The 144,179-nt window shown below is 38.9% G+C and overlaps 5 protein-coding genes across 7 annotated transcripts; 2 read left to right on the forward strand and 3 right to left on the reverse strand.

Annotated features, from left to right (window-relative positions):
• The first annotated feature begins 34,338 nt into the window (after window positions 1-34,338).
• On the forward strand, window positions 34,339-38,212 carry LOC136235756 (ATP synthase subunit beta, mitochondrial). The gene is made up of 9 exons (XM_066025747.1): window positions 34,339-34,895; window positions 35,512-35,587; window positions 35,673-35,761; window positions 35,934-36,051; window positions 36,137-36,240; window positions 36,322-36,480; window positions 36,580-36,804; window positions 36,897-37,208; window positions 37,758-38,212. The coding sequence occupies exons 1-9, from the start codon at window positions 34,407-34,409 to the stop codon at window positions 37,869-37,871; spliced, it is 1,686 nt and encodes a 561-aa protein (XP_065881819.1). The 5' UTR covers window positions 34,339-34,406; the 3' UTR covers window positions 37,872-38,212.
• A 30,775-nt stretch (window positions 38,213-68,987) lies between these two features.
• On the forward strand, window positions 68,988-73,920 carry LOC136235760 (fruit protein pKIWI502). The gene is made up of 5 exons (XM_066025760.1): window positions 68,988-69,650; window positions 71,501-71,600; window positions 71,718-71,813; window positions 71,892-71,972; window positions 73,504-73,920. Exons 1-5 carry the CDS (start codon window positions 69,085-69,087, stop codon window positions 73,564-73,566), a joined length of 906 nt encoding a protein of 301 aa, XP_065881832.1. The 5' UTR covers window positions 68,988-69,084; the 3' UTR covers window positions 73,567-73,920.
• Window positions 73,921-91,833: 17,913 nt separating this feature from the next.
• On the reverse strand, window positions 91,834-95,723 carry LOC136235764 (NKAP family protein UM04995). 2 transcript variants are annotated; one of them, XM_066025775.1, is made up of 2 exons: window positions 95,564-95,723; window positions 91,834-92,982 (listed from the first exon to the last, which is right to left on the reverse strand). In XM_066025775.1, the coding sequence occupies exon 2, from the start codon at window positions 92,921-92,923 to the stop codon at window positions 92,078-92,080; it is 846 nt and encodes a 281-aa protein (XP_065881847.1). In that variant the 5' UTR covers window positions 92,924-92,982; window positions 95,564-95,723; the 3' UTR covers window positions 91,834-92,077. The 2 variants fall into 2 exon arrangements, with proteins under 2 accessions (XP_065881847.1, XP_065881853.1); XM_066025781.1 differs by having other exon boundaries at window positions 91,834-92,948; window positions 95,564-95,721.
• Window positions 95,724-122,166: 26,443 nt separating this feature from the next.
• On the reverse strand, window positions 122,167-125,979 carry LOC136208595 (disease resistance protein RPV1-like). The gene is made up of 5 exons (XM_065999677.1): window positions 125,526-125,979; window positions 124,330-125,419; window positions 123,947-124,255; window positions 122,759-123,841; window positions 122,167-122,675 (listed from the first exon to the last, which is right to left on the reverse strand). Exons 1-5 carry the CDS (start codon window positions 125,975-125,977, stop codon window positions 122,217-122,219), a joined length of 3,393 nt encoding a protein of 1,130 aa, XP_065855749.1. The 5' UTR covers window positions 125,978-125,979; the 3' UTR covers window positions 122,167-122,216.
• Window positions 125,980-131,346: 5,367 nt separating this feature from the next.
• Window positions 131,347-132,784, reverse strand: LOC136235774 (dehydrodolichyl diphosphate synthase 6-like). Of its 2 annotated transcripts, none has more exons than XM_066025801.1 (2): window positions 132,574-132,784; window positions 131,347-132,347 (listed from the first exon to the last, which is right to left on the reverse strand). In XM_066025801.1, the coding sequence occupies exon 2, from the start codon at window positions 132,336-132,338 to the stop codon at window positions 131,511-131,513; it is 828 nt and encodes a 275-aa protein (XP_065881873.1). In that variant the 5' UTR covers window positions 132,339-132,347; window positions 132,574-132,784; the 3' UTR covers window positions 131,347-131,510. The 2 variants fall into 2 exon arrangements, with proteins under 2 accessions (XP_065881873.1, XP_065881865.1); XM_066025793.1 differs by having other exon boundaries at window positions 131,347-132,358; window positions 132,574-132,782.
• Window positions 132,785-144,179: the final 11,395 nt, after the last annotated feature.

Here is a 144,179-nt window from a genome sequence, read left to right on the forward strand (position 1 = left end):
CTATCTTATCTACTTTCATTTGTTCTATATACGAATATTTTGGCGATCTAAAAAGACTCATATAGAGTGTTGGTCCCTTATAACGTGACAAGTTTAGTTCCAAGGGGGGGGGGATAGGAACTATTTAAAATTTTGTCCGTTTAGGCTGACTTCTTTTCTAAAGAAAAGGTTTACACAGCGGCGCTAAGTAATTCTAAGACACAAGCTTAGTCAACTTGTGACTAAGTCCGCTTCTTTACTTGAGTCAGGAGATAGCACTAAGAGTGTATTCCTGAACTCAGCTTCTTAGTGCACTCAACTCAGCGTGAGTTTGTTACTTAGTCAGTTTTTATAGCAAGCAATATATGTAAAGGAGTTTAAGGTTAGAAATGAGTTACTCAGCAGACTTATCCTGGTTCGGCCTCTCCACCTACGTCCAGTCCCCGGAACTCGTTCCGAGCTTTTTGAATTCTCTATTGAGCTCTTTAAAGGTAGAGCACGAAACCTTTTACAATAGAAGCTGAGTATACAAGAGTACCTTCCTCTATACCTCTGATCACTCCTATATCTACCGTTGAGTACTATAACCGAGTACTCAGCCTCTCCTTTCTATTCTTCTAGAAATGATAAAGTGTTTGTCCTAAACAACGATTGCTAAGACACTTTAGATGATTGAAAATCACTCTAGACTTTTACACAATAATATGGAAATTGGTGTAAGGTTTTTGCTTTGCTTTTCTCACAGAACTTCGTGTATGAATTTGGACAGTGTTTCGGCTAATTGAAGATCTGTATCGATTGAAGCAAATGAAAGGCCTATTTATAGTGACACTTGAGGCACCGGCAATTTCGAATTTCGAAATAACCGTTGGAGGGAAACGGCTTCCTGTCGTTGTCACTCAGTACGTGCTCAGTATCGTTGGCCAATGAGATTCTTGCATCTTCTATCCACGGCAGTGCTTGGTAGTTTTTCGTCTGGCAAACAGAATGTTTCGACATTTTCGGCAAAGTCTTCCAGACAGCTTCCTGCGCCTTTTGAACTTTACCCAAAGTAGAAATACTTTGTCTACAAGTTGGTTCTTGTCTGCCGCTGTCCTGACTGCTTGTCGCTTAACTCAGCAGCTTCTTCTTGAAGCTTTTGCTAGAAGGCTTCTCGATCCTTCTTCATACTGAGTCATCGTTTTGCTTAATACGACTTCGTTTCATCTTCTTGGGCCGTGAGGTCTTGATTATGTTGACTTGGGCTTGACTTCCACTCATGGGCTTTTAGACTTTATATCTTAATGTCTTATAGTTAAATAAACTCAACATTGAACAAACACATTAGTATAAATAAATCAAAGCATTTAAATTTAATGTGTTAGAATATATTTTTTTATCAATTACTTAAATAATTTTGTCAAATCAAAATCATGTGGAAAGGTGTTTCAACAAACTCCTCCATTTTGATGTTGGCAAAAATATTCAATTGAAGAACTCAGTGTTGAGCTCCCCCATGATAGTTGACCTTATATTACTCAGTATACTCCCCGTAAGGGTTGAGCCACTGACTTAGTTTTACTTTAAACATTTCAAGGTTTAATCAAGTATGTCTAAGGTCAGTTTTCAAAAATTAGGTCAGCTTATAAGTCATATTCTTTTTAACTCAGTTTATGCGGAAGGTTTAGATATCAGAGAGCGCTGAGTATTTCTTTGTTCAATGTGTTTAAGAAGACATGTAAAAGAGGTCAACATCTTGATCAACACAGCATACATTCATAAAGCAATGTAGACAAATAACATAGTTGATTTAGTGAAGATGTGTTTAACTATTCAATACAAAACATAAGTAAGCATCACATAAGATTGGTCAATGTTGGAAAGATAGATGCATGCATAGTTTTGTATTCAGGTCAGCAAAAAAAAACATAAGGGAAAGACTACAAGTTTAACAAAGAAAATTGAATCTAGTCAATCCTAGTCAAGTTATTTCTTCTTGTAGTTAAGTTGGGCTTCATGCTCTTTAGCTTTACCCTTTCCCTTGTATTTTTGCTGACTTCCTGAAGCTTCCTCTAATTGCTGAGTTCTTTGTGCCTGTTCTTTCTCCCCCGTTTTTCCACCATCAGCGGGAGGAGGAATGAAGGTGTCTTCAATGGCAGCTTAAGTTAGGCGTTTAGAGAATGCCTTTAGTTTTCGTGTGCTTGTATTTATGCCATCGAAAATTGGAACACCATCATCCAGAATAGGTCGTGGAATACCGATAGCTGCAGCACTCAGCATACTCAGAACATATGCTTGAGACATTCCAACCCAGTGTATGCTGTCAGTGAGCATTGCAAAAGCTTGATGAAACATCTTTAGCAAAGACGAATCAAAATACTGACGCTGAGCATTTGTATAGCGCACGTGGTTGAAGGTGACTCGACAGTACTTCAGGATTTCATTGGTTTTGAGCTGGTCAGTTTCCATCTCTTCCTTGCTTAAGTTTAGCAGACGCACAGCCTCACTAATTTGCTCAATGGAGCATTGGGAGGAGGAAGAGAGTTGGTGATTGGTTTTCTCCTGCTCAGTGTGAAGCTGGTTGAAGAGTTGATGAACTTCGGCAGAAGTTGCATACATTGTGTTCGCAGCTGACAATTGATGAAGTTGACCCTGTAGAGAGTTCATATGATGTACCATGGTCAGCTGGAGTTCAGCCAGCTTTGTTATAGAGTCCTACCTGGACTGTTGAGATTGTAATAAAGTCATGACACTCAGAAGATCCTTCAGACCTTTGATCTCAGTAAGAAGCTGAGTGACAGACGAAAGCTGAGTTGGCTCAACATTAATAGACCCAGCGGCATCGGCGTTTGTTTGATGAAGGTCCCGGAGAAGGGCTTGAGCTGAGTCAATGATTCTTCGACCAGACTCAGAGGCAGTAAGATAACTGAAGGATCCATCATTTGTTGGCCCAGATGCCGAAAGAGGAGTAGAACCGAATGGAGGCGGTGTTTGGTTCTGCTCAACATTAGAAGTGCCAGCATGATCAGCGGCTGGTCTTGAATTAAGATTTCCAGTAGAAGCTGACTGGATTGGATTCTGCACTTGGATTTGTGGAAGAGGAGGATCGGCAGAATGTGTTACTTGCTCAGGGTCAGGCTGAAGCTGACTAGGTGTTGGAAGTTGAGGAATTTCAGTGTTCACCTGAGCAGGTAATTCCTTAGCTTGCTCAACATGTTGAGTAGCAGGATCTTCGATCACTTGCTCGGAATCATTTTGGCTGGGGAAAGTAGTTAAGTCGGCATGTTCCTTCGGCTGAGAAACAGAGGCTTGATTTTCTTGTTACTCTAGTTGAGACTTAGGAGGATTAGAGAAGAACTTAAGGTGTACTTCTGTGAGGTCAGTGATCTCATCTCTCAACGGTGAGTCACCCATGAGGTCAATGACGGGGGCTCAATATGCCTTCTTCTTCTTAAGTCTTCTTAGTCTCTTTAGCTTTGGAGGAGTAGGGTCAGCATGAATGGACTCAATAGAGTCAGTAGGTGAGATTTCCCTTTCAACAGTGGGATGATTTGCCGTTGGCTCAGCGTCTTCTTCTTCAATCTCCTCAGTGTAGATTGTGCCATGTTGGTCAACGTCTGATGGCTCATCATGCTCATCCTCCACTCTTACCTCATCATCGAACTGACCACCCAGTTCTTCCTCTTCTTCAAACTGACCACCCAATTAGTCTTGTTCTTCCTCTTCTTCTGACTGTTGTTCAATGTCAATGTCTTGACTCTGTACATAATGTGAGTTAGGAGGAATGACAACGTCAGTTGGAAGGGCATCGATAGGACTTAATTCAGAAGAGATCTTCTTCTTCTTTCTGAATGGTTGCTCATCAATATCCTCTCTTTCTTCTACCTCAGGCTCAGCTTGCCTTGGTCTTTTCTCAGCTGACCTAGGTCCATCCTGACCTTGTGGAGGTTGAGGCTTAATTCCTATGGATACAAACTTAAGCTTCTTTGGTGCAGAAACAACTTCTTTAGAGGTGCTTTGAACAGCTTTCCTCTTTCTTTCCGTCTTTCCCTTTCGAGTCACCGGCCCCTCAGTTTCCTGGACAGCTGCACCTTTCCCTTTCTTGGGCACTATTGGTTGATCGTAGAATAGACCAAACAGTGCCGCAGCAGTGATCTCTGTCCCTATTGTATGGACTTCCTCAACTAAGCTCACTCTGTGATCCTTAAGGATTTTGGTGATGATGGAGCCCAGCCTAAGGGTTCCGGTACTTCTTTGAAATCCACCAATTATGAAGCCATGCATGTTTATCGGTGTATAGGTCAGCATGTGCCAGATAAAGCACTGCTCGAAGTTTGTCGCTGAGTTGGTGCAATTGATCTTGGGGAAGATGAAATTGGTCAGTATGTAGTGGGCCATCTTTTGATTCCGACCCATGGAGGTACTTGAAATTTCCCCTACATGACTAGGAGGTTTGCAGAATTCAACGACGTAGTTGGTTTTGTCTTGGTCACTAAATTTACGAAGAATTGCTCCTTCGTTTTTCAGCTTGAGTAGCGAGGCTAGGTAAATAGGGTTGATGAAGATGTCCTTCCCTTTAACCTTGGTAACCATGTAGTCCCGGTCATCATCCGCGACTTAGGTTAGCATAGAATTCTTTAACTAATTCTAGGTAGGTTTCTTCACGAACAGAGAACAGCTCGGTCCAGCCATTGTTCTTTATCCAGTCACAAAAGGGTTGCTCAGCTTCCACAAAACCCCGTGAGAACCATCTGGAATAGTCTACCTTATACCCTCTCACACTCTCGTAAACTTGAGTGTAGGTGCGTTCCACAGGCTTCTTTGCCTTATCCTTCTGCTTTCCTCTCGAAGAGGCGGCAGCTTGGTCAACTTTGGTTTGTTTGCTCGGCGTAGTGACCTTAGAGTGGTCACGCTGGGCAGGTGATAAAGGATTTTCATCGGAGCGATTAACGGCACCGGAGACATTCTGAGAATCTTTTGTCATGATTCTTAGAGAAGGTTGAGAAGTTTGGGAGATTTTAAGGAGAATATGAGAATACCAGAAATTTCTAAGCGTAAAAAGATAAAAGTGGGAAATCATCCACTATTTATAGGGGTCTCGAATTGATCCTAAGCGTCGAGGTGGCCGTTTGACCTCGAGATTCTCAATCGACAAGGATTCTGGCATTTATGACACATTCGGCGCGTGTATTTTCTAATTATTGCGCTTACGTAATCCTAGGTGGCTATTTAATTCGCGTGTTTTGCATTAAGTTTTACAACGAATGTTTACTCAGTGTTAAGAATTCCAAACGTTTAAGGTTTTGAGTAGTCAGTGTTGCGCAAGGTATAATTCGTGTGTTTAATCACTCAGTTTAAGATAAACACTCAGCATGTATATCTACTCAGCATATGACAGCACAAAATATTCAGCATGGTCATTCACTCAGCATGCACATATCACATTTTATACTTGGGATTTACTGAAGAGGATTAAACATACCAATGGCTTCTCTAAGTATGTTGAATTGCTCATGAGCCAGTGGCTTTGTGAAGATATCAGCAAGCTGCTCATCCGTTGGGACATAGGTCAGCTTGATCTCTTTCTTGAGTACATGATCTCTGATGAAGTGATGTATTATGCTGATATGCTTCATCCTACTGTGCTGGATTGGGTTCTTTGATAAGTCAATGGCACTCTTGTTGTCACATTTGACTTCAATTGTTTTAGTCTGAACGCCATAATCTTCAAGCTGTTGCTTAATCCATAGGACTTGAGCAACACAGCTTCCAGCAGCAATGTACTCAGCTTCAGTGGTTGACAGGGCTACTGACGCATGCTTCTTGCTGAACCAGGACATAAGACAGCTTCCAAGGAAGTGGCATCCTCCCGAGGTGCTTTTTCGTTCAAGCTTGTCTCGTCCGTAGTCAGCGTCAGTGTATCCAATGAGTGTGAAATCATGAGTATTGGGATACCACAAACCTGCATTCACTGAGCCTTGCAAATATCTAAGGATTCTTTTTACAGCTATGTAATGAGATTCCTTAGGGTTAGATTGATATCTAGCACAATAACATACTGAGAACTGAATGTCCGGCCTACTAGCAGTTAAGTAAAGTAGAGAACCAATCATACCTCGGTACAATCTGCTGTCTACTGACTTACCACTTTCGTCAGCACAGAGGACAGTGTCAGTGCCCATAGGGGTAGATATTGTCTTGCAATTTTCAAGTTCATACTTCTTCAATATCTCCTTAGCATACTTAGTTTGACTAATGAAGATGCCATTTTTCCCTTGTTTGATTTGAAGTCCAAGGAAGAAGGTGAGTTCTCCCATCATTGACATTTCAAACTCAGTCTGCATCTGCTTACTAAATTCCTTGCACATTGACTCGTTAGTGGCACCAAAAATAATGTCATCAACATATATCTGAGCCAATAGGGTATCTTTACCCTTTCTCTTAATGAATAAGGTTGTATCAGATTTACCTCTGACATAATTTCTAGTCAGCAGGAAACTGGTCAGCCTCTCATACCAAGCACGTGGTGCTTGCTTGAGACCATACAAAGCCTTTTTGAGTTTATAAACGTGGTTTGGGAACTTGGGATTCTCAAACCCTGGAGGCTGATTAACATAGACTTCCTCGTTTATAACTCCATTAAGGAATGCACTCTTAACATCCATTTGAAACAATTTAAAGTTCATATAACTTGCATAAGCACATAAAATTCTTATAGCCTCTAGCCTTGCCACTGGGGCGAAGGTCTCACCGTAGTCAATACCTTCTTGCTGACTGTAGCCCTGAGCTACAAGTCTTGCTTTGTTCCTGACCATGTTCCCTTGTTCATCCATCTTGTTGCGAAAGACCCATCTTGTTCCAATGGTCTTCTAGCTTTTTGGTTTTGGCACTAAGTCCCATACTTCATTTCTTCTGAACTGATCAAGTTCTTCTTGCATTGCATTCATCCAGAACTCATCATACTCAGCCTCAGCGAAGTTCTTTGGTTCCTGAATTGAGACGAATGCTACGTTGCTGAGGTATCTCCTGAGTTGATTTCTTGTCATCAGGGTGTTTTCAGCAGTATCAAGAATAGCACTTTCTGAGTGTCCTCTTGGTATTCTGATCTCTTTTGGTAGATTGATGTCTTGTGCTGGTTGTGTTTCAACAATCTCTGCAGGTGTAGATTGGTCAGTGAAAACAATTTGAGTTTCGCTTTTACCTTTGGTCAGCCCTTGAGGCAATGACTCAGCGGCTGTTTGTTGGTCAGCGGGAGCTGAGTGGGGATCATCCTCAGTCAGCTACATGTCTCTTCCTGCAGGGTTAGTTTCATCGAACTCAACGTGTACTGACTCTTCTAAGACCTGAGTTCGTTTATTGAAAACTCTGTATGCTTTGCTGTTTGTTGAGTAGCCTAAAAAGATAGCTTCATCAGCTTTTGAGTCAAACTTAGCTAGGTTGTCTTTGGTATTTAAAATAAAACACTTACAACCAAAGGCACGAAAGTATCCAATGTTGGGCTTTCGTCCTTTCCAAAGTTCGTAGGGGGTCTTCTTTAATATGGGTCTAACTAGAGCCCTATTAAGAATGTAGCACGCTGTGTTGACAGCTTCTCCCCAAAAGTACTTTGGAAGCCTATGCTCACTCAGCATTGTCCTGGCTAATTCAACCAAGGTTCTGTTCTTCCTTTCAACAACCCTATTTTGTTGAGGCGTTCTAGGAGCAGAAAAATTATGGTCAATGACGTTGGCTTCACAGAATTCAACAAACTGTTGGTTCTTGAATTCTCCACCATTATCACTTCAGATGTGAGCTAACTTAAGGTCTTTATCATTTTCAAGTTTTCTTACTAAAGTTGAAAACGTCTCAAAGGTTTCATCCTTGCTACTCAGTAAGATGATCCAAGTGTACCGAGAAAAGTCATCTACAATAACCAAGGAAAATCTTCTACCACCCAAGCTCAGCGGCTGGTGTTAGACGAGGTGCCGCGGCCTAATCTCCCGGGCGGACCGGGGGGTGGACAACCTCATGGCGACGTAAGCGGTGATTGGCGCCGAAAGCAACCAATCATGGAATCAAGCTGCTCGGCAGGACCGGAGCTCGGAGATATGGAAGAGTCGCCACCCACGAATGGGAAAATGAACACCGATCCCTTGCGGGAGACCGGTGTGGGTTCGGGAAACTTATGTACGAGCCGAGAAGGCTAGCTCCTTTCCGGAGAAAGGCTACTAGGCACCCCGACATCGCCCGGTTATGAACCACCGGCCTCCTACTCAACATGTTAGGCGATAACGGACTAATCGTATACTTCTTTAAGTTTAAAATTCATTTGAAACCCTTTTCTTTCTCTTTTTTTTGAAACCGTTTTGAGCATATATTATTGAAAAGCCATATTAGTAAAGAATCACCCATTTATGTTATACATACACAGAGAGGGGGGAGAAAGAAGTGGTTTATTTACAACCGTATTTAAAAGTCATGTCGTGTGCTTATTCTACACTAACTTGTTCCCCCAAAACGAGTTTATTTACATGGTTCGCACCTTAATCGCCGTTGGAACGATTTAGGTGCGTTTTAAAACCCCGTTTGATGAAGTTTACCCGAATCGCCGTTGGAACGACTCGAGGGTTTGAAAACATTGAGATAAAAACCTTTGATGAGAAAACGTGGTTAAACATACAAGTCAATTTTATTTTGTACAAATCATTTAAGAAAACGATTCAAAACTCTATTATTTACAATAAATGATTTTAATTACAAGGCTCGCTTAATCCGTCGTTTGGAACGGACTAAGGTTTTAAAGTGTGATGTTTTAAGAAACGATTTGAAATGTCAAGAAAACACTATTTATTTACATTAAGAATCTCTAAAAACCTTTTAGTTTAAATAATTAAATTGAAAACTCTTTTTGTGATTTATTTTCCCCACTTATTTAATGGACTCTCTACCTATTATAATTACATTAATAAACACATTTAAACTAATATTCACACTCAAATAATACTCATTTGGAACATGGACCCATGAATGGGCCAAAAGAATAAAGAAAATAATTTAGGCGTATATATATATATACATTTAAATCAAAAAAGAAGATATGAAAATAAGAGTTAACACAAAAGAAACTATATGTATATGAAAATAATAGGTACAACACATTTATACAAAAAAAAATGTGAAAATAATAAGTAAATCTTATGAATAAGAAAATAACATTTACCCAAAAATAATTTCATTCAATAATCAACAAAATAACCCAAATATCCCAACACTATATACATATACATAACTAATATAGTTTTAAATACCAAAAATAACATATACTAATATCTATCAATTATTTCTCAAAATATCAAATAACTATCATTTAAAACATAGCCTAAATTAATAAAAAGGAAATACATATATATAATTATACTTATATTTAGAAAATAGTATAAAAAATGGTATACAAATATCATCAAATAATTATATATGCTAAAGGTCCGAAATAATTTGAAAAACATATATTACATAATTATACATATATATATTAAAGATTAAAAGCTTAAAAGTTAGGAAAAAGGGACTGAAATGGCATTTTTTACGTTTTGGCAGATTTACCGACGGAAAATCCGTCGGTAAACAGCCTTTAGTGACAGAATAGGTAAATTACAGCAGCACTTCTAAATGTTTCCAGATTTATTCAAAAGCTTTAAATTAAATCTAACGTTTTGGATTTTCGAACTACCCAAGATGGATCATAGTCGAAAACGGAAGTTCCTAAACGACGTTTTTTTATTTCAAAGCATTATTTAGAAATTTCTTTTAAATTAAAAACTTATAATTACAACGTTTTCGATACCCGAACTACCTTTTTATCGGATCACTGGTCGTATTGGGATATCAAAACGAGGTTTTTTATTTTAAAACAAAACCGAATTTTATTCAACACGAGATGAAAATTAAATAAATACGCTAATTAAATAAAATGTGACAACATAAATAAATAACTAAATCAATAAAAACTATAACATAAAAATAAATAGGAGAGGAAGATAAATAAAATAAAATAAAAGAGAGTCTAGTCCTCGGATAATACCTTAAATTCGGTATCTGACAGTCGAAGCCGATTGATTCCACGAACCACGATCTTCCGTTTTTAATGAAAATTTAGTAAAAATTGAACTTTAGGAAATTTGGAATTTTTGAGAAAAAAAAATATTTTTCTCAAAAAAATCACTCTCTCTCTCTAAAAATGTTTAGAGTGAGAAAGCTATCCAAAAAATCCCCTCCTCCCCTTTTTTTGCATGGGGATCCGTGCCTTTTATAGGCAAACGGGTCCCCGGACCAATGGGCGACGCCCAAAGGAATTGGGCGTCGCCCATTGGGGTTGGGCGGCCGCCCAAGAAGTTGAAGAAGTTAAGTTAGTTGGTGATGTGGCAAGTTAGTGGGGAGTTAGTTGATAGATAATTACCAAAATACCACTAAATAATTACCAAAACGCCACTCCAAAAAACTATAAATAGACCCCCTCCCCTTCATAAAAAATCACTCAATCCAACACAACAAAACCCCCTTCCTAAGGTCCCTTTCAATGCTCTCTAGTTCTTAGTTTTAAGTTCTTAGTTCTTAAGTTCTTTTGTTCTTAGTTCTTCAAGTTCTTCAAGTTCTTCAAGTTCTTCCTTTTGTTCTTCATTTTTCTTAGCTTCAATTATTCTTTTAGCTTGCCTTTAGCCTCAATTTAGTTCCAATAGCCTCTTTCCAAGTTTTTTCAATTCGATTTAGCATTCCCAAGCCTTTAATTTGCTCAATTCATAGCCAGAATTCTGTTTTTCAAATTAATTTTCCAGATTCGTCCAACTACTTTCAAGGCCCGATTTCGTCCATTTAAAGTCATTTTTTGCTTTCAATCCCTTCAACAAAGTTGTTCCTGACGTCCTGAAGTTCGATCTAGTGTATTTATTTTCCCAATTCCGTGTTCAGAAACTCTATTTACAAGTCGATCTTTCCAGCCCAAATTCTTTTAGATACTCTGTTTCCAGAATTTTCCAGATTCGATCAGTTATTTTCAACTTCCAATTTCGTCTACTTAGCATCCGTTTTAGCCTTCGATCCCTTATAGATGGGCGAGCGCCCAACGCAAGGTTGGGCGCCCGTGCCCGACCTTCGTCGGGCGTTCGCCCAACGGTCGTCGGGCGTTCGCCCGACGGGGTTGGGCGCCCGCCCGACAACCCTCGGGGCGTGCCTCGCGCCGTCGGGCATGCGCACCCCGCGGCCGCCGGACGTTCACACGTCGCGGCCGCCGAACGCGCGCTTCGCGCTACCGGACGCGTGCGCTCAGCGGCCCACGAGAGTGCGCACCGTACCACCGGACCCGGGCATTGCTCGGACGTCGAGAGCGTGCCACTCGCGGTGCGTCCGACGGACGCCGAGCGCACGTCCCGTGCCGCCGATTTTCCTTCGCTTATTATCCTTTATATATTTTTTCAAAACTTCCGGAATCAATCGCTTCAACCGTCTTGTTTTCAGGTTTTCGTCACAGGTCCTCCGACTCGGTGTCTACAGTTGCCCCTACTTTTCTAGTTTGACAGTGACGTGTGTGTTTCAAAAACGTTTTTTGCTAACGCAACACATGCAATGTAAAACATATAAAAGTAAAAGACACGTAAAGAGTAGGAGGGAACATACCTGACCTTCGCGCTACGCGTTCCGGTGTCGTCCTCTGATTCCTTCCATCGTCACCTTTGGAATGGCCATCGATGAATGTTCTTTTCTCGGAATCTAGCGTACGTTGGTTATGGCCCAAAAGCAATTTCGGTGTACGACCGCAAACGGGATGGCTCAAAATCAACTCAGGTCTGCGACCGCGAGTAAGATGGCTCGAAAGCGACCCTAGTCCACGACCGCGGGTAAAATGGCTCAAAAGCAACTCTGGTCTACGACCGAGAGCAAGATGGCTCAAAAGCGACCCTGGTCCACGACCGCGGGTAAAATGGCTCAAAAGCAACTCCGGTCTGCGACCGTGAGTCAGATGGCTCAAAAGCAACTCTGGTCTACGACCGAGAGTAAAATGGCTCAAAAGCGACTCTGGTCTACGACCGAGAGTAAGATGGCTCAAAATCGACCCTGGTCCACGACCGCGGGTAAGATGGCTCAAAAGCGACCCTGGTCCACGACCGCGGGTACAATGGCTCAAAAGCAACTCAGGTCTGCGACCTTGAGTCAGATGGCTCCAAAGCAACTCCGGTCTACGACCGTGAGTCAGATGACTCAAAAGCAACTCTGGTCTACGACCGAGAGTAAGATGGCTCAAAAGCAACTCTGGTCTACGACCGAGAGTGAGATGGCTCAAAAGCGACCCTGGTCTACGACCGCGGGTAAGATGGCTCAAAAGTGACCCTGGTCCACGACCGCGGGTAAAATGGCTCAAAAGCAACTCAGGTCTGCGACCTTGAGTCAAATGGCTCAAAAGCAACTCCGGTCTACGGCCGTGAGTCAGATGGCTCAAAAGCAACTCCGGTCTGCGACCGTGAGTAAGATGGCTCAAAAGCGGGGATTGTCTCTGGATTCTTCTACAACACTGTTGTCTGTATTTTCTTACTGGAGCTAGCATCTCGGAGGTTTAATGGGGACGTATTTTAGTCTGGAATGATATAGACTAACGATTATTTTTCTGTTGACTGTTGTCTGTATTTTGACTAGTGTCACTGTTCCGTAAAAATTGACTGTTGTCTAGAGTTCATATCTTGACAATGTTGGTCGCTGTCTGGGAGAAATGCAGGCTGAAACGGACTGCAAATCGGAGGTCTGTGCACCTAGTAATTAATTATTTACTTTTTACCTTTATGTCAAATCGTACTTTTTTCACTATTTACGGGAATGTTATTCCCTTTTCCTATATAAGGTGGTGGGGTTTCATTTCAACCCCACACCTTTTCTCTCTTCTTTCTCTCACTAGACTTCAATTTGGATTATTCTCGGGATGGATTTAGATGAATGGGATGGCACTAGAGGCATGGACGAGGTTTACGTAAACCTGGATAGAGTGGATACTTTCCACGACCCTACGACGCATTTGAGCAGGACACGCTACAACGAGGTAAGTAATTTCTCACTTTTATTTGATTCGAACTCTAGGCTTTAGCATTCCTATTCGAACATGATTTGCATGCTAACCCTTAGACTGCCTTAGAGGACTTTAGCTAGAAAACGTGAATTCCTTTACTTACAAGTAGCACTTGTTTATTTTTGTAAGAATGCGCGCTATATGCATGTGAATAGTGACACTACAAATTTATGCATGCTAACGGTACAAACAACGTGAATAGTGAAGATGTGAATAGTGCACGCGATAGTAAAAACTTAGCTAATGCACGTGAATAGTAAAAACGTGAATAGTGCACGTGAATAGTGAAAACGCGAATAGTGCACGTGAATAGTGAAAACGTGAATAGTGCACGTGAATAGTAAAAACTTAACTAACGCACGTGAATAGTAAAAACGTGAATAGTAAAAACTTAGCTAATGCACGTAAACAGTAAAACCTAATCTATGCTCCTTGTCCCCGCAGACGAGGGTGGATTAAAGAATTGACTAAACCCTACGTGAATGACCCTACAGGAGAGATTTTTACAGAAAATTGGTCATAACTGACCGGATGTCTCTATGAAAGAATACCTAGTCTTAACACGTTCTTATCAATTGCATGCTTTAGGAGCTATATTTAAATTTTCTTGTCTTGTTCTTTTTAGTTCATTGAGATTTCGGGGACCACCGCCGAGATTCACTCGTGGTACGATAGGCTAGGTGCCGCGGCGAGAGCCCGCGTGCGTGAGTTGGGCTTCGAGCCTTTTATTGCAGTGTTGCCCCGCACCAACGGGGTATGCGATCGTTTCGGCCTGCGGGCCTTATGTGAGCGGTGGGTTGACTCGACCCACACCTTCCACCTTTCTTTTGGGGAGATGACCATCTTGCCCAGAGATTTCTCACTGCTGACAGGGTTGCGAGGGAGCAACACTCCCGTTCCTTTCCATTTCGATATGATGCGACCACGGGTCGACCTTGCTAGGCTCGCTGCCTTGATTGGACCGGGAGTTCGTCTTTGCGCCAAATCTACTCCAGCGAAGTTTATTTCCACCGCGAGCCTCTTGAGTCGGTGAGATTTCTGCGAGACAGACGATACCGACTTGGCGGTTTGCAGCTTCTTAGTGTATACTCTGAGTGAGACGATTTTCCGCACGAAGGGCGGAAAGGTACACGTAGGTCTCATTCAGGCGCTCAGCGATCTGGATGCAGCGGCTTCCTACGATTGGGCGGGGGCAGGCTTAGCCTTTCTCTACAAGTTTTTGGATCTGACTTGCAGGAAGCGCAAGGATTTCGGTGGTTACACCTTTGCTCTGCTGGTACGTGACGCCTTCTTGACTTGCCCGTCTTATCTTCTTCGCGTTTTTCACACTCATAGTCCTTGTTTTTACCGCAGGTGTGGGCGTATGAGAGGCACATCCTTCCCAGCCGGTCTCGATCTCGACCGAGAGTACCGAGGCCGCCTTTCATGACTCGATGGAGGGATTTTGACTTGAGCGCCGAAAGGAGTCGGACGGTGCCACGGCTCCTAGATCGGATCCACTCGCTGACCCTCACACAGGTAGATTTTGCCTAATCATGCTCGGTTTTTGTTTGAGTCTTTCTGACTTTCTCTTTGTGCATTTTTAGATTAAGTTCAGGTGGGACGACCTCGACTTCGGCCCCGATTATACATATGTATCGATGATCCAGGAGCAGCAGTGTGTGCTCACCGGCCCCTGCGTGCGGGCATGGTATTTAGGGGATCGAGGCATCACTGGAGTTAGGGACGCTCACTGGACACCAGGTGAGATCCCCGTCTCTATGTTCGCGGTGCGGACCATGCCCTTATCGACCGTTCGTCGGGACTTGACCCATCGGTTTGTTGGTAGAGCGGTGTGGATTCACGCCGGGGGCCGTGAGCCTTACTTATCTACTCTGCTGAGCGCGAGGGATGCCCCGGCGGCAGTGATGGAGGTGGATCCGGTGGCAGATGTATTTTCGAGGGAGGCTGTCGCGGCAGTCTTCGGTCAAGAGGAGGTTCCGGTAAGTGGTTCCATCCTCTTCTTATTTTACCTTTCATTCATGATATGTTTAGGGGTTTTTATTGTGTTTTTTTTTTGCAGGAGGGGTCCTGGAGGAGTGCCCATTTATCTGATTTCTTTGACGGTACTCGAGCTCAGACGCCTGTGTGCGAGCAGCCCTACTACGTCAGCGAGTCCTCCAGCGCTGCCCGACCGGAGAGGTCTTCCTTAGGCGTGCCCCTACCAGACTACGGGAGAGATTATGCCACGATTTGCTATGACGAGTCCGGGGCAGCTTATGCGGGATTCAAGGCGGCTCCTCCTATCTTCTCCTCGAGGGTCCCATTTGATCCTTCAGACGCTTTTCTGAGCACGAGGGAGACTTGTACGGATTACGTGGGGCTGTCTGGTTACCTACGAGATCGCCTCAGCTTGCGCTGCACCGATCACCTGGTATGTATCATTACTTTACTTTAGTGTAGTGGAATGTATGCATGTATGTATGATTTATGTTTTTGCCTATGCTGCTTTTTATCTGTTCTTCTTTTTTTCTTCTTTTTCTGTAGAGTGATCTTCATGCCCATGAGCGGAGGCAGAGCGAGTTGGTGCGGGAGGCCGACGCCCGGGTTGGTCAGGTGTATCAGGAGAGAAATGACCACTGGTCAGGGATGATGCGACGGGAGACTGAGGGTCGCCTTGCCGTCGAGGAGAGGGCGCGTGATGAGTCAATCAGGCGCCTTGCTGTAGAGGAGAGAGCACGAGCTGCTGATGAGAGAGCACGCGCCTCTGATGAGAGAGCGCGAGTTTCTGATGAGAGAGCGCGTGCTGCCGAGGAGGCACTATCTGTGGAGCGGGCATCACACCTGAGAGATTTTGAGGACTATTGGGACTTCCCTCTGTATTAGGCTCGTTACGTATTGCTTTGTAGCTTTCATTATTGCTTTGTAGCTTTTATTAGAATTTCCCCGATGTATAGCTGATGTATAGGGAGTGGGGTGGATAGTAGGTAGGCTTTTTGTGAAAAGTAGGATTGGAAATGTATAACTCGTGATTCATATTACCATGCATTCAGTAGATTATGATGATTCCACTCATTCTCGTCAAATATATTCATGCCTTTATTTATTTACAAACAACAGAAATACTTAGTCTCTTATACATTGTTTTTGTAATTGCTCAAGTCATAACTATTGTTACCAGGATCCGCCTTTCGGTTTTCGGATCCCGGCGATTTTTCTCCTCTCCTTTTACTATCCCGGAATTTTTAAATGAGTTCCCTTTCGGGTTTTCACCCATTGGGATTTCCCTTATTGTTGCATAGGTCGCCCTTTGCGGGTTTTCAACCTATCGGGAATTTTTCTTTATTTTTTTTTTTTTACGAAAAGTATTTCTTAAGCCTATCCAGGTTGGTAGGTTCGGAGAATTCCATACCGTCCATTGTGGTTAACTTCACCGCTCCTTTGCTTAGTATCTTCTTCACGACGAATGGTCCTTCCCAGTTAGGCCTGAACTTCCCCCTTGGGTCGGTGTGCGTCACACGGATCTGTTTCAGCACCAAATCTCCTTCTTTGATAGGACTGGTCTTGACCTTTTTATTGAAAGCCCGAGCCATCCTTCTTTGATATAACTGTACATGGTAAAGCGCTTCCATCCTTTTTTCGTCAACTAGAGCCAACTGCTCACATCGCTTCTTCGCCCATTCCGCCTCGGGAATTTCTGCCTCCACTGCGATTCTCAACGATCGCTTTTCGATCTCAATTGGCAGGACTGCTTCTGTTCCGTATACCAAGGAGAATGGCGTTGCCCCAGTCGAGGTTCTGATTGTCGTGCGATAAGCCCACAACGCGAGTGGGAGGTGCTCATGCCAGTTCCGATGTGATTCCACCGTCTTTACGAGAATCCTTTTAAGGTTCTTATTAGCTGCTTTTACTGCCCCATTAGCTTGTGGACGGTACGGAGAAGATCTGTGATGTTCAATGCCATATTCTCGGAACAGATTCCTTACTTTCCCCTGAAACTGGACCCCATTATCCGTAATCATGTGATGAGGCACTCCAAACCTGGTGATCAAGTGTTTTTCAATGAACTTTCTCATCTGCTTGGATCCCAGTTTGCTAAACGACTCTGCTTCTACCCATTTGGTGAAATAATCGATGGCGACAGCAATAAACTTATGTCCATTTGAAGCGTTAGGCCTTACTTCGCCAATGATGTCAATGCCCCAGGCAGCGAATGGCCAAATAGGTGCTAACACATGTAATTCTGTGTCCGGAAGATGACTGCAATCGCCGTGGATTTGACAATCGTGACATTTCTTCGCATACTCGTTACAATCTCTTTCCATGGTGAGCCAATAGAAGCCTTGCCTTATGATTTTCTTTGCTAACACCGCTCCTCCCATATGGGCCCCGCAAATTCCTGAATGCACCGATTCCATCGCCTCACGGGCTTCTCCCGCATCTAAGCACCTTAGCTGTAACCCATCGATGTGCCTTTTGTAAAGTAAGTCGTCGTGGATGACGAACTGACGAGCTAACCTTCTAATCACAGCTTGATCCCTCGGTTCTGACTCTGCCGGATATGTTCCATTTTTCATGAAGTTCACGATATCGAAATACCACGGTTTTTCATCTGCCTCTAACAGCATTACGTCCTCGTAGCATGGTTTGTGAGATCTTCTTAATACCAACGGTTTCGAGGCAAGGTTCCGGGGGTTATCCCAAACTGACACCAAAGTGGCCAAAGCATCCGCCGCCTGGTTCTGCGCTCGAGGAATGTGATAGAAACGACACTCTTTGAATCTTTGTGCCAACCCTTCTAGCTGATCTAGATATGGACATAGCCTTTCTTCCCTCACTTCCCAGTTTCCTTGTGCCTGTTCGATGATCAACTTGGAGTCACCCCAAATTTCGACATATGATGCTCCCAGTGCCGCTAATGACTCTAAACCATAAATGCACGCTTCATATTCGGCCATATTATTAGTGAGAGGGAAGGATAACTTCTTGGCCATCGAGATCCTTTCTCCTTCCGGTGAGGTAAGTAGTACTCCTACTCCGGCTCCATTCGAATTAACTGCTCCATCGAAGAATATTTTCCACGGTATAACTTCGATTGCGTTCAAGTGTTCATCGGGGAAATCATAGCTTATCTCTTCTTCCTCTACATTCAGAGGTTGGTTGGCCAGAAATTCTGCCACGGCCCTCCCTTTGATAACCTTCTTTGTCACATATTCAATGTCAAACTCGGATAAAAGCAACAACCATCTGGCTAACTTCCCCGTCAAGGATGGAGTTCGGTATAGATACTTCACGGGGTCCATCCGAGAAATAATGATCACTTTATATGACTAGAAATAGTGCCGCAGTTTCTTTGTCAACCATACCACTACCACACATGTCTTTTCGATCATGTTGTACTTGAGCTCGTACTCCAGGAATTTCTTACTCAAATAATACACCGCGTGCTCCACACCGGTGTCTCCCTCTTGAGCCAACATTGCCCCAATAGATCGCTCCTCAATTGCTACGTAGAGGAGAAGCGGCTTTCCCAGTTTAGGCGGTCTCAGCACTGGCGGATTAGACAAATAGCTCCGGACGCTCTCCAAAGCTTGCTGACACTTATCATTCCAAACAGCGGGTTGGTTTTTCCTTAGCAACTTAAAGATTGGCTCGCAGATTGCGGTGAGTCTTGCTATGAACCGACTGATATACTGAACCTGCCCCAGAAACCCTCTCACTTCCTTCTCATTTCTCGGCGCCGACATCTCCTGTATAGCCTTCACTTTATCAGGATCCACCTCGATTCCCTTATTTCCGATTACATAGCCTAAGATTTTCCCCGACGAAACGCCGAAAAAGCACTTCTTCGGGTTTAACCTTAGCTTGAATTCTGCAATTCGGGCCAAAAACTTCTCGAGCGCGGCAAAATGCCCTTCTCTTGTCTCCGATTTGACCATCATATCATCCACGTAGACTTCTACCTCCTTGTGTATCATATCATGGAACAGTGCTGTAGCCATTCGCTGGTAAGTTGCCCCGGCATTCTTCAAACCAAACGGCATTACTCTGTAACAGTATGTCCCCCACTCAGTTGTGAACGAGGTTTTTGCTTTGTGCTTTTCGGCCATCTGGACTTGCATGTAGCCCATGAAACCATCCACATTCGTGTGTAATACACTTGACGCTGCACTGTCGATCAATACGTCGATGTGAGGCAATGCGAACTCATCCTTGGGGCATGCCTTGTTAAGATCTTTGTAATCAACGCACATCCTCACTTTGCCGTCCTTTTTCGCAATTGGTACCACATTTGCGACCTAAGGGGGATAGTCGATCACTTCGATGAATCCTGCTTCTAACTGCTACTTCACCTCCTCCCTGATTTTATCTGCCCATTCGGGTCTCATACGTCGGAGCTTCTGCTTTACGGGCTTTGCTTCGGGATAATTTGGAATGCGGTGAGTTACGATAGATTGATCAATTCCAGGCATGTCTTCGTATGTCCAAGCGAATACAATTTCGTATTTTTTAATTATTCTCTCAAATTCTTTTCTCTCTTCAATAGTTAAGGCTTGAGCAATTTGTATAAGTTTAGGATTTTCATCCGTACCAAGATTGAAAGTTGACATTTCTATCGTATTGATTTCAAATGTAGGCATGTTATATGAATGAGAATGCATGGAATGATCATAATCAACATCAAGCAAGTAAGCAAAATCAGAATTCATTTCATTGATAGCATAGGTGATTACATCATCTGATTCAAACAAAGCAGTAATACAATTTTCATCATCAGGGTTCTCGGGCTCCTCCTGAACCTTGGAGGTACTGGGCTCATCTCCTGCTCTTGTCGTTGCTTCAATGGTGATGACTTGCTCCTCGGCATTCAAATCCAGCATCATAATCTCCTCGACAAAGCAGCTCGCCTTTCCTTTGCCCCAGTCGGCAACATCATTGAAGATTTCGAACCTCGGCAGAATCTTCCCTTCTGTGCTAGTCCATGCCTCGGGGGTCCCTGAATACGCCTTCCCATGCCCCTCGTTCACGAAGTACTTCCTCAAGCCCACTTTTCCTTCGCCACTTGCGTTGGATGGACCTCCCTGCTCATATCCCAAACCCCTCTGGGTTTTCTGACTCTTAAAATCCAAAAATTCTGGTAACCCCTGATGGTGTGCTCCTAAGCCCATTCCTGGGATGAAACCTCCCTTCATCATCTTCACCACGTCGGTGGTCATGCTTGACTCGTAAATCCCGGACACTTGGAACCCGGAGAAAAGTTGAGGCTCAATTCCCAATGCTGCCACCGAGCTCAATTTCTCAGCTCTGATTGTCACTATCTCCTCCCCGAAGGGGAATTTAATCATTTGGTGGAGCGTGGAGGGCACACCTCCCAGCTTATGGAACCAAGGGCGTCCCAACAGTACAACAAAGGTTACCGGTATATCCAGCACGGTGAACTCAGTTTCTTCTTCATGCGGCCCCACTTTCAACTTGGCCTTAAAGACTCCTTCAATATGCCTACGACTATCATCATATGCTCTAATCACAGTTTCAGAGGCTGTCAAGTCTCCCCTCTCAACTCCCAACTTCGACAAGAGTTTCAACGAACAAACATTAATGGCCGATCCATCATCGACCATCACACAGCTAGTCTTCTTCCCGTTGATTTCCGCTCAGATGTACAAAGGCTTATTGTGAGCTTTCCCTTCTTCTGGGAGATCCTCGTCGGTAAACGTGATTTCAGTTTTCTTTCGAGCCATGATTGCCCCTACTAGTGCTGCAGGTTCGGTATCGGTAGAAATAACCAAATTCTGCAGCTCTTTCATCAGGTTCTCACGATGGTACTTGGAATGGCATAAAACTTCCCACACCGTGGACTTAGCTTGTGTCTTCTTCAACTGCTCAAGAACTTGGTCATCGGGCTTAGGAGCCGACCCTTCTCCTATCTCAGTCTCAACCATAGGTGCCTTTCCCTCGGCCACTCGCCCTGACCTTATCATGACGGCGATTTCTGGCTCATCATCCGATTCATCCCAAATATTGATAAGAATCCTCTGATTAGCATCTCCCTCGTCCGAGGAACTCTCCCAAATGTCCACAACCATTAAATCCATGACGCGAGGAACATTCGGATTCAAGTAAAAGGGATCCGCCGATCCATACAAGGCCCAACCTATCAACTCATCATAATCCCGGAGGGACACTCTGCTCATCCTTCTGGCGGCCAACGGAATAACACCTCGTTGTATGCACATAAGCTGCACCTTATCGCTCATTGTTTCATGACACTGCTCATAACGGTGCCTCCACCTCCTAGCATAGTCCACAAATGGTTCCTTGGGGAACTGCCTGATCCTATCCAGATCCTCCAGGGATCCCGTCCATGGAACATACATCTCATATCTTGCCACAAAGGCACTCCTGAGCGGTATCCAATGACCCATTTCTTTTCTGATAGGCCCTGGTGCCATAACAAGGCTTCTCCCATTAAAGTTTCCGGGAAATGTTCATGCAACTCACATTGCGGAAATCCGGCGTCATACATATGATTGCGGAATAACCTCGCGTGCTCAACAGGATCCTGGTATCCACCATACCTAGGCATTGCTAACACTGCATCAGGTGTTTGATAATACGGGGAATCCGGGGTTTGCTCTGCCAGCATCCATACTGTATACTCCTTGATAAATCTTTTCGTCATTGCCGCCCAATCGGTCTTAACATACATCGGCAACGACATGTACCACATTAACGGTTCACCCATCAATGAATTGCAAAACAAGCTAGTGATCTCTTTCTCTTTAAAACCCAAGGGTGCCATAGCCGACAAGTAGAAGTGAAGGTGCTCCATAGGGTCCTTATTGCCGTTATACTTACTAACCCTCGGTAACGGACGCTTGATAGGTCCAATCTGCATCGCAAAGCGCTCCGCAGTTCTGTCTTCAGCTCTTTGGTACTTTTCTAAAAACAAATCCGACAACCGATCCCAATCGTGCTTGCAAGAATCGGGTAATGAGTGGAACCATTCCAAAGGTTCGCCTACCAGCGAGTGGTGGAACCATTGAGCAATTTCATCTACTCCGAAGGATTCAATAAACATGTCGTGCATATATTCACGCAAGTGCACCTCGGGATCTCTTCCTCCACTAAACAAACCCAAATCTGGCACAATAGTCCGAGACGACCCTTCTCCGATCTCTTCAGCACTATCCTCATCATACGGTGCTCCACCGTCCGACCCTTCATCCATTAGTTCATTCTCCTGTTCTTCGCCAAGGAAGGACACATATAGACCATTTCCTATATTGTTCTTTTCGTCGGAGTCCAACAACTCCTCTACATTTTCCTCGAAGGATTCCATCACTACAGTTTCTGTCAAGCCAACTCCGATCGTACTCACCCTATGATTAGGCAATGGATTACGCCTAATGGAAGGGTTCGCTGACGAAGGATCAGCTATCTTCTTCTCTTCGATTAAATCCTGGATTTCGTGTTTCAGCCTCTCACAATTCTCAATTGTATGCCCATAACTGCTGTGGAACTCACAATACCCTCTAGCCTGTATCTGCGGAGTAGGTTGAGCTTTGTTATACGGGGTAAGGGCTTTCAACAATCCCTTTTTCTGCAGACGCTCAAAAACCTTTGCGTAGGTCTGATCGAACTTGGCGAACCGCCTCTTTTCAATAGCATTAAGATCAACCACTTTCACTGCTGCGGATTCCGTACTCGCACTAGGCCCTCCGGCACTATATCCAGACTTCGTCCACTTGGTATAAGCTTTCTTTGGCTCCCCATCCCCTTCAACAGTCAAGGCACAACTATACATCTGATTGAAATCAGTAAATGGCATATACCGCAACTCATTCTTGATATACGACAACGTGTTGCCAACCACCATTCGGATCTGATCCTGCTCGAGCGGCTTTTGTTTCATCACTGCGGCCTTAGCCCTCCATCTTTTCACAAAATCGGAAAAGGATTCCCCAGCTTGTTGCTTAGTGCTCTCTAGCTCTTTCAAAGTGACCTCAAGCATGGAGTTAAAGCTATACTGAGCGATGAATGACTTCGCTAATTACTTCCAATCCCTCTTTGTCACCACCGGCAATGCATGGAACCATGTGAGGGCAGCCCCCTCTAGGTAGGTGTTAAACAGCCTCAGGACTTGATCCTCAGTCAGGATCGTGTGCTTCATCACAGCAACATACTGATTCATGTGAGCGGTGGGATCTCCAGTTCCATCGAACTTTTTCATGTCGGGGAGCCGGAATTTCAAAGGCAAAGCTGTTGCCGACAAACAATTCTTCAAGTTATAGAAGTCCTGACTTCCGGAACTTCCTCCACGCAAGTCCTGCACTTCCTGTGTGATGTGTTGCTTCCACTCCTCTTCCTTAGCTTTCTCTTTCTCTAATTGTTTTCGGATATAATCTTGATAATCCTCCTCATTCCCAAAGCGAGGACCATTGTTTACCTCATTCTCAGCACGCTTACTACTACTCTTGTTGTCCTTCAGTGCTAACTTAGCTAGCTGGGCCAAGATCGCGGCCAGCTGATCATTGATATTGTTCACAGAATTCTCCAATTCAGCCACTTTCTCGTCGGTCGCAGACATACTGACGGAAGACTGAGTATACCCAGACGAAGATGATTCAGAAGCCATAACTACTGATTCTGAACTGTCTACTCGTAGCTGATCAAACTGTCTGACAAGCCGATTACTCTCGCGAAACCACAACCGCTTAATGATGACGTCTGCGCGAACGGTATCCATTAGTATGTATGCATGATTTTATATGCATGATTCGTGGTGTGTGCGTTTATTTATTTACGATTATAAGATAAGAAGAACAAACGTTAGTTCTATTTACACGTATCACAACATCTCTCTTCCACCCTTATTCCTCCACACACTCGTTGGTCCAGGTCTCTTTTCTAGGATTTTGGTTTTTGGCTCACATTGCGGTCCAGGGGACGCGTGATGCCGTCGATTATTGCGGAAAAATAAATCATTCACCATACAACACAGTTCGTTTTGACGTACCAACGTTTAGTGACTAAGATATCGACCAAGCGGATTGTCCTTTCGGAATAACTCGTCTTTTGTCCTTTCGCGAGACGCATTAATTCGGGTTTTGACTCCCTTTGAGCGCATCTCAGTTTTTAGACGTGGTACGAGTTATTCTTCTAGTCCAATCGTTCGTTATTGTCAATGATTCGTTCCCTTTTGTTCGTGTGGGTTCGTGTCTCGATTTTTGGATTACAACGGGATCTTTTAGATCTATCGAGAGACGTAACCACGTGTTTATTTAGTGATGGCATCACTTTTGGATTTTATTTTAGGGAACGGACTCATCGCGTAACGCGTTTGTTCTTAGCGTCGACGATCCGTTTGCTCATTTTAGCTACGTGAAAAGACGGCGAGTCTTATTTTGAGCGCACGGTAACCTTTTGGCTAGCAACAGTTCGTTGTTCTTCTCAATCCTACGGGATATATCATCTTAGTGTGGTTATAGAAAACCCACCTTTCGTTAAACCGCGTGTTTGTTCGAAGCGAAGATACCACCGTTTTCTTTCCTTTAGGCGCGAATTTAAGCAAACACGTATATCGGGCCATATTTCTTGCAGTTTTGGTAACGGTCGAAATGATCGAGTCGTTAGTCAAAACCCGCAGTCTCGTCCATATGGCGCAATTATATGGTTTGGCTTAATTCGGCTTCGAGATTTTTAAACGGGGTATACACTCGTTCGAGGCACGTATTCAACGGCATTGGTTTATTTTCTTTAACTACGCTCGGGATTGACATATATCGTAAATTCGGAATGATTTTGGTCGTTTAGTTCATTTTTCTTTTTTTTTTCTTAGTCACCTTTGCGGACACATCCATTTCTCTTAAGAACGACACGAGGCATAACGTAAAAGCTCGTCTTTTATTCGGAAAGGACGGACTACTTGTGCGAAACTTTTCACGTTACGACAGGGTCGTTCAAGACAGAAATGTTCTTCGTTTTCATTTCGTCGTGATCTCGTTTTATCCCAATTTATCTAAAGAATGTGAATAACGGCTACTGTTAATATAGTCTTTTGTATCGAAATGTAACTATCCTTAACACCGAACCGATTCATACTAATACGTGCTTACGTCATAATGCATTTCCTGAACACGTGCCTTCGTGCGAAACTTTTCACGTTACGACAGGGTCGTTCAAGACAGAAATTTTCTTCGTTTTCATTTCGTCGTGATCTCGTTTTATCCCAATTTATCTAAAGAATGTGAATAACGGCTACTGTTAATATAGTCTTTTGTATCGAAATGTAACTATCCTTAACACCGAACCGATTCATACTAATACGTGCTTACATCATAATGCATTTCCTGAACACGTGCCTTCGTCGGGACACCGAAAGGGGCAAGGTGGGTCGCACATGTTCATTCATACGAGATAACTAAGTCGTCTTTAGTTCAAATCGTTTCGATGTTTTAGGGTAATTCGTATGTCGATTCATGAGTATATATTAACGCATCGTCTCATTTTCTTTACATACTTTAGGATTAGACACGTATCATGGCGGTTTGAAAACACGAACTGATTCATTTATCACATCAAAAATAGTAACGGGTAATCCTATGGAAACTTCTAAGGCTACTATATGCTGACACGGCTGACCGCGGGACCTCACAGGACCGCACAGATTCGCCCCTAACGAATGGATGGGGACCCTCTGGCGCCTTACTGTAAGGGGGAACTTACACTAGCCTCTTTCGAGCGACGAATGGACTCTCGCTAGAGGTTTCGCGGAAATTACCCAAAGGGTTTGCAATAATGCACATGAATGCATACGAAAAGAAGTAAAACGATCCGTCCCCGTTAAGGGCTTAATACACGCCTTCCGGAATCAAATTTCTCGCTTCCCCAGCAGAGTCGCCACTTGTTAGACGAGGTGCCGCGGCCTAATCTCCCGGGCGGACCGGGGGGTGGACAACCTCATGGCGACGTAAGCGGCAATTGGCGCCGAAAGCAACCAATCATGGAATCAAGCTGCTCGGCAGGACCGGAGCTCGGAGATATGGAAGAGTCGCCACCCACGAATGGGAAAATGAACACCGATCCCTTGCGGGAGACCGGTGTGGGTTCGGGAAACTTAGGTACGAGCCGAGAAGGCTAGATCCTTTCCGGAGAAAGGCTACTAGGCACCCCGACATCGCCCGGTTATGAACCACCGGCCTCCTTCTCAGCATGTTAGGCGATAACAGACTAATCGTATACTTCTTTAAGTTTAAAATTCATTTGAAACCCTTTTCTCTCTCTTTTTTTTGAAACCGTTTTGAGCATATACTATTGAAAAGCCATATTAGTAAAGAATCACCCATTTATGTTATACATACACAGAGAGGGGGGAGAAAGAAGTGGTTTATTTACAACCGTATTTAAAAGTCATGTCGTGTGCTTATTCTACACTAACTTGTTCCCCCAAAACGAGTTTATTTACATGGTTCGCACCTTAATCGCCGTTGGAACGATTTAGGTGCGTTTTAAAACCCCGTTTGATGAAGTTTACCCGAATCGCCGTTGGAACGACTCGAGGGTTTGAAAACATTGAGATAAAAACCTTTGATGAGAAAACGTGGTTAAACATACAAGTCAATTTTATTTTGTACAAATCATTTAAGAAAACGATTCAAAACTCTATTATTTACAATGAAAATGATTTTAATTACAAGGCTCGCTTAATCCGTCGTTTGGAACGGACTAAGGTTTTAAAGTGTGATGTTTTAAGAAACGATTTGAAATGTCAAGAAAACACTATTTATTTACATTAAGAATCTCTAAAAACCTTTTAGTTTAAATAATTAAATTGAAAACTCTTTTTGTGATTTATTTTCCCCACTTATTTAATGGACTCTCTACCTATTATAATTACATTAATAAACCCATTTAAACTAATATTCACACTCAAATAATACTCATTTGGAACATGGACCCATGAATGGACCAAAAGAATAAAGAAAATAATTTAGGCATATATATATATATACATTTAAATCAAAAAAGAAGATATGAAAATAAGAGTTAACACAAAAGAAACTATATGTATATGAAAATAATAGGTACAACACATTTATACAAAAAAAAATGTGAAAATAATAAGTAAATCTTATGAATAAGAAAATAACATTTACCCAAAAATAATTTCATTCAATAATCAACAAAATAACCCAAATATCCCAACACTATATACATATACATAACTAATATAGTTTTAAATACCAAAAATAACATATACTAATATCTATCAATTATTTCTCAAAATATCAAATAACTATCATTTAAAACATAGCCTAAATTAATAAAAAGGAAATACATATACATAATTATACTTATATTTAGAAAATAGTATAAAAAATGGTATACAAATATCATCAAATAATTATATATGCTAAAGGTCCAAAATAATTTGAAAAACATATATTACATAATTATACATATATATATTAAAGATTAAAAGCTTAAAAGTTAGGAAAAAGGGACTGAAATGGCATTTTTTACGTTTTGGCAGATTTACCGACGGAAAATCCGTCGGTAAACAGCCTTTAGTGACAGAATAGGTAAATTACAGCAGCACTCCTAAATGTTTCCAGATTTATTCAAAAGCTTTAAATTAAATCTAATTCAATCGTTTTGGATTTCCGAACTACCCAAGATGGATCATAGTCGAAAACGGAAGTTCCTAAACGACGTTTTTTTATTTCAAAGCATTATTTAGAAATTTCTTTTAAATTAAAAACTTATAATTACAACGTTTTCGATACCCGAACTACCTTTTTATCGGATCACGGTTGGTATTGGGATATCAAAACGAGATTTTTTATTTTAAAACAAAACCGAATTTTATTCAACACGAGATGAAAATTTAATAAATACGCTAATTAAATAAAATGTGACAACATAAATAAATAACTAAATCAATAAAAACTATAACATAAAAATAAATAGGATAGGAAGATAAATAAAATAAAATAAAAGAGAGTCTAGTCCTCGGATAATACCTTAAATTCGGTATCTGACAGTCGAAGCCGATTGATTCCACGAACCACGATCTTCCGTTTTTAATGAAAATTTAGTAAAAATTGAACTTTAGGAAATTTAGAATTTTTGAGAAAAAAAAATATTTTTCTCAAAAAAATCACACTCTCTCTCTAAAAATGTTTAGAGTGAGAAAGCTATCCAAAAAATCCCCTCCTCCCCTTTTTTTGCATGAGGATCCGTGCCTTTTATAGGCAAACGGGTCCCCGGACCAATGGGCGACGCCCAAAGGAAATTGGGCGTCGCCCATTGGGGTTGGGCGGCCGCCCAACCTTGTGTTGGGCTACCGCCCAACATTTGTTGGGCGATCGCCCAACAATCGTTGGGCGATCGCCCAACGGCGTTGGGCGAGCGCCCAACGCAAGGTTGGGCGCCCGCGCCCGACCTTCGTCGGGCGTTCGCCCAACGGTCGTCGGGCGTTCGCCCGACGTGGTTGGGCGCCCGCCCGATGACCCTCGGGGCGTGCCTCGCGCCGTCGGGCGTACGCACCCCGCGGCCGCCGAGCGCGCGTTCTGCGCCGCCGGACGCTCACACATCGCGGCCGCCGAAAGCACGCTTCGCGCTACCGGACGCGTGCGCTCAACGGCCCACGAGAGTGCGCACCGTGCCACCGGACCCGGGCATTGCTCGGACGTCGAGAGCGTGCCACTCGCGGTGCGTCCGACGGACGCCGAGCGCACGTCCCGTGCCGTCGATTTTCCTTCGCTTATTATCCTTTATATATTTTTTTAAAACTTCCGGAATCAATCGCTTCAACCGTCTTGTTTTCAGGTTTTCATCACAGGTCCTCCGACTCGGTGTCTACAGTTGAACTGGACCGAAGAGATCCAAGTGTAGCAACTCTAATGGACGCTTAGTTGAGACAATGTTTTTAATATGAAAAGATTGTTTGGTTTGTTTTCCAGCTTGACAAGCGTGGCATAGTTGATCTTTTTCAAACTTAAGTTCTGGCAGTCCCTCAACCAATTGCTTTCTTGCTAATTTGGCCAGGAGGTCCATGCTTACATGACCAAGTCTCCTGTGCCATAACCAGGAATTTTCTTCCTTTGACACTAAGCATACAGTTTTTGAAAGCTTCTTTTCTAAGTTCAGTATAAAGACATTATCAATACGAGGGGCAGTTAAAATCAACTCATTTGTTTTACCCTCGAATATTTTACATCCAATGTCATCAAATATAACTTTTCTCCCATTGTCACATAGCTGAGCTACGCTGAGTAAGTTATATTTGAGTCCGCTGACTAGGGAGACTGACTCAATAATAGGATTACCACCAACGGTTCCTGACCCTACTATCTTACCCTTCTTGTTGTCTCCAAAACTTACACTTCCACCTCGTTTACGCACAAATATGATGAACTGAGTTTCATCACCAGTCATATGCCTCGAGCATGCGCTGTCAATGTACCACATCTTTGACTTCTCAGCACACCTCAGGCTTACCTGTAATATAGCTAGTTGCTTTTAGGTACCCAATTCTTTTTGGGTCCTTGTTTGTTAGGTTCAACAGGTAAAGCATCATATTTCATTTTATGACGACATACTTGGACAGTGTGTCCATTCTTCCCACAGAAGTCACATCTGACCTTCCGTTTAGGATATCTCACTGACTGGTCAGCACCCCAGTGCTGAGCGTGCCAGCACACCTTTGTGGTGTGTCCTTTCTTCCCACAGAAGTCACACTGGACGTTCCGCTGAGGATTCCATCTCTGCTGACTAGTACTTCGGTACTGAGTGTTCAGAGGAATATTTCTTTTATTCGGAACCTTAAGTTGGTTCTGAATAAATGTGACATCCTTTTCCAGTTTCTTAGAATCTGATTGGACCTCAGAGACAAACTTTTGCATAATTTTTACATTACTATGCAAAGTTGAGTTGTCCTGGAGAAGATATCGAAGGTCACTCAGCTTGACCTCCTCAATCTCGTCACATCGCCTGCTGAGTGCTCTAACCTTTTTGTTACACTTTTTTGACAAGTGTGTAGAGGTCACTCAGGGCATTAACCATTTCATTTCTGAGCAAGGGTAGTGATATTACCTCAATTGAGTGTTCCTCATCGTCAGATGCAATGGAGGGGTCAGCATGCTCAGAAACACAAGGCTCAGCAAGCTCATCTACCATGAAGCAGATCTTTGCTGACTCAGTGGCATCGTCTCCTGATGATGATGACTCATCACTATCACTCTAGGTTGCCACCATTGTCTTCTTGCCGTTCTTCCTTTCCTTCTTCAAGGTAGGACAGCTTGATTTGATATGGCCAGTTTGATGACATTCAAAGCATGTAATGGGCTTTGAGTTGTCCTTCTTGTACTTGCTGTTGCTGGACTCAGCTTTGTACTTATCAAACTTCTTGTAAGGCTTCTTGGAATATTTATCATTCTTTCTGAACAGCCTCTTCATCTTTCTAGTGAACATTGCCATTTCTTCATCATCTGTTGAGCTCCCATCAATGGAGTCAGCTTTCATGACAAGAGACTTTTGCTTCTTGTCTTCAGACTTTTCCTTCACCTCGAAATTCTTCATTGAGATCTCATGGGTCAGCAACGAGCCAATGAGTTCATCATACTTGTAGGTGGTTAAGTCTTGAGCTTCCTCAACAGCAGTTTTCTTGGCTTGCCAGCTTTTAGGAAGACTCCTCAGTATCTTCTTGACTTGCTCTTCCTCAGTAAAGATCTTGCCAAGTCTCTTGAGCTCGTTGATAATGTTTGTGAACCTTGTGTTCATCTCAGAGATTCCTTCATCATCATTCATTTCAAAGAGCTCGTACAACCTCATATGCTGGTTCACCTTGGACTCCTTCACTTTGTTGGTTCCTTCGTAGGTGACCTCCAGCTTCTTCCAGATCTCCTGCACTGACTTGCAACCTGAAATTTTGTTGTACTCTGCAGCATCTAACGCACAGTGAAGCATGTTTATAGCCGAAGCATGATTTTGTAGCTTTTTGAGACCATCCTCTGTCCATTTAGTCTCAGCTTTAACAACCGTTTGGCCGTCAATAGTTTCAACAGGAACAAATGGGCCTTGGACTATAGAAAGCCATGCACTCATATTTGTTGCCTGAATGAAATTTTTCATTCTGTTCTTCCAAAAGGTATAGTTAGACCCGAAGAACAGAGGAGGCCGAGTAATGGACAGTCCCTCAGGTAAAATCTGAGTTGTCTGGTTTCCTGGGAGGAAACGAGTGTTGTTCTCAGCCATAGTGGGGATCAGCTCAAGATAGTTATATCTTGCTCAGTGAGTTGTTAAGCTCTGATACCACTTGTTGGTCCCTTATAACGTGACAAGTTTAATTCCAGGGGGGGATAGGAACTATTTAAAATTTTGTCCGTTTAGGCTGACTTCTTTTCTAAAGAAAAGGTTTACACAGCGACGCTAAGTAATTCTAAGACACAAGCTTAGTCAACTTGTGACTAAGTCTGCTTTTTTACTTGAGTCAAGAGATAGCACTAAGAGTCTATTCCTGTCAACTCAGCGTGAGTTTGTTACTTAGTCAGTTTTTATAGCAAGCAATATATGTAAAGGAGTTTAAGGTTAGAAATGAGTTACTCAGCAGACTTATCCTGGTTCGGCCTCTCCACCTACGTCTAGTCCCCGGAACTCGTTCCGAGCTTTTTGAATTCTCTACCGAGCTCTTTAAAGGTAGAGCACGAAACCTTTTACAATAAAAGCTGAGTATACAAGAGTACCTTCCTCTATACCTCTACTCACTCCTATATCTACTGATGAGTACTATAACCGAGTACTCAGCCTCTCCTTTCTATTCTTCTAGAAATGATAAAGTGTTTGTCCTAAACAACGATTGCTAAGACACTTTAGATGATTGAAAATCACTCTAGACTTTTACACAATAATATGGAATTGGTGTAAGGTTTTTGCTTTGCTTTTCCCACAGAACTTCGTGTATGAATTTGGACAGCGTTTCGGCTAATTGAAGATCTGTATCGATTGAAGCAAATGAAAGGCCTATTTATAGTGACACTTGAGGCACCGGCAATTTCGAATTTCGAAATAACCGTTGGAGGGAAACGGCTTCCTGTCGTTGTCACTCAGTACGTGCTTAATGTCCTTGGCCAATGAGATTCTTGCATCTTCTGTCCACGGCAGTGCTCGGTAGCTTTTCGTCTGGCAAACAGAATGTTTCGACATTTTCGGCAAAATCTTCCAGACAGCTTCCTGCGCCTTCTGAACTTTACCCAAAGTAGAAATACTTTGTCTACAAGTTGGTTATTGTCTGCCGCTGTCCTGACTGCTTGTCGCTTAACTCACCAGCTTCTTCTTGAAGCTTTTGCTAGAAGGCTTCTCGATCCTTCTTCATGCTGAGTCGTCGTTTTGCTTAATACGACTTCGTTTCATCTTCTTGGGCCGTGAGGTCTTGATTATGTTGACTTGGGCTTGACTTCCACTCATGGGCTTTTAGACTTTATATCTTAATGTCTTATAGTTAAATAAACTCAACATTGAACAAACACATTAGTATAAATAAATCAAAGCATTTAAATTTAATGTGTTAGTATATATTTTTTTATCAATTACTTAAATAATTTTATCAAATCAAAATCATGTGGAAAGGTATTTCAACATAGAGAACAAATTAAAATAGATAAGATAGTATTAATTTTGAGGACGAAATTCTCTAAGGTGGAGAGAATCGTCATATCCGTGACAAAAATATACACTGATTGATTTATTAGTTAAATATTTGAGTTTTATAAATATATTATTAGAGTTAATTTAATATTTTTGTGTGAAATTTAAGAATTTGTAAAAAGTTTAAAATTAGGAGTATCTTTGAACAATATATGGTATATACATTTTATATTAATTATCTAAAAGAAGAGTGTTGTACTTGGAAAAAAAATCGTATTATTATATTAATTGATAATTGGAAATCAAGTTTTTAAGAAAAATGTCCATACAAATACCTTAAAGTTCATGTGTTGTTAATGGACAATTTACTATTTAAAATATAGGTGTATACAAATACTTTAAAGTTCGTGATAATTTACTATTTAAAATGGAGGTGCTTATATTTTATTATTATTGATAACACTGGATCAATGAGTTTTGACTTTTAAACCCACCAAAACGACATTGATCTACCTTTTAATCGCTAGATTTAGATAGATTAGCTTCATTTTACCCGCTTAAACGAATAAAAAAGATCTATTTACAAAACAAAAAGTATTAAATCTCTGTACATAAAGTTGATCGACTCATAACCTCTATTGTAGAGATACATTTGTTTTTTATGAAACCAAAGCAGATTGGATTTGTTCGTGGTCACGACAAAGCCAATCGACTATTGTTCCCAACAAGCATAACCAAAACGATAAAAAATAGAGCAATACAAAACTTAAACCAAAACACAAAATAAAACACGATATTTAGACCTCTCAATTTGTTACATTTGTAGCGCGTGTCTTTAGAACATATATAGAGTCTAGTTGATGCTTTTCCGCCTCAAATCATGTAGCCAAAGCCCCTCGAACCTGAAAAAGTACAAATTAAGAAGTTTTTTTTAGTGATTTCAACATTGTACACCAAATCGAAAGGCTATCTAGTGAGTGTGCTTAAGTGATTTAATAACCGGTTTATGGCTGGACTAATTTTTCTTTAGAACTCTTATGATTTTTACTTTCTCTCTAAAAATATATAAAAAAAACAAGTGAGTTAAGCTCTCAAATCCTCTCTCAACGTTAAAATTAGTGAAATAACAAATGACCAACTCTCATTATTCTGATCACGCTAATATAGAGAGGTTAGACAACAAACACATGGTTTGAAGGTATATGAGTAATTTGTACCTACAAAGTCGATCTACTTTAAAAAAGTAACATAAGAAAGTTGATTAGTTTTATCATATATGAAGTGGTTGATAATGTGTCGCATGTTCAACACACGTTGATGGTAGATATTTTGAATGAAGGATATTACCGATCAACTTTAAAAACTAATTTTAAAACCATTAACTTTTGTTTTCTAAACCCTTAACTTTGAGGTTTGGAATCAGAACTTAGAGTCATTTCCGCAATATACCAAATCAAACCGGAATTGAGTATAAAAAGATACAAAAGAAACATGAAATATTTAGCCATTTATGGTACATGAAATATACGGTCGTATTGGTCAGAAACTTCATTTTCAACGGAGAGGAAATAAGAATAGAATATACTCGCAGTAAACAGTAAAACTGTAAAAAGTAAATGAGATCCAAGAAAGAAGCACTTGACAACCTGGTACATATACTTATTTCATTTTAGCTCAGTTATCTCAAACCCTAACATCATTCCCTCACTCTCTCTCTCTGAAGCCCTAACCTATGGCTTCACGTAGACTCTTATCCTCTCTGCTCCGATCATCCTCTCGCCGATCTGCGTCCAAATCCCCATTCTCCAATCCTAATCCCAGCCTCTCTTCTCCATCTCCATTCTCTGCCCGCGGCGCTTCCCCTTACGGCTACCTCCTTACCCGGGCGGCTGAATATGCCACTTCCGCCGCTGCCGCCTCTCCACCTCAATCATCTCCAGTGTCCGATGGGAAGAAGGGTGGTGGCAAGATCACCGATGAATTTACTGGAAAGGGTTCGATCGGTCAGGTTTGTCAAGTAATTGGTGCCGTTGTCGATGTCAGATTCGAAGAGGGTTTGCCTCCGATTTTGACTGCGCTTGAGGTGCTTGACAACTCGATCCGCTTGGTGCTCGAAGTGTCACAGCATTTGGGTGAGAGTATGGTCAGGACCATAGCTATGGATGGTACTGAAGGTTTGGTCAGAGGGCAGCGCGTCCTCAATACTGGCTCTCCTATCACTGTAAGCCTTTCTAATTTGTTTTTTATTCATACATTTTAGGTCGATTGGCCGTTTATCTTTCTTGATCTGTTGATATTTTATGCTAAAGTCTGATCTTTTGTGTTTGTTTTGTCATTTGAATCTGGGGCTGATGTTGTGTTTTTGGATCTGGCTATTATGTGCTAGAGATTATGTGGCAGGGAACAGATTTTATTGGAAATAATCGTCTTAAGCATTTTTAAATTGCTGACATAAATATTATGGAGGTGTACAAGTCCTTTTTTGAATAGCTTGATGGCTGAAAAAAACAATCTGCATTGTTTATAACTTCAAGCTACAATGAAGCATATAATTTCATGTCAATGGGAAATTACCACTGCATTTTCAATGAGGAAATCCTTAGATATTATTCAGTGTTTGTGCTTTGCACCATCTATTCTTATAAATGTAGCATTTTTGGATAGAAGTCAGTGAGCACATATGCTTTGCTATTACACTTTGCGGTTTACAAGATTTGCCTTAAAGTTTTTGTTGATAATTTTCTTTTTTTGATGTTTTTAGATTATGCGGATGTTTATTTTTGCTTTCGAAAAGGTTAACTGGGGAAGTTGTTAATTTATTCCTATATGTTTAATAGGTGCCTGTAGGTAGGGCAACCCTTGGTCGAATCATGAATGTCATCGGAGAACCAATTGATGAGAAGGGAGAACTCAGTAAGAAACTTTCTCTTAATGAGTACGATATTGTATTGTTGTGGGATAATAATTTTCTAACAGCTTTATTTCAATGAATTATCAGAGACCGAACACTTTCTGCCCATTCACAGAGAAGCTCCAGCTTTTGTTGAGCAAGCTACAGAGCAACAGATTCTTGTAACTGGTATTAAGGTATTTGGCATTTGATTAATTTCAAGCTGAAACCATGTTTTGATGGTTTGCCACATCTTTCTCTTCTTCTTTTCTCCTTGCTTTTGCAATTAATATGGAATTTTTCCACAGTTTTTAAATTTGCTATCTGTATGTCAAAATATTCACTATTGTTACTCTTTTCCATCTGAAGGTTGTTGATCTCCTTGCACCATATCAAAGAGGAGGAAAGATTGGTCTGTTCGGTGGTGCTGGTGTTGGAAAAACTGTGCTTATTATGGAACTCATCAACAATGTTGCAAAAGCTCATGGTTGGTCAAAATCTGGCGTTTTGATGGTGGAGTTCAAATAAAAATGTTACTAGTTTTGCTGAACGTTACTTCTTTCTTTAATCAGGTGGTTTCTCAGTGTTTGCTGGTGTTGGAGAACGTACTCGTGAGGGTAATGATTTGTACAGGGAAATGATTGAGAGCGGTGTCATTAAGCTAGGGGAAAAGCAGGTTAGTGCAAGGTTGGCATTTTTGTTGAAGTTAATATCAGCCAGCAACTTGTCATGCTAAACTTTCTTTATGTCATGTTAGGCTGAAAGCAAGTGTGCTCTTGTATATGGTCAAATGAATGAGCCCCCGGGTGCACGTGCTCGTGTTGGTCTAACTGGACTAACTGTTGCAGAACACTTCCGTGATGCTGAGGGGCAAGATGTGCTTCTCTTCATTGACAATATTTTCCGTTTCACCCAGGTAATTTGATTGTCAATTTGAATCTGTGTCTACCTTAAATTAGCACTCCACATTGCTAATGCTGCACGCTTTTCTTTACCTTTTGTTTTTATTATGCAGGCTAACTCAGAGGTGTCTGCTCTGCTTGGTCGTATTCCATCTGCTGTCGGTTACCAACCAACTTTGGCTACAGATCTTGGAGGTCTCCAAGAGCGTATCACAACCACCAAGAAAGGTTCCATTACTTCTGTCCAAGCTATATACGTACCTGCTGATGACTTGACTGATCCAGCTCCAGCTACGACCTTTGCTCACTTGGATGCAACAACTGTGTTGTCACGACAGGTATGGTTTTATTGATGTCTGGAATACCAGGCACAAAGTTCTATTTAATTTTAGGGTCTTTTAACTAATATTCTGTCTTTTCTATGGATCAGATCTCTGAGTTGGGTATTTATCCTGCTGTCGATCCCCTTGACTCTACATCTCGTATGCTCTCTCCTCATATTTTGGGTGAGGAACATTACAATACTGCCCGAGGTGTCCAGAAGGTTCTTCAGAACTACAAAAATCTGCAGGATATTATTGCCATTTTGGGAATGGATGAGCTCAGTGAGGATGATAAATTGACAGTGGCCCGTGCTCGTAAGATCCAGAGGTTCTTGAGTCAGCCTTTCCATGTTGCAGAAGTTTTCACTGGTGCCCCTGGAAAGTATGTTGATTTGAAAGAGAGCATAACCAGTTTTCAGGTACTTTATCCTACTTGTCCTCACTCTGTCTTACTTCCTGTGCATGCCTAAAAAAACCCATAATTAATATAATGTGTTTGCCACTCAAATTGATTCATATAGTTAATATGGTCAAAACATGAGCTGAACTTATGCATGAGCCTTTAGTTGTTACTTGTTACCTTATTTTGTTCCTACAAAAACTAAACCTTGGAGGTATAGGCATGCTTGAATGAGTTAATGTTATCCATATAGAGGTTGCTGTCAATTTTTCCAGTACTGTTACTATGGCATTGTACCTGAAGCATGTTATCCTTCCTCCTTGAAGCAAATAGCAGAGTGTGTTAAATAACGCATGCTATGTTAGTGAGGATATTTCTGCATGGATAATGCTTACCAAAGTTGCCGCCTTCTAGTGTTAACATCAATACATGGTAGTTGAGGAGATTACCTTGTAAAAACTAGTTTGGAAGTTCTTTGTGTGTTGCATATATACGTATTAATGCTTGTGTCTAATATCAAGGGCTGTAATGATTTTGATTGTAATGACTTGGGATTTGGTTTTGTCAGGGGGTGTTGGATGGTAAATATGATGACCTTTCAGAACAGTCATTTTACATGGTTGGGGGCATTGAAGAGGTCATTGCTAAGGCTGAAAAGATTGCAAGGGAATCTGCATCCTAAGCAAATACAATCTTTGAGCTATCATTTGTTCCCTTGTCATGATAACTGCGAAAATCCAAAATAATTAGGTGATGTTGGTGATACCAGCAACAGGATGTTGATTTTTTTTGAGACGAAATATGATGTGTTCATTTTCTGTTCTAATGTTATTGCAGAGTGTGAAAGAGGATTAGGACTGGGGACTGTCCGGCCAAGCCCCTCGTTTATTTTTCTTGTTATTTAATAAGGGGAAAAAAAGCAAGGCGGACGTGTATATTGTTTTCCTTTTTTGCCATTTAGAACATCAAATATCAACAATTATGATTTTGAAATCACTTCTGACAGTAATTTTTTCCTAGTCAGATTCTGTTTCTTAGATTTGTCTCTGCAACAGATTGGTTAGTGTTTTAATGTATTATACAGTGGTAAACTTAGGTGTATCTAGTAGCGAGTTGCATCTAAGACTGAGGGGTGGAAATGAGTTATGAGCGGTATTTGAGATAGTTGATGTTGCTATATGTAAGGTTTTCCTGGTAGCTTTAGTTAGTGTATGCAACACGAAAATTTCTTTAAAATGGAGTCACCAAGTCACTAGTGGGAGAATTTCATGCCTTTGTTGCCCAAAGAAGAAATAGGCTTGTTTCGTAGGTCATAATATGCATGCGTAAATGGTTGGGTTTGAGACCATTCTTTGGTGTCTGACTTTTTATTGACTCGTTTCCCACTTGACATTTTATGACATATTTGCTCGGTTCTCCAATTTATTCATAAAATAGCTGAAAATCATTTGGAACATGGCTAAGAGGGGAATAAGATTTATTTATGGGGAGAAGTCAGGGGAATTAGTTTTAAAGCTTCAGTTCCTAATGTAAAAAGCGGAGTTCTGATCCGATTATTTAAAGATTAGAAGTAATGTGTTAAAGTAGTTTTCGATCAACTAAGTTGTTATCTAGATACATATTTTGAAATTAGTTGCTGTTTTTCATTTTTTGTAAATCTATGATAGGCCAAGGTCCAATTTAAAACTCAAGGAAATTCATTAACGAAGATCAAGTACATCATTAAGGGAATCCTAAGGAGAATTCCAGAAAATGACCTCATCTTGTTAACAATAACAAACTGGACGACCTTAATCCAAGGCATAACATAAATTCTGCGAATTGCAGAGAATTGCAATCATTTATAATTATAATAGCACCAAAAGATAAGTGATCTTTATAAGAAGTTAAAGCTTTAAACACTAATTTAGCATCTTACTTAAAAGCTTATTCTTCTCCAAAAAATTTGTTTTTGAGGAACTGCCACACATAATGTCGTTTTGGTCTTGAGCAATGCAATCTAAAATATGTAGAAGCAACTAATTCTGTTAGTTAGTTAGACTGGTTAATAGTTAAATACATTAGTTAACTGCAATTAGTTAACTGTTCTAGCTAGTTGACAGTTATCCATCAGTGTATAATAGCAACTTGTATTCAATTAATTGGACTCATCTATCCTTTAGTTTGTAACTGTTTTGCATGAATAATACATTTCCTTTCCTTATGTACATGGTATTAGAGCCAACAACTTTTTTGCAAAAATAAAGAATGGTAGGGAGAAGAAGAAATTATGGGAAGAACAATAACAATCAGAAAGCTACAAATCGTTTTGAGTTACTCATTAATGAGGAAGAAGATATTCTGGAAGAAGAAGAGCACCTTGAAGGCACAACAATTCCCAAGGACGATGGTGAAGAAATGTCAAATACAAATCGTTTTATTGAGCAATCTACTACGGATTCACTTCCGGATCTGTAAAATTCAGATCATACATGCCTTACTCTGGCAAAGTGCACCTCTTACATATGGAAATTATCTTTATTGGCTCCGTGCTATAAAGATTTGATAACTTGTGGAAAAATCCTTGATCGGAGCACTTCCCTGTGAGGCGCCGTTGGGATCGGCCAGGGACACTCCGATGCCAAAGTCAGTAATATTTCTGAGAATAAACTGTAAGCACAAAAGTAGAGAATCAGTAAGTGTACCTCAATAGCTTGGGATGCAAGCTATTTATAGTCATGTAGTTGTAACTCTTGGTAACTAGAAAGTCTCCATTAATGCCTCATTAATGGCAGTTACTAATCTTATTCAAGTATGACCGTTAGCTCATTAATGGGTTATTAGCTTCCTTTATTGGGAATCGGCTTGGCCGTTCCTTGGGCGTATCGATGTTTGACGGCGGGTCTCCCAAGGCGTTTGACCCTTTGAGGCGTGTTGAGGAATCCATAGATCTGCCACCTATGAGTCTTGCTTCATACGCCATCTGGAGATTCGTTAGTGGATCCTTATCTATAAGAGTATTGATGGCGGATCCTTCATTCTTTGTCTAATTATCCTTTTTCCCCATGTATGATATTTGGATGTTATGGAGATGTAGATGAACAGTCATGTCATTACTCATCTTTAATTGCTATCAATTCTCCATTAATCCCAACATTTATCCTTGAAACCCTCAGAGTTTGAGTATTCGAACAGTCAAGTCTTTATTCCCCTTTACTGGCTATTAATTGCTATTTAATTGTATTTATTCCCATTCATGGATGGTAATAAAGGCGCCTTTTGGTATTCTTAGATCCGTCAAGGCGTATGTACGCTCTCATTGAGAGCTATGGCGGGTCTCCACTACTCGTTCTCATCGGGCGTATCTCGTTATGGCGTATCTCGCCATGGTCCACGTGGCGTGGCATAATGCTAGAGACTCCTTCCTTTTCCTCATTATTTGCATATTCACCCCTGCATTAATTATCATTAATTCCACATTAATCATGCATAAATATCTCTTTTAGAAGGAATAATGGTTTGCCATTATTTCTATTAATTTTCCCTTATTCCTTATTCAAGAATAATTTGGGTTGTTATCAGAAGCCCCCCTAAAGGTATAAAAAGCGCTTTAGGGCTGTCTAAAGGGTGTTTTATTTTTCTATCTTAGAGGAAAGTGGACCCGCCCTATATGGGATCATATATGGATATGATGCGCTTTTAGGGGTTTTTTCTTCTTCGTGGATAGGTGGTCAGTTGTATCCATTGTTAGCCTCTAGGGGCTTCTTGAGAGTTATATTTCTTTTAGAAAGGGAATAACCCGCCTTTTATGGGACCATTTGTTCCTATCACATAGGATTATGATTCGCCTTAGGGACTTGTTTTCTTCAGTTCTGCCATATTGAGGAGAATGACCCGCCCTTAGGGATCAATAAGAATGATCAGTCATTTAGGGACTTTTGCGCATTTTGTGGGGGGTTTTGACACTCTAGGCACTTGCTTTTTTAGCATTTACTCATTTTCCAAAGTGTTTTTACTTTGCATTTGTGAAGGCGAGACTTCGTTATTTGGAGATGAAGACGAGGCTTCATTATTTGGAGATGAAGACGAGGCTTCATTATTTGGAGATGAAGACGAGGCTTCATTATTTGGATGTAGACGAGGCTTCATTATTTGGAGATGAAGACGAGGCTTCATTATTTGGAGATGAAGACGAGGCTTCATTATTTGGATATGAAGACGAGGCTTCATTATTTGGATGAAGACGAGGCTTCATTGCTTTTGATGAAGACGAGGCTTCATTATCTTTGATGAAGACGAGGCTTCATTATTTGGATGAAGACGAGGCTTCATTGCTTTTGATAAAGACGAGGCTTCATTGTTTGGATGAAGACGATGCTTCATTGCTTGGATGAAGACGAGGCTTCATTACTTGGATGAAGACGAGGCTTCATTGCTTTTGATGAAGACGAGGCTTCATTATCTTTGATGAAGATGAGGCTTCATTATTTGGATGAAGACGAGGCTTCATTATTTGGATGAACCCTTTTCTTTCCAGAACTATTTTTACTAATGCATTATATCTTTTAGCAAGTAACTTTTTAGAACCTGGTTTACTTAGGACTTCTCCGATTGTTTAGGGCAGGTGGCTAGCCGTACCCTAATGTGTGAACCTTTTTTGAAGGTTTAAAGCTTTTATTCCTGGTGAGGAAGTTAAGATGCCCCAAGTGATCGATTGTTTCCTATCTTTGAGGTAAATCGATCCGCCAACGGGTCTTAATACTCTCCTTTTGAGAAGAATACTTGAGGGTGTAAAGATCTCACGTCTAAGAAATTTTTAACCCGTCCCTAACGGCGATCAATCGTTTCCTATCTTTGAGGTAGATCGATCCGCCGCTGAGATTATTGTTCTCCTATCTTTGAGGAGAAAGTTTAGGGTGTAATTTTCTCATGTTTGAGATAATTTTAACCCGCTTTTGATGGTGACCAATATTTTTCCTGTATTTGAGGAGAGAGTTGAGCTCATTTGAAAGCTCTTGAGGTTTTGTGTTTCTTATCTTTGTGGAAAGGGGATCCGCCCGTGATGGGGATCAATTGTCCTATCTTTGAGGTAATTGATCCGCCTGTGGAACTTTTCATTCGCTAGCCACTGGGCGTATATCACCTCTTTGATTACATCCACCTTCTTCAGCTTTGCTATTTCTTCTTCTATAGAATTTGGAAAGATATAGAACAAAACTAGGCAAATGAATATATAAGAAGTATGAAGAAAGAATAAATTATAAAATATAGGATACTATAACAGTTTAATGCACATATAAGAATACGTAAAAATACTGATTTTTAGGCCCATGGTTCCGTCTTTTCTGAGCAACTAGAACCGCATCCTCAATGATGTTTAACTTATGAGTAATCACATCTGGGCTTACTCCTGTGGGGATCTCATTCTCCCATGCAAACACGCTTTCAGACTCAATGAGAACTTTCGTAACATCCTCATTGATCTCAGGTTTTAATCCTTTGGCGATCCGCACCCGCTTTCCATCAGCAATAAGGAACATTTCCATGTTGCCCAAAGATGTAGTGATAAGTTCATCTTCCTCACCTTCGTCATCTTTGGATTGTGAGCGGATCGATAATGACGCCGAGTAGGTCTCTTGAGCCACCTTTTGGTTCCCGCTAATCATTACTCCTCCTTTGCTGGTGGGAATGTACATTGCCAGACGACAAATGGAAATTAGGGCTGCAACCTCTGAGATGAACGGTTGCCCAAGAATGATGTTATAAGGTAATTGTCCATCCATAATAGAGAACTCCAGATCACTATTTCATGAACATTCATTTTATATGATAAATCTGAGTCTTGTTCTGCACATATGTTTTTCAATTTTGATAAACATATCCACTTTTGATTCTTTGGTTATTTTTATTAGTATATGTTAACTATGCAAATTATTTGACTAAATCTATACATATGTTGATATGGAACAATACAACCTTCACCATGATTTTGTCTATAATAATAACATGAATCTGCCATTAATTTTACTCTGTATCAGTTTCAATGCTTCAGAATTAATATGCATAAGTGATTAATAAATTTGATTTGTTTAATTTTTCATTTGCTTGTTTTTGTATATAGGATCGTTTTTTTTATTTTTCTAGTACATATGTTCTTGTTCTTGTATATATGATCGTTTTTTTTATGTACACATGTGTTATGCAATAACACTTCATTTCATTTTCCTGCTTTTTCATTCGGATTTATGTCTGTTCAGATTTATACACTGTTAGCACCTAAATCTCTATGAATCACTTTACTGCTAATAAGTTATAATCATTATTAACTATTAAACATGATAATCAATTTTCATTTTCATACAATCATTGAGTTTAATTTTAATTATGAAATTATGAACTTTTATCATGTTGATTGTTTCATATATCAGTATGAACTTATTAAAATAAACCCTACAAATTTTTCATATGAATCTGTATCAGATAGAATGCAGTTAAATGTTTCTTTATTTGAATGATGATTTTAATTTGAAAACGGTTCAAGTTTAAGTTTTAAGCATGAATAAATACCTACATAAATTTACATTCATTATCGTTTAGAAGATTAATTTACCTTATGTGAATTAATGAAGATTGATTCTACATTAACTTTGTTTAAGACATTTATTGTTTCATTACTTCAAATTTAATAAGGATAAACCTTTGGTTTTCCTAGTATTTAATGTTTTAAATTTGTGTTCTTAAGTGCAGGTACAGTTTACATTAAATTCAGGACATATTTAACCAATTAAATTACACAAACTAAGTCAACATGGACATAAACAGCCACTTTGGACCTATCCGCGGCCGAGAATTATATATTCTCAGTAAGTCCAGCGAAAACAGGCCGAAATCAGAGTGAAAAATTCTCTGAATTTCGCGTGCCGTGACCGCGGCTAGGCAATTCTCGGTCGCGACACGCGACCTGTAGGACGGGTATATGCACAAATTTATCTAATTTTGCAACATTTTCCTATTCCTACACTACTTCCTCACACCTATATTCATACCTCTATTTTACCTATCCCTTACACAAACTTTACATCACCTCCTATTTTTCCCAAATTACACAATCCAAACTCTTTCCAGTACAATTAATTCCACACCATATCACCTTTACTTTTTACCAATTTTTACTTCTCCAAAATACATCTTTCCCAAACACCACATCCATAACCTAACCCTTTTTACACACAATGCCTAAACATCAGCAGGTTACTAACCAGGTTTCCTCTACATCTAATAATTGTTTGCATATTGAATATGGATCCACTCAACATTATTTCAGATGGGAACGGGTAGTGGTACAAGCACTTTTATGGGCATAGTGCATAGTGAAACAGACATTATTGTATTGGTTCCTCTTTCCTACTCTAAAAAGAATGCGCGGATTACATTTAGGATTTCGGTTAATATATGAAGTTGGGGATGACAAGATGAGTATTTGGTTTGGATATCATACAAAAACAATTTATTGTTAAGCCATCAATTTTCAAACCAATCCGGTTTGGACAAATCTTGCCTAGTTTAGATGAATTTACTTCCAAGTACACTTTTAGCAAGCTCATTAAGGATAATAGTAATTTCTATTTTCAATAAATTTTTATCCTATTTTCTTTTTGAGCATATTAAAAAGGGTAAAGGATTTGAAGTCAAGATTTATTTGTTTATTCTGGATTACATCTTCAAGGATTTCGTGTCCTTTGATTATGGGTATTGTTTTGGATGCTACGAGTATTATGGAATTCGATGTTGGAAGTCCAAGTTCACATGGTAATGGTATTACAAAGGATGGTAATGAGCAGACAAATTTTGGTGGGGATGACGATATGCATTATGATGATGAAGAAAAAGATGAGACAAATGAGCATGTTGATGCCTAAGCACAAACACAAGGGGTTGTTGATGATGAGCACAATGTCAATGATCAAGTTAATTTTCAACAAAGTTTGAACCAAATGAATTTGCGGTTAGATGATATTGTTGACAACAATCAAGAAATGAGTTCCAGAATTTGCGCGGTGGTTGCCAATATCCATACTTTGAGAAGAGAACACACGTCACCATGACACCGGTTATTATCATTTTTCCGTCGTCACAACATCGTGACCGCACCATCTCCACCGGGTTCACCTTCACAAGGATAGGTTTTATCTTATCTTTTCTCCACTCATTTATCTTTTATGTTATTTTTTATTAAGTTTGGTACAATTTCAACTTCTATTTATGTTGGATACAATCCATTTCATATTTATCTATTTTCATACAATTTTGCTTTATTTCGTACAATTTTTTCGTGTTTTATCAATTTTTGCACCAATGAGGACATGGTCCAATTTAAGTGTGGGAGGAGATATTGCATATATCATTTTATTTTTATTACGAATAAATGCAACGAATAATTTTTAAGCAATATTTATAAATGCAACACTTGTTTTACGCAAATGCAACATATATTGCAACACAATTTATTTAACATTATTTTTCATAACGTTACATTTTTATATGTTTAAATGATTATTTTTTAGGTTATCATTATCGGTAGAAATAATATTTCTATACGGGCAACATTATTTTTCAAAATTTTTCACAAATCTCTGATGCAATTTTAAGTATAAAAATTGTTTCGAGTGAATGTATTTTAATTAAATAAATTCTTTATTTTTAATCTCTATTTTATATCATGAAATTCATGATTCAATAAATCTTATTTTAAATTTTCAATTAGGTTTATAGGCATTAAATTGAACTAACAATTTTTTTAGCTCGGTTTGATTTTGTCTTACATTAACACCAATTGAAGTTTTTAAGAAAACTTTAGCCATAATACATGGTGAATTTTAAGTCAATATAGGATGAATGTGCTATCTTTCTTTTTCCCAATTACAATTTTATAATTCATATTAATTAATCAATTAGTTGAATTCTTAACTTTTGGCCACGATTGAGACCAACCTTATCACAATCGAGGTATGAAAGGGAAGAAAATTAAGTACCGTTTAGTTTTGGCCACGGTTGCGACCACCCTTATCACAATCGAGGTATGGAAGGAACGTTAAAAGCAAAAAAAATTATAAGCGTGTTTAAGTTTAAAGTAACGATTGCGTCCACCCATGGCATGGTCGGTACCTCTTAAGCAAACACAAAGCAATAAAATACGTATAAAGTTACGATCAAGACCACCCTTATCTCGGGCGTAACTAAGCAAATGATTAACCCAAGTACTTATTTAAATGTATAATATATCTCATATATTAGTTTAGTTTTGGGAAAGGAAATTTTGTGCTTTGAAATGCCTTGAGACGAAAAACTCAATAACATGCGTGCTTATACATTGTCCCGAATACTTCAATTCAAAATTGGAAATACAAGACAAATGATATATCGTATATTATACTAAGTTAGTTTGATGTTTTGCGTATAAATTTGCCATGTGAAGCTAGTCTTTTCGGCTTAACTAATTTAAAAGGTAACGCAAAGATATATGTTTTATTTTCATAAAGAGATTTGTTAAAGAATAAATTCAGTGAAATTTTGCTCGGGACTAGTAAAAGATTAAGTGTGGAGATTTGTTAAGCCCAAAATATACCTAAAATATCATCAATAATTACATCAATATTGCTACGAATTTATGCTATTTATAACTGTTTGGAAAGCTTTTACTCTCGAATATGTTTCTTTCTTGTAAGGTACATAAATATTTGGTAAAATCCAAATAGGAACGAAAAGAGCTTAAAAACAGAAGAAAAACCTTACAAAAGGAGTCAAAAACGACGAAGATCAATTACACCAAAAACGAGGACAAAGACGAAGTCAGAAACAGAGAAAAAATCCAAATTCTCGGTAGAGAATTTTGGGGCCGCGACCGAGAATCCCAAAATCTCAGTCGCGACACGCGTCGCCAGTCACCTTCCCCCTTTCGTCCGAAGGCTGAAAAATCAGTTCCCCATTCTCGGCAGAGAATTTCCATTCTCGGTAAGAGCAGAAATTCTGCCAAGCACAATAAACACATGTTTAATTTCCAAGAAACGCGTTCGTTCAGATGGATAAAGACGTCCTTTCACAACGGATACGACTCTCCACAATGGATATGTCTCTTCACAGCGGACACGATCCTTCACAACGGACACGACACTTCAATCAAGACTTTTCAACATCTATAAATAAAGAGTTGATGGAGAGTTGAAAATATAATGAATATTGAGAGAGTTAGATTAGTGCAGAGTTTATGCAGAAACTCTGACTCAGAAATGAGTCAGAGATTAGAGTTTAGATTTCATTTCTGTTCAAAGCAATATGATGTACACACATTGTTTATTCAATAATAACAAGTTTAGTAGCGTTTAGACATTGTTCCAATTTAGTTTTCATTTTGGTAGTAGACCGACCCAGTCTCTATTACGAAGATTCAACGAGAAGATTGAGTAGAGGATTCGCCCCTGAGCCTGACAAACTCTAACGAAACCCAAGGAAAGGATTGATCAACCCGTTCACTTGCACGCCGTCGAAGAATTCAATGCTCCATGTTCTCTGTAAACTTGTATCAATTTATATTTCATCTAATAAAGTCCGTTCTATTCGATAGATTTTTATGCAGCACTTATGGTAACCAATCCACTAAAGTGACTGCTGGTGTTTTCATTAAAACGTAGTTTAATTCAAAATCTTTACAAGGAAACTTTATTGAACACTTAGGCAAATTATTATCTCGGTAGAGTTTTAATTTGGTTAAGGGCAATTATCCCGGATAAGGGTTTTGTCGCATTCAAAGCCAATTAATTAGAGGTTCCGTCATTTATTTCATCCTTATAATTCGTACAAAGTTTAAAGTTGTTTTCTTTGCTTAATGCAAACGAATACATTTGTTTACTTTTCTAAAAAGTGCTAAACGTTCCTATCTTGCAAATTCATTCTTAAATCAGAGTATTTTCTAACGTTTTCATACTCTAACCTAATTCTCATTCTAGCAATTTCAAAACCAAAACCGATTAAACGATTTTTTTTCATATTATAAACCTAAAAGTAAATTTAACCGATTGTAAATAAGTTGTGTTAAAAAACGTTCCCTGTGGGATCGATATCTTTTATTACTACAAGCGTATACCGTGCACTTGTGGAAATCGCTCAACAGCAGACGTTGGGTATCACAGGAAGTAATTGCAGGATAGTTATACATTGGATTGAGCATTTATCACTCCCGATAAATGGGAGATACGTCCAAGGATCGCTTGTGGAAGACTTGACTCTAAATCCTTGCAAGGTGATAGCTTAAGACTTGAAATACAGAATTCACTTAACCTATCTAATTGGAGTTAACTCGGCCTGTACAAGTAAAACGAACGTCTCGCTATATGTGACTTGACATTATCCATAGTCATAAGATTCAGTTCAAGGATGTAGTTGATAAAGGATCGAATTATACTGTAACTAATACGGAAAGGTCAACGACAGAATCAACCTGTCTTCTTATAGCTCTGGGGGAATGTTTCGGATTTGCTAATCACATTTCGCGTACTCATTCCATTATGCAAAGATTAAATATAATTCTGAGAAAATTAATTTAATAGTTGCATACAGCTAGAAGCAATAAGAACCTAATGGGTCACACATAAGACTTGGAACCCAAAAGAGAAACAGATGTTAATTAATTGATGAAAGCCCAACTGAGTCCACTAAAGCCCAGTAAGTAAGGGGGGTTTATGTATAAAATACATAAAGAAATTAATTTTATTTTAAGCAATCCTAATTAGATTATGATTGTGAATTAAATTAATTAAAGGATAAATAAGTTAGGAGGTTTAATGAGATTAAATTACTCCTATTATTATCCTAAAAGGTTATTATTATTATCTTTATATTTAGATATAATTATAGATAATAAATAAGAATTATATTCCGAATTAAATTCTTATTCAGTAACCTAATTTTATCTAACTAGGGTTTCGATACAAGAGAGTATATATACCCCCTTTATATGTAAATTTCGGTTAAGCCCTAGTCTACCGAAGAGAAGAATTTTGACCCCCTTGTTGAGGATGAGATTATTCACTGCTTCCTTCCGTTTCAATTGATTATTAATCTCTTTCTCTATTCCTTGATCTTGTATTGATTAATTAGAGGCAATTTATTCTTGATTGCTTTCATACGGTTGAATTCTAACTTGGTTTTGAATTATGTTTTTGTCTTGTGCTCGGGAACTCGAAGTAAGAGTTGTGGGCACTTCGATTGCAACGGTAGATAGAACATCAAAATGTATTTCCTTCTATCCCTCTTTATATAAAATAACGATTAACGGATCTTGGGTTAATGGAAAAAGGTTTAAATTTTTATATTTCCGCTGCCAAACGTTTGCCTATTTTCCTTCACTTTTCCCCTTTCTCCCCGTAGGGCTTTTATTTAGGCGCTCTTTTTGCCATTTGCCTCGTAGGGTTTTTATTTATCTGGGTTTGCTCTAACTCCTTTTTGGCTAATGACGTAGTCAAGGAATTTTTCTGAAGTGACTTCGAATGTACACCTCTCTGGGTTGAGCTTTACTTTTCATGCCAGTGTTTGGTGCTTGGGGATCAATGGCTTGATCCATGGAATAGACTTCATTGCGAAAGACTGTTTGGCATCGTTGGCAAATATCATGTACGATGCAATGTCTCTTTATGGAATTTTTAGTTCATCACGGAATCAGCTTAGTAATTCCTTTACGTTGGTCCCTGACTCTAGAATGAACTTAGTCAAAGGATAAAACTAAGTAAATGTTATATGCCAAACAAATTCATAATAGAATTTTAATAGTGCTTGTGTTAATAATACCACATATAACGGTCATAACCATAAAGATTACTACTGCACATAAATATCATAATGAATTCTTAATAAATAACCATAATGAAAATGGTTTAAGAACAATGTCCTTTTGTATTTCAATGAACATTAATATCCAAGATAGCATATTTATTTTAAACATCATAAAAGTTATGACATTCTATATTGGGTAAGATATCTTACATAGTTGCTATTTACTTCAATCAATATTGTGCATCCATGCATTAATGACATTCAGAGATCATTAAAGCCTCATTTGAATGAGGTGTAATTAAAGTAAGGTAAGTGATGATTTAATAATGTAGTTATATATAAAATTACTCTTATATCATTTCATTTGTATAGATAAAATAAAATACAAAGGGTAATTTTGGAAGAAAAAGACATGTACCATGATTCTCCTCCAATTTGGGGTGTAAGGAAAATTGCTCAAAATTCACCCTTACATACCTTCAGATATCATCATCCAAACAATCTCTAAAAAACTCTCATGTATATTCCAAGAACTTTACATAAATTAATGTTCTGATCCGAAACTGACACTTGCACTATTTTATAGTTAGTTATGGACATGAAAGTTTCGTTTATCCAATTTGGTAATTCATCAGCCCATAATGGCCTTAATAGTTAGGGACAATTACAGGATAATCATAAATAGATTCAATATGTTCAAGTCTCTTACATTGGTAAAAGAAATTCTAACAATGTCAGATAAACAGTTTTTATATGAATAAACACATCCTTGTAAAAGAGGGAATGAAATAACTGTTTGACAAAACAATATTCAAAAATATGAATTTCTGATATTAAAAGTACTATATATGAGAAAAGCCATACATAGATGGTGAATTGTACAAGAAAAACCAAATATGATTTTTTACAATTTCTTCTAATAGTTATATGCATGTTCATCCAAAAGACTGATCAGACCTAAATCATCTGTAATTACACGAGCCTTTTATGATATCTTAATATTAAGTGATAAAATCACCTTGAATGGATGAATTTTTTATAAACTTCCAAGATTATGGATCTTATACATGCATCTTGTACTAATTCAATGATAATGGCATATTACACTTGTCATGCATAAAAATATGAGGGCATAGTAAGCATGCAAGATTTAATGAAAGATTTGTGTCTATGACTTTATCTTTCACAATTTATTAGATTTATCATAATAACATATATGATATTCATAGCACTTTATAAGGGTGGAGAATCTCAAATTTCTTTAATTAAAAATGGAATAAGAAAGGAGAAGAAACTTATCTTGTTTATCATAAAATTTCAGATTTAATGTAGAAAACTCTTTCCCACCAATCTATAGAGAAACCTATCTTTGGATAGATTTGTTTGTACTGATTGAGCCAAGGTTTGAGATTGAGATTTTTGTTCCGTTGACTCCATTGTTTTGTTCTTTGTGAAACTCTATACAATCAAGATTTTGTGATCTTCTATTTGCTAGAGATCCACCTTCACCGCACCAATTGATAACTTGTGGAAAAATCCTTAATCAGAGCACTTCCCTGTGAGGCGCCGTTGGGATCGGCCGGGGACACTCCGATGCCAAAGTCAGTAATATTTCTGAGAATAAACTGTAAGCACAAAAGTAGAGAATCAGTAAATGTACCTCAATAGCTTGGGATGCAAGCTATTTATAGTCATGTAGTTGTAACTCTTGGTAACTAGAAAGTCTCCATTAATGCCTCATTAATGGCGGTTACTGATCTTATTCAAGTATGACCGTTAGCTCATTAATGGGTTATTAGCTTCCTTTATTGGGAATCGGCTTGGTCGTTCCTTGGGCGTATCGATGTTTGACGGCGGGTCTCCCAAGGCATTTGACCCTTTGAGGCGTGTTGAGGAATCCATAGATATGCCACCTAAGAGTCTTGCTTCATACTCCATCTGGAGATTCATTAGTGGATCCTTATCCATAAGAGTATTGATGGCGGATCCTTCATTCTTTCTCTAATTATCCTTTTTCCCCATGTATGATATTTGGATGTTATGGAGATGTAGATGAACAGTCATGTCATTACTCATCTTTAATTGCTATCAATTCTCCATTAATCCCAGCATTTATCCTTGAAACCCTCAGAGTTTGAGTATTTGAACAGTCAAGTCTTTATTCCCCTTTACTGGCTATTAATTGCTATTTAATTGTATTTATTCCCATTCATGGATGGTAATAAAGACGCCTTTTGGTATTCTTAGATCCGTCAAGGCGTATGTACGCTCTCCTTGAGAGCTATGGCGGGTCTCCACTACTCGTTCTCATCGGGCGTATCTCGTTATGGCGTATCTCGCCATGGTCCACGTGGCGTGGCATAATGCTAGAGACTCCTTCCTTTTCCTCATTATTTGCATATTCACCACTGCATTAATTATCATTAATTCCACATTAATCATGCATAAATATCTCTTTTAGAAGGAATAATGGTTTGCCATTATTTCTATTAATTTTCCCTTATTCCTTATTCAATAATAATTTGGGTTGTTATCAAGATTGGATTGTCTACAAAAGGAAAACTTGATTTTGTGCTCCATTGTATCAGAAATGTGATAATATGGTTCTGTCTTAGTTGATTGGATCGATTTCGAAGGATCTTTCGGAATCGTTTCTCTATGTAAAGACTACAAGAGAACTATGGGTTGAATTAGAACAACGATTTGGTGAATCTAATTGGGCATTGATTTATCAAATAAAGAAAGAACTTAATTCTCTAGTTCAAGGAACAATGAATGTGTGTATGTAGTACACCAAGTTGAAGAAGCTTTGGGAAGATCTTGCGGATCTTAATCATGTTCTTATATGTGAATGTGGATATGTGTTTAATGCCTTTTTTTTTATTCATGTGCGAATGTTTGTTAAATATAACTTTTAATCAAAGACGATTGCGTGAAAGCTTAAAGGACATAAAAAAGCTTAAAGTTCGTAGTTAAATTTAGAAGATTGATCTTAACTAAATTGAAATAATGCCAAGAATTATAAATAGACTTGAATTGAATTGACTAATCTTGAAATTGAGTAATTGACAAGAATAACTAAGAACTTACAATAAAAAGATGAACGAAAAAGTAAAAATAACTAAGTTGCAGCCATTGAAGAATTTTTGGAATGCTGTCTGGTTTTTGTGTGTTGATTTGTGTGTGTCTTTCTTCCTTTCAAAAATTTCCTTCTTATACCGTTTCCTTTTCGTGAACAACCAACTGCCATTCCCCACTATCTTTGATCCATAACTGCCCCATGTTTTCTATAAGCTCCGGCTAATAAGGAAGTTCTGGTCTAACTCAAGAAAGACCTATAACCTCTAAGGTTGATCTAACCGTCAGTCCAGGAAGATCCCTAACTGCTCATTTCTCCACTAAGCCACGTCTTCTCCTACTTTCTTTCTCTCTTATTTTGGTAGCACAATTTCATATTTCAAGAACAAATAACATGTTTCCCCCAAGCTCTTGCTGAAACTGTCTAATTGATCCGCAATCTCTTGAATTAAATTAAGGGTGAAACAATTGCCCCCCCATGTATTAGCTTAGGAAGTGAGCTAATACATGGAGATTTTCATTCATTTAAGGAACTCATTTAATTCCATTACGGCTGCACTAATTGCCTGACAGTTTCTTTAATTCAAATTCTAATTACCGATAAGTGGAAATCCTAAATAGAACATATATCTTTTGCTTATTTCAACTCTACTCCCATTAGAAGACTTTCTAGATTCTCAGTCTCAACTTTATCTCCAACAAACAGCTTTCCACAAGGTTCCTCTTTTCTCTTCACTTGCGGCCTGTGTATTCAGTCTTTGAGCTTTGACCAGTCATCTCTTGCATCCTCAGTTCATTGTCTTCTTTACTTCGATGAATATTTCTTGGTCTGTTCTACTCTTTTCGGTGCTCTCCTAGGTGTTCTAGTTCATCGACTGTCCTGCACGTGTCTTTATTTTCTGTTACAAGAATGACAAAATCAACCTCCCCATTGCTCGTTCAGGCTCCTCCACCACTCCTAGTCCCTTTGGCAAATCTCTATTTTCTTTGTACTTCGTGCTTTTAAGGCACTTTCTTGAACCTAGCTCGGGTTTTTGTGGTCCCTGTAACTTGATGCATTACCTTTATTTCCAGCAATCCCTGTTCACTATGACCAACGCCCATCCATTAACGCCCTCCTTGACTTTATATACCCACCGTGAGTTATTAGCCTTCAAGCAACTCGTTAGGCCTCCCACCAATGGAAAAAACAAGACCTGGCCCCAGTATACCCTGTTGGTCCCGTGTGATTAGTTCCAAGGGGGGGGTTAGGAACTAATACAATTTTTTCGCAAATTAATCTTGCTGACTTAATTATTTTGGTGAGTTTATTAACTCAGCTTTGGTCAGTTTGGCCGGACTTAATGTAAGACAGCTTTACTCAGTAGCTAACTAAGACTGTTTTACTTGAGAGTTAGGAATTGACGCTTATGTGGTCAGCTTCCAACTCAGCACTCCAATTTACTCAGTGTCAGCTTCTAACAGTTTATATGCTGAGTAAATATTACAAGCAACATAAGCACATGTATATATATATTTGAGAGTTAAAAATTACTCAGTATCACTTATCCTGGTTCGGCCTCTCCGCCTACGTCCAGTCCCCTGAATCCTCCGGGCTTTCAGAATCCAATACTGAGCTCTTTAAGGGTAGAGCACAAACCGATTACAGGCAGTTGAATATGCAAGAGTACCTTCCTCTATTCGTCTACTCAACTCCTACTAAATGCTACAACCCAGCACTTAGATTTCTCTACCACTAAGTACTAAATAACAAGTACTCAACACGTACACTCTCAATATTACAATTGATCACACACTTGTTCCTTTTAAGATAAAGAACACTTTAGATGATTACAAATAATCAATCTAGCATTTACACAAAGAATAGAATATTGGTGTAAGCTTTCTCTTTTGTTTTGAGTGCTTTGAATTTGTATCTTTCTCACTTGTAATTTCTGTAAATCGGCAATTTTCCAAATGAAATCTTTGTCCCTTTTATAGATGAATTGTGAGGAACAAATCATTTGAAATTGATTTGTCCGTTGAGTCCAAAACGGCTTTTTTGGGAGACAACTTCTGGTCAGCTTCAGGTGTCAGGCCAATCCTGTCTTCTGATTTCTTCAGACGTCAGATTTGTCTTCTTCCTGCAGATGTTGTCTTCTTATGACAGTTTGTCTTTTAGCCAAATTCAGTTGTCCCATGTTTCTCGAAATTAACTTTTGCATAATTCCGAGATTTCTATTATTGGTGTAGACAGTTGTTGGATTTGTCTTTGAGCTAACGGAACACTTGTGAATTACTCAGCTTTACTCCGATGATTTGTTGTTCGGCCAATTCTCACACTGAGTTCTTCTCACTCAGCTTTGTTCTGAAGCAGACTTTACTTCTTTCATGCTGAGTTCCATTCTACTCAGCTTCTTTGACCAACTTTATTCTTCAGCTGTTGTTCTAAGGATGACTTTTTCTATTCTTATACCGAGTTGCCCTTTACTCAGCTTGTGCTGTTTTTATGTGGACATTGTCCTGTCTTATTTTTGCATTTATACTCAACATTGAACAAACATATTAGTACAATTAAATCAAAGCACTTAAATTTAATTGTCTCTTAATCATGGATTAATTTTGTCAAATCAAAATCTTGTGGAAAGGTGTTTCAACAAACTCCCCCATTTTGATGTTGGCAAAATACATAGTTTTGGAACTCAGTTTTGAAATTCCCCATGATTGAGTATCCTTTCTTTCTTCTGAAATTTGCTCCCCCGTAAGGGTTGCATATATTGTCTAAACCTTAGAGAAGACAAGTGTATACAGTCTTAGTTTAATCCTAGATTTACTGAGATCTTCTTTTGGTGATCTTAAGTCGATTTTCAGAAGAGTTCAATGTATACCCAGTTTGATACATGATTAGTAAGTACTGAGAATTTGTGTTTGTTCAATTTTTAGACAAGTCAGCATATTTAATAAGTATCTCATGCAGCTAAGTCAATTTGAATGAAAAGATGCTTAATATATATGTTCAGGCACAAATACACAAGCACAAAACAAGATAAGCTAAGTCCTAGGCTGACTGAGCTATTACTTTCTGTGGGCAGCTTGATACAATTTTCCATTGCCTTTCCGCTGCTTACTTCCTGAAGCTTCCCTTGTATCTTGCTGAGTTCCATCTACTTGGCTTTTCTCCCCCGTTTTGCCATCATCAGGCTGAGGAGCGATGAAGGTTTTATAGAGAGCAGCACGAGTCATCTTTACAGAATAGGCTTTGAGGCGCTTTGTGCTTTCAAATAAGCCATCAAGGATAGGAACTCCATCATCAAGAACAGCTCTAGGAGCACGAAGAGTGGCGCTGATCATGTTGAGCATGTATTCATGTGCCTTAGTTAGCCAGGATATGGCTTCTATGAACTGGGTATACGATTGATGGTACATTTTAAGCACACCCTTGTTGTAAATCTCACACTGGTCAGTTGTGTAACGTGCATGCCGAAGTATACTTTGAGTGGTCTGAAGGATAGTATTGGTTTTGACCACATCAATTTCCATCTCCTCTTTGCTCAGATTCAGAAGGCGGACCGCTTCACTGATTTCGTCCATGGTACATTGGGAAGATGAAGAGGGAAGATCATGAGCACTAGTTAGCTCAGAAGACAGCTTGTTAAAACAGTGATCTAACTCAGCGGAGGTGGCATAGCCCGTGGTGATGGTAGGTAAAGCATTGATCTGTCCTTGGAGTGAATTCATGTGGTTCACCATCATCAATATTAGCTCAGTGAGATTGACAAAGGATTCTTGCTTGGGTTGCTGGAGTTGGACGGAAGTCATGACGCTTACTAAATCTTTGAGATGCTTGATCTCATTGAGAAGCTGAGTGACAGATGACAACTCTTGTTACTCAGCATTTGCAGTCCCAGCAGCATCGGCATGAGATGTGTTTATTTCCTGTAGGAGATGTTGAGCCGAGTCGATGATGCGACGGCCGGACTCAGTTGCATTAAGATAGGCAAATTGTGCCTCTGGATGTACCTCAGGGGCCAGAATTCTAGTTCCATCAGATTTAGGAGGTGTTTGATGCTGCCCTTTAGTTGAGGGGCCGGTGTGGTCAGCATCGGAATTTTGATGTGGATGAGCAGCAGGAGCTGACTGCTCAATGTTCTGCAAAACAGGATGTGAAGAAATTGGTGGATCTGCAGAGATAGTTACCTGCTCAATATGAACGTTAGTTGGTGCAGGAGGAGGCACTTCAGGTTGAGCAGGGTTTTCCTTAGCTTGCATGTTTTCTGGACCAGCTAGGACCTCGAGTTCTTGCTCGGCTTGGTTTGGATTTTCTGGAGTCTTGGCATGTTGCTCGGTATGAGTAATAGAGGCTTGGTTTTCCTGTATGGAGGGCTCAGCATAGGATGAGAAGAATTTAAAGTGAGTGGTGGTAAGGTCCGTGATTTCATTCATTGGAGGCGAGTCATCCAAGAGATCAATAGTGGGAGTTTTGTTGGCCTTCTTCTTGAGCCTTCTTAGCTTTCTTGCCTTTGGAGGAGGTGAGTCAGCAGGAATAGAGTCAAGTGATGATTCAATTCCAAGATCAGCATTGAGACCTTCCCTGACTATTTCTTGCTCTACGAGCTCAGCATCACTTGTCATATTCGGTTCAGCTGGACTTTCAACTTCGTCAGCATGCTCTGTTTGTTCTTGATTAGCATAAGTTTCTTGATGTTGCTCAACATCCTCATTATGTTCATGCTGACCTTCATTGTCACTTTGTTCCTCTTCTTCTTCTTCTTGATCAGCTGGAGTTTGCTCAAGGTCAATCCCTTGACTTATGATGAAGTGAGCATCATCAGGGACAGCAGATCCAAGAGGAACAGCTTCAACTGGACTCAGCTCATCATTTTTCCTTTTCTTCTTCAGAGGAGTTTCTTCACTTTCTAGCTCCTCAGGCTCATCTTCCCTTTTCTTTTCTCTGCTGACTTACCTTGGTCAGCATCAATTTTCTTCCCTTTAGAGACAACCCGAATTTTCTTAGGGACACCATCAACATCCTTTGAGCTGGTCTGGGTTGCCTTATATTTCTTTTCCTGCTTAGTTCGGACAGCAGTTTCGACTACAGCTATATCCTCATCCTGAGGTAGCTCAGTATCCCCTTCCTCCTGACCTTCCTGCTCAGCTTCCCCCTGAGCTCCCTCGACTACCCCTTCTCCCTTCTTGAGTTTGATGGGTTGGTTGTACACTAACCCAAATAATAATGCAGCAGTAATTTCAGTTCCCATGGTTTCTACTTCAGTTGTCACGTCAATTTGGTGGTCTTCGAGAATTCGTGAAATAAGGGAACCCAGCCTGAGCTTGATAGTGCTTCGTTGGAGTGCACCTACCAGAAATACATGCATGTTGAGGGGGCTGTAGGTCAGCATGTGCCATATGAAGCACTGCTCAAAGTTTGAAGCGGATGATGCTGAGTTGAACTTCGGGAAGATGAAGTTGGTCAGTATATAGTGCGCCATCTTTTGGTTTTGTCCCATGCACGTGCTGGGTATTTCCCCTTTGTGTCCCTCGGGTTTACAGAAGGTAACTGTGTGGTCCAGTTTTTCTTTGGTGGTCCTGAATTCCTTTCCGGTGTTTGGAAGATTGAGCAAGGTTGCGAGATAGGAAGGAGTAATGGTGAGCTTTTTACCTTTAACGTGAGTGACGAGATGGTCAGCATCACTTCCATCAACATAGAGGTTGGAGTAGAATTCACGTACTAGCCTGGGGTAGGTTTTTCCAGGAAGCGAAAAGAGTCCAGCCCATCCGTTTTTCGCAATCCATTCACAAAAGGGTTGCTCATGGGTTATGAAGCTTAGAGAGAAGCACCTGCATCTGAGAACTTCATGATTCTTCACACTTGGGTATACTTTGATGAAGAATTTCTCATTTTGCTGCTTAGCCTTCTTCTTCTTTGTTGACGAGGTTGCTAGGTCGGTTTGGGGGTTTCTGTTTGGAGTTAAGTCGTGCTGACCTAGTTAAGGTGGTGACTTAGGGTTTTCATTGCTGTGGTCGATGTTGTTACCATCGCCGGAAGGATTTTGGGTTTTCGCCATTGTTATGAACTTTTGAAAGGATTTTGAGATTCAGAGAGAGAGATTCGAATGCCAAGGGTTTTCGTTTGTAAAGAGTGATAAGTGGGAAAACTTCCACTTTATAGAGATGCTAATGAATCCTAAACGTTGAACTAGCCGTTTTACCCTCGAGATTATCAACCGACAGGGATTCTGTCATTTATGACACGTTCGGCGCATGGGATTTATCATAATTGCTTACGTTATCCTAGGTGGCCATTAATGCGCATGCCAACATTTAATGTTTTAAATGAGATTTACTCAGTATAGAGAATGTCAAACGTTTGTGATTTTTGAGTAGTCAGTTCTATGTAGGATAGTGGTGGATTTTAGTAACTCAGCTTAGGGAGAATCACTCAGCATGTATGTCTACTCAGCTTAGGGTGAATTCATGTCATTCTTAACTCAGCATGCAATAGTTACTAAATTTTCGCAAATCACTCAGCATGGCAATCACTCAACATTTCAATTCAGCACATAGAATTTATTGAAGAGGATTAGACATACCGATAGCTTCCCTCAGTATGTTGAATTGCTCACGAGCCAAAGGCTTTGTGAAGATATCCGCAAGCTGTTCATTCGTTGATACGTAGGTCAGCTTGATCTCACCCTTGAGTACATGATCCCTAATGAAGTGGTGTCTTATGCTGACATGCTTCATCCTGCTGTGTTGGATTGGATTCGTAGATAAGTCAATGGCACTCTTGTTGTCACATTTGACTTCTATTGTTTCTGTTTTGACACCATAATCCTCAAGCTGTTGCTTAATCCATAGGACTTGAGCCACACAGCTTCCAGCAGCAACGTACTCAGCTTCAGTTGTAGACAAAGCTACTGATGACTGCTTCTTACTAAACCACGACACTAGACAGCTTCCCAGGAATTGACATCCTCCTGAAGTGCTTTTTCGTTCTAGCTTGTCTCGTCCATAGTCAGCATCAGTATATCCAATCAGTGTGAAGTCACTTGTATTTGGATACCATAGACCTGCATTAACTGAGCTCTGCAAATATCTGAAAATTCTTTTTACAGCTATTAAGTGAGATTCCCTGGGGTCAACTTGATATCTTGCACAATAACATACTGAGTACCGAATATCAGGTTTACTGGCAGTAAGATAAAGTAGAGAGCCAATCATACCTCGATATAACCTGCTGTCTACAGACTTACCTTTATCATCAGCACAAAGGACCGTGTCAGTACTCATTGGGGTTGATATGGGCTTACATTCTTCCATATCAAACTTCTTTAACATTTCTTTGGCGTACTTAGCCTGACTTATGAAGATGCCATTCTTACCTTGTTTGATTTGAAGTCCAAGGAAGACGTTGAGTTCGCCCATCATAGACATTTCGAACTCAGTTTGCATCTGTTTGCTAAATTCTTTACACATAGAATCGTCAGTAGCACCAAAAATTATGTCATCTACATAAATTTGTGAAAGTAGGGTATTTTTACCATTTTTCTTAATGAACAAGGTTGTGTTAGCTTGGCCTCTGACATAATTCCTGGTCAGCAGGAAGTTGGTCAACCTCTCATACCAAGCTCTTGGAGCTTGCTTCAGGCCATACAAGGCCTTTTTGAGTTTATAAATGTGGTTTGGGAATTTTGGATCTTCAAAGCCAGGAGGTTGATTAACATATACCTCTTCGTTTATAAAGCCATTAAGAAATGCACTTTTAACATCCATTTGATATAATTTAAAGTTCATAAAACTGGCATAGGCACACAGTATACGTATAGCTTCTAGCCTAGCAACAGGTGCGAAGGTTTCACCGTAGTCAATACCCTCTTGCTGACTATAGCCTTGGGCTACAAGTCGGGCTTTATTTCTAACTACGTTGCCTTGTTGATCTAATTTATTTCTAAAGACCCACTTAGTTCCTATGGTCTTTTGGTTCCTAGGTTTAGGTACTAAATCACATACCTCATTTCTTGTGAATTGATCAAGCTCTTCTTGCATAGCATTGATCCAATATTCATCGTGCTCGGCATCAGTAAAATTCTTTGGCTCATGTACTGAGACGAAGGCAACATTGCTGAGATACTTTCTAAGCTGATCTCTTGTCATCAGCTTGTTGTCAGCAGCATCAAGAATGGACTTCTCCGAGTGTCCTCTTGGAATTTTTATTTCTTTGGGTAATGTTGAGTTGGTTGGAACATGTGTTTCTATAATCTCTGCAGGAATAGATTGGTCAGCAAATGTTATTTCATTCTCTTGCTTACCTTTGGTCAGCCCTTGTATAGATGACTCAGAGGCTTCATTTTGATCAGCAGAAGCTGAGCTTGGTTCATCTTCAGTGGGCTGAGTTGTCTTTCCTGCAGGGTCAGCTTCATCGAACTCAACATGGACAGACTCTTCTACAATCTGAGTTCGTTTATTATATACCCTATATGCTTTGCTGTTAGTTGAGTACCCTAAAAAGATCGCTTCGTCAGCTTTAGCATTAAATTTTGCAAGATTATCTTTTGTGTTGAGTATAAAACACTTACACCCAAAGGCACGAAAGTAGCCAATGTTGGGCTTTCATCCTTTCCAAAGTTCATATGGGGTTTTCTTAAGAATAGGTCTAACTAAAGCCCTATTCAGAATGTAGCATGCTGTGTGGACAGCTTCACCCCAGAAATACTTTGGAAGCCTATTTTCACTCAGCATAGTCCTAGCTATTTCGACAATTATTTTGTTCTTTCTTTCAACAACCCCATTTTGTTGAGGTGTTCTAGGAGCAGAGAAATTATGGTCAATACCACTGGTTTCACAAAATTCATCAAACTGTTGGTTTTTGAATTCTCCACCATTGTCGCTTCTAATGTGAGCTACTTTTAGGTCTTTGTCAATTTCAAGCTTTTTAATCAATGTGGTAAACATCTCAAACGTTTCATCCTTGTTACTCAGCAAGATGATCCAAGTGTACCGAGAGAAATCGTCTACAATGACTAAGGAAAATTTCTTACCTCCCAAGCTGAGTGGCTGGATAGGTCCGAAAAGATCCAAGTGTAGTAATTCAAATGGTCTCTTGGTTGAGACAATATTTTTACTTTGAAATGACTTCTTAGTTTGTTTGCCTTGCTGAGAAGCTTTACACAATTGATCTTTTTCAAATTTAAGTTTGGGCAATCCTTCAACTAGTTGCTTTCTAGCTAATTTGGCAAGAAGGTCCATGCTTACATGACCAAGTCTTCTATGCCATAGCCAGGAGTTATCCTCTTTAGACACTAAGCATATGTTTTTAGAAAACTGTTTTTCTAAACTCAGCATGTATACATTGTCTACACGAGGGGCAGTTAAAATCAGTTCGTTTGTTTTTCCCTCGAGTATTTGACACTTAGCATCATCAAATACAACCTTTCTGCCACTTTTGCAAAGCTGAGCTACACTCAGCAGATTGTATTTGAGACCTTTAACTAAGGAGACTGACTCAATAGTTGGGTTACCTCCGATAGTACCTGAGCCGACTATCTTACCCTACTTATTGTCTCCAAAGCTTACACTTCCACCTCGTTTAAGCTCTAGTGTGATGAACTGAGTTTCATCACCAGTCATGTGCCTCGAGCATGCGCTGTCTATATACCATAATTTTGATTTCTCCACGCATCTCAGGCTTACCTGCATTTTAGACTATTCATCTTTAGGTACCCAATTCTTTTTGGGTCCTCGTTTGTTAGCATAAACAGGTGCAAAGTCATATTTTAACTTGTGACGGCATACTTTTACAGTGTGGCCTTGTTTACCACAGAAGTTACAATATGTTACCCTTTGAGGGTGATGCTGAGTGTGGTCTGCATTATTATACTGAGCGTGCCAACATACCTTAGTGGTATGCCATTTTCTTCCGCAGAAGTCACATTGGACAAACCGCTTGTTAAACCAACACACATCTCTTGTGTGCCCCTTTTTCCCGCAACAGTCACACTGAGTGAACTGTTTATGCTGACTAGTACTTGGGTACTCAACATGGGTTTTATTTTTATTTGAGCCTTTTATTTGACTTTGTAGGGTTGTAACGTCCTTTCTTAGTTTCTTTGACTCAGATTGGACCTCCGTGACAAACTTATGCATTATTTCCATATTACTATGTAAATCTGAGTTGTCTTGGAGGAGATATCGGAGGTCACTCAGCTTGACCTCTTCAATCTCGTCACACCGCTTGCTGAGTGATTTTATTTTCTTGTTACATTTCTTAGTTAGCGTATATAAATCACTCAGGGCATTTACCATCTCATTTCTAAGCAAGAGTAAGGATGTTACCTCATGGTTGTGTTCCTCCTGGTCAGTTTCATCAGAGAGGTCAGAGTGGTCAGCATCATCGGCCATGAAGCATATGTTTGCCGTTTCATTTGCATCAGCTTCGGATGATGTTGACACATCACTGTCACTCCATGTTGCTACCCTTGCTTTCTTGTTTCCCTTCTTATCTCTTTTGAGGTTTGGGCAGTTTGACTTGATGTGCCCAGTTTGGTGGCACTCAAAACATGTGACAGACTTGGAGCTGTCCTTCTTGTATTTGTCACTGGACTCAGCTTTGTATCTGTCATTTTTTCTGAATGGCCTTCTGCTGTTCTTTTCATTCTTCCTAAACAGCTTCTTCATTTTTAGTGTAAACATGGCCATTTCCTCATCGTCTGATGAGTCAGCTTCGGTCGAGTCAGCTTTCATGACAAGTGACTTTTGTTTCCTGTCTTCTGACTTTTCTTTCTCTTTAGCTTCAAAGTTTTGCATTGAGATCTCATGAGTCAGCAGAGATCCGATTAGCTCGTCATACTTGTATGTAGTCAGGTCCTGAGCTTCTTCTACTGCAGTTTTCTTAGCTTGCCAGCTCTTGGGTAAGCTTCTCACGATTTTCTTCACTTGTTCTTCTTCAGTGAAGTTCTTGCCAAGTCTTTTTAGCTCATTTATGATATTAGTGAATCTAGCATTCATGCTGGAGATGTCCTCATTGTCATTCATTTCGAACAGCTCATACAATCTCATGTGTTGATTCACCTTTGACTCTTTGACTTTGCTTGTACCTTCATAGGTCACCTCGAGCTTTTTCCATATCTCCTGTGCTGACTCACAACCTGATATTTTATTATATTCTGCAGCATCTAAAGCACAGTGAAGCATATTGATAGCCGGAGCATTATTTTGAAGTTTTCTAAGGTCATCTTCTGACCACTCAGTTTCACTCTTAACAACTTTCTCATTGTCAACAGTTTTATATGGCATGTATGGGCCTTGAACTATTGCAAGCCATGCACTCATGTTTGTGGCTTGAATAAAGTTCTTCATCCTATTCTTCCAGAATGTATAGTTGGATCCGAAGAATAGGGGAGGCCTACTAATAGATAATCCCTCAGGGAGTATCTGTGTTGTTTAGTTTTTGGGAAGGAAACGAGTGCTATTCTCAGCCATTTATGGGGATCCGCTCAAGATAGTTATATCTTTGAGTATTGAGCTTAGACTCTGATACCACTTGTTGGTCCCGTGTGATTAGTTCCAAGGGGGGGGGGTGTTAGGAACTAATACAATTGTTTCGCAAATTAATCTTGCTGCCTTAATTATTTTGGTGAGTTTATTAACTCAGCTTTGGTCAGCTTGGCCGGACTTAATGTAAGACAGCTTTAGTCAGTAGCTAACTAAGACTGGTTTACTTGAGAGTTAGGAATTGACGCTTATGTGGTCAGCTTCCAACTCAGCACTCCAATTTACTCAGTGTTAGCTTCTAACAGTTTATATGCTGAGTAAATATTACAAGCAACACAAGCACATGTATATATATATTTGAGAGTTAGAAATTACTCAGTATCACTTATCCTGGTTCGGCCTCTCCGCCTACGTCCAGTCCCCAGAATCCTCCGGGCTTTCAGAATCCAATACTGAGCTCTTTAAGGGTAGAGCACAAACCGATTACAGGCAGTTGAATATGCAAGAGTACCTTCCTCTACTCGTCTACTCAACTCCTACTAAATGCTACAACCCAGCACTTAGATTTCTCTACCACTAAGTACTAAATAACAAGTATTCAGCACGTACACTCTCAATATTACAATTGATCACACACTTGTTCCTTTTAAGATAAAGAACACTTTAGATGATTACAAACAATCAATCTAGCATTTACACAAAGAATAAAAGATTGGTGTAAGCTTTCTCTTTTGTTTTGAGTGCTTTGAATTTGTATCTTTCTCACTTGTAATTTCTGTAAATCGGCAATTTTCCAAATGAAATCTTTGTCCCTTTTATAGATGAATTGTGAGGAACAAATCATTTGAAATTGATTTGTCCGTTGAGTCCAAAACGGCTCTTTTGGGAGACAACTTCTGGTCAGCTTCAGGTGTCAGGCCAATCCTGTCTTCTGATTTCTTCAGACGTCAGATTTGTCTTCTTCCTGCAGATGTTGTCTTCTTGTGACAGTTTGTCTTTTAGCCAAATTCAATTGTCCCATGTTTCTCGAAATTGACTTTTGCATAATTTCGAGATTTCTATTATTGGTGCAGACAGTTGTTGGATTTGTCTTTTAGCTAACGGAACACTTGTGAATTACTCAGCTTTACTCCGATGATTTGTTGTTCGGCCAATTCTCACACTGAGTTCTTCTCACTCAGCTTTGTTCTGAAGCAGACTTTACTTCTTTCATGCTGAGTTCCATTCTACTCAGCTTCTTTGACCAGCTTTATTCTTCAGCTGTTGTTCTAAGGATGACTTTATCTATTCTTATGTCGAGTTGCCCTTTACTCAGCTTGTGCTGTTTTTATGCGGACTTTGTCCTGTCTTATTTTTGCATTTATACTCAACATTGAACAAACATATTAGTACAATTAAATCAAAGCACTTAAATTTAATTGTCTCTTAATCATGGATTAATTTTGTCAAATCAAAATCTTGTGGAAAAGTGTTTCAACATACCCTTCTGTGGAACGACTGGATCAAGCGGCTAAAACCCCTGTTTAGCTCTTAGTGGGAAAAACAACAAATCAGGGATTTCATCAACTTGACTGCCCAACCCATCCAATTTTCTGAAGACCTGGTGCTTGGTGCTTTATCCATGTGGTCCAACTCTTGTAATTCCTTTATCTTTCCTAGTGGGCTAATGTCCATCATCCTTCGTGACATAGTAGATTTGACTCATTTGTCGGTTGTTGGGCTAGACGTCCCTTGCATGATCACTACTGAAGCATATCCTAATTTCAGTGTTACGCCTTTCTATTACTACAAGATGATTGCTGCCTACGCCTTTCTCAAAGCTGACTAGCCTCCTACAGAAGATGAGCATATAGCCTTTTTTTGGGTTCTGCTGGACAAATATATGTTATTTCCTTGGGGTGGGATGCCAACTCTAGATTCTCTCCTAATGGCTAAGGTCCTAGTCTCTAGAGCTACTTTTTCCCTTTGGCAAGATCCTGTTAGGATCCGTTTTTCACCAGATCCAACAGTCAATCATAAGTGAGCCTTTCACCAAGCTAAGTGGGCGCATTTGGATTCTATAGTTGTGGCTTTTTTCCCCCAACTCTTAGGGGAAATATCCCAACACTATATGGTTTTGTTGGCCAGAACGTAGGGGCTGATACTCGACAGCAAATATGTCACAGGTTGGGGGTTCGGGAAACTTAAAATCAAGGAACTTATTTAGGATTTCCATCAATGGTTGGTCGAAATAAATGAGAGATCTTAAATTTTATTAAGGACAGAACTCGGAATCGTCTTCATTCTTGGCATTCCAAAATCCTATCTCGTGCAGGTAAGAAAATATTGTTGAAAATTGTTGTCCAGGCAATTCGAATTTATGCGATGAATGTTTTCTTACTACCATTGAGTTTGTATCAGGATCTTGAACGTATATTCAACGCTTTTTGGTGGTGTAATGCTGGTCGGGGTATTCGTTGGGATTGTTTAAGCATACCTAAATTTGCTGAGATTTTGGGGTTCAAAAAACTTAGAGAGTTTAACTTGGCTATGCTTGGGAAACAAGGTTGGCAGTTTATCACCGCACCAAATTTTGTGGCTTCTCGCATATTTAAAGCTAGGTACTTTAAGCATAGCTCTTTCTTAGAAGCCACTAAGGTCATAATGCAAGTTTTGTTTGGAGCTGTATTATTGAGGCAAATGACATCCTTCTTCAAGGTTGTCGCAAGAGAATTGGTAATGGTTATAACTTGCGTATTAGACATGATCCTTGGCTGCTAGGAGCTCATCTTGGAGTGCCAACTTCTCTGTTGCAAGATCCTATTGTTGCTGCTCCTGTCGTTTCTCTCTTTGTTTTGGGTGAGAGACGATGAGATATAGATATTGTTCGTGATCTTTTCAATTCGGAGGATCAAAATTATATATTTAGTATTCCTATTTCTCAAAATCTATTGCAGGATGATTAATTATGGTGTTTCGAACATGATGGAAACTATTCCGTCCGGAGTGCTTATAAGAGGCTTTGCAATATTCCAGTTGATACAGTGAGTAGTTTGTGGAAGAAAATTTGGTAGCTCAAAGTTCTCTCGAATGTGAGAAATCTTATTTGGAGAGCCTTTCATAATGTTATCTCATCTGCTGATAATTTAATTAAGAGACATTTAGATTCAAGTCCCATTTGTTCATTATATGGTTCAGTTGAGGAGAGTTTTATGCATGTTTTATATGGATGCAACATTTCCATTTGAGTTTGGCAGATTCCAGGAATGCAAAGAATTCTAAACTATAGTGGTCACTTATTTCATGGAGTGGGTGAGTTTTATTTTTAATACACTGTTTGTTGACTTTATGTGTGTGTTGGCCATGGTCATCTGGGGTATTTGTACAGGTAGAAACAATTACATTTGGAACAATGTTAAGATGTCTCCAAGAGTGGTTTTCCAAATGGTTTGTCTGAGTTTGAAGGAATGTCAGGATGCACAAACCTTGCATCACGATAGAAATGGTGCTTCGCAATAGTGAAGCCCAGTTCTGTAGTGCGTTTTCTAAGCTTCCCCCAGGCAACTATCAAGTCAGAGATGTAGAGACATTGAGTATAAAAGAAGCACTAAGTTGGTTAAAAAATAAAGGTGTGAGAAGATGTGAGATTGAATCAGATGCTACTGCGGTAGTTAATCAGCTTAGGGAAGAACCTTTCAGGTCTATTTATGGTTTTATATTAGAAGAGTGTAAATTTCTATTAAGTTATTTAAATGACATTAGTGTCAATTTCGTTAACCGTTTTGCGAATAGTGTACTCTATCGGGGTGTTTGTTAGAAGGGATATAGAAAGTGAGATAGAGAGAAAAAAAAACACGAGATAAGTTATCCCGTGTTTGTTTGGGAGATAGAAGAGTGAGACGGATGAGAGATAAACTTCTTATCCCTCAAATCCTATACCCGGGAGGGGGGGGGGGTGGTATAAGGAGGTGGGATAAGCTCATGCGATTTTAATAGGATGAAAAAGTCCATCTTATCCCTCAAATTAATGTTATGTAGTTTAAATAAGGTTAAAATAGTAAAATGTATTATTTTATTCTCATCCCTATCCCACATACTAAACATTGAATAATAATTCTCGACTATCATATTTTTATCCTTATCCCAACCATTTATCCTTATTCCTATCCCTATCTCAATAGAATACCAAACGCTCCGTATGAGTTTGCTCGAGCTACCTACTCTATGTTAGGACTAATGGAATGGTCTTTAAGACCCCTGATTTTATTTGTTGTATATTGTATTCTGATTTTTATTGATGATTTTTTTTTTTTTTACTTAAAAAAAACTTGAGCTAAGAGTTTATGTTAATAATTCTCGTATAGTCTAGATGGAACCTGATCCGATGTAACACAAAAACTTGTGCACCTTGGTACAACCCATGATGAGGGGAAACATTATCCTTCAAATTACAGGAACAGGACACGTGGAGTTCCTCTCCGACCCATTTTGAAACTCCTTAAGCGCCGCCACCGTCTTCAGACCAACCAACTCCTACGCCTTCTCAAATAACTAAAAACCAAACCATGTTGTTCGCTCTCTCTCCTTCACCTCTCTCTATTTCTTCACCTTTTCTTCCCCATGCCTACCCTCTCTCTCCCATGTCTATCCTACGCCGCCTGATTCCCCCTCGCTCCCTCTCTTTACATCTTACCCCTCATCACAGACGCCGCGCTTCCTCCGTCGCTGCCGCCGTTCGTCAGGATACCACCCTCTGGTCCCGAGCTCCTCTCTCCGATATCCAACCCGCCGCTGAATCCCTCTTCCACGTTACTATTGACGTCTCCGATTCCTCCGACCTCGTCACCTCCCACACTCACGCCGGTCAATATCTCCAGCTCCGCATACCTGACTTTGAGAAGCCTTCGTTCCTTGCCATCGCTTCTCCTCCGTCTTATGCTGCCTCCAACGGCGCATTTCAATTCTTAGTCAAGAGCGTCGCTGGCTCCACCGCTGAGCTATTGTGCGGTCTCAAGAAAGGAGATGTGGTCGAATTGACCCAAGCCATGGGGAATGGCTTTCCCATAGATCGCATCGAACCTCCGGAGAAGTATTCAACGGTTCTGATTTTTGCCACTGGATCTGGAATTAGGTATTAAGTTCTCATACTTTATGTTTTTGTCTTGCTTTGTTCGCTTCAAATAATTAAATTCACTGAAATGTTGTTGGAGCTGAATGTCAAGATCACAAGAATAGTGCTTTCTTTGCTTCAGTTACTCAGATAAATTTGGATAATTCTGTGGATTTCGAATTTGTCGAGTTGATGGAACTTTAGTATGGGATATATAGTAAAGAGGAAAGGAGTCGCCCTGGCACTTCAAGCAAGATTTAATAACTTCAAGCAATTAGGTGGCGAGGTCTTGACAATACATGAAATCTTCCCATATTATGCATATTCTTTAATGTGGAAGTTTCTAGTTTTGGATGATCGAGGACCTACGTTTTTATGTAAAAATGCCATGCATTCCTTCCTGTTCTTTTGCATGAAAACTCTTTTATTGTTTGCTTTAATATTTTAAACAAGGGAGGTCAGGCTGGCTGTGACATTGGAATCTTGGAGACTTTTGTTCTAGCTTTAATTGTGTTTATCATTTGAAATTTGCAAGCTATATCTTGCTGTCTTTGGAGTCTTTGCTTACTTCTCTATTGGATTTTAATGGTGGCCTGGAAAGGATATTGAGTTCCTATTCAGGTTCATGAATGTTTCCAATACAAGGGATTGATCTCTAAGGGCAGATTATGCAATTGGAAGCTACGATGTGGGTTTAGTTTGAAATGCAAGTCATGGAGGTAAGTGGGCCCTCTTAAGAAATCGAGATGCTATTCGAAAGACAAAAGGAAATCTGAGGGTGACGATATTATACTCCTGAATCCTTGAAGCTCACTTCTGCCAGAAAGTAGGCTGTATCACAATCTGTGGCATAATCTGGATTCACAAATGAATAGTTGTTGTTGGTGGGTTTGATTGGGTAGTCAGCAATTTAGTTCTAAATATCTTTGAATTATCTCAATTTTGTTTGATTTGGTCAGGACCTATCTAGTTAATGCTGTTATTAATAATGAAGTGGATGTGACCCCTTCTACATGATCTTTGACTCTCTTAAAAAGCACCACAAGAATATAATTCTGTATTAGGCAAAGAATCATTTATGCTTACTTCCATTTGTGCTCTCAATCAGTAAACAAGCAGGACCTCTTTCAATCTGAAATATAGTACACTGGGATTACTTATATTGTTACAATTTCTTCATGGGGCACCCCTTGGTCAGCTTTGTGCAGATGGTAGATTGATATAGGAAGGACAATACTGTCGTGAGACTTACACTTTGTTTGTTTTTGAGGGTTAATGGGGGTTAATGAAGCAAGGTAAGGTAAGTGTAGTAGATATCCATGTATGTTTTAAAGGTAATTGGTGGGTTTTGATGGTTAACTAATTTGTGGGTTTTCATGGTAAATTGATCGGCTCTATGTAGAGATTTTTTTAACACTCCAAAATGGAATGTTTTCATGGTAATATTATTTACCGTACTTTACTTTAATAATACCTCATCCAAACAAGGGATTAGTGTCTACAGGTTGGAAATGATTAAAAAGTATTTACCAACCTTTTTGAAGATAATAATGTAATTTGTGTATCCCATTGTTAGGACATTCATTTATGTATCCATATCTCTTTTGCCAGTTTCTCTTTATCGGAAAGATAAGGGATATATCGTTTCCTTTTGAATTTAGTTCTTTCTTCTTTAGACCCTTATTTTGTGTGTCACAGTTAATTCCACTTAGTGTCTTCAATGTTGCTGAAATATTAATTGTTATGCTTTGACTTCGCTACAGTTATATTTTCTGGAGTTCTTTAATATTTAATATAGTATACCTATAACTGTGTTTTCTTCTCCAGTCAATACTGATAATATATTGCTTTCTGTATTTAATTGCTTGTAGTCCAATTCGATCTTTAATTGAGTCAGGGTTTAGTGCTGATAGAAGATCTGATGTGAGGCTCTATTATGGGGCGAGAAATCTCAAGAGAATGGCTTACCAGGTTTGATTGCTTTTTTTATTCTTCCTAGTAGTATTAATGTCATCCCATGGAGTTCGGCTTATTATCTTCTGTTGTCGATTGTCATTAATTTGGTGCTTTTCTTTTTCCATCTTATAGGATAGGTTTAAAGAATGGGAATCTTCTGGTGTCAAGATTGTGCCAGTACTATCACAACCAGATGATAGTTGGGCAGGTGAAATAGGCTTTGTGCAGGTATAGTAATAGTACATGCTCTTTTGATGCTCTGCTTCTGAAGTATTGCATTAATATCTAACACCACTCCCTTTCCAGGCTGCTTTTTCTAGGGCCAAGCAAATTGATTTCCCCTTGGGCACTGGTGCGGTGCTCTGTGGACAGAAACAGATGGCCGAGGTTTGTTATTTCATTCAGTTTTCCCTTTTTGCTCTTCACATATTGAAACTCACCTACATATGTCATTATAAAGGTGATAAATTGTGAAGGGTTCTTAACACTGAAAATTAGCTGTTCTAATGAACATTGGTTGCATGACAAGATTTAAGACGCCAAGACTCAATATGACATTAATTTTAGATTACTAACTGAATTTTTCATAAATTGTTAACCAGTAAATAGGACTGCAAGATATATACATGTATACATATATTGTAAACAATTTATTAGTCTCTCTCTCTCTCTATATATATAATATATATATATATATATATATATATATATATAACATTTCTCTAGAGCTTTCCACTAAGCAATTTGAAATTGTGAAAGATTAATAAAAGGAATTTTATCCTTCCCATAATATGTGCGACTCTAAGCCCATAGTTGCCAACATATCAAATAAAATTTTGATGTTCATATATGAAGTGACTTCCAAAGGTTTTATTTGAATCAAAATGTAATAAAAGGTGATTGCTTATAAGTAGCATTTTTGTGAAGCATCTATCGACCATGAGGTTCCATAGTGTTTGTGCATTGTTATTAATATTTAAGATCCTAACAAGAGAAGAAAAAGCATACTATGCAAGTTTTCTTTATGGTCCTCCAAGGTTTCTTACCTTCCTATCATTGGCATTTTCTCTGATTGTATCCTGGTAGCAGTACTCCGATATTAGAGCTTTCTTCTTTGCCTAGTCTCCATCAAGTGTTCAATTTTGAATCTAAGGCATTACATGATATTAATAAGATATTCATGCCCCTGGCATACAGAAAAGGCCCTAGAATTGTTACTTAAGGGGGTGTGCTGATCTCAAATGCTAAACTAGAAGGGATGTCTTACTTCCCAAGTCCATGAACACACAGCAAGCAAAGCAAAAAGTAAACAGAGAGCCACATATGATGTAGTATCTACTTTGACAGCTTTTCCTTCTGTCTGTCTCTGTTCACATCATCTCTCCATATATCAAGGCCTATGCAAATGCAAATATGGCATGTGCAATGATAGATAACTATGTAAATGATTAAATTTATAGACAACCATGAGGAAGGGTTAAAACCGTAGATGCAGTCTCTCTAGTACGACTTCCTGTAAGCTTGTTACCATTCAATATTGCTGCAGAACAATGGCGTGACTATGCTTGAATGTTGGGAATGCTCACCATATGTAGGAAAGAATCTGGTGGGGGATACCCTAAGGTTGATGTGAGGTTTTCATTGTCCAGTCTGTTTTCTTCACAAAGGTGTCTCTATTTGAATAATTTCATATTGGCCTGCAAAAGCTTCTAATCAGTTTAGTGGAGTGCTGTTTGAAACATAGCTTTTGCTCTGCAAATTTGTCATTTCAGCAGAGCAAGTGTAGCCTTGATTTTTATCCATGCATTATGGTTCGATTACTTGTCTAGTTGGTAGTGTGTTAATCTTGACCTTCTCCATGTATGAGCAAACACAGATGCAAAGGAATGGGTCTCTAATTTTCTGATGCCATTTGCAGGAAGTAACAGCAATGCTTGTAGCGGATGGAGTCTCAAATGAGAAAATATTGAAGAACTTCTAAAACAATAGTTGTTATAGTTATAACACCACTTTTACGACAACAAATGCTCATGATTCTTTCTCCTGAACGCTGCTGTGGATTGACTATTTCACTCGGCCAATAAAACACAATTTTGGATTTGTAGCAATTTATATGTTATTTGTATGCCAAGTTCTCAATTAGAGCTGTTTCTGGCGCCTAAGTTATAGGATATACAATCCGTTTTTTTTAATACGGATAGGATTTCAGCACTGTACAGCATGATGCATAAGGTGCTTATGTAAAACTGGCTCAGTTTATGTTGTATATGAGGCATTTGCTCGCAGGGGATCGTCACGATTATTGGTTTAATTAAGAGGAATTATTTAGATATTACATTAGGTGGTTAATTGAGTTATTATTTGCTTGTTATTGCATTAAATAGTTTTTATATAGGAATATTTCACAGCTGTTGTAGGAATATGTAACTGCTGCCACATCAGCAGTATCTGTATCTTTGTATCTTTGCCTATTTAGAGCTCTCTTTCTTAAGTTAAGATTTATCATAATATTATAAATGAAGTTTATCTTCTTTCTTCCTATTTCTTCTCCTTCCTACTCTTTTCTTTTCTAATTCTATGCGTCTTTTTGTATCTTATACTTCTCTTCCCTTTATTTCTATTTCTACCTTAATCCTCTACAATCAGAATTTCTAATCCTGATATTGGTATCAGAGATTTTCTTCCTCTGGTATGGACGAATATATTTAGTGATGGGAACTACTTTACAAGGAGCAATAAAACCACGCTGAATTATATCGTAAGGACCAACAAAACTCTCTTGAACGAATCGATAAATCCCTCCTATCCTTCGACTGATTCTAGAAAAGCAAGGAGTTTCAAATCATTCCTTTGTTGCCTCCCAACTAATGCCTAAGAACAAAGAAGAGGAAACCTGCAAACCACCTTCCAGCTGTGTGATGAAATGCCTAAAAGGAAGATGGACCTAACAAATACCTATGTGCAGGGAAACACGCTGCATCAGTCTTGCCTAAGGAAGCAGACCACTGCTGTAATTGTCGCACAATGTCAGCTTGAAGCTCTAAAGCATCAAATGGAAGCATCAAATGGAGAAGGCAAATCCTTCCATTACTGAGTTCTACTCTCTACCATGTTCCGTCATTGATTTAAACCCTGAATTCCTATTTGCTGTTATATCTTACACCCCAAACAATCTTAAACCTAACCCAATTTTTAGATTCCTATTAATTACTACATCTTGGACCCAGAACACTCCAAACAGACATGATTTTGATCTGTTTAGGGGTCAAGGTTAGAATCTTGTGAACCAAATTTCGTACAAACAGAAGATTGAATCTAGACATTTGCATATGCCTTGTGCTCCTCAAGACCCTATTCTTGGGGATACTTTTACCTACAAAGATACTAGCCTCAACAAGCTGAAGTTGAGGGTCGATGCTTATTGGACAGAGAAAAGGAAGCCTCTGAATGTAGTGAAGCTTCAAAAGGAGAAGCCACTGTTGGAAATTTTCTGGATTACGACAATTTAGTGGAAGCAATAAATCTCAATTTATAGAATTTATGAAGTGTACAAGAGGGTGTTCTCTAGAAACTTTCTAGAATTACAATACGATAAAACAAAATAGTAATACCGAGGTTTTTTCCGAAAATACCCCTAAATAATTATCTTACTATTTTTATGTCTCCCCAATCTCTCTTAATTTATTTTGCCTTGCTCCCTAATCTCTATGCTTTCAACTCCTCTCATTTTTTTCTTTTTATTCTCTTTCTCACTCTCTTACATTTTTCTTCTCACTCTCTTTTTTTCCTAATTTTTGATACATTTGAGAAATATATTACATGGCTATTTATAGTCCTGTAATGAACCCATTATTTAGCCAAGTAGTTGAATAATTAAATGTGGGTGCCTTATTTTTCAACAATGGAGGCACCCAATTTAGACTTTCATTTTTTTTTTTTTCATTTCTCTCTTTGTTTATTTATTTATTTTAAATTAATAGTTAATTTTTCAACAATCTTCCCTTTAACTATTAATTTAAAACTTTCATTTTTTTTAAATATGATGTATTTTCCCATCATCACCTTGTAAGCGGATCACTTCTCTCCACAAACAACTTCTCGGAGCACTTCTCACTGAATCGATTTGTTGATGCACTTCTCATCAACTTTAAACTATTGGAGCACTTCTCTCCAAATTAAGCAAATTCTTCGTTGTCAACATGATGTGCCAAATTGACACTTTCTTCTCTCTTGTTCTTGCAATTCCATTGCACGTGTCCAAACTTCTTACACGAAACATTGAGGCTTCCCCTTGTGCAGTCATTCTCATCATAACCATGCCTTTTGCAATGACCACATTGGGGATTTTTTTTCTTTTGAACCTCGGGCAAAGAAAACTCCCTTAACTGCCTGCTCATTTTCTCCATTTTCCCACGTCCAATTCATTTGATGCGTGACGCTAATATCAGCAGGAGTCCCTGTTGGTCCCTGATAATTAGTTCCAAGGGGGGGGGTTAGGAACTAATATAACTTTTTCGCGATTTAATTAAGCTGACTGGAAGTAATTTTTGAGAGTTTATTAACTCTGCTTTTGATCAGCTTGGTGAGATATGTTCGAAGACAGATTTAATCAGATGTTGACTAAAGTTGTCTTCTTGTGAGTTGAGAATTGACACTCTTGGAGGTCAGCTTCTAACTCAGCACCACTTATTTACTCAAGGTCAGCTTAGGCAATTTATATGCTGAGTAAATTTAGCAAATAACACATACAATATAAGAGAGAGTTCAGAGATTACTCAGTATCACTTATCCTGGTTCGGCCTCTCTGCCTACGTCCAGTCCCCAGAGTCCTCCGGGCTTTTTGAATCCAATACTGAGCTCTTTAACGGTAGAGCACAAACCAATTACAAGGCAGTTGAATATGCAAGAGTACCTTCCACTATTTGTCTACTCAACTCCTACTAAGTGCTACAACCCAGCACCTAGATTTCTTTACTACTGAAATGCTTACAACTTAGCACTCAACTTTACTATCTCAATATTGCTATTGATCACAGACTTGTTCCTTTTTGAACTAAAGAACACTTTAGATGATTACAACTCAATCTAGTATTTACACATAGAATAGAAACGTGGTGTAAGATTCTTTTTGTATTTGAGTGCTTTTGAAACTTTCTCTCTTGTATTTTTCTTTTTATGCTTCTCTCTTGTTTTTATTTTGGTTCTTCGATTGTCCTTTTATAGACGGAAAACTGTGGACTTGATTGTTTAAAATGTCTTGACCGTTGCAACCAAAACGGCTCTTTTGGGGAATATTTTCTGGAAATCTTCAGACTACACACCATTCCCTGCTTCTGTTTTACTTCAGGCGTCAGGTTGTCTTTTAGCGTCTGTTTTGTTTGTTTGTGACAGTTGTCTGTTTCCAATAATCCAACGTCCCATGACTCTCGGAATCAGTCTTCTTAGGTATCTTCGAGGTTCCAATTATTGGTGCAGATGATTGGCAGACTTTGTCTTTTAGTAGAACGGATCCTTCATGCTGTCCTGATGAATACTCAGCTCCGTTTGTTCATGGTTCATGCTGAGTTCCTCCAAGGTCAGCTCCGTTTTGTTTAAACGCTCCTGACGAGGTCTTCAGCTTAGGTCAGCTTCGTTTTGTTTCTGACCTTTAACTCCACTCAGCTTCTATTCTGTCATGCTGAGTTCTTTGCTACTTAGCTTTGTTTGTGCTGACTTTTGTCCTGTCTTTTACCTTATATATTTTTGCACTCAAGATTCAACAAACATATTAGTACAATTAAATCAAAGCATCTAAATTTAATTGCCTCTTAATCATGGATGATTTTGTCAAATCAAAATCTTGTGGAAACTTGTTTCAACAAACTCCCCCATTTTGATGTTGGCAAAATACATAATTACGGAACTCAGTTTTAAGTTGCCCCATGATTGATATTTCTGAATTGACTCCCCCGTAAGGGTTGCATTCATTTTGCCTTAAGCCTTCCAAGGTCTAATTTTATTAGGTTTGTTATATTTGTGTATACTGGCTTTACTTTTGGAACGATGTTGTCTCTTTTTGAGTTGTTTGTTCAAACTTGACTGGAAGAGAAAAGAAACTGATATTGGATTTAAATAACAGTCAACAACAAAACAACATTGGACAACAAAACATATTATCCTAAGCAGTGGATAACAGAAATAAAAACAGATAACAGGATATGGTTTGATATGGTGCCAAATTTCTAGACACAAACTCTAGACACAAAACTGGCTAGATTCATTTCTTCTTTCTTTGAGCTGAGGGGTCAACATGAGCAATGCCTTTTCCTTTGCTCCCAGAGGCAGACGCAGTTCCTAAAGTCAGAGGTTGAGTTCCTCTTTTACTAGTCTCCCCCGTTTTGCCATCATCGGGTTGATAAAGGAAGGTTTTATTCATGGCGGCAGAGGAGAGGTAGTTGGAATAGCGCTGAAGCCTTTTTGTGCTTTCTCCCAAACTGTCAATGATAGGAACGCTATCATCCTGGACGTGCCTGGGGACTCGAATGGAGCTGCTTATCATGTTAAGAAGACATTCATGAGCTTTGCTGAGGCAGGCAATGGAGCTGGTGACCTGACCATAAGATTGATGAAATAGTTTCAGTAGAGCAGAGTCATAGAACATGCGTTGTGCATTGTTGATCCTCATGGCTTTCATGATGGCTTGCGAGAAGCTCATTAGCTCTGTGTTGGATACTGGATCAACGTCCATTTGGGCCCGATCAATGTTCAAGAGTCTCACTGCCTCACTCAGTTGATCAATCGTGCATTGAGAGGAAGAGGATACAAGGTCACGGGTACTTGTCAACTCTGCTTGAATCTTAGTAAAACATTGTTGGAGCTCGGTGGTGGTGATAGATTCTGTATTGCTTGGTGAACTGGATTTAGTTAGCTCAGCATTTAGCTTGGTAAAGCAATCTTGCAACTCAGCAGATGTTGCAGACTCAGTGTGGGCAGTTGCTCTGGAGGGGGTCAGTTCCGCTGCTAGCTTAACAAAATAGTTTTGAAGCTCAGAGAAAGTGACGTACCCTGGATTGACTTCAGATAATTGTTGAATTTTTCCTTCAAGAGAGTTCAGATGAGTGGCCATGGTAAGCACTACTTCAGTCAGTTTGGCCATTTGCTCTTGGTTTGGTTGCTGGGTTTGCACTGCAGTGATAATACTAACCAAATCTTTCAGGCTACGGAGTTCTTGTAGAAGTTGAGTGATACTGGTTAGGTGAGAGGGATCTTGAGTGGACTGGCAACCTTCAGCTTGAGTAGAATGAAAGTCTTGAAGTAAGGACTGAGCTGAATCAATGACCCTACGGCCAGACTCAGTTGCATTCAGGTATGCAAACTTTGCAGCATTGGACTCAGAGGCTGGTGTAGGATTTTCTGATGGTGGAGGTGTTGGTTCCTTGCCAGACTGAGTACCTGGACTTTTATGAAGTTGTTGAGCTGAGTTATCAAAATTTTGTGATGGAGGTGGAGTTGAGGTATGAGTTGGCTCAATTGGTGTAGTTTGACTTGGATTTGTAGGGTTCTTGGCATGTTTCTCATGTTGAGTAACAGTGGCTTGCTTTTCCGCTAGATCTTCTGGTGGAGATTCAGTGGCAGTTGAGAAATACTTGAACTGAATTTTAGACAGGTCAGTTTCTGGCTCGTCAAGGGGAAAGTCGTTCATGAGATCAAGGTGTTTTTGCGCTTTCTTCTTTAATCTTCGCCGGGTCTCAGTTTTTGGCGGAGAATGGTCAATTTGAAGACCTTCACTTGACTCAGCAGCAACAGTTTCTTCCCCTATTGATTGCTCAATATTACCTTCTTCCCTTGTTTGCTCAGCATCATCACGGGGGCATGCTTCCTCCTCAGTATTACCTTTTTGTTGCTCAACTTGTTCCACATCTTCCTTTTCTAGGTCAATCCCATGACCTTCAGGTTGAGGAGAGGTTAGTGGTACGGCTTCCACTATCTTCAAGGAATGACTTCTTTTCTTTTTCTTTAATGGCGTTTCAGGAGTTTCTTCGTTCTCATCCTCAGGCACATCTGGCCTCTTTCTTTTCCCAACGTGTTCATCAACCTTGTCAGTTTTGGCTTTCTGTCTTGATGAAAGCCTTATTTTCTTTGGAACAGAATGGATATCTTTGGAGCTAACTTCTGCAGCCTTCCTCTTCTTCCCTTTTTCAGGCTCAACTGTCTTAGATGACTCAGTATGAGCCTCAACTTCTTGTGCAGGCTCAGCTTCAGGTTCCATTTCTGCTTGCTCTTCTTCCTCATTCTCCTCGGCTTCTCCAGTTCCTTCATACCCCTTCAAGGGTTGATTATACAATAGTCCATCTAGTAGGACTGCAGTGATTTCACTTCCCAACGAGCTTGTCTCGTCCACTGTCTCTATTTGCTTGTCCTGTATGATTTTCGTGATAAGTGAACCCAAACGTAGTTTCCTGCCGCTTCGTTGAAGGGCTCCAACTAGAAACACAGGGAGATTGAATGGAGTTGAAGTCAACATGTGCCATATAAAGCACTGTTCGAAGTTAGATGCGGAGGAGGCAGAGCTAAGTTTGGGAAAGATAAAGTTAGTCAGCATGAAATGAACCATCTTTTGATCCTTACCCATGCAAGTACTGGGTATTTCCCCTTTGTGATCTTTGGGTTTACAGAACCCTTTTAACTTTTCAGACGTGGCTTTAGGTATCTTCTCCTTTGTTGTTCGAAATTGGATTCCTTCGTTCGGTATCTCTAATAGTGTGGCTAGATAGGCAGGGGTAATAACGATTTTCTGACCTTTCACATTTGTCTCCAAGTAATCTGAGTCGTCTGCATCAACTCGTAAATTTGAGTAGAACTCTCGAACTAACCTTGGGTAGGCTGTTCCTGGAAGGGAAAAGAGACCTGTCCAGTTGTTTTTCGCAATCCATTCACAGAATGGTGTTTCAGTCGATACGAAGCTCGGAGAGAACCACCGACATTTTAACACCTCCATATTGTTAACTTTCGAGTGTACTTTCAGCATTATCCTCTCCTTTTCCATTGAAGGACTAGCGTGGTCAGTGAGTGTGTTTTGCGCTTCTGGGGTTTTCTTTTTGCTGGGAGACATTTTTGATGATTTTGAGATTGTTGGAACGGAAGAAGTTTAAGTTTTAGGGATTGCAAGAATGAGAAAGGACGAGTGGGGGTTCAACTATTTTATATAAATCAATGAGGATCTTAAATCATTATCTTGCCGTTTTTCTCCTAGGGACGTTCAAGCTTCAGATACTCTGTTAATTATGACATCTTCGGCGCATGGGTTTTTTCCATTAATGTGCGTCTTCCCAATGTGTCAGAATTTACACGTGTAGGTTTACTTTATACGAATGGGTTATTGCCGAAATTCAAAGCGTCAATGATATTGAGTGCCTATCGTTTGTTAAGACGATCTCTCTATCTCCTATTAGCTCAGCATAGGTTACGTGCTCAGCGTGTGCCTTTACTCAGCATGAAGATTTGTCTATCTACTCAGCATGGGATGTTTACTTAACCTTTATGCCTAACTTAGTATTGTTGCTTACTATGTGTACGTAGGGTGGCTATTTCAACCTAAGCTTAGTAGGGAATGGATATTTCACTCAACATGGCATTCGTACAATCATTCAAAGTTCCACTCATAATTATTTAATGCAAAATTTAGTTACAGTGGATTTGACATACCAATTGCTTCCCTTAGTGTGTTGAATTGCTCTCGGGCCAAGGGTTTTGTGAAGATATCTGCAAGCTGATCGTTTGTTGGCACGTAGGTCAGCTTGATCTCATCTTTTAATACGTGATCTCTGATGAAGTGATGCCTTATGCTAACATGCTTCATCCGGCTGTGTTGGATGGGATTTTTGGATAGATCAATGGCACTTTTGTTGTCGCATTTGATCTCTATTGTCTTTGTTTTGACTCCATAATCCTCAAGCTGTTGCTTTATCCATAGGACTTGTGCAACACAGCTTCCTGCAGCCACGTACTCAGCTTTAGTTGTAGACAGAGCTACGGATGATTGCTTCTTGCTAAACCAAGATACTAGACAGCTTCCAAGGAAGTGACATCCCCCTGAAGTACTTTTTCGTTCTAGCTTATCTCGTCCGTAGTCAGCATCAGTATATCCAATGAGTGTGAAGTCATTTGAGGTTGGATACCATAGACCTGCATCAACTGAGCTTTGCAAGTATCTAAAAATTCTTTTTACAGCAGTTAGATGAGATTGCCTGGGGTCAGCTTGATATCTAGCACAATAGCATATTGAGTATTGAATATCTGGTCTACTAGTAGTGAGGTAGAGTAATGAACCTATCATACCTCGATAGAGTTTACTATCAACTGACTTACTCTTTTCATCCTTGCATAGGACAGTATCAGTACCCATGGGGGTTGATATTGGTTTGCATTCTTCCATGCTGAACTTCTTTAACATTTCCTTGGTGTACTTAGATTGACTTATAAATATGCCGTTCTTGCCTTGCTTGATTTGGAGTCCAAGAAAGAAGTTGAGTTCACCCATCATGGACATTTCGAACTCAGTTTGCATCTGTTGGCTAAATTCTTTGCACAAAGATTCGTCAGTAGCACCAAAGATTATATCATCAACATATATCTGTGCAAGTAGGGTATGTTTACCCTTTTTCTTAATGAACAAAGTTGTGTCATCTTTTCCCCTGACATAGTTTCTGGTCAGCAGGAAGTTGGTCAACCTCTCATACCAAGCTCTTGGAGCTTGCTTTAGGCCGTACAGAGCCTTTTTGAGTTTATAAACGTGATTTGGAAATTTTGATTCTTCAAATCCAGGAGGTTGATTGACGTATACCTCTTCGTTTATAAAGCCATTAAGAAATGCACTTTTTACATCCATTTGGTATAATTTAAAATTCATGTAACTGGCATAGGCACACAATATTTGTATAACTTCTAATCTAGCAACTGGGGCAAATGTTTCTCCATAGTCTATACCCTCTTGCTGACTATAGCCTTGAGCTACAAGTCGGGCTTTGTTTCTAATCACATTCCCATGTTCATCTAGCTTATTTCTAAAGACCCACTTAGTTCCTATGGGTTTTGATTCCTAGGTTTAGGTACTAAATCCCATACCTCATTTCTGGTGAATTGATCAAGCTCTTCTTGCATGGCATTGATCCAATACTCATCTTGCTCAGCATCAGCAAAATTCTTTGGCTCATGTATTGATACGAATGCAACATTGTTGAGGTATTTTCTAAGTTGATCCCTGATCATCAGTTTGTTGTTAGCGGCATCAAGAATGGCTTGTTCTGTATGGCCTCTTGGGATCTTTATTTCCTTTGGCAGTGCTGAGTCGTTTGGAAGAGGTGTTTCTACAATCTCTACAGGAATAGATTGGTCAGCAAATGATATTTCTTGCTTACCTTGAGTCAGCTCCTGTATGTTAGGCATTGTGGCTTCTGGTTGACCAGCGGAAGCTGAGCCTGATTCTTCTTCTTCAGGCTGAGCTGACTTACCTGTAGGGTCAGTTTCATCGAACTCAACATGTACAGACTCTTCTACAACTTGAGTTCTTTTATTAAATACTCTATATGCTTTACTGTTTGTTGAGTACCCTAAAAAGATCGCCTCATCAGCTTTAGCATCAAATTTAGCAAGGTTGTCTTTTGTATTGAGTATAAAACACTTACAACCAAAGGCACGAAAGTATCCAATGTTGGGCTTTCGACCTTTACAAAGTTCATATGGGGTTTTCTTAAGTATAGGTCTGACTAGAGCCCTGTTCAGTATATAACATGCTGTGTGAACACCTTCACCCCAGAAGTACTTTGGAAGCCTATTTTCACTCAGCATCGTCCTAGCTATTTCAACAATGGTTCTATTTTTCCTTTCAACAACCCCATTTTGTTGAGGTGTTCTTGGAGCAGAGAAGTTGTGGTCAATACCACAGGTTTCACAGAATTCATCAAACTGTTGGTTTTTGAATTCTCCACCATTGTCGCTTCTAATGTGAGCTACTTTTAGGTCTTTGTCATTTTCAAGTTTTCTGATCAATGTGGTGAACACCTCCCAAGCTGAGTGGCTGGATAGGTCCGAAAAGATCTAAGTGTAGTAATTCCAATGGCCTTTTGGTTGAGACGACAGTTTTACTATGAAATGACTTTTTAGTTTGTTTTCCTTGCTGACAGGCTTTACATAACTGATCTTTTTCAAACTTTAATTTGGGTAATCCCTCAACTAATTGCTTTCTAGCTAATTTGGCAAGAAGATCCATGCTGACATGCCCAAGTCTTCTATGCCATAGCCAGGAGTTGTCCTCTTTAGATACTAAGCATATATTTTTAGAAAACTGTTTTTCCAAGTTCAACATATATACATTTTCTACACGAGGGGCAGTTAAAATCAATTCATTTGTATTTCCCTCGAGTATTTGACACTTAGTATCATCAAATACAACCCTTCTGCCGCTTTTGCAAAGCTGAGCTACACTCAACAGGTTGTATTTTAGACCTTTAACTAAGGAGACATACTCAATGGTTGGGTTACCTCCGATAGTACCTGAGCCGACTATCTTACCCTTCTTGTTGTCTCCAAAGCTTACACTTCCACCTCGTTTAAGCTCTAGTGTGATGAACTGAGTTTCATCACCTGTCATGTGCCTTGAGCATGCGCTGTCTATATACCATAGTTTTGACTTCTCCACGCATGTCAAGCTGACCTGCAGTTCAAACTATTCATTTTTAGGTACCCAATTTCTTTTGGGTCCTTTCTTGTTAGTGTAGACAGGTGCAAAATCATGTTTCAACTTATGACAACATACTTTTATGGTGTGGCCTGGTTTACCACAGAAGTCACAAAAAGGTACCCTTTGTGGGTTGAACTGAGTATAGTCAGCATTATTGTGTTGGGCATGCCAACATACTTTTGTGGTATGCCCTTTTCTTCCGCAGAAGTCACATTGGACAGTCCGCTTGTTATGCCAACACACATCCTTTGTGTGTCCACGTTTTCCACAACATTCACATTGAGTGACTTGCTTATGCTGACTATTATTTGCGTACTCAGCATGGGCTTTGTTTAAGCCTTTCCCTTGACTTTGTAGGTGTGTGATATCCTTCCTAAGTTTCTTTGATTCAGATTGGACCTCCGTGACAAACTTATGTAAGATTTGCATGTTGGTATGCAAGTCAGAGTTGTCCTGGAGAAGATATCGGAGATCACTCAGCTTGACCTCTTCAATCTCATCACAGCGCCTGCTGAGTGCCTTAATCTTTTTGTTACACTTCTTAGTAAGTGTATATAAGTCACTCAGGGCATTCACCATTTCATTTCTAAGCAAAAGTAAAGATGTTACCTCATTGTTGTGGTTCTCTTGGTCAGTTCCATCAGAAAGGTCAGCATGCTCAGACTGGGATTGGTCGGCTCCATCATCTGCCATAAAACATATGTTGGCTGTTTCATTTTGCTCAGCTTCAGATGATGTTGACTCATCACTGTCACTCCATGTGGCTACCATAGCCTTTTTGCTTCCATTCTTCTCTTTCTTGAGATTGGGACAGCTTGACTTGATGTGCCCGGTTTGATGACACTCAAAACATGTGACAAATTTCGAGCTGTCCTTCTTGTACTTGTCGCTTGACTCAGCTTTGTACTTATCATTTCTTCTAAATGATCTTTTGCCATTTCTATCATTTCTTCTGAACAGCTTTTTCATCTTTCTGGTGAACATGGCCAATTCCTCATCATCGGTTGACTCAGCTTCAGTTGAGTCTGCTTTCATGACAAGGGATTTTTATTTCTTATCCTCTGATTTTTCTTTTTCTTTGGCTTCAAAGTTTTTCATAGAGATTTCATGGGTCAGCAAGGATCCTATCAGCTCATCATATTTGTAGGTAGTCAAGTCCTGAGCTTCCTCTACGGCTGTTTTCTTTGCTTGCCAGCTCTTGGGCAGACTTCTCAGAATCTTCTTCACTTGTTCTTCTTCAGTGAAGCTCTTTCCAAGCCTTTTTAGCTTATTTATAATGTTTGTGAACCTTGCGTTCATTTCTGAGATGTCTTCATTTTCTTTCATCTCAAACAACTCGTAGAGTCTCATATGTTGATTGACTTTAGACTCTTTAACTTTGCTTGTGCCTTCATAGGTTACTTCAAGCTTCTTCCAGATCTCCTGTGCTGACTCACAACCTGAAATCTTATTGTATTCTGCAGCATCTAACGCACAGTGAAGCATATTTATAGCCGAAGCATTATTTTGTAGTTTTCTGAGGTCATCCTCTGTCCACTCAGCCTCACTCTTAACAATTTTCTCATTGTTAATAGTTTTGTATGGCACATGTGGACCTTGAACAATTGCAAGCCATGCACTCATATTTGTGGCTTGAATAAAGTTCTTCATCCTATTCTTCCAGAATGTATAATTCGATCCAAAGAATAGGGGTGGTCTAGTGATTGATAATCCCTCAAGGAGTATCTATGTTGTTTGGTTTCCAGGAAGGAAACGAGTGCTATTCTTACCCATTTTTAGGGATCAGCTCAAGATTGTTAAATCTCTGAGTAGTGAGCTTTTGGGCTCTGATACCACTTGTTGGTCCCTGATAATTAGTTCCAAGGGGGGGTTAGGAACTAATATAATTTTTTCGCGATTTAATTAAGCTGACTGGAAGTAATTTTTGAGAGTTTATTAACTCTGCTTTTGGTCAGCTTGGTGAGATATGTTCGAAGACAGATTTAATCAGATGTTGACTAAAGTTGTCTTCTTGTGAGTTGAGAATTGACACTCTTGAAGGTCAACTTCTAACTCAGCACCACTTATTTACTCAAGGTCAGCTTAGGCAATTTATATGCTGAGTAAATTTAGCAAATAACACATACAATATAAGAGAGAGTTCAGAGATTACTCAGTATCACTTATCCTGGTTCGGCCTCTCTGCCTACGTCCAGTCCCCAGAGTCCTCCGGGCTTTTTGAATCCAATACTGAGCTCTTTAACGGTAGAGCACAAACCAATTACAAGGCAGTTGAATATGCAAGAGTACCTTCCTCTATTTTTCTACTCAACTCCTACTAAGTGCTACAACCTAGCACCTAGATTTCTTTACTACTGAAATGCTTACAACTTAGCACTCAGCTTTACTCTCTCAATATTGCTATTGATCACAGACTTGTTCCTTTTTGAACTAAAGAACACTTTAGATGATTACAACTCAATCTAGCATTTACACATAGAATAGAAACGTGGGTGTAAGATTCTTTTTGTATTTGAGTGCTTTTGAAACTTTCTCTCTTGTATTTTTCTTTTTATGCTTCTCTCTTGTTTTTATTTTGGTTCTTCGATTGTCCTTTTATAGACGGAAAACTGTGGACTTGATTGTTTAAAATGTCTTGACCGTTGCAACCAAAACGGCTCTTTTGGGGAACATTTTCTGGAAATCTTCAGACTGCACACCATTCCCTGCTTCTGTTTTACTTCAGGCGTCAGGTTGTCTTTTAGCGTCTGTTTTGTTTGTTTGTGACAGTTGTCTGTTTCCAATAATCCAACGTCCCATGACTCTCGGAATCAGTCTTCTTAGGTATCTTCGAGGTTCCAATTATTGGTGCAGATGATTGGCAGACTTTGTCTTTTAGTAGAACAGATCCTTCATGCTGTCCTGATGAATACTCAGCTCCGTTTGTTCATGGTTCATGCTGAGTTCCTCCAAGGTCAGCTCCGTTTTGTTTAAACGCTCCTGACGAGGTCTTTAGCTTAGGTCAGCTTCGTTTTGTTTCTGACCTTTAACTCCACTCAGCTTCTATTCTGTCATGCTGAGTTCTTTGCTACTTAGCTTTGTTTGTGCTGACTTTTGTCCTGTCTTTTACCTTATATATTTTTGCACTCAAGATTCAACAAACATATTAGTACAATTAAATCAAAGCATCTAAATTTAATTGCCTCTTAATCATAGATGATTTTGTCAAATCAAAATCTTGTGGAAAGGTGTTTCAACAGTCCCAACATTGAACCATAGCTCTAATACCAGTGTTGGGAATTTTCTGGATTACCACAATTTAGCGGAAGCAATAAATCTCAATTTATTGAATTTATGAAGTTTACAAGAGGGTGTTTTCTAGAAACTTTCTAGAATTACAATGAGATAAAACAAAATAGTAGTACCGAGGTGTTTCCCGAAAATACCTCAAAATAATTATTTTACTATTTTTATGTCTCCCCAAAATATTTAAACTACCTTCTCCAAATTAAAATCTCCTAACCGGAGACTTAATTCTCACAAAACTCTCTTAATATATTTTGCCTTGCTCCCTAATCTCTATGCTCTCAACTCCTCTCATTTTTTTCTTTTCATTCTCTTTCTCACTCTCTTACATTTTTCTTCTCAAACTCTTTTTCCCCAATTTTTGATACATTTGAGAAATATATTACATGGCTATTTATAGCCATGTAATGAACCCATTATTCAACGAATTAGTTGAATAATTAAATGTGGGGATCATTTTTCAACAATGGAGGCACCCAATTTAGACTTTCATTTTTCATTTTTTTTTTCATTTCTCTCTTTGTTTATTTATTTATTTTAAATTAATAGTTAATTTTTCAACCGCGACTAGGCATATTTGATGAACTATCATATGATCCTAGTCCAAATGGGAACGGATCAATTGATAGTGGTGATCTGCTAACCCCTGCAAACTATAAATCTTTATGTTGGAAATATTCTTATAAGGACATTTGGAAAATGTGAGCCTATTCTTAGGGTGAAGATAAAGGGACCTACTGTTGTGTTTCTTATTGTTGTCAAACATAACATATGCACGTCGGATATGCCTTCTACCGGTGGTTCCCATTTTTTTGGAGAATTATTGGGCGTCATTCGATGCTAAATCAGTGAAGAGATTAAAGGATAAGGGTGCTATTGTGATTGGGAAGACTAATCTCTATTAATTTGGTATGGGGCATACCGCTAGAGGTTCTACATTTCTGGTTACTTCAAAACCTTGGGATTTATCTCGAGTTCCAGGAGGGTCATTAGGGCAATCTGCTCCAGCTGTTCCTACTAGGCAATGTGTGGTTTTACTTGGAAGTTATACTGGTGGAAGTGTAAGACAACCAGTGTCAATTTGTGGTGTTGTTAGTTTGAAGCCAACCTATAGCCGCATCTCAAGATTTGGGCTTTTGGCTTATGTGTCTTCTCTTGATGCTATTGGATGCCTTGTTAAATCAGTTGTTGATATTGGGATCCTTCTTCATGCAATATCTGATTATGATATATGCGATGCCACCAGCAATGTGGGAGTGGTTCTTCATTTCATATCTCAATTAGCTTCCTTCCATCTTGTCGAATCTAGACTACAAAAGCAGTTGAAGGTTGGTCTTATTCGAGAAACTTTTGATGACGACGTAGATTATGGAGTAAAATCTGCAATTAGTAATGCTGCTGCACACCTATAGCACACTTAGGGTCCAATGTGACAGAGGTATTGATAAAAGTAGTTGAAAATCATATGTCCCAAGTGATAGTTGCAGATGAAATAGGCACAAAAATTGAAGCAATGGCTACAAGTACAATTGCAGAAATTGGGATAGTGAATCATTCTTTAGGAATGTTTGTTGGAGGAATACAAAGCGTGACACTAAGGGATGAAGAAGCAAAGCACAGAGGAGTCCAGAAAACAATGTTGGGAAGGAAGATTAATGAAGATGGATCACCCTACAAGGTACATGATGCTAATTATGGCAACATGCTATTAATTTCAATGGAGGAATTATCAAAGGATAAGTTGCTGCCAAAGAATGAGTTTACAAATCCAATAGTCTCTGACTGTGTAAATGTTTTTGCTGTTGTTGGGCTTAAGGACCCCTTGATAGTTAAGTTTGCTTCGTTAGTGTCTCTAAATGAGGTTGAAGGGACATTTCCTGATGGAGTCAAGCTGATTCCAGTTCATAAGGCTACTACCAACGAAAATGGAAACTTAGAGCTAACTTTCTCTTATTATCAAGCAACCTACATGGGTCCAACTGAATTGCTTGCAGCCCCACATTATGAGCACTTGCTTAAGTTGCTGGCGATTGTGAAGGATGACCTGTTAGAGCCTTCGATTGCATTGTTAACAAGGTCAATATTGACACAAGTGCAAATTAAGGATCTTCAAAATGGGCATATCTCCATGGTCATTGGAGTTCACAATTTAATATTTGAGAGTAAAATTATCTGCTTTACGTATAACAGTGGTGGATGAGCAGCGCCTCTTAGGCATAATAATCCAGAGAGGAAGGTTTAACATAAATTTATATTACAATTCTATAAGTAGAATTGTGGCAACCATTATTGATGAGTCTTTCAAAAGGTGATGTCAATATGGGCATTATGAGCATAAGGGCTAAGCAATTGCTATAAAGCATTTCAGAGAAGAAGGAAAGGAATGTGAACTCGGCTGAATACTCAGAGGAAATACCACCAACTAGTTGAACTTTTTAAGGATCGAATTAATTTGGCTGAAGTCAAGTTCCCACTAGGAAATTTTAAGACTTTCAAGGAGTTAATGCTTGGTGTGAGACCACTTGCTTCATAGTACACGATGAAGTTGTTGTCTGTGCATTTTATTGTTGTTTGATGGAATTTGAAAATGTTGAAGATAGTGTAAGATTCCGAATCAAAGGTTGGAAATTTTCTACTAGAGCCCTGCAGGAAAAGGAAACAAGCTCTACCATTTGTGTTGATGGATATTTAGTCATATTTCTATGTCGATTTCATTCTCCAATTTCTGGAACCATAGTGCAATTTGGAGATGTGCCTGGATATTTACGCACAGCCAATTATATAGCTGTCAATAGTGAGTACTGCACTGTTTCCACAGAGAACAAGCTGATTTCTATTGGTACATTGACTGCCACTATTGTAACTTATGCACTGTACCTACTTTCTATGGTATTTTTTTTGGAGCTGTTGCAACCACCAACAAGTTAACAGGCAACAGTTTTCAAGGCAGAGAGACTAACAATTCTGGTGGCAGTTCTCTGTTTTTTCTACATTCTACATTCTTGATTGTTATTTAGGTATTACATTAGGTGGTTAATTGAATTATTATTTGATTGTTATTACTTTAAATAGTTTTTATATTTCTTCTCCTCACTATTCTTTTCTTCCCTAATTCTCTGTGTCTCTCTTAGGGATGTAAACGGGGCGGGGCGGGCGGGGATTTGGTTTCCCATCCCCGTCCCCGCCTAAACGGGGATTCCCCGTCCCCGTCCCCGCCAACTAAATGGGGACAAAAACTGTCCCCGTCCCCGCCCCACGGGGATCCCCGCGGGAACGGGGAATCCCCGTTTACCCATTTAGTATAAGAAACACTTAATTAAATGCATAATCATCAAACACTTAATTAAACACTTAATTCTATTGTATTGTATTACCACCAAAACATCAATCAAATGCATAATCATAAGTTAACAGCAGTTTTATAAATTAATATAAATTAACAACAAATTATATGTTGTTATGCTTAATTGGTTTATTTTTATGTTGGGAACAGGTACATTCTTGCCTTGCAGATGCTTCTTGGCTTGCTCGTAAAATTATAACCATGTTAGTCATCAATTCATTGCTTTTTACCACTTGATCTTCTATGGAATCAAATAAGTACTGTCATTTACTCTCTTTTTTATTACTCCTAATATTATAAAGCCATTCATTTCTTTCTACTTAGATTGCCAAACATGAAAAGATGGGTATGAATGTTGTTCACACCTGATGAGATAAAAGTTTTCACACTTGATCTACTGAAAAGCATGGATGCAAATGATGCTCAAAATGAGAAATTACGGGGGCAAATCATTGTGGAATTAGTTGAGATGGTTAAGACGTTTGGTTGTGTATCAATTGGTTAGAGGTTTGATCCTCCTCGTTCACATTAAAAGTATATATTTTTTAATTTCATATCTAAACGGAGTTTAAACGGAGAATCCCCGTCAGGGCATTATTGGTACGGGTACGGGGATCCCCGCGGGGCGGGGATACCATTTCCCGTCCCCGCCCCGTACCCGCCTACGGGGACCATATTGGTCCCGTCCCCGTCCCCGCCAAAAAACGGGGCGGGGAATCCCCGCCCCGTTGGGGCGGGGCCCCGACGGATACCGGTATTCCCCGCCCCATTTACATCCCTAGCTCTCTTCTATCTTATTCTTTCTCTTCCCCTTATATTTCATCACTGTCCAGGTTTTGTAATAAATATTGTAGAGAACATGAGACCATAAAAGAATCAAGATGTATTTTAAGGCACCGACAAACATCATAAAATTAATTAATTAGGAGGAAAATCATTCAAGTTAAATAAGGACACTGAAGATCAATGGATAAAAAGTCTCAATTAATACAAATTACTTGTAGTCCCAAAAGAAAATATAGTTTCAAATTACCCGAGAAGATCCAGGCTATATTGTCAAATTACTATGTTCTCAGCTTGGTCAGCATTATGCACATTGACTTCTCGAGGATGCTGAGCTTGATCATCTCTATTTCTCTCCGAGCGTTAATGATTTCTCTCATTGAAATGATAACCCCGGTGCTTTTGATGATGGTGGTGATGATTTCCAGATTTATTGTACCTTGGTCTTTTATCAGCCTCTTCAATGTTGTCATTTGAGGGCTTACCCAGAGAATCTGGTGACCTTGCATCTATGCTGTGGCATTGCCTATGACGTTTATGATGCTTTTCATGGCTTCTTCTGTCCTCATCACTTAAGACATCCAAGCCACTTGAGTCTGACCTGCAGTGACGCTTATGGTGCCTTGAATGTCTTCGGCTGATTCCACCACTATCCTCATCACCGGAAGAATCTGGAGAACTTCGATGATGCCGTCTGTTACGCCTTGCATGTCTTCTCTTTTTTACCACTTCATGATCGTCATCACTTGAAGAATCAGATGCACTGGAATCAGATCTCGAACCATGATGCACATGCCTTCTAGGATTTCTCTTCTTCCTCTTCCTTTCTTCTTCAGAATCACTCTCAAGAGCATAACTACTATCATCACTAGAGCCTGAAGACAGTCTCCTAGGCTTTCGCTTGGACTTCTTTTCTCTCTTCTTTTCATTATTACCCAAGTCAGAGTGTGCATGCTTTTTGTGTTTCTTGTGAGATCTTTTCTTAGACTTTCTACAACCATCACTGTCACTATCACTTTCAATGTCGGAGTTAGATGCTGATTTTCTCTTATGCTTTGCAGCTTTCTGCTTCCTATCTTTAGCTTCAGCATCAGCCTTTGCCTTGGCAGCAGCTTCTAACTTCTGCTCCCATTTCAAAGGGGCTTCCTTTTTCTCCAAAGCTCTCTTCTTTTTCTCCTCAACCAACTGGATGAATCTCTTGCAGTCCATGTGAATATAAAAACAAGCTCAATAACTGCATGTTTGTATGATGATGACCGGAAGTACATCTCAAAGAAGAGAAAAGTCAATGTTAGCTCTTCTATCATACAAGAAGTACATATATAAATAGCTTGAAAGCAATAAAGCTACAGAAGATAAGCAGTGATAACTTCTCAGTCAGAAGAGGATAGGTAACAAATGCAAGCATCCTAGCATGGAAGGCTTAAGCCTTCAATTCTCATCAGCATTGTGGTCAAGAATTATGCAAGGACCAAGGAAAACCTTCATCACACCGTGCAATTGCAGGCATCTCATGAATCTCATAGAGAATAAAGAACAAAGATTCTAGATGCCTCATTAGCAATCATAGACAAACATAAAAGTTTAGACAGTACAAATGTTCCTTAATATATTGTAATCATAGTTGTTAAATTGAGATTCGACTCGTGACTCGAAATCTTATTTTACGAATCGGGACTCGTGAATCGAATCGAATCGTAAGATTCGGATCAAATTCAAAATGCTATAAAAAAATAAAATATTAATCATATTTAACTTTAAATATTAGTCCAAAAATGCAATTTTAATATCTAAATAGAAATTATATCAAGTTATAAAAGAAAGTAGAGACAGACAGAACATGGAAAATAGAAAGAATAAAGAGTAGAAGAAGATAATAATAAATAAATAGAAAAGAAGAGGGAAGGTTTTGGAATTTGTAGAGTGGAGAGTCATCTAATTGAAACTATTTGTGCTTCATAACTTGTGTATGTTTTTTTTGTTTTGTTTTTGTAAAGTGGATAGTCATCTTCTTCTGCTGTACATTTTTTAGTTGTTAAAATTTGATTTTTTTTAAATGGTGGCCTGAATTGACCGACTCGGGTGACTCGGTGACTCGATGAATCGGCCGAATCGGTAGTGACTCGGCTGATTCATGAAGCTTCCGAGTCGTACCATAGATACGACTCGAATTCTTCATGAATCGAATCGTACGAATCGACTCGTGACTCGTACGATTCTAACAACTATGATTGTAATCAAGAAGTAGCATTACTTCAGAGACCATAAGGCCATTCCATATCATCTATAGAGATGGTCATACAAGCTATATGCCGGAACGATGCAAATGCTACTATAGAAATACAAAGCGAGATCCATAACAAGTAGCCTGTCAAAAAATACGAAGCAGGAAGAAAAAAAAATGTTCTGAACTTTCAAACCTAGTTAAAACATGTTAAATGCCTTCCAAAAGCTCAATCTAAAACATCAACCACAAAGAACATCACAAATCTGCAATAAGAAATTAAAATCTTCTAATAAGACTTCACCTTAATATGTTACTTGAAGGGCAAGTCAAAATTAGGTATAAACACAACTGAGTTAGTATTTTAACCAATGTTAAGCCTCTACACTTCTCTTTAGTAGCGTTTTTGCCTTTCATGTCCGGGTCCATTTTTAGTTGAAGACTATTTTATGAAGTTTATGTTTTATAAGTAAAGTTTCCAGTGTCCATGCAACATAGTTAAGCATGCATGAACCGATTGGCAACCACATACATAGCAGAAGTAAATAATCCAAAAACTTCATATCCCAACCTGTATTTTACTTATCAATCCCCTTTCTGAATATGTCGCAGCAGCTAAGCCTTTGTTTGAGAGTTTGGAAGTTAACGGAGGTGAGAGTTAAAGGAGGTAATGGAAAGGAAAGGGATGAGATGGAAATGAATGTTAAATTAACCTTGTCTGGAAGTTTATACAATGTAAATGAGAATTACAAGTTTAACTTCGTTTGGGGGTTTAAATATATAGGGAAAGGAATGTTAAATTTACCCTTCACACATGATTTTTTGTTTTTTTATGAAGTTACCGTTACTTCCATTAACCCCCAATTTACCCTTCACACATGATTTTTTGTTTTTTTATGAAGTTACCGTTACTTCCATTAACCCCCAATTTACAGGTTAGAGTTTGGAGGTTAAAGGAAGTAAAAGTGATACTTCCACTAACATTCATTTACTCTCCAAAAACAACTCCCAAACAAGTTAATCCGATATTTGACCTTCTATTACTTCCATTTAACTCCATTAATTTCCTCTTAATTACCCTCATAACAAGTTTATTTTTGTTTCATGTTAAATGTATTTCAGTCCGTCCATACCCCTTTTGCTATCTTCTCCCACAACAGAATATAATGATCAGTGATTCTCAGATTCTTGTCAATCAAATAGTCCGTGCATCAAATATATTATAAAATCACTAATAATATACACCAGCGACTTCAAACAAACAAATCCAGGAGCTACAGTGATATGCACCAACAAATTCTTCAACAAGCAAGACGAGGAGATTAAAGAAAAAAAAGAGAGAGACCTAGATCTGTTGTACTTTTTTTTTTTTTTTGAAAGGAAGATCTGTTGTACTTTATTGGCTTAAATGAATAAAAGATAATAAGCGGCTCAAAAATCCCGCCATCAATTGAGGGAAGAAAAATCTATCTGGATTCTGGACACCGAGGAAGAAAACAATTAATCATGACGCAAACCCTAAATTGCATCAAATGACCAACGAAAAAGTAAAAAAGAGAACATAACAGATGAGAATGCGTTAACGAAGATAACCAAAAAAAGAAAGACGGAAAATTGAAAAATACCTTTTAGGGGAAGAACAGATCGGCGCAGCTGTGAAGAGAGGATTTGGATCGGTTGCGTTGCGTCTTCTCTGTTTCGATCCCCTTAAGCAAGGGATAGGGCTTGACTTTTTAGTCTTTACAGAAGAGAGTCCATATGTCTGCGTATGTCAAAATATTGTATATAGACATTCACCATAGTCACGCGCGCTATATCTCGTCGGTAAGGCGTGCCTCTTACGTAAATTCACACCCAAATTTTGCTGGTCGGTTACCTATTTATTCTTTTGAAAAGTATAAAAATAAATGGTATAATTTTAGTATATTTTCAAGGTATAAAGCCCATTTGAGCTCCTAAACTATGGACTCAAAACCAATTAGTACTAAAATCTCCAATCAAGCCTTCATTCTATTCAGTAAACAATTTACTCTTTATTACTATTTTTGATCTAACTGCGTTGAAGATAGACTTGATTGATGAGCTCTAACAGCAAGGTTTTTAATTGACAGTTCATAGTGGAGTCTCTAAACCTTGATATCAAGGTTAAAAAGTGTGTAAAAATATTCCACATATAAAAATGTGCAGAATGTGCAGTGAGCAGAATTCGTCTCTGAACCGATAGAACTCATCATTTTTTCTGGAAGGAAACCAGTTCTTTGTATCTCTTCCATTTTTCATTTCCTGCAAATAAACAGAACTACTTTCGGCTATATATATATATCTATAAAGACAAAATTCCATAAAAAATAAAAGCTGAAAAAACATCATTAATAAAGGACTATTGGGTAGTAAAGTAATTATTTTTAATTGAATAGCCTTATATCATCTATTTTCTACCATTTTATTTAAGCAGTTCAGGAAATTAAAAGGCATGTTTATAATTCTTAATTATTTTCTCCCTTTTCTTTCGCCCCAATCCTATGAACTATATATTCTGCTTCACTATAAAAGGCATGTTTGTTAAGCTTAGTTTTAACAACCTTAGATAAAAAAAAAAAAATGAGAAGGGTGAATTGTTGATTTTTGGATAGGTTAAAGGCTTAATTGGTGATTTTAAAAGTTTAGGAATCTAATTGATTTTAATTAAATAGTTTAAGGGTTTCATTAGTCTATGCCTATTTTCAAATATAAACTAGGTGGTTTTTTATTTTTTTTAATCTTTACAGAAGATACATATGTCTATGTATTCCTATATACAGGGAGACGGATCCATGATTTATCAATAGTGGAGACAAACTATATATGTAGTGTAAAATAAAATATAAAAAATAAATAGGATAAGGTCAAAATGTACTTTTTAACGTTGATAGTCAGAAGCAATTTTACTATTTAACGTTTAAAATTGTGCAATTTTATCTTTAACATTGGCAACAAAGAGTAAATTTAATCCTAATGTTGACAAATTGGGTCAATTTAAGAAATAATTCATCAAATTGTATTTTATATCAGTTGGACAAAAAAAATCCAAATATTTCATCGAAATTAAAAAATATTAATCTCCAATTATTATTAAAGCACAAAAAATATTAAATATATTTTTAGAACCAACTGATTGGCAACAGGTACATAATAAAGAAAAAAAATATTTGTGTTTTACAATGACATTTGAAATTGATCTAACTTGCTAACGTTAGGAGTAAAATTTCATAACTTTAAACATTAAGGGTAAACTTGTTCTTAACTATTAATATTAGAAGTATTTTTACACCTTATAAAAAAATCAATAATAATAACAATATAAATACGATGACAAAAATTTAAGAAAATAATGATACTATGGTTGAAATTTGACACCCATAGACAATTAGACAAATACCATCCACAGCTCATGTTCGCCGATTAATCAATATTTTATAAGATAAGGATACATTTATTATTTTTTCATTAAGGCATTGTTTGATAACTCACTTAATAACTTAAATTAAAATGTTAAGCGCTTGTTTAATTTAAGTGCGTTTGATAACTATTGTTTCTACACCACTTAAATTAATAAATTAAGTTAAAAACATTTATTTTGATAAGTCAAAATATTTAACTTAACATTTTAAGTTAAACATTATCAACTAATATTTTTTTTATAAAAGTTACATCATTCAATACTTTCAGCACTTATAATATTCAACACTTAAAATTCAGTACTTATTTTTTTAGCATTTAATTTTCAGTTTTATCAAATAATATCTAACTTAGAGAAATTAATCTTATATCAATTTAAAATGCATTACCTATAGTGCTAACTAAGAGTATCATTTGCCTAAAATTAAATCTAAAAATAAGATTGTGGCAGAAGAAACAGATAGTTTGATTTGGTCCTACCATTAGGCTGCTGTAATTTAGATTTTGATTCCTATTACACACAAAATGGCACCATTCCATTGAAGTGGAACATTATGGAATGACGTCGTTTTTCTTATCAGAAATTAAAAAAAAAAGTGAAACTATCTAATCCATGTTCTTCTTTATCCTTGCGATTGAACTGCAGAAAAACTTCTTTTCTTCTCCTGCAATAATGGAGTCTGGGGGCAAACTCCCAGAATGAAAAATTATATACATAGAGTTTTATGCATTTCTAAATCTCAGCAGGAGCAAATGCCCCCATTGTAGATCCGTCACTGCCTATATATATGGACAATATTTATTCACCACAGTCACGCGCGTTATATCTCGTTAGAAAGACGTGCCTCTTATGTAAGCTCACACCCGAAATTTTTTTAGACGATTATCTATTATTTTTTTAAAAAAAGATAAAAATAAATTCTATAATTTGGACCATTTTCAAATATAAACTACGTGGTTTAAAAGTTTGCAAAGAGATATCGTATGATACATTATGTTAGCAAAATCATTCTTAATGGTAAACGTTGTGAATTTTTGATGACGTGACAGTCAAAACCAATGGGTCAAAAGTACATTTTTATAATTTCATTTCATTTATATTTTATTATTTAATTTATTTTAAATTTTTTATAACTTTTCACTCTTCCTTCGGATCTTCCTCCGTCTTCCTCGGCAGTCCATCATTCATAAATCTAAGAACGTACACCGAAGAACAAATGTGGGGGGGGGGGACTATGGGTGTAGGGAGAGAGAAATATTGCATTGTGTAGTATTCTCTATATCTTGTGTTATTATTAGAGTATTAAGTTTAGCCTCCATAACTATCTATTTATAGCTAGGCTAAACTTAAAGGCCTAACCCTAACTGATCCGATTACGAACGAGTCATAAATAGATCGGTAAATGGATCAGACCCGTTTACTCCATTTATTCCTACATCTCCTACTCACACGTAATGGAAACATATTCCATTACTATGTCTTGTTCATACTCGCAAATAATTTGTGTGATCGGCATACAATTGAGAACTTACACAATGTATACTCGTTAGAGATATACTGTTGAAACACCTTTCCACATGATTTTGATTTGACAAAATTATTTAAAGAATATTCTAAAACACACTAAGTTTAAATGCTTTGATTTATTACACTAATGTGTTTGTTCAATGTTGAGTTAAATTGTTTATAAGACATAAAGACTAAAAGGCTAAAGGCCCAAAGGAAAGTCAAAGGCCCAAGACAACTCGGCCCGTGTAAACAAAACGCTGTCGTTATGGACAAAACGCAGCTCAGCATGAAGAAGGATCTGGAAGACTTTCTTTATCTACTTCGGAACGAAGCTGCTGAGTTGGACGACAAAGAGTACAAGACAGCAGCTGAGCAAGGAACAACTTCAAAACAAAGTATTTCTACTTTGGGTAAAGTTCAGAAGACACAGAAAGCTGTCTGGAAGACTTTGCCATAAAAGGCGAAACATTCTGCCTGTCTGTCTAAAAGCTGCTCAGCACTGACCGAAGACAGAAGATACAACAATCTGATTGGCTAACGACACTCAGCGTGTACTGAGTGACAACGACATCAAGCCGTTTCCCTCCAACGGTTATTTCGAAATTTGAAATAACCGATACCTCAAGTGTCACTATAAATAGGCCTTTTAGTTGCTTCATTCGATGCAGATCTTCAACAAGCCATTACGCTGACCAAATTTCTACTCGAAGAATCTGTGTGAAAAAGCAAAGCAAATACTTACACCAATTTCCATATTACTGTGTAAAAGTCCAGAGTGATTATCCAATCATCTAAAGTGTCTTAGCAATTGTTGTTTAGGACAAACTTATTATCAATTCTAGAAATAGAAAGGAGAGGTTGAGTACTCGGTTATAGTACTCAGCAATAGAATAGGAGTGAGTAGAGGTATAGAGGAAGGTACTCTTGTTATACTCAGCTTCTTGTTGTAAAAGGTTTGATGCTCTACAGTTAAAGAGCTCAGTAGAGAATTCGAAAGCTCGGAACGTGTTCCGGGGACAGGACGTAGGCATAGAGGCCGAACCTGGATAAATCTGCTGAGTAACATCTCTCTAACCTTAAAGTCCTTATATATATTTTGCTTGCTTAAACAAAACTGACTAAGTAAAGAGGTCACGCTGAGTTGTGTGCATTGAGTATCTGAGTTCAGGAATAGACTCAAGTGCTATCTTCTGACTCAAGGAAAGAAGCTGACTTAGTCACCAGTTGACTAAGCTAGTGTCTTAAGTTCACTCAGCGCGCTGTGTAAACCCTTTTCAAAGAAAAAGAAATCAGCCTCAACGTATAAAATTTTAAATAGTTCCTAACCCCCCCCCTTGGAACTAACTTGTTACGTTATAAGGGACCAACAAGTGGTATCAGAGCCTAAAAGCTCACTGTGCAAGGTTTAACTACCTTGAGCTGATCCCCACTATGGCTGAAAACAGCACTCGGTTTCTCCCAGGAAATCTGACAACTCAGATTCTACCTGAGGGTCTGTCCATAACTCGGCCTCCCCTATTCTTCGGGTCTAACTATACCTTCTGGAAGAATAGGATGAAAAATTTCATTCAGGCTACAAATATGAGTGCCTGGCTATCTATAGTTCAAGGCCCATTTGTTCCTGTTGAAACTGTTGATGGCCAAACGGTTGTCAAATCTGAGACCAAATGGGCAGAGGATGATCTCAAGAAGCTACAAAATCATGCTTCGGCTATAAACATGCTTCACTGTGCGCTAGATGCTGCAGAATACAACAAGATTTCAGGTTGTGAGTCAGCGCAGGAGATCTGGAAGAAGCTGGAGGTCACCTACGAAGGAACCAACAAGGTGAAAGAATCCAAGGTGAACCAGCATATGAGATTGTACGAGCTGTTCGAAATGAACGATGATGAAGGGATCTCAGACATGAATGCAAGATTCACAAACATCATCAACGAGCTCAAGAGACTTGGGAAGATCTTCACTGAGGAAGAACAAGTTAAGAAGATTCTTAGGAGTCTTCCTAAAAGCTGGCAAGCAAAGAAGACCGCTGTTGAGGAAGCTCAAGACTTAACCACCTATAAGTATGATGAACTCATCGGCTCACTGCTGACCCATGAGATCTCGATGAAGAATTTCGAGGTGAAGGAAAAGTCTGAAGACAAGAAGCAAAAGTCTTTTGTCATGAAAGCTGACTCCACTGATGGGAGCTCAACAGACGATGAAGAGATGGCTATGTTTACCAGAAAGATGAAAAGGCTGTTCAAAAAGAATGACAAATATTCTAAGAAGCCTTATAAGAAGTTTGACAAGTACAAAGCTGACTCCAACGACAGCAAGTACAAGAAGGATAGCTCAAAGCCCATTACATGCTTTGAATGTCATCAAACTGGCCATATCAAGTCAAGCTGTCCCTCGCTGAGGAAAGAAAGAAAGAACGGCAAGAAGGCAATGGTGGCAACCTGGAGTGATAGTGATGATTCATCATCATCTGAAGCTGATGCCACTGAGTCAGCAAAGATTTGTTTCATGGCTGACGAACTTGCTGAGCCATGTGTTTCTGAGCATGATGACCCCTCCATTGCATCTGATGATGAGGAACATTCAACTGAGGTAATATCACTGCCCTTGCTCAAAAATGAAATGGTTAATGCCCTGAGTGACCTCTACACACTTGTCAAAAAGTGTAATAAAAAGGTTAGAGCACTCAGTAGGCGATGTGACGAGGTTGAGGAGGTCAAACTGAGTGACCTTCGATATCTTCTTCAGGACAACTCAGATTTGCATAGTAACATTGGAATTATGCAAAAGCTTGTCTTTGAGGTCCAATCAGATTCTAAGAAACTGAGAAAGGACGTCACATCTATTCAGAACCAACTAAAGGTTCCAAACAAAAGAAATATTCCTCTGAATACTCAGTACCGAAGTACTGGTCAGCAGAGATGGAATCCTCAGCGGAATGTCCAGTGTGACTTCTGTGGGAAGAAAGGACACACCACAAAGGTGTACTGGCACGCTCAGCACTGGGGTGCTGACCAGTCAGTGAGACATCCTAAACAGAAGGTCAGCTGTGACTTCTGTGGAAAGAATGGCCATACTGTCCAAGTATGTCGCCATAAAATAAAATATGATGCTTTTACCTGTTGAACCTAACAAGCCAGGACCCAAAAATAATTGGGTACCTAAAAGTAACTAGTTACATTGCAGGTAAGCCTGAGGTGTGCTAAGAAGTAAAAAATGTGGTATATTGACAGCGCATGCTCAAGGCATATGACTGGTGATGAAACTCAGTTCATCACATTTGAGCGTAAACGAGGAGGAAGTGTAAGTTTTGGAGACAACAAAAAGGGTAAGATAGTAGGGTCAGGAACCGTTGGAGGTAATCCTACTATTGAGTCTGTCTCCCTAGTCAGCGGACTCAAGTATAACTTACTCAGCGTAGCTTAGCTATGTGACAATGGGAGAAAAGTTATATTTGATGACACTGGATGTAAAATATTCGAGGATAAAACAAATGAGTTAATTTTAACTGCCCCTCGTATTGATAATGTCTTCATGCTGAACTTAGAGAAAAAGTTTTCAAAAACTGTATGCTTAATTTCAAAGGAAGAGAATTCCTGGCTATGGCACAGGAGACTTGGTCATGTAAGCATGGACCTCCTGGTCAAATTAGCAAGAAAGCAATTGGTTGAGGGACTGTCAGAACTTAAATTTGAAAAAGATCAATTATGCCACGCTTGCCAAGCTGGAAAACAAACCAAACAATCTTTTCATAGTAAAAACATTGTCTCAACTAAGCGTCCATTAGAGTTACTACACCTGGATCTCTTCGGTCCAGTCCAGCCGCTGAGCTTGGGTGGAAGAAGATTTTCTTTGGTCATTGTAGATGACTTTTCTCGGTACACTTGGATCATCTTGCTGAGTAGCAAGGATGAAACCTTTGAGACATTTTCAAATTTGGTAAGAAAACTTGAAAACGATAAAGACCTTAAGTTAGCTCACATCCGAAGTGATAATGGTGGAGAATTCAAGAACCAACAGTTTGTTGAATTCTATGAAACCAACGGTATTGACCATAATTTCTCTGCTCCTAGAACGCCTCAACAAAATGGGGTTGTTGAAAGGAAGAATAGAACCTTGGTTGAAATAGCCAGGACAATGCTGAGTGAGCATAGGCTTCCACAGTATTTTTGGGGAGAAGCTGTCAACACAGCGTGCTATATTCTTAATAGGGCTCTTGTTAGACCTATACTAAAGAAAACTCCTTACGAACTTTGGAAAGGATGAAAGCCTAACATTGGATACTTTCGTGCCTTTGGCTGTAAATGTTTTATTTTGAACACCAAAGATAGCTTAGCTAAGTTTGACTCAAAAGCTGATGAAGCTATCTTTTTAGGCTACTCAACAAACAACAAAGCATACAGAGTTTTCAATAAATGAACTCAAGTTTTAGAAGAGTCAGTACATGTAGAGTTCAGCGAAACTAACCCTGCAGGTAGATATCAGCCGCTGACCGAGGATGATCCACACTCAGTACCCGCTGATCAAGATACAACCGCTGAGTCATTCCCTCAAGGGCTGACCAAAGGTAAAAGTGAACCTCAAATTGTTTTCACTGACCAGTCTACACCTGCAGAAATTGTTGAAACACAGACAGCACAAGACATCAATCTACCAAAGGAGATAAGGATACCAAGAGGACACTCAGAGAGTGATATTCTTGATGCCGCTGAGAATACCCTGATGACAAGAAATCAACTCAGGAGATACCTCAGCAACGTAGCCTTCGTCTCAGTTCAGGAACCAAAGAACTTCGCTGATGCTGAGCACGATGAATTCTGGATGAGCGCAATGCAAGAGGAACTTGATCAATTCAGAAGAAATGATGTATGGGAGTTAGTGCCACATCCAAGAAGTCAGAAGACCATTGGAACAAGATGGGTCTTCCGCAACAAGCTGGATGAACAAGGAAATGTAGTCAGGAACAAAGCAAGACTTGTAGCTCAGGGCTATAGTCAGCAAGAAGGTATTGACTACGGTGAGACCTTTGCCCCAGTGGCAAGGCTAGAGGCTATTAGAATTTTATGCGCTTATGCAAGTTATATGAACTTTAAACTATTTCAAATGGATGTTAAGAGTGCATTCCTTAATGGAGTTATAAACGAGGAAGTCTATGTTAATCAGCCTCCAGGGTTTGAGGATCCTAAATTCCCAAACCACGTTTATAAACTGAAAAAGGCTATGTACGGCCTCAAGCAAGCACCACGTGCTTGGTATGAGAGGCTGACCAGTTTCCTGCTGACTAGAAATTATATCAGAGGCAAAGCTGATACAACCTTATTCATTAAGAGAAAGGGTAAAGACACCCTGCTGGCTCAAATATATGTTGATGATATTATTTTCGGTGCTACTAATGAGTCAATGTGCAAGGAATTTAGCAAGCAAATGCAGACTGAGTTTGAAATGTCAATGATGGGAGAACTCAACTTCTTCCTTGGACTTCAAATCAAACAAGGGAAAAATGGCATCTTCATCAGTCAAGCTAAATATGCCAAGGAGATATTGAAGAAATATGATCTTGAAAATTGCAAGCCAATATCTACTCCTATGGGCACTGACACTGTCCTTTATGCTGACGAGAATGGTAAGTCGGTAGACAGCAAATTGTATCGAGGTATGATAGGCTCTCTACTTTACTTAACAGCAAGTAGACCGGACATTCAGTTCTCAGTATGCTACTGTGCTAGATATCAATCTAACCCTAAGGAATCTCATTACATAGCTGTAAAAAGAATCCTTAGATATTTGCAAAGCTCAGTGAACGCAGGTTTATGGTATCCCAACACTCATGATTTTACACTCGTTGGATACACTGACGCTGACTATGGACGAGACAAGCTTGAATGAAAAAGCACCTCTGGAGGATGCCACTTCCTAGGAAGCTATCTTGTATCCTGGTTCAGCAAGAAGCAGGCGTCAGTAGCCTTATCTACCACTGAAGTTGAGTACATCGCTGATGGACACTGTGTTGCTCAAGTCCTATGGATTAAGCAACAGCTTGAAGACTATGGTGTTCAAACAAAGACAATTGAGGTCAAATGTGACAACAAAAGTGCAATTGATCTATCAAAGAACCCAATTCAGCACAGCAGGATGAAGCATGTCAGCATCAGACATCACTTCATTAGAGACCATGTACTCAAAGGTGAGATCAAGCTGACCTATGTCCCAACGGATGAGCAGCTTGCGAATATCTTCACGAAGCAATTGGCTCGTGAGCAGTACAGCATACTGAGAGAAGCCATTGGTATGTTTAATCCTTTTCAGTAAATTCCAGCTCTAAATATAGATTCATGCTGAGTGAATTGACATGCTGAATGATCTATGCTATTATTTGCTGAGTGAATAGATGTATGCTGAGTGTTTAATGTTAATTGAATATCACATACTGAGCAAATATGCGCACTGAGTAGTTATCTCAAACTGAGCAATCAATTACTTAAATCATCCGTTTGTATAAAACTGACCACTCAGAATATAGAACGATTAGGATTCTCACACTGAGTAAATCGATCCATTGCACTTAATGCTAAAGCACGCGAATAGCCACCTAGGATGACGTATGCGCCGAATGTGTCATAAATGCCAGGATTCTTGTCGGTTGCATATCCCAAGGGCAAAACTGACACATGGATTAGATAAGATCCATCTCTCACATCTATAAATAATGGGCAAATCCCCATTTTTATCTCTTTACGCTTACAGAACTTTCTGGCATAAATATTTTCTCTCTCAAAATCCTCAAATCCTTCAAATCTTTTCTGCGATAATGACGAACGACTCTGTCAACATCTCCGATGCCGGTCACCAATCTGCTGGAAACCCTAAGTCTCCTACCCAGCATGATCAAATCAAAGCCACCACACCGAGCAAGAAAAACCAGACTGACCAAGGTAACTTTTCTAAGACGAAGAAACCTAAGCAACGAACCTACACCAAGGTCTATGAGAACGTCAGGGAATACAAAATTGACTACTCAAGGTGGTTCTCAAAAGAATTTGTTGAAAAAGAGCAACCATTCTGTGAGTGGATTTCGAAGAATGGCTGGACCGAGCTGTTCTCAATAAGCTACAATACCTACCCTGACTTGGTAAGGGAATTCTACCACTACCTATGTGTCGCTGATGACAACCAGGACCACTTAGCCACCAAGGTGAAGGGCAAAACCATCTTCATCAATCCCACCTACCTAGCCAGCCTTCTGAAACTCAAGAATGAAGGAGTCATTCTTAGAAAGTCTGGAGATCAGGACGTTACTAGGTACTCCACTACGTTCTGTAAACTGACTGGACATGCTGGCGAAATCTCCAGCCCTTCAATGGGACAACACCAAAAGATGGCACACTACCTGCTGACCAATTACATCTTCCCAAAGATAAATTACACCAGCTCAGCAACAAACTTCGAGCAATGCTTCATATGGCATATGCTGACCTACAAGCCCATCAACATGCCAGTATTCTTGATTGCCGGCTTTCAAAGGAGCACTGGCACTCTAAGGCTGGGTTCACTCATTACCAAAATACTTCTTGACCACCGAGTAGACCTTACGGGGGAAACTAAGGGCAAAGGATCAGAGATAACTGCTGCTGCTCTGTTCGCCTTGAAATTTGATCAGCCAATTAAGAAAGGAAAAGGTGTCGCTGATCAGACCGCTGAGGGAACAGTGGTTCAAAAGAGTAGAAGAACCAAAGCTCCTGCTGACAGGAAGAGGAAAGCTGTGCTAAGCACCTCTAAGGGCGTTGTTCCTGCTCCTAAGAAGATGAAGGTTGTGTCCAAAGGAACGACTGCACACACTGAGCCCAAGTCAGCTGAGAAAAGACCTAGGCAAGATGAGCCTGAGGCAGATGAAAGGGAAAACCTTGATGAAGAACCTCTGAGTAAGAAGCAGAAGAACTCTTCGGAGTTAAGTCCAATCGATGCCATTCCTACTGGCTTCTTTGTTCCCGACGACTCTCACTATACTTAGAGTCAAGGTGTTGCAGCTAAGCAACAGAACGATGAAGTTGAACTAGATGATCAGTTCATTGAACAGTTGGAAGATGAATTAGATGAGGAAGATCAGGATGATGAGCACGAAGAAGAAGGAGAAGAGAGTGGTCAGGATGATACTAAGGAGACAGCAAGTGAAGAAGATGCTGAGCCAACTCACACTGAGTTGACTGCAGAAGAAGAAGCTGAGCAAACTGAATAGCAGGATGATGATCAAGGAGTAAATTCTCCATCTCATTCAATTCAATCAATTCACGCTGATCCCACTCCTCCAAGGACTCAGGGAAAGAGAAGAAAACTTGTCAAGGCACACCCAACAACTGTGCTTGACGTCATGGATAACCTATCACAGAAAAGACCAACCACTGATCCATCGACTATAAAGCTGAAATTTTTTAAGAAATCTTCCACTACTCTGCCAGAGCACACTGAAAAGCAAGCCTCTGTTTCTCTTCCACAAGAACAAGCCGACTTAGATGCTTCTGTGAACCCAACCAACACCGAGCCAATTCTCAATGCAGATGCTGAACCTAGCCCTCTGCCGGAAAAGGAAATTCCCGCTCCAGTCAGCACTGAACCTATCCAACCTTCAACAGAAAGTTAGCTTCAGCCTGACTCTGACCCTGCATCCAATGCTGCTGTTCAATCACCTCTCCATTCTACAGAACAAGTGCAGGGTGAAATACTAAGACCAGTAACTGACCCCACTGGCACTATAAATGATGCACGGAATCTCACTCCTCCACCAGCTGGTCAAACTGATAAAGACTCATACAACTATCTCACTGCCACAGAGTCTGGTCGAAGGATAATTAACTCGGCTCAGGCCTTGATCCAAGACCTTCATCAAAATTCAGACAATGCTGCTGGGTCTGCCGATAATGAATCCACTCAGCTTCCACAAGTCACTCAACTTCTCAACGAGGTTCGAGGTCTAAAAGACTTGCTGAGTGTAATGATCAATACCCAAGCCCAACAACCAAAGCAGGCGTCCATAACTAAGCTGGCTGAACTCCAGCTGACCATGGTTCAACACATCAACTCCCTACAGGGACAATTTCAAGCCTTGTCAGCTGCGAACTCAGGGTATGCAACTTCTGCCGAAGTTCATCAGTTATTCACCAAGCTTCAAATTGAGCAAGAGAAGACAAACCATCAGCTTTTCTCTTACTCCCAATGCTCAGTAGAACATATCGGCGAAGCTGTTCGTCTTCTGAATCTAAACAAGGCTAAGATGGACACTGACCAGATGAAGCAGAATGAAATTCTTCAGTATACACATCAAATCTTCACCCATGTGCGTCACTCCAACATTCAGCGTCAGTTCTATGACTCAACTTTGCTCAAGATGTTTCATCAAGCTTATGCTGCGCTGACTAATACACTCACTTGGATGGGTAAATCTCAAGCCTACGCACTAAGCATCCTCAGCGCTGCTGAAATTGGTGTGCCTCAAGAGGTATTCGACGATGGTGTTGCTATCTTTGATGGCATAAATGAAAGCACTTTCAAGCTTAAGGAATTCTCAGCTCAAATATCTAAAGCCGCTCAAAACAGCACCTTCAGGCCTCCTCCTCCTCCTGATGCTGCCAAAATGGGGGAGAAAGAACAAACAGGAAGAACTCAGCATGAGGCTGCTGGAAGTAGTCAGCCTAAGGGAAAGGGAAAACTGGTATATAAGAAGAAATAGCTTAGTTAGGATAGCTAGTTTCTAAGTCTTAAGTATCCCTGTTATGTATAATGCTGACTACTTATTAATACTATGCTTGCATCAAATCTTTCAACTTGATTAAAATCTTATGTGATGCTGAGCTATTATGTGTTGCATACATCAACTGTGTTTATCATTCTTAATGTCTTCTGATTGTATGCTGTTAACACTGTCTTGTATGATTAAAACTTTGTCTTATAAGACTCATTTAACAACAAAATACTCAGCGCTCTCTGATAGTTAAATCTTCCGCTTAAAACTGAGTTAATAGAATATGTTTCATGAGCTGACCTTTATTTGAAAACTGACCTAGGACTTACTCGATTAAACCTTAAAATGTTTAGAGTAAAACTGTGTCAGTAGCTCAACCCTTACGGGGGAGTTTATTAAGTTATAAAAGGTTAACTATCATGGGGGAGCTCAAAACTGAGTTCTTCACTGAATAGTTTTGCCAACATCAAAATGGGGGAGTTTGTTGAAACACCTTTCCACATGATTTTGATTTGAGAAAATTATTTAAAGAATATTCTAAAACACACTAAGTTTAAATGCTTTGATTTATTACACTAATGTGTTTGTTCATGATGACAAGTAGAGAAATTCCGATCAACTTCCGTCCCTGTGGGGGCGTCGTTGGGTTCAATGGGGGGAAGCTCCGATGCCAAAGTTAGTAAGGATGAACAGAAAGGCAAACTGAAGTGACAAAGGGTAAAGGATATGTGTGTGTACCTGGATAGCCTGAGACGTAGGCTATATATAGCTAGAAAGTCGTAACCTTCAGAAACTAGAAAGCCTCCATTAATGCTCCATTAATGGCGGTTACAAGTTATCCTTAAGCTGGCGGTTAGCTAATTGATAGCTCATTAATGGTCTTTATGGCCAGGTCGGCTCAGCCGTTATAATGGCGAATGAGTGTCCAAGGAGATTCGCCTCATAGGTTCGCCGGCGGATCTCTTTTAATGGGCCCTTGGAGATCTGGTGATCCGCCAGGCGGATCTCATCAATACGCGGCGTTTCCTTAGGTGAATATCCCCTTAAGTCCTCGGGATAATATCTTAATGTTATCAGAAGCCCCCCAAAGTTCCTTTAAAGTCCTTTAGGGCTTTTGAACTTTTGGGCGCTGTCATGATTACCTACATTAATGAGCACTCTGTTCGATGCCAATCGTAGAGTGACACGTGTAACGTGCGCTTTGTTCAAGGAAAGAGAAGACGCCTTCTTCTTCTTCTCCCTCTTTTCCCCATTCCGTCTTCATTTTCATTTGCTCAAAGCTTTTTCTGGGAATTTCAGAGTTCAAAGTTTTTCGATTTCATGTAAGTTCATCTTTCCTTACTCTAATTGTTCTGAATGTTTAGGAGTTCTTCATCATCTTCTAGATCAACCTCTGAACTCTTTAATTCGACCCCTTCTCCTGAAATTGTAGTTAATTTTAGTTGGACCACTTTGTCATCGGAAAATTCATCTCCCTCTGAGGACACAATTAGCTCCGATTTAGCTGGGTTATGTAACTCGGCGTGTAATCGTTATCAAACCCGTTCAACCAGAAGCCAAACTCTTTCTACTTCTGTCTCCGGTACTGCTCCGGCCGTTAAGCCTTGGTGTTTTCCGGGAATAATGGCTTTTCCTTCCATCCAACCTAGGAAAAAGAATCCTCGAGCGGAGTCTACTCCGTCTCGTATGAATGCCGCGGATTTAGCGGACCTGGCGGATCGCTTCCCTTGGATTGATAATTACGAGACTCAATTAGCCACAGCCCATCAACGACCCTCCTGTCCGCCTAGCGGTTTTCTAACCGTATATTGTAGTCATGTAGAGAGAGGGTTCCGACTTCCTCTCCCAAAGATGATGGCGGACATCCTCTCTTACTTCGATATTACTGCCAGCCAACTACACCCCAACGGTTGGTTAGACATCGCTTTAGACTGCTACCTCGCCTCAAATTTAGGAGTGGTATATACGGGTCGTGTCTTTAGAGCTTTCCATAAACCCTCAAAACGGAAGTCCGAGTCTTACCTCACTTTCGCAAAATTTGGAGTGTATTCGCCATTCAGTGACAAAATGTCCAATGTCCACTATTGGGATGAGAAATTCTTCTATGTGAAGATAAAAGAGGGCGAATCACTGGGTTTTCCCTCGTTTTGGAATCCCAAGCCTTTACACATGATGGGCGATATGCGAATATTGACCGATAGCGATGAAGTGGTGGCGGAGCTCATGAAGAAGGTCAAGGCGGATGCATGGACATATGCGGACGCTTTAGCCTTCATGATGAGTGATATACCGTTGATTCACCGAGAGGGGGAGCAGTTCATTTACTCCAAGATTGCGCAATTTGATCAAGGTAACTTTTATTTCTTCTTGAACCTTGATTACTTTATTGTGTTCTTTGGCAGGGGTTTATCTAAGGCCAATCACGCTCTTGCAGAGAAGCGTAGGAAGTTTTTGGAGGATGAGGCCCGCAAGAAAGCTCAAGTGGCGAATCCTCAAAAGGACACAGGGAAACGTCTGGCGGATGCAATGGTCGATCCGCCTCTGAAAAGGAGGAAGCCTGCAGCTTCTGGTGGTCCCAAGTTTATGGCGGATGCCATGAGATCCGCCATGCCTGCGAGGGAGATGGAACAAGTAGGTCCCTTTCTTGTCCGTTCGTTATGTTAGGAATTTAAGTTTTGATCCTTGCTTCCCTATGCAGACGGCGAAGCCTGACCTAGGCAAATACTGGTCCGCTAAGTATGGGGCTGAGGGATCCCTGGAAAATGAGTCGGTTATCAATGACTTGGATGAGGCTCTGGGCCAATTGGGCGAAGTGCAGAGGAATCAGAATCAGATTCCCGGAACAATTCATGCGCAAAGGGGAAAGACTGAGCTTCTTACGGTAGGTCCCCTTGTTAGAAAAGAACTTTTTCAGAAAAAGCTATACTCTTGTTTTTCATTCTTGACGAAAGGGTTTGCCCTTTGATAGATGTACACTCGCATACGTGCTATGGAGGCTGAGCTCCTTCAAGGCGTGGCGGATGAGGCCACCATTGAAAAGTTGGAGAAAGAGGTAGCGGATGCCAATACGAACCTCGCCTCTGCCAATGCAAACATTGCCTCAGCCGTGTCCGCCTTGGCTCTTAAAGATGCAGAGATCAAGAATCTAAAGGACAAGATCGCGACAGACGCTAAGAACTATGAGGTGGCTATAGGAGAGGCAGAGTATACGGCTGGTGAGCAAGCTTTCTATTATGGCGAACTGCTCATGGCGTACATCTCCCTGGCACATCCCGAGATTGATTTCACAGACCCGCAGTTCGCCATCCCTGACCCAGATGATGTAGCCAAATATAACAAAATGCCAGACGCTAAGGACTACCTCCGCGATTATGTTCGGAGATGGATGAAGGGACCCATGGAAGAAAGCAAACCCCCCCACTGACGTCGAGCTAGTGGAGCTTGAGGAAGTGCCCCCCAAGGCGGGTGAAGAACCGATCATCGATAACGCCCTTCCTCTTGGTCCAACATCTTCCGTGGAGAAGGAGGTACCCTTTGTAGGCGTATTTGAGGCTGTGGAGAAGGAAGCTTCTCAAGCAAGTGCCGTAAGCGAGAAGAGTGCAAAGGAGGATGATCCCATTATTATTTAGTCTTTTATCCTTGGGTTGTAATAAAAAAACCTTAAGTACAATTTGTTTAATCCTTTATGGCAGCTACTTATTTTGCTATTACGTTTGCATAAGTAAATATATAGGCATTTAGGATTTATTTTGAAGTAGGTGGCCAGCCATACTCCATCGTATGAACCTTTGTGAAGGTTAGAAGCTGTTTTATTCCATTGGAGGAAGTAAAGCTGCCTAGGGGATCAATTTGCTACCTGTCTTTGAGGTAAAGTGATCCGCCCGTAGGACTTGTGAATCCTTTTTTGGGAAGGATGTAAGAGAGTGTAAAGACCTTGCGTCCAAGGATCGTTTTAACTCTATCTGAGGAGAAAAAGTAGCTATGAGATAGCAGTACTTTTTAATGCGGAGAGCGTTGGATGCCCCCCTTCTTTTTAAGACTGGAATATTAATATTGCTGTAAGAAAAACTTTAAAAAGAAGATAGAGAATAGAACAATTGATGTTTATTGATAGGAGAAATGCTTTATTACAGTAAGCATGTCTTACATGTGAGCCTCGTTAAAACCTTTAATAAGAAAAAACCACATGGGAAAAAGCTTACTAAAAGAAAAAGAGTACTCAAGACCGTATGCACTCTTTATTTTCTAACAAAATATTTGCGGAGATTTTGGAGGTTCTAGGTGCGTGGCAATGTGTTTCCCTCCATGTCTTGAATTTTAAATGTGGCGAATCCAATCTTGTCTACTATTTGATATGGTCCCGTCCAGGTGAGCCCTAGCTTGCCCTTCCCTTCTCGAGACTGGATTTTGTCCGCCTTACGGAGTACAAGGTCTCCTACATTCAGGTCTACAGGTTTGGAATTTTTGTCATGGTAAGCGGCGATCCGCTGCTTGTATGCCGCCATACGTATGTAAGCCTTGTCTCTTCGCTCCTCCACTTGATCAAGACTCTCTGTTAGTCTATGGTTGTTGGCCTCCTCGCAATAGAAAGCAACTCTATCACTTGGGACTAGTATTTCAACTGGGATTACAGCTTCTACACCATGAGAGAGGGCAAATGGCGTTTCTCCTGTGGTCGTTCTAGGAGTGGTACGATACGCCCATAAGACGCTTGTCAACTGATCCGCCCATTTCTTATCATATTCCCCTAATCTTTTCTTTATTCCTTTTACGATCGTTCGATTCATAACTTCAGTCATACTGTTGGATTGAGGATAATAAACGGAGGCGAATCTGTTCAAAATGCCCAATTTCTCACAGAAAGTTTTGAACTCGCCACAGTGAACTGTGTTCCGTTATCAGTGATGATGGTGTGGGGTACGCCATATCTTCCCACGATATTGTCTTTAACAAATTCCACCATTCGTTCGGCCGTGATGGAGGAGACAGCTTCGGCTTCTACCCACTTGGTGAAGTGATCTACTGCCACTACCACATACTTCCTCTGTCTACGAGTAGGAGGAAACGGTCCAACGATGTCAATTCCCCAGATGGCAAAGGGTCGCCCTTTAATGATAGGCCTTTGGAGATGTTTGGCTGTGTGTGATTCATTTTCATGAATCTGACAATTATGGCATGATTCCACCAATTTTTGTGCATCAAGCTCGGCAATAGGCCAATAGAATCCTGCTAACCTGGATTTCTTTAAGATAGTGGCGGATGCCTCATGGGCTCCACATGATCCCTCGTGCAGCTCCTTGAGGACTTGTTGTCCTTCTTTTGGCAGAATACATTTTAACCAAGGATGGCTAAATGACTTTCTATAGAGGCAATCATTGATCATGGAGAAATAGGCCGCTTTCCTAACGATCCGCCGAGCCTCCTCCTTATCGATGGGTAGAGATCCATCTGACAAATACTGGCGAAGGTCTATCCGCCAATCATCTTCTACTATTGTGAGTAAGGATACTTCTTCGGAGACGAATGCTGGAGCTGCTTTAACCTCAAAGGGACACTGCGGATCTGTCCAGCTTTCCTCACTGGAAGCCATTTTTGCTAGGTAGTCGGCTTCAGTGTTTGATTCTCGGGGCACATGGACCAATTCCCATTTGGTTTCTTTAGCTTCGAGGTGGTCCAACAACTTTTTGACCTCGGCAACATATTTGGCCAGAACGTCATCCTTCACCTCATAATTTTTGATCACTTGGTTGACCATCAACTTGGAGTCACTATAGATCACGATCCGCTCGGGAGTGATTTCCTTAAGCAGGCGTAACCCTAATATTAGAGCCTCATATTCTGTGGCATTGTTGGTGGCATGGAAATCCAACTTTGGTGCGTACCGCAATTTTATGTATTGGGGGCCTTTGATCACGATACCTATGCCAGCTCCATCTGTAGAGGAAGCCCCATCCGTGTACATCGTCCACTCCTCTATTGGAGATTTAGGGAGATTCACCCCTTCTTCTGTGAATTCATTCACAAAGTCTGCCAAGACCTGACTTTTTAAGGCGGTCCTGCTCTCATATCGCACATCAAATTCTCCGAGGTGAATTGCCCATTCCATCAATCTCCCTGAAGTGTCCGGCTTTTGCAATACCTTTCTCATGGGTATATTCGTACGAACTATGACAGTGTGGGCCTGGAAGTATGGCCTAAGGCGGATTGCCGTGGTGACGACGGCCAGAGCCATTTTATCAAGCTTAGAATACCTGGTTTCAGCATCCTTCAATACTTTGCTCACATAATAGATAGGATACTACTGGCCATCCTCTTCTCTTATCATGACGGTGCACACAGCTTTCTTCGTAACCGAGACATACATGTAGAGATTCTCACCTTTTAGGGGTCGGCTCATCATGGGCGGTTCCGTGAGAAACCGTTTGATCCCCTCAAAAGCCTTTTCACAATCCTCATTCCACTCGAATGCCTTTTGCTTCTTGATGACCTCATAAAAGGGTTGACACCTACGAGCGAAACAGGAGATAAACCTGCCCAAGGCCACGATCCGCCCGTTGAGGCGTTGCACTTCCCTGATGTTCCGTGGTGCCTGCATTTCCAGAACAGCCTTAATCTTATCAGGATTTGGGCTCACTCCTTTTTCACTAATCATGAATCCCAGAAACTTTCCGTATGTCGCACCAAAAGTACATTTTTCTGGATTCAACTTAATATTGTGGCGTCGAAGTACGGCCAGTACCTCCCTTACATCGTCCACATGCTTCTCCACAGTGGTGCTTTTGATGATCATGTCATCTACATAGACGGAGTAGTTATCACCTTTGCTTTCTGCGAATATTTTGTTCATCATCCGCTGATAGGTGGCGCCTGCGTTCTTGAGCCCAAAGGGCATGACCTTGAAACAATAAGTGGCTTGGTGAGTCACGAACAAGGTCTTGATTCTATCCGAAGGCTCCATGGGAATTTGATGATAACTCTACTTCACGTCAGTAAAGGAGTACATGGCATGCCCGGCGGTTCCGTCCACGAGTATGTCGATACATGGCAGAGGGTAGTTGTCCTTGGGACAAGCCTTGTTAAGATCTGTAAAGTCAATACACATACGGTAGGATACGCTTGCCTTCTTCACCAAAACGATGTTCGCCAACCATTGAGTATAAAGTACCTCCTCAATGGCGTCCGCCCGTTGGAGCTTGGTGATGTCTTCCTCTATCACCTTCTGTCTTTCAAGACCATGGTTTCTCCTCTTCTGAGCTACGGGAACTGCATCTTCGTCAATGTTAAGTTTGTGAGTGATCACGTTTGGACTGATCCCGGGAAGGATCTCATCCTTTCATGCAAAGACGTCCTCCGCTTCATGGAGAACCTTAGTGATTGCGTCTTTAATTTCTCCTTTTAGCCCTTTAGCCATTCGCACCTGTTTTTCATCCGCCATGAGGTACATTTCCGTCTCGCCCAAGGCCATTATGACGAGCTCTTCTTCATCCTCCTTCTTAGATTGGGGGCGGATCATTAGGGATGTCGAATACGTCTCCTGAGCCATTTTTTGGCTCCCTCTGATCATTACACCTCCCTTGGCCGTGGGGATGTAAAGCGTTAAATGGCGTGTGGAGATAAGGGCTGTTGCTTCGAAAATAAAGGGCCGTCCAAGGATGATATTGTAAGCTAACTGACCATCCAAGACAGAAAATTCCAGATCACCTTTCCAAACCTGATCATCGTCTGCAAGCTCGCAATCCAAAGTGACTTGGCCTTTTGTTTGGACGGTGTGTCCTGTCACTCCCAGGATATCTACCACAGTTGGCTCTACTTGGACTAGATCAATCATAAGTTTGGCGAAAGCTCCTCTGGTGATGACATTGCATGAACTCCCAGTATCAATCATCACTCTTTTCATCTCCCAGCCTTCCACCATCATAGTAACGACCAATGCATCCGCATGGGGAGAGATCTCAGGACCTACATCGGCAAAGGGGTGATTCAATGATGCTCTGTCAAGAGCAGTGGTCTTTGCCTTTTTCAGCATCGGTTGGTATCCAGGTCCGCCTGCTATGACATTAATGGTACCCTTTCCCTTCTTCTTTGGATCTTCTCTGGATCTATCGCCATCTCCCTTCTTGCCATCATTTTGGATGAACCGATCCAATTTTCCTCTCTCAATGAGACGCTCAATTTCCCGGGCTAACTCCCAACACGCATCGGTGTCATGGCCATTTTTCCTGTGATATTTACAATAATTTTTAGGATTTTTACCAGTATTGGTGTACTCCCCCCCCCCTTTTGGTTCGGGGTATGAAATGCTCCGCTTGTGTTGACTATTCTCAATCCACATAAGCACTTCACTTTTGGAAGCATTGAGAGGTGTGAAGGAGGTGACAAATGCCGATTTGTTTTTAGAACCTCTTCACCTACCTCGAGAGGAGGAATCCTGATGTTTGTCCTTTTCCCTATCTTGATGACGAGATTCGCTTTTGTCCCTCCCAGGCAGAGATGCTGATTCACAGCGAATGTCATCTACCTCCATAAAGTCCTTGCAGCGCTCTATGAGTTCTGCCATGCTGGTAGGCTTCTTGCGAATTAGATCCTCCTGTAAACTCTTACAAGTGGTATTTTTTACCAGAGATTCCACTGCCATGGAGATATCTACATCCACAATTTGTATACATAATTTGTTGAAGGAGTTTATGTAATCTCGAAGGGATTCATTCGCCTTCTGCTTTAATTCAAAGAGCTTCCTGGACTTGACCACTAGAGGGATACAGCCAGCGAATTTAGCACAAAATTCTCTGCTTAGTTGGTCCCAACTATCTATCGAGCCGGGTGGTAATGATTGGAACCAGCCATAAGCGGGACCTCCTAACGTGGTGACAAACATTTTGCACAGCACTGGCTCAGTTGCACGGTTGAGGCGAAGCAATATTCGGTATTTTCGGACAAGGGCCTCTGGGTTGTCAACACCTGTGTATATGGCGAGATTTGGTATTTTAAAATGCCTATCCGTTTCTTCTGCCTCAATCCAAGCCGTGAAGGGCGAATATCGATTGGCGAACGGATTGTGCCTGGCGTTCTCCTCATTCATGCGGAGCACCGCAGCTCTAACTCTGTCGTCAAAATTCTCCGGATCCACCCTTGGGAGACCCCTTTGTGGGGATCTGCTTGGAGAAGATGATGAACTAGATCCCGAAGATGGATCTGAAGGTGATTGTCCGCCACGTCCGCCTCCGTTTCCACGTCCGCCACTTCCTCCACCTCCACCTCTTCCACCCGGGGGAGCCTGACCGTTACCCCCTCTAGAGCCTCCCGAAGGAACGTGTCCATCATTCCTGTGGTGTAGTGGTGGTGGTGATGGCGCGCTTGGATGTGGCGCGTCTACTGGTCTTTTGCTCTGTCTACGCCCAGTAGGTGGGGGTGATCGGCCCTTGCGGGAGGATCTCGGTCTTCGGGGCGAGGGAGATTCGGACCGCCTACTTTTCTCTTTTCTACGTTTTTTGTGTTTTCGCCCCTCCGAGGCACCCAATGAGAGATTTGACCGTGGCCGCCTTGGGATACCCGATCCGCCCAGATTGATCCCATGGCTAGTAGATCCGCCTGCTAGAATTTGATTGTTCCTTTGACTTCCTCCTGCGCCAGCAGGGAATAACTCCCGATTGATCGGTCGTTCTCCCAACGCCGCCGTGGTAGTTACTATAGATTATGTATTGTGGGCTTGGAGAAACGAAGAATTGTGGGTGTTTGGTCCCAAGTTCCTCTGGGGCTAAGAAGATATCGTAGATGAAGGCGCTAAACTCCAAACCGGAGGAATGGTCATAAACGACCGTAGGCGATCACCTGTTTCAGAGCCAAATCTTTCCCTTATAGCTTCCGCACATATGTTAATGAATGCGTCCGGGGGCATACTACTTTCAGCTTGTGTTGTGGGAATATTCGAATCAGTGCGACCAACGCTCGTTATTGGCGGTGTTTCAACCCCTGAGGAGGGGTTATGATCTCCATTTGTCATATTTCTTATAACCATGAATGAAAACCCTTTATTTGTTTAAGGGTTCCACGTTCACCGCACCAATTGATGATAAGTAGAGAAATTCCGATCAACTTCCGTCCCTGTGGGGGCGTCGTTGGGTTCAACGGGGGGAAGCTCCGATGCCAAAGTCAGTAAGGATGAACAAAAAGGCAAACTGAAGTGACAAAGGGTAAAGGATATGTGTGTGTACCTGGATAGCCTGAGACGTAGGCTATATATAGCTAGAAAGTCGTAACCTTCAGAAACTAGAAAGCCTCCATTAATGCTCCATTAATGGCGGTTACAAGTTATCCTTAAGCTGGCGGTTAGCTAATTGATAGCTCATTAATGGTCTTTATGGCCAGGTCGGCTCAGCCGTTATAATGGCGAATGAGTGTCCAAGGAGATTCGCCTCATAGGTTCGCCGACGGATCTCTTTTAATGGGCCTTTGGAGATCCGGTGATCCGCCGGGCGGATCTCATCAATACGCGGCGTTTCCTTAGGTGAATATCCCCTTAAGTCCTCGGGATAATATCTCAATGTTATCAGTTCAATGTTGAGTTAAATTGTTTATAAGACATAAAGACTAAAAGGCTAAAGGCCCAAAGGAAAGTCAAAGGTCCAAGACAACTCGGCCCGTGTAAACAAAACGCTGTCGTTATGGACAAAACGCAGCTCAGCATGAAGAAGGATCTGGAAGACTTTCTTTATCTACTTCGGAACAAAGCTGCTGAGTTGGACGACAAAGAGTACAAGACAGCAGCTGAGCAAGGAACAACTTCAAGACAAAGTATTTCTACTTTGGGTAAAGTTCAGAAGACACAGAAAGCTGTCTGGAAGACTTTGCCATAAAAGGCGAAACATTCTGCTAAAAGCTGCTCAGCACTGACCGAAGACAGAAGATACAACAATCTGATTGGCTAACGACACTGAGCGTGTACTGAGTGACAACGACATCAAGCCGTTTCCCTCCAACGGTTATTTCGAAATTTGAAATAACCGATACCTCAAGTGTCACTATAAATAGGCCTTTCAGTTGCTTCATTCGATGCAGATCTTCAACAAGCCATTATGGTGACAAAATTTCTACTCGAAGAATCTGTGTGAAAAAGCAAAGCAAATACTTACACCAATTTCCATATTACTGTGTAAAAGTCTAGAGTGATTATCCAATCATCTAAAGTGTCTTAGCAATTGTTGTTTAAGACAAACTTATTATCAATTCTAGAAATAGAAAGGAGAGGCTGAGTACTTGGTTATAGTACTCAGCAATATAATAGGAGTGAGTAGAGGTATAGAGGAAGGTACTCTTGTTATACTCAACTTCTTGTTGTAAAAGGTTTGATGCTCTACCGTTAAAGAGCTCAGTAGAGAATTCGAAAGCTCGGAACGTGTTCCGGGGACAGGACGTAGGCATAGAGGCCGAACCTGGATAAATCTGCTGAGTAACATCTCTCTAACCTTAAACTCCTTATATATATTTTGCTTGCTTAAACAAAACTGACTAAGTAAAGAGGTCACGTTGAGTTGTGTGCATTGAGTATCTGAGTTCAGGAATAGACTCAAGTGCTATCTTCTGACTCAAGGAAAGAAGCTGACTTAGTCACCAGTTGACTAAGCTAGTGTCTTAAGTTCACTCAGCGCGCTGTGTAAACCCTTTTCAAAGAAAAAGAAGTCAGCCTCAACGTACAAAATTTTAAATAGTTCCTAAGCCCCCCTTGGAACTAACTTGTTACGTTATAAGGGACCAACATATACAACCTCTCGAATTACGCATATAATTAAGAAATATTATGCTTTATCCTAGACTTCATATCACATCCACAGTAACTATTATCATCTCAATCTTTTATATACTTTCACAAGCGTGCACACATGCACAACTATCCGTATTCGTCATAGAACTACAAGATGTGAACTTGATAAAGTCTTTCCCTCTTACTATGTTCTTTCCATAATAATTCATTTTACTTGTCTAGTCGGCCCCTTTCCGAGTTGAATTAGCACATAGTTCTTGAGAGCATCCTTCTAAATTAGCCAAAATGAATTACACTTCTTAAACTAGTTAAGGGTATCAAGGATACCGTTTCGAGAAAAAAGTAAGAATGTATTGTTTCATCTCTTGGTCACAAAGCACACATGGTATATGAAAAACATATGTTATGGTGTTCAAATTCTTCCATCTGAAGGAAGCGCATGTCCGTGCTCAAAACAACACCATACGAAGGTTTCAGTTTTGATGTGCCATACCATCTGATATCGGGCTAAGCGATGTCACATGCATGGCGTCATCACCATCCTCATTGTGACCCATGCCCAAGCGCAGTAAAGGTCCAAATAACGTCCAAGACGGTCCTAACCCATTTAAACAAGTCAGGGATGACCACTACGGCCCAAGCTCAACGAGCGAAAGCCCATCACAACTTATGAGGTTCTAACCTCAGGGCTTCAAGGGATCTTCTAGAATCCTACGAGTTCTAATAAAATATTTTTATAATATTACAATAAAAATAATATATATATATATATATAATTTAATATTTTAAATATATTGAAATAAAATATAATTTTTTGAAAAGAATATAATTTTTATTACAATAAAATATTTTAAATATATATATTTCAAATAAAAAATCATTAAATTTTTTAAAAAATAAATTCAAAATATTAAATTATATTTTTATTAGAGAGGAGATAGAAAGGATAAAGAAAAATATAATTTTAATATTTTAAATATATACAAGTGTATTTTCAAGACTCATAAAAGTTCATTATTTAGGTTTTTTTTAAAGAAAATAAGTCAATTATTTAGATTAAACAACGTGGTATCATATCTTTTTAACTATTAATCATTTTTTTTTTTTGAACTAAAAGTTTAGGTAATGGTAGGTCTACCCACTTCCAAGGTCAGGGCAAACCACAGACCTTGATGATGGTTTACAGTGGAATTTACATATCACCTACCAATGAGAGCTAAATTTTGACGGAGTGGGGAATCGAACCTCAAACCTGTCAAGCAGAGGTTTAACTATTAATCATTGATAGCAAGTCATATATACATTCTAATTTGAGATCATCCAGATATTAAAATTGAAACACGAATTAAAATAAATTCAGATGTCTTACATGTAATTTAATTACTCTAACAATTCATCTTCATAGAACTTCAAATTTCTTCATCCAGTAATTCATCTTCATAGAACTTCAAATTTCTCCATCTACGAACGATAGGCTACTATTTTTGTTTTATCTCATTATAATTCTAGAAAGTTTATAGAGAACAACCTTTTATACATCTCATAAATTCAATAAAATTGTATTTATTGCTTCCGCTAAATTGTCGCAATCCATAAAAATTTCCAACAAAATAAGCAGTTTTCTTCGTTGTGTTCAAACAGATTTTGGTATTTTAGATTGAGTAAGCAATTATGGATAATGCAAATAAGGTAATTGTTCTGATCCCTGTATTAAATTTAATGCATTAGATACAAGTAGTTTGAGAAAATGTATCTAATTTGCAGGAACAATTGGGAGAGAAGATGAAAAGTGAAATTAAGTGAGAAGAGAAAAACACAGGTAAAAAAAGGGAGATTAGATTATAGTAGAGCAACTCCACACTTGACGACCTTGCAATGCTTTTGAACAATCCTCCATCTTTGAGGGTAGAATTCAAATGTTCCAATTGAATAATTGCTTAACCAATCCTCCATCTTTTGAGCTTTCAATGCTGCTATCAAGCTGGGGTCGTACCACAATAAACCTTGGTCTTCCTCATTTAAATGGAGATCATCAACCAAGCATACCCACTTGCAGATTATATCTGCATATTCTGCCTTTTTGCTTTTTAAACGGCATTCACATTTGAATCTGCTTATTCGCCAGTCCATTGTTGGGTCCTTTGATCCAAACACAATGCCAAACCCAATTCCTTCACTTTCATGCCAATTTGAGGGCAACTCCATGCTTACTGAACTTCCCATCTTTTGATCTTTGAATATTTCTGGGATTTCACTTCCTGGATACAAGATTCTAACTTCATCTTCGTTCCCACACAACTGCACCATTGTACCAAATAGATATCGTAAGTGACCCAATTAAGTTGAAATACATGCCAAATTAAGCTTGGTGAATTACGTACCTTGGATTTCATGAGTTGAATGATTGAGGCCTCATCTCTAATGATCTCACTCCAACCATTTTGATCCAATTTGAAGCAATTTGAGGAGCTGAGATTCATGATGCTATAAATGTTGCTGCTCGACAACGACAAGGTTTCAGCTAATCTGCAGTCGTACGCCTCTAAGACTCTAAGAGAGGAAGGAAGCTCAACCAAGCACTGCAGAGCCTTGCAATTGTTCAAATAAAGAGAACGAAGCTGTGAAAGTTTATGGATGTTTTTGGGAAGGCTAACCAGCTTTTTGCATCCATCAAGCTTTAACTCCTTAAGACACTTCAAGTTTTCAATTGACGAGGGTAACTCTTGTATTGCTGTTCCACTCAAATGAAGATGTTCTAATGACTTCAAATTCCTGATGCTGTCTGTAACTTTCTTCACATTCTCACATAAATCTAAATAAAGACAAGCTAGTCTTTCCATAGGCTCCACAAATTCTGGGAAACTTTCCAGTTTTGTGCATCCAGATAGTGTGAGAATTTCAAGTGACTTTAGCTTGCTGATGCTGCTTGGTAGGCCTACAAGCTTATTACAACTCACCATCTCCAAGATCTCAAGGCTTGTAAGATATTGTATGGAGGAGGGCACCTCTTTTATGGCAGTTTCACTTAGATATAATTCTCTTATATTCAAAGGAACATGTACAGCAAACCTTGTGATATTTGAGCATCCTATCAGCCATACTATTTCAAGAGTCTTTTGCTTCTGAATAGATTCGGGAAGTTCTTTAATTCCACTCCTGCACAGATGTAATTCTTCTACATTTCCTGGAAATTCCGGACAATATTTGACATTGAAGCAGTTTGAAATGTCAAAATTGCGGAGACATTTTGAATCAAGCTTGCTTGGAAGCCGTTTCAGATTTTTGCATTCTCTCAGAATAAGGAATTCCAGCTTTTCAAGATGTTGAATGGATGAGGGCACCTCAACTAAACTTTTACAACCTTCAAGATTTATACTTTCAACATTTCTCGCCCGTGATAGGTCTGGGATTTTCGTCAAATTTTTGGAATAAGGAAGGTCTAGATTTTTTAAATTCGTTAGATCCTGCAAAGATTAACTACAAAATTAGCTATAAAAATAAGAATAACGAATTAGAGAAGTAAAAGTGAGCCTTTATCCATAGTTGGTTTGACAGAAAGAGTTAAATACCTGAACCCCTGTCCAAAGTTGCTTAACATTGCTACGAGGCAGGTCAAGTACAACAAGATTTTCTGCACAAAACTTCAATGGCAGTGATTTTGAAGGGAATCTATACCAATGAAGATACCTCAACTCATCAGAAAGATATTCAAGGCCTCGTCGAGGAAGTTTGACTTCACCTTTGCAGTCTATGGAGTAATTAGACATAAAGAATTTTAATATTCTAAGATGATCCATTCCTACAAAGGCATCAGAGTCTAATTGCAGCTCTTTTGTTTGACACAAGTCTAAAGATATGCCTTTGATTGCTTTATTCCCCTAATAACAAACAGTCTAAAGATTAGTTTACAGTAATTAAAGACATAGAAAGAAAAGAAATTAATAACGTTTACCTTGTTTTTCTTGAGCACACAACAAATATCGTTGGGATTCCACAACCTGGTACGCCTTTCAGGATTGGATTCTTCAAGAACAACACTCAAACCCATTTCTTGAATCAAATCATGCATTTCTAACTTGTTGGAAGAAATGTGTACAAGAGACTTATCAATGAAACTGGTTATAGTGAAATGCACAGAAGAATAACAGCCGTCTAATATTTTTGTTATGTATTTCCTATCTTCCCCTCTGAAAAAACATGCGATATCAAGAAATATATCTTTCTCTTGACTATCTAGTCCATCAAAACTCACTCTCAATACATTTTGGATTTCACAATTAGGAACACTTTGTAATTTTTGCAATGCACTATCCCAATCTTCTTTACTCTTATCAAACAATGCACAACCCAAAACCCTAAGTGCCAAAGGATTTCCTTTAGCATAGCTTACCACTCTTTTTGAAAGTTGTATCCGGACATTTGGAGGGACACATTTCTTGAATGCATTTAAGCAAAAGAGTTGAAGAGCTTCCTGTTGGTTCAATTCCTCAACTTTAAAAATTGTATCGACTCCGTTCTTCAGGACTTGCTTATCTCTACTTGTTATAATGATTCTACTCCCTGGACCGAATAAATCATGCTGTCCAGGTAATAATTCTTGTAATTGTATTGAATTATCGATATCATCAAGAACCAGTAGGATCTTTTTGCGGCGGAGTTGATGTTTGAGGAAAGTAAGTGTTGCCATTGATCTTCCTTTACTCATGTTTTCGTCCTCCAGTAATTTAGAGAAAACTTCATCACGTAAATGATGAAGGAGATTTCTCTTCAATTGTTCCCTAACATTGACCAGAAAGAAGGAACTTTCGAATTGAGAAGAAATTTGATCAAAAATAGCTCCAGCAAGAGTAGTCTTTCCTATGCCACCCATTCCCCAAATTCCAAGAATAAGAACATTGGACGACTCCAAACACAATATTGATTGAATTTGTTTAAGTCGTGAATCAATGCCAACCAAACCTTTGGAATCATGAGACGGAATTATCTCATGCAATTTCTTCAAAATATCCTTCACAATCTCATCAATAAGATAGGATTCAGGCCTGCACATGGGATAACAATTTACTCATATATATATCACTTGTTTTATAGACCTACAGGTTTTATGTCCGTTGTACTTGAGATGAATAAAGTGATATACATATATACCTGTGAAGAAATGAAACCCATCCAGCTATAGTGGCAGCTTCTCTTAAGGCAGCTCTCCAGGTCTCGAGCTTAGAGAACTGTTGATGCTGAGCAAATGCAAGTCCAAAGGTAGCTCCTTGATTTCGAACATTGTTTGGATCTACTCCATAAAACACTGGTATCACTATTTGTCTATTCACTTTCCTGCATTCAATAATCTTTGCAACTTCATCTAAACACCATTTGGAGAATGCAAAATTCTCTGAGAATATTATTACTGATATTTTACATTCCTCAATTGCTCTAGAAATCGAAAAGGAAATTTCATCTCCTCTCCTAATTTCCTTATCCATGAAGGTTAGGATTTTCTTTTTGGTGAGAGCTGAATGAAGATGGCTAGTAAAATTATCACGAGTATCTTGACCACTGAAACTTAGGAAAACATCATACTTTTCAGAAAATGGAAGAGCCATACTCACAGTCACAGTGTATATATTTAGAGGAAGACAAAGAAAAGGCTGAATTATAACACTGGTATAGCAGCATGGTTTATATATAATAAATAGTTCCCCGACGTATACGCACAGCCATTCAAAAGTAGTAAAACTTGAAGGAGTAAGTCAATAGATGAGTGGTCTTCTTATTCTACTAAAGAAGAAGAAGAAGAAGGAAGGAAAACTTTCTTCCATCTTATACGTTACGTCAATATATACAGTGCAAAGTTTTGAATCCTGACTTCTTTTTATTTTCATCTTACAGATTCAAGCTTATGCATTGAGTTCTTGGTTAGTAGGACCAACACAACATAAAACTTAGTTAAGATTATGTGACCCGTTTCATTTACGTGATACCTATGAGATGATTCAAAAAGTGATTTTTGTATGGTTGATGTGCTGCTTATAGATCACAAAGGATAACCAGTTTCTTTCCCCAAATGGAAATAATAAACCTTTCAAAATTCTAATGTTACAAATAGATTATGTTAAAATATGGAGGACTTTCCTAAAGAAAATTTTATTATCAATAAGATATTACTCCCATTTTTAATTCTTACACAATTTTACAACTTCACTTTTAATTATGGCTTACTTTCTTTTCAATTTGTTCTCTTTATTTACTGCTCACTTGATGCACTCACTACAAAACCTAAACCCCCATTTATACTAGTTATGATTTATTTTGGGCCACAATTTGCAAACTAAAAAATCTAATACAACATGTACCAATAAATCACATAATTGTGCCGGTGAAAAATCAACCATACACAAATGCTAAATATTACCTAATAGACTAATCTAGACACAAATTTAATACACTAAAAAAATATTCCTCTAAAATATCTTCAGTCGGTGATAATTCTTAATACTCATTCTCACCACTGATTTCTAATATCTCGCACTTACTTTTCATTTTAAGTTGCCTTCTGAAATGTTAAAATTTTACACCGTTAAGTCATTTCGTAAATGTGTACTTGATCTTCAGTCATCAAGTAATGAATCTTGATGTCTCCGCATAAGACATTTTCTCGTACGAAGTGATAATGAACCTCCACGTGTTTGGTTCTCGCATGAAACATTGGATTCTCAATCAAGTGAATAGTTGACTAATTTTCGCAGTGTAACCATACCGAGTAATCGACTGCTGATGAAGATCCTTCATAAGTTGTATCAACTGGATACATTCTTGAGTTGCAGTGGCTGCTATCTTATAATATGCTTCTGTACTTGATAAGGAAACTGTAGGCTGTCTTTTACTACACTAAGATATAGGTGTCCATTTGAGACTAAACACGTAACCTATAATTGAACATAATATGTCATGATCTCCGACGTAATCAGCATGACAATATCCACATACCTCATACTTTCCTCCTTTTTTTATAGGATACTAGTTCGTGGTACCTCAAACATATCAAAGAATTCTCCGGATTGCTTCTAAATGAGGCTTCTTCGGATCCTACATACATCGACTTACAATGCTTATTACATACGACATGTCTGGCCTCATAAAGTGAGATAGATCAAACTTCCAACTAGTTGCCTATATATGGTATCATCTTCTAAGTCATTTCCTTCAATGGAACATAACTTTATGCGTTCCTCTACTGGAGTTGTAATAGGCATGCATTCGAGCATCCCAAACTTCTTCAATAGATCCTTAGCATTCTTGTGCTGACACAAGAAGAGTCCTTCATTCGTGTGTTCAACTTAAAGACCAAGAAAATGATTTAACTCGGCCAAGGATTTCATTTAGAAACGTAGTGATAAGTTGGATCTGACTTGACAACATCATCACATGTGATGATAACATCATCAACATAAACTAATACTATAGTTAAACATAAACCTTCACAAACAAACTTGAATCAACTGGTCTCATATTTTATAACCACTTTGAACTAGGAACTCTGCTATCTTCTCGTACCATTCTCTTAGTGTTTACTTCAATCCATACAGCGCCCTTTTCAGCTTACATACATAGTTTGGTTGAACCTTGCTCTCGGATCTTTGAGGTTGATTCATGTCAATCTCTCGATCCAATTCTCCATGTAAGAAAGCATTCTTCACATTCATCTGCCATTGCAATCTTTATTAGATGTAAGTGCTAGTAAAACACATACTATGGTGATCTTTGCAACTGGACTAAATGTCTTATCATAGTCCATACCATACTTCTATGAGAATCTTCATACCACCAATCGACTTTGTATCTTTCGACTAATCCATCAGGACATTACTTTACTTTATTAACCCATTTGCGGGAAATAGGCTTCACATCTTTGGGTTTGGGTGATATGGCTCGCTCGGAACGAATGTATTTTTCGAGATGATCGATCAACCTAATATACATGTTTCACTAAGACTTTTGTGGGCTTTCATAAGGGATGCATATTATTTAAAGTTTGGTTCAATGGGGAATACCTTAGTCGAACGTTAGATCCCGGGCTCTCTTGGACTGCATCCACGACTTCGGGCTGCTCCTCGTATGTTGGTAGTTCGTTAAAGTCCGCCACCACTTGGCTAGGTTAAAGCCAACACGGACGCATCAGTTGCTTTGAGAGAGAAATATTGACATGTGTTGCTTTTAGGGACCATCAGGGATGCTCATTAAGTTCGTTTGCTTTTCCCTTATATGGCCCCGTGGACCATATGGCAGAATTTCTGGCACTAATGTTCGCGGTTTCGACTGCTCAGGCTAAAGGCTGGAACAGAGTTTGGATTGAGAGCGATTCGTCTTACGTCATTCATCTCTTCTTCTCACGATTATAAGGATATATTTTTCTTTTACAACTCCAGATATAAGCTTGAGATAGTAGTTCAAGACTTAAATGATTCTACGACGTTTGTACTTTTTGATAGAAAAATTACACAAAGTTCTTTTTTTTTAATATAAATTTATTTTAAAACAAAATATTAATATCATTATATGAAAATAATATATAATTAAAAAATATTAAAATATTAAATTTTTATACAAAAATTTATCAACCCGCACAATGCACGGACACAATACTAGTTATAATAATTTTTATGATATTTATTTACAAACATTTAACACTGATTAGTTTTTAGTTTTTTATTTATTTATTTTTTCAAATGAAAAGGCATATGTGAACTGGTCTAGTTAGTTTTTTTCAGATGAAATAATATTGCTAAGAAATGATGGTGGACATGCCCACTCACCCCGAACAAACACAGAATTGACCGCTTTTGTTAGAGCATGGGCAACCGAATTTGCTGAACGCTTAATAAATGAGATAAAGCACAGCTCTAAATCTCGTAATAAATGAACACAATCAGAAATAATATCAACTAAATACGAATGACCTTCTAAACTCATTTGAATTGCCTTGACTATGGGCCTGTTTGGTTCAGCTGTTAGCTAATAGCTGTTGCGGTTGCTGTTAGCTGTTTGTAGTTGCAGTAAGCTGTTAGCTGTTTGCAGTTACAGTAAGTTGTTAGCTGTTTGTTATTAGCTGTTTAATTACTAGTGTTTGGTAAAATTATATTGAATTGTTGCTGTTCGGATTTAAAATGCCTAATGTGGACATGTTTTAAATTAATCAACGGAGAAATTATAAAAGGGAAAATGTGAAAAAATATCCATAACATTTACAACTAGGAATAATTTTACTCTTAACGTCTAAAATTGTGCAATTTTACCCGTAATGCTAGTAGCTAAAAGCAATTTTACCCCTGACATTGGCAAGTTGGGTCAATTTCACATATTATTAGAAAACATAGATATTTTATTTCTTATTCTACATCAATTGCACATTTCAGTAGTTCTAAAAAAGAGATTTCATATTTTTTGTGATTTAATAATAAAATTGAAAATTAATATTTATAAATTCGGTGAAATTTTTGAATTTTTTTTTGTCAAACTCGTACAAAAAAGACTATATATTTTTTTATTTTCTTAGAAAAAATTCATGTCTAATTATGTTTATGATCTGATACTGACGATGATACAATGGTGTACATGTGAAGTATAGATTAAAATATTCATGACTAAGAATACAGTTTGATAAATTATTTCTCAAATTGACTCAACTTGTCAATGTTAGGGGTAAAATTGTTATTGGCTGCCAAAGTTAGAGGTATAATAATTGCACCATTTTAAACGTTAAGAGTAAAATTGCTCATAGCTATAAATGTTAGGGGTATTTTTGCACATTATCCTATTATAAAATAAAAAATGTGTTACACAAATTAATAAAAATATCTATATAAAAATAAAAAATTATTAAACACAACAAAACCTTGTTCTTACAGTAATTATGTTGTAGAAATATAAATAATGTTAAAGAATAAACATATTTTGTGGAAATAAGAAGGATAATTGTGTCAATAACAAATAACTACAAACAAATATTTATGAAAACCTCCAAATATGAGATTTTCATAAAAAGCTCCAAAATATCGCAATTTCCAAAGAAAATGGTAAACATTGCGGTTATATAAAACATAACCAAACACTATATTTCCAACGGTTTGGAGTGAAACGAAATGCTCATCCGAAAAGCTGAAACAAACACGCTCTATGACGAGACAATCCGATTGAATTTGAATTTTCTCACTGAGACGATGCTTCTTAATCCAACTTAAAGCTTCTTTGATAGTCATGGCCTCGGCTAGCTGAGAACTGAGATTTCTTTGAAAAGCTCTCATTTTAGCTATAATGCATTCTCTAGAGTGATTTTACTTGATAATGTCATAGATGGAAAAAGAACTTTTGATGCAAGAATTGAAAAGAAACGAAGAAACATGTCAAAGGACAAGACAAAACCAAACTTGTCAAAAGACAAGACAAAACTAAACTTGTCAGATGAGAAGACCCATATCCGTTGAACAGCAGCAGAGATGGAAGAACTCAAAATTCCGCTTTTAATCAACATTGTTTAACTCATCTTCTTCTCTATTTGATATTTCTCCATTTTTCTATCATCTTCATGCTCTGAATACATAGTGCAACAGATTGAAGAGAATTAGAGATACCTTAGGTTTTTTTTTATAATTATTTAATCTAAACACCTACTGGTCTATTAGTTATTTATATTAGAAAATTATATTTAATTTTTTTTCTATATTAATCCTTATTTTTATTTTTCTAATATTATTTAAAAAAATTCTAAATTTTACCTAATTAACCAATAAATGTATCCTCAAACTATCTCCCTCATATTTCCACGTATCCCGTGGTATCTCCATAATTAAAAAAAAAAAAAAAAAAAAAGATACTTGTTTTTTTTGTATTTCTGCGTATCCTCGGAATATTTGATACGTTTATGTCAATCTCTTAAAAGTATTGATTAATTCATATGATGTATGAAATAAATAAATGATCTCTAAAGAAATTTGATTATGATTAAACATTTTAGATATATAATATGATATGACAGAGCTTTGACTCCGAATTGAAGTGATGACAATATAGAAATTTGAGTTTTCACGATAGATACTATATATTATAAGCTAGAGCATAACATAATTAATAGGATTTGTTTTAGAAGTGCTTCTTTTTCTTGTCCAAATAAAAGCGATTGCGCTGAAAGCTTAAAATAGCCCACACCAACTCCCAAATACCAATCTCTGGCCACAGTGCATCTGGTGAATACAATTGACAGTAGCTGCTTTGCCATAGTAGGAAGTTGCTCAAACGTGTCTCCCCCGAAGTTCTAATCATTATATCTGGATCTGGAGCTACTGCCATATACATATGTTTCTCTACATCTACCAGATTTATTCTACACCTCTTACCTTGTAATTCTGCCTCCGGGTTTGATATCTCGATTTTACCTTTACAGGATTCTTGAACAGCACGCCTGATCTCATCAGTTGATGTATACGCAACACAAATCAAAAGCATACATTTAGTGTTTTTGGCTGTAGCCTTCATAACCTTTTCAGCTGCAGCTTGGACTGGTTCGCTTAACAGCTTCAAATTACCCAAGAAATACACTCTGATCCCGTATTCATTCACAATGCTTTCCTGTTGCATCAATCCCTCAGCCTTCTCCACCATTAGATCCATTAAAATCTGAACCTCATCAGGACGCCTTTTGAAATTGTCGATGCTGAACGCATAAAATGTAACATGCTTCACTCCCAATTCGCAGCAGTATTTAAGGACTGACATAAGGGCTGTAAAGCCAGCTCTGTGACCAATCCCTGTTTCCAGATTCTCCTTCTTTGCGAACCTCCTGTTTCCATCCATTATGAAGGCAAGGTGACTCGGAATAGGACCCCTGGATAGAATGCAAAATAAGCATCTTCTGAAAAAACTCACCAAAAGTCCAAACAGCACACTCGTCCGACCAACACGTACTTCCATCTCTATCTCCTATCTCCGACCTGCAATCGGTCAGATTAGATTGCTCTGAGAAATGATAGAATGAACTTAAGAGAACGAATTAAGAGTTCATAAGTCCATCATCTTGATTCCGGGAAAAGAATTCAACATTTGAAATAGTTCTGAAGAATTAGGCTAATCAACATAAATGTAAAAGAAGAATCGACAAATTAATAATCGGAGCGATAATTAACAAGAGAAGTGGAGAAGAAAGCACCTTAAAGCAGGGAGAGGATGAAGTTGGACGTTGCGATGAGGGAACTCCGAATGGAAGTATACATACAACAGTTACAGAGGAAAGGGAGAAAGAAAGGCAGAAGATGAGGAAACTCAAGATGTATGAACCTATGTTTATATAGACACCATAAATATTCAAACTAAAAAAAAGTTCTTTTTACAACTAATATTCATTTGTATATAATATTTATAAAATCAAACACTGTATCGTGGTTTGAAATGTAATATTATATATATACTAGCTTCAATAAAATGTCAGAATTAACCTCATTAATGTTGTTCACAATACTAACTTAATATTTCGCTGAATTCCACCAATGCCCCTCAACTTAGCCTTTATTTTCTTTATAGCTCTAACTTTTAAAATCACACCTAAAATACTCTAAATTTTATCATTTACTAATACAATATGTGAAGTGTTATTAGATCAACATTCTTATCATCAAGTAATATAATAATAAATAGAAAACTTTATATCAATAAGATCTCACCCACACTCACTCGAGAAAAAGCTAGGTCTATTAAAATAAAACAACTAAGTTTATGTATGTCTAATTTAATTATATAATAATATAGGGGATGTGGTCAAATAGTAGAGGCTATTCCTCATGCGATAGAATAAGGTAGTTTTTGTCTAAGCTGGTAACATGGTATTGAAAAGGAGTGGTTGTTGTCGACATAGTTGTGGCCTAAAACAAGATATTGCATTGAGGTGGAGGAGGGACTGTGTTGTGTTATTAATATGAGCAAAAAAGTGATGGGATTTGAGGGTAAATTCAATAGACATTCTTCATATCTTGTAATTCTGTGGGGTTAATTTAATATTAACGGTAGTATTAGCTGGAGGAGCCATGGGCAAATTAAAGAGAATGCAACATGGTCCGTACAGATAGGATGAACATTATTTGAATAATTAAACGGATAAGCTGGATGAGGTACATGGTTAGATTGAAATTACATGGTAGGAATTGGTAGGAAATTACTAACCGTGATTGAGAAAAAAGATGGTGGTGGATCAAAATTAGGTCTAACCTTATTAGGAAAGAGAAATGGAGATGAGTCGGTGACGGATTGCGGGACTACTGCTGGAATATATTGATTTGTTATGTGATTTTGATTGGTGGAGAGAAAGACGAAGTCAACAGGAGGGCGGGCACCAGCCGAGGTGCGCGGATGGCGGAGTTGGGCGGTACGTCTCATTGGCAGGCGGTTGTTGCGAGCGATGGTGCGGTGCAATCGACGACGTGTCGTGAGCAGGAGCGGCTATATCTACATATTGTTACATCGCGGCCTCGACAGCCCTGTGACAAGCGTCTAGCACCGATGCCGGGAGCGGTGGTGCGAGTGCGATAGATGGCGTCGTCGCGACTGGTACGACTGTTTTGGTGAGATTTTGATTGAACGGAGAATCGAATCGCCAACCAGAACTCGGTTGAAGGAAAGAACCGGAGTTCGTGACGTATGTATATGCAGGTTGTACGGTTGAAGGAGGAGTAGTGGGTGTCAAATGATAAGAGGTAAACATTGGTAAATCAGTTGATTTAGATGATGCACTGATAACATGTTGGAGGTATAGTAGATATACGGTGAGAATAATATGTATAATGAAGATAAAGAGAGAAATATTGGAATATAATGAATTCTCTTAATTAGGGGGTGTTTTGTTGCTCATTTTCATATTCCTTTTTGCCTTTTCACTTCAAAAGGAGAGTTTTAGGTGTTTGGTTAGTGACCTCCTATTTGCCTTTTACATTTGAAAGACAGTATTAGGTGTTTGGTTAGTGATCTCCTGTTCGCCTTTTACACCCGAAAAGTAGCTTTTTACAAAAGCGGAGAATCTCTTCTTTTTGGAAAAACAGCTTTTTCCAACAGCAAACCGTAACAGTAACAGCAAACTGCAACAACAAACCGTAACCGCAAACAGCAAATCGTAACAGCAAACAGCAAACAGTAGGTAAAACAAACGACCCTTAGACTTGCAGCTTTCCATTTATAATGATAAAAACAGGAGTTAGTTTAGGATTAGGAATATACAATACGTGTTATGGAAATTATAGATACTAAGGTGTCGTTTGATAAAACTGAAAATTAAGTGCTGAAAAAATAAGTACTGAATTTTAAGTGTTTAATATTATAAGTGATGAAATTATTAAATGATATAAATGTTTGATAAATATTAAAAATAAGTGCTGAATATTAAAATATTAGTTGATAATGTTTAACTTAAAATTTTAAGTTAAATATTTTGACTTAACAAAATAAGTGATATGTAGCTTAATTGAATAATTTAAGTGGTTAATAAAAAATCATTATCAAACACACTTAAACTAAATAAGTATTTAATCTATTAATTTAAGTGATTTTTATTGTTATCAAACAGTACCTAACTAGCTAAGAATCTAATTAAAATGTTGAGTTTAATACCTCTTGTTAGAAAGGTAGGTTTTGATTTCTTATAGAAACAGAATTGGTGATATCTAAATATATTATCAATACTTTATTTTGAAAGAAAATTTATCAATATTATTAGGAGGTTATGAACATAACACATTATAACAAAATAAAAAATTATTTGATAAATTCGATTAATCGACTAAATTGTATAAAAAAAAAATTATTTGAAATTGATGAGACACTTTTTAAATAATTATTCTCTAAAATCTACTACGTATACTAGAATTAAAAACGTTTTCCGAAATTATATTTGGGTGAGTTTCATATATATCTTTTCTTCCTGCTCTAATTAGTGGATTAATAAAAGAATATCATTCAATTTGTTGATGCTAAAGTTTTTCTTTACTGTCAAAATAATTGACAGCACCCAACCAATTCATAGTTGCTTTCGTATATTGTTATCTATGATTGTGATTTATTAATTTAGTTGTACTATCCATTTGTTGCTTTATCTTCTCTTCTCCTATTATTATTATCAAATTATTAGAAGTGAATAAAGTTCAAAATAATATATATAGCTAGTACAACACAATTAAAATATAGAAAACATGATAGTGCTGATCACCAATAAATAGTTAAGTATTTTAATTAACTTCTAATAATCTAAATTTTGTACCATTCAACATAGAAAAATGTTTTCTATTTTTTTTTTTAATATATCATTTGTCTCTGAAATTATCTAAAAAAAAGTTAGATTTCAAATTTTTTTAGATAAATTCAGAGGCAAATAATGTATTAAGCTTTTTGTAGACAAACTCAGAAAACACAATTGTTGCTATAACTTATATTATAAGGGATTAGGCATGAACTACTTTCAATTTCAATTGTTACTTTATTTTCTCATCCATCTATAAATTTCACAATATTTAATATGAAACAATACCAGAAAAATTGCTTTTAATAATAGAAAAATAAGGTCATTAAACTTTTCATGATGATTTTTTTTTTTTTACTCATAGGAACCTTCATTATATTATCATCTATTGGAAAAGTAATAATGATGAGAATGTGTTCCGTCATTATCAATTATAATTATTATAATAATGGTAATTTTGCAATTATTAAAAGTATTTTTAATATAAAAGTATATATTTTTTAATTATAATAAAGTCCTTCATTGAATTAATATTTTCTCTTATTGAATATTTGTTGATAATCTTCAATAAAGAATATATTATATAAATTGAAAGGAGCTGCTATTAATTATATTCAACTTTATTTATGAATACTATTTTTTTTAAAGAAAAAATGATATATTAATATAAATTAAAGTACAAAACTAGACAAATAAAATCTGATGGTCTATCCGATTATTCCATAAGTCTCAACATAGAATATGCAGCTCTAGCTAATTCACAGAACGATCAATAATCTTGACACTAGCATTATTAAAACAAAATGACATTTTCTAACTGTAGTTGCATTAGTTTCAACCAAATAACTACCTATTAATGGTTGATTTGAAGGATATGAAAGATGACGAAGGGGATGTCACGACTCCTACCTTTTCGATCTTTCTGGGTTTCCATAAAAACAATCAACAATCAAAATACCATACGAAGATCGAAAACTTGGCTCAACTAAATGAGCAACAATTGTTGCAGCATCTGAATCAACCTCAATCTCATCTAAACTCTTAGCCTTTAACTACCTTAAGGCCTCTCGAATACACATGGCTTCCCCATCACGAGGCTGAAACTCCCTAGGAAGGTGATGAAAAAATGCCCCAAAAAACTCACCCTTATCCTTTCACGCAACAACGCCAATCCCTAGGACCCCAGAACCCGCAAACACCGAAGCATCCACATTCAACTTAAGTAGGTTGCCCGAAAGACTATGCAGCAGATCCCAATAAGTAGAGTGATGAGCACACTTGGAAATCCCATAAAACTACTAAACCACCAAGGCATACTACCCCCAAACTGATTTCTGCATCTACAAAATGCCGATCGGACATTACAATTTTAACCATCCCCGTCAAACGAAAAAAAATCCAAACCTCCATTCCTTCCTTTGTAGTCAACACTCACACACCCAATAAGCTTAAATCTTCTTCGAAGTGCATCTAAGTGATTCAGATAGATGCGAATCTCAGAAAGGAAAATAATATTAGGCCTATATTGATGGACAACATCCATAAAAACTCTTACTATATGTGGGTTGTCCAGCCCACGACAATTCTAGATTATTAAACTCATAAGAGAAAGCAAACAAAACTTGTGGTCCACAAGATAGACAAAACTATGAATACTAGTTAATGCATAGAAAAAAGGATGATAAACTCAAGCATATAACAAAATTAAACTCCAACACCAACTTATTAGGATGAAACTATATGCACTAATTAACATATTTGTTCAAATGCTAGATTAGAGTAATTCATTGCAAGAAATAAATCCATGAGATCAAAAGTATTCTCCAACTAAGGAATGTCTGAGCCGATGTAAAAATATCACGAGTTAATTGTACCGATGGGCATTAAGTTTGGAGTTAATTTAAAATTGTCACTGAACTTCATTTTTTAAAAATAAAGTCATTAAAATTTTATTTTAATTTCAATCAAATTATTTCAACTATTTCAGATAGAAAAAATCACTTAAAGAGTGATATGACAGTAATATTCAAAATGATTGACTTTTACGTATGACAAGGCAATTATTATTTACTTAATTTAATTTTTTGAAATTGTCACATGGCGGAAAAAGAAATATTTTCATTTTTTCAGTTGCCACAGGGCTATCATGTTATATGCACTAGAGTTGTGAGCAATAGTACCACAAAAATAAAATATAACAAACTCTCTTCATTGAATCAATGTATATATACTAATTACAATTATATCCTTTGACTTAATACATTAATACCTAATACCCCCTCTTCAAGTTGGAGGCTGTGAGGAAACAAGACCCAGTTTGGGAAAAAACAAATAAAGAGAAGTAGCAGATAATGGTTTGGTGAGAAGATCAACAAGTTGAAGTTTAGTAGAAATATGAGGAGTGAAAAGGAAACCAGAGAGAACATGGTCACAAAAAATATGGTAATCGATATCCAAATGTTTAGTGCGTTCGTGAAAAAGTGGATTAAAATCGATATGAATGGCAACCCCAATTGTCACAATGGAGGGTTATAGGTAACTGAAGTTGAATTCAAAATTCACGTAATAAATAAGAGATCCATTTAAGTTCGCAACTTACACTGGCCATACTACGGTATTCTGCCTCACGAAAGACTTACTAATAGTAGGTTGTTTTTTAGCCTTCCAAGAAATTAAGGTAGTTCTAAAAAAAATACAATAACCACCAATAGATCATCGGGTCTCTTTACGACACCTCTAATCAACATCACAGTAAGCTGTAAGATGTAAAATCAATAGAAACACTGTAAAATAAACCATAGTGAAGAGTACCCTTGAGATAGCGAAGAAGATAAAATAAAGCATCAAGATCACGTGAACAAGGTTGATGCATAAATTGACTAAGTTGCTCAAGGCGGGTGAAATTTAAGTAGAGTAGACATCTAACAAGTCGACGATACTAATCAGGAGCAGTAATGGGAGTTCCATAAGATGGACCCAAATTGGTGTAAGAATACATAGGGCAAGGAGCTGAGCTAAACCCGTATCGGAGAGCAAGTCAGAAATATACTTCCGTTGAGATAGGAAAATGCCCTTTTGATCCTGAACAAACTCAATGCCCAACAAATATTTAGCAAGACCAAGATCCTTTATGGTAAAGAGAGAATGTAAAAGATCTTTAACACTTTAAATGACATCCTCAGAGTTACCAGTAATGAGAATATCATCAACGTAGACAATGAGCACAATAAAAAAATCAGTAGTGGAATAGGTGAACAAATAGTGGTCATAAGATGTTTGGGTGAATCCAAACGTAGGGATCTGAGACATAAATTCCTTATTCCATTATCAACCAGCCTGTTTAAGATCGTAGAGATACTTACAAAGTTTAAAAATTTGTCTAGGTTTGGCTTTGTGATAACCAATAGAGGGTGTAGATAAATGTCCTCATCCACATAACCATAAAGTTAAGCATTGTTTATATCAATTTGATGGATTGGCCAAGCTTTGGCAACAAGAATTGCAATCATTAAACGAATGGTGACAACCTTAACTTCTGGAGAAAAACTCTCAATACAATCGATGCCTTGGATTTGATTGTAACCATAAGCCAATAAATGAGCCTTGTAGCGATCAATGGATTCGTTAGATTTATGTTTAATGCAAAAAATCCATCAAGTTGAAATAGCCTTCTTGCCATGATGGAGAGAATTAATGTCATAAGTATCATTATCCTCCAAAGATTTTAACTCATCATCGATAACTTGAAGCCATTTTGGATTAGAAGCAATCTGTTTGTAAGTTGTGGGTTCAATAGAATCATTTATTGTAAAAATGAAGGTAGAATGAGAAGGGCTAAAATGAGGTAATAAGGAAACAAGGGAAGAGGAAAAATCAAAAGAAGATGCAGATATGTTAACAACAAAGTCTTTTAGCCAAGAAAGCATTTTGAGAGGTCTGCCAAATCGACTATGACTATGAGGAAGAATATGGATAATGGATGTGGAAGGATTATTAGGATTAATTTGAGTGGAGGAAGGGGTAGAAATGGGAATTCGTAAAATAGAATTGGCAAGAGTAGTATTGGAAATGGGAAAACGGATGGGAGGAGTAGGTGAATAGGGCACCTCAGGTGTAAAAGAGGTGGAAATGGGAGAAAGTGGAGTCCCAAGCATAGGAGCACCATGTGATATATATCAGGAAGGGAAGAGTTAGCTTTCTCAAAGGAAGAAATCGAATGATTAAGTGGAGCAAGAAAAGGGCCATATGGGATAAGAAATTAGTTGGAGTAGATGTAGGTAGTACTTGATTAGAAAAAGTGGCAGGAATTGGTGAACTAGAAACATGAACAAGTGGATCTACCCAAAAAAAAGAAACATGAACAAGTAGAGTAACGTGTGGAGAGGGAGTAAGACAAGATGAGTTGGGTAAATAAGATGTAAGGGAATTAGAAAAAATGGGAATATGTGTTGTAGAATTATAACCAGTAGAAGGATGTGGTGGAAGATAAAAGTATGGAGAAAATGTTCATTAAACACCACATCAAGAGAAATAATGATTTTATTTGTTTGAGGATTGTAAATTTCTATGATCTGAAGCATAACTGACAAAAATGTCGGAAAACGCATGAGGGTCCAACTTATCTCGAAAGAGCTGAAGGTTAGAAAAAAAACAATGACAACCAAAAACTTTAAGCAAAGAGTAATTAAGAGGTGTGCCATGTAATTTTTCATAAGATGATTCCCAATCCAATAATAGAGTTGGTAAAATATTAATGATACGGGTTATTGTTAGAAGAGCTTCACCCTAAAAAAAATAGGTAAAGAAGTATGGAATAATAGAGCACTAGTTCTTTCAAGTAAATGTTTATGTTTACGCTCAACGGTCTCGTTTTGTTGAGGCGTATAAATGCGTGATTTTTGATGGAAGATTCCTCGATTTTGAAAAAATGTGTGGCAATTGTGATTAAGAAATTGAGTTTCATGATTCGTGTGAATGTGTTTTATTTTTGTATTAAAGTGATTTTCAATTAAAAGGACAAATGATTCAATAGCGGAAAAAACTTGAGTTTTATCACATAAAAGTATAGTCCAAGTAGCAAGGCTGTAGTCATCTACAATGGATAAAAAAATATTTAGCACCCGTGAGAGTACTAATTTGTAAGGACCTCAAAGATTCATATGTAATAACTAAAATGTTAAAGTAATCGATATAGAAGTGCGAGAAAAGGAAAGACGATGTTGTTTAGCCATAGGATAAATATTACATGGTAATGTATTTAATATAGAAGGAACAACATAAATCTGTGCTAATTTGGATGCTGAAGCATGTTCTAATCTGTGATGCCGCAAGGAGGCACACTATTAGTAAGTGGTAAAGAAGATGAAATAGACAGAACAATATAAACTTTATTGCAAGTATATTTGGCTACGACAATAGGATGAAAAGATTAAGAAGTAAGATAGTATAAGCCTCCTTGAAAAAACCAACACTAATAATATGATCATAATATGGGGCCTGAAATAGACAAAAATGAGGAAAAAACTTAAGAATCATGAATTAGTTTTCCAACGTATAATAAATTGTGAGTAAAAGTGGGAATATGTAAAACATTTTGAAGTATGAAATCATGACATAAATGAGCTGATCCAACGTGTGTAATCATGTTTTTAGAACCATTAGGTAAATGAACCCAATTATTACACTTAATAGAGGTGAAAACTGTAAAAATAATGAGTTGATTACTCATATGAGATGTAGCTCCTGTATCTATGATCCAAATAGGAAATGAAGTAGATTTAGATAAATGAATAGAAGGAACATCAATATGGGTAGTATTTGGAACAGAAAATAGAGGTATACCTACAAATCTAAAGAAATTGGACAAAGGCATGGTAGAAGTGGATTGATGTTCATCACCATATGTTAGTGGACCTTTGTTCTTTATGACATATTGAATTTCAGTCTAAACAAGCTGAGAAAAACTAGGAGGCGTCAAATAATACGAAGCAACAGAGAAATTCTCTTTATTCTCTAAATTTGAACCATCTAAATGGGTATCACTCAGAACAAAGACACAATTAGCACGAGGTTTGGAATTCTTATTTTTATTCTTCTTAAATTCTTGAAACCACTCAGGATAACCATGGAGTTTGAAGCAAGTGTCCTTTTTATGTCTAAGTTTATTACAATTGATACAAAGCCAAGGCTTTGTTGCCGGAATCACATTTCTGACCAAGAAGATTAGTAGAAGCAAAAGGAACAGAGGTCTTATGACTAGAAACAAGAGCCACAATTTCCAAAAAAGAATGTTTAGAAGTAATCTCTTTTTGCTTTTCGACATTCTATAACATAGAATAAGCCTTGTGTGGATTTCGTAAGGGATCAAGCGTAATGTATCTTAACATGAGAATATCCGTCAGGTAAGCCCATGAGGAATTGAACAAGTTGATCAATATTATATGATTCATAAGCTTTCTTTACAGCAAAAGAAGTACATAAGTTTGATGCTTCATATGTGCAAACAAAAACAGAACACAAATAAGCCAATTCATCTTATAACATCTTTAGTTTTGTAAAATAGATGACAGTAGAAATATTGTCATGCCTGGAATCATTGATCTCGCGTTTGATTTGATAGATGAGAGGACCATTAGATCCTCAAACCTATGTTCAAGCTCTTTCCATAAACTCTTAGGAGATGTTGAAAACACAAAAGCATCTGTTAAATCCTTAGCAATATAGAATTCAAAATCCAAGAGATGACCATACAACCTGCCTTCTGCCACTGATGATAATCAGATGAAGCTTTTGATGGAATGTAATTATCACATAGTACAAAATTGAGTTTCTCCTTAGTAGTGAGAGCTAACAACATAGCCTTGCTCCAGGTAATGAAGTTAGTACCATTTAGAGGTATTGTTACAAGCATAGTACCAGGATTATCAGTTACAATAAGCTGTAAAGATAGAGTATAATCATCTTGAAAAAACGAAGATCTAATCATATGTTTATTCTAGTCATGTAATCGAACATGATTTAGAGTTTCACCTTCATCCCAAACCATTCTGTTGAGATCTTGCATCATTTTACCTTTTGGTATAGAAGTTATAAAATGGTCTACAAAGGACTCTGCCATCTGGTTGAAGTTGTGGATAGTTCTAGGGGATAAGCTGTTCATACCAAAAGACTATTGAATCTTTAAGAGTTATAGGAAACAGGTGGCAAAAACTGCATCTATAGTTGTCGTTGCTTCCATGATCCTTTTAATTTTTTTGACATGATTTACTAGATCTCCGCTACCTCAATATTGACTGAATGTAGGGATATGAAAATCCTATAGGCATTAGATGGCACTGAATCTCCCTGGATAAATGTGTGCATGTGTCTATGAGGGTCGAAGGTCTGGTGTATGTGCTGGATTTCTCTAAAACTTATTTCCTATGCGTACATCTCTTTTTTAATGATAGGATTATTTTCATCTTCTTCCTTTGGTTTGTTTTTCTCACCATGCCTCCTATGACCCGACTGATGTCTATGAGGGGACAACCTTCTACCTTTACTCCTTTCTTCTGAGTTGTGGTTGGGCTTTTCTTTGGGAATTTTTTGTCCTTCCCTTTCTTTGGAGGGACTTTTTGATCTAGAATATCTTCTCTTTGGTGATGGGTTTTAGGTGTACCTCTTGGGTTTTTGCGTTGATCGGTGGCTGGATTCCCTTATGTTGTTGTGATTATTTTACAAGGTCTTTTCGGTTTTTCTTTTAGTTCAGCCATCACTATTACATGTGATGCCCTCATGTCATCCATCTCTTGCTGGATGGCCCCCAAGTTTTAGCAAGATTGATCAGTGATTTTGTCTACCAATTGTTGGTATGGAGATCTAACTTCTCCTATCGTCCAGACTCAGTATTCTTCCCTATTTTCACCCGGAATTTTCGATTGGACGAGATTTCCTTCTGCCATTATTATATTTTTTCTGAAATTTACGTGACTATTTGATCCATTCTCACTATACCAATGATAATCAAGTATCTAAAATTGCTACTGAGTGTCCAAAGTTCTTACCAAGTCTTCCAAGGTCAGACCTATAAAATAGAATAAGAGGTTAGAGAAGGGCTAGAGTTCGATGAACCCGCTCTGATGCTTAAGTCAATAGGTGTTAGAAGGGCTTAATGAGTCAGGACTAGTTGTGAGATAATAGTATTAATGTACCATTTGGTGTGACCATACATGTCTATTTATAAGGTTGGGCTGAAACCTTATTCTTCTAAGAGTCCATTTTGTATTAGGACGTACTCCTTCTTCTATTATGAGTCTAGATTCGAGAAAAGTCCTTAATGATATGAAGTTTCTAACATAACCGCATGGGGGTCCGCCTTAATGGGAAACATTCCATAAAAGTCTTCGGTAGATCTGAAGGCCTGTGTTTTGACATGTGGTGTTTGATCTAAGGGTCCTTCTAATGCCACATTTCCTAAATCGTTTTATACGATATCACATTTGATCTAGAATATCTTCTCCTTGGTGATGGGTTTTAAGTGTACCTCTTGGGTGTTTGCG

Source organism: Euphorbia lathyris, chromosome 1 (assembly GCF_963576675.1).
Source record: "Euphorbia lathyris chromosome 1, ddEupLath1.1, whole genome shotgun sequence".
NCBI lineage: Eukaryota > Viridiplantae > Streptophyta > Magnoliopsida > Malpighiales > Euphorbiaceae > Euphorbia > Euphorbia lathyris.

What these genes read in the sequence shown, in the direction of transcription:
- LOC136235756 (XM_066025747.1), top strand. Translation starts at nt 34,407, where the DNA reads ATGGCTTCACGTAGACTCTTATCCTCTCTGCTCCGATCATCCTCTCGC. An exon ending in TTAAGCTAGGGGAAAAGCAG is followed by an intron (nt 36,241 to 36,321) that starts GTTAGTGCAAGG and finishes ATGTCATGTTAG; the next exon opens with GCTGAAAGCAAGTGTGCTCT. An exon ending in AGAGCATAACCAGTTTTCAG is followed by an intron (nt 37,209 to 37,757) that starts GTACTTTATCCT and finishes TGGTTTTGTCAG; the next exon opens with GGGGTGTTGGATGGTAAATA.
- LOC136235760 (XM_066025760.1), top strand. Translation starts at nt 69,085, where the DNA reads ATGTTGTTCGCTCTCTCTCCTTCACCTCTCTCTATTTCTTCACCTTTT. An exon ending in GCCACTGGATCTGGAATTAG is followed by an intron (nt 69,651 to 71,500) that starts GTATTAAGTTCT and finishes AATTGCTTGTAG; the next exon opens with TCCAATTCGATCTTTAATTG. An exon ending in GTGAAATAGGCTTTGTGCAG is followed by an intron (nt 71,814 to 71,891) that starts GTATAGTAATAG and finishes CTCCCTTTCCAG; the next exon opens with GCTGCTTTTTCTAGGGCCAA.
- LOC136235764 (XM_066025775.1), bottom strand. Translation starts at nt 92,923, where the DNA reads ATGGACTGCAAGAGATTCATCCAGTTGGTTGAGGAGAAAAAGAAGAGA.
- LOC136208595 (XM_065999677.1), bottom strand. Translation starts at nt 125,977, where the DNA reads ATGGCTCTTCCATTTTCTGAAAAGTATGATGTTTTCCTAAGTTTCAGT. An exon ending in GTGTGCTCAAGAAAAACAAG is followed by an intron (nt 124,256 to 124,329) that starts GTAAACGTTATT and finishes GTTTGTTATTAG; the next exon opens with GGGAATAAAGCAATCAAAGG. An exon ending in AACTTTGGACAGGGGTTCAG is followed by an intron (nt 123,842 to 123,946) that starts GTATTTAACTCT and finishes TAATCTTTGCAG; the next exon opens with GATCTAACGAATTTAAAAAA.
- LOC136235774 (XM_066025801.1), bottom strand. Translation starts at nt 132,338, where the DNA reads ATGGAAGTACGTGTTGGTCGGACGAGTGTGCTGTTTGGACTTTTGGTG.